Source organism: Mustela nigripes, chromosome 7 (genome assembly GCF_022355385.1).
Source record: "Mustela nigripes isolate SB6536 chromosome 7, MUSNIG.SB6536, whole genome shotgun sequence".
NCBI lineage: Eukaryota > Metazoa > Chordata > Mammalia > Carnivora > Mustelidae > Mustela > Mustela nigripes.
The window spans coordinates 129,334,785-129,443,668 of NC_081563.1; the positions used below are offsets into that span (position 1 = coordinate 129,334,785).

The following is a 108,884-nucleotide window of genomic DNA, read 5'->3' on the forward strand; positions in this document are numbered from 1 at the left end:
TATATATAATATATAACATATAATATCATATATATTATATATAATTATTATTATATATAATTATTATATATAATTATATATTATATAATATGATCTCAGGATCCTGGGATCAAGCTCCGCGTTAGGCTCCATGCTCAGTGGGAAGTCTGCTTGTCCCTCTACCCTTCTCCTCACTCGTACATGCTCTCTCTCTCAAATAAACAAATTAATAAATAAACAAAATTTAAAAAAACATATTTTCTGATCATAGAAATATACACATTTGTCTTGTTTTCTTGTAAAGATGTATCTTGGAGTGCATCCCATCTGGGTACAATCTATTCCAAGGTCAGCTTTTATTTTCAGACCAATGGGCCTGTATAATTTTAGTGACAGTTGCTCCTGTTCATGCTCCTTTGCTTGCTTCTCATCTCTCTGACCTTGATCATGCTAAATGTACCCCACAGCTCTGACCTTGTTGGATGTGCTCCCCAGCTCAGTCCGCAGACAGCTTCTCCCAGCCAGACTCCTGGCTTGAAATAGCATCTCAACACTGCCACCCCAGATGTATGTCTTCAGCCAACACCTCTGTCTTGAACTTCAGTAACAGGTTTCCATCTACCTCTTCCACATGTCCACTTAGATATCTAGCAGCTATCTCCAAAGGAACATACCCCAAATCCAGATTTTGACATTTGCCTCACCCGACCAGCCTCATCTTAGTTCATGTCTCTTCCATCCTATTTGCCCAGGCCAAAAATCTGTACACCATCCTGGACTCCTCCTCGCCCCCCATATCCAGCCCAACCTGTCTTTTTGGTGCCACCTTTAAAATACATGCAGAATCAGAGCACCTGGGTGGCTCAGTTGGCTACATGTCCAACTCTTGGTTTCTGGTCAGGTCATGATCTCTTGGTTTCTGGTCAGGTCATGATCTCAAGGTTGTGAGATCAAGTCCCACATCAGGCTCCATGCTGGGTGTGGAGCCTGCTTGAGATTCTCTCTCTCAGGGGCACCTGGGTGGCTCAGTGGGTTAAAGTCCCTGCTTTTGGCTCAGGTCATGATCCCAGGGTCCTGGGATCAGGCCCTGCGTCGGGCTCTCTGCTCAGTGGGAGCCTGATTCCCTTCCTCTCTCTGCCTGTCTCTCTGCCTACTTGTTATCTCTGTCTGTCAAATAAATAAATAAAATCTTTATTAAAAAAAAAAAAAGATTCCCTCTCTCCCTCTCCCCCATCCCTCTCTCTTAAAATAAAAATAAAATAAAATAAAAATACATCCAGAATCAACACTTCTTTGCTGATATCATTCCAGGCCAAACCACTATCATTTCTCATTGGGATTATTCCAGCAGCTTTGTCACTAGTCTAACTGCCCCCTCCAATAACTTACTCTCAAATTGAAACCCCAAGTTAAGATAGAATCAGGCCACATCCCTTTCCTGCTCAAATTCCTCTAATGGCTGCTGTCTTATTCAGAGGAAAAGCCAAAATCCTCACCCTAGCCCATGAGGACCCGAGAGATCACATGTCCTACAACTTCTCCGATCTCAGCTCCGCACTCTCCTCTCTGGCTGGAATGTTCTCTCCTACATGGCCCATGTCCTCCCCTTCTTTAAGTCGTTGCTTAAATGTCCCCTCCTCAAGGAGGCATTCCCTGAACAAAAACTGTAACCTCCCCGAATGTGTCTCGCATTCCATACACCCTTCTCTGTTTAATTTTTCTCCATAACACTGGTCACCATCTAAACCTCCACTAACAGAGAGAGCAGGGACCACATCTGTTTGCATACAGAGGCACCCCCAGCACCTGGCCCTGTGCCTGGTAGGTGCTCAGTTAATATGTATTGCACGAATAAACAGATGAATGAATAAAGCATCTTTGTACCAAACACAAACTTGCTAGAGCTACACGCAGGGTGGGCACCCAAAAAGCGTTTGAATTCACGAAAGGAGGAATGAAGAGCGAGAATCCCACTTGTGAGATCAGTGATTGATCAGAGGCTACTGTTCACAGTGACTTACTGAAATTTCCCTGCTGAAACAAATCTGTCCTGCAGTCCAGGAGCTGATAACAGGGGCATTCAGGCTGGCTGGCACCGGACTGGCCCTGGATATGGTAATCAGAACACATCACAGGGTGAAGGGGAATTTTGTGGCCAGAGGCTCCAGGGGTGGAGCATTTAGGGAAGCTGATGCCGGTACCTCGGGTCAAAACAGAAACTTCAGTGGCTGGCAAGGCTCAATGCTCCCACCTGTGCCCCTTGGCCCCTCGACCAGTAACGGATTCCAATAGACCACAGATATTTTTTGGAGGAAACTTATTGAAATGTAACATACGTACAGAAAAACGCACACTTAAGTGACAGCTCAGTATTTTCACAAAGGCAACGCCCCTAGACCAGGATCAGAACATTCCCAATCCCTTAGAAGACCTTTTCCAGTCTCTACCACCACCCTCAACAGTGACACTGACCCTGATTTCCAACACTGATGATTACTTTTGCCTGTTTTTGCACTTCATATAATGGCATCATATGGCCCTCAGTCTTTTGTTTATTACTTCTTCACACGACATGTTTGCAGCAATGGCCAAAATTTCGATCTCCCCTCTTCCTCCACAAGCTCCAAGTGGGAATGAGAACCGAGTAACTCTGAGAGGCTGGTTTCTAGGCACCAGCGATTTCTTGGAGCCTCAAAACCATCCCGCGGGCTGCAGTTGTTAACGCTTCCATGTCACAGATGAGAGGACTAAGGCACAGAGAGCTTAAATAATGTGTTCCGCTGGGAAGCAGAGAGTCTGCATTGGAACACAGGTCTGTCTGATCTCCGAGTCATTCTCTTACCCACCATACACATTTCTTATTGATAAAATGACCCTTTACTGAACTCTCTCTTTGAGCTGAACATTGTGTTTGAGCTTTATTTGATTTTTCCCAAACTCTGAATGAGGAATATACCCTTATCCCTGCTTGACAGATGATGAAGGCAGAATTCAGCGAGGTTAAGTAACTTATCCAAGGTTGCACAGCCTAGGAAGGCATGACAATAAAAATTTAAACTTTACTGTATTGATCCCAAAGTCCAGTGCAGGGTGGTGTCAGCATCCAGCATTTATGGGCATCTTTCAAATATACCTACTGAGGCGGCACCTGGGTGACTCAATTGGTTAAGCGTCTGACTCTTGATTAAGGCTCAGGTTGTGATCTCGGCGTCCTGGGATCGAGCCCCGCAGCAGCTCCATCTGAGCAGGGAGTCTGCTTGGGATTCTGTCTCTCCTTCTGCCCCTCCCCCGGCTTGCCCATGTTGTCTCTCTCAATAAAATAAAGTAAAAATAAAACAACAGGGTGCCTGGGTGGCTCAGTGGGTTAAGCCTCTGCCTTCGGCTTGGGTCATGATCTCAGGGTCCTTGGATCAAGTCCCGCATCGGGCTCTCTGCTCGGCAGGGAGCCTGCTTCCTCCTCTCTCTCTCTGTCTCTGCCTGCCTTTCTGCCTACTTGTGATCTCTCTGTGTCGAATAAATAAATAAAATATCTTAAAAATAAATTAATAAATAAAGCAATAGCAGTTATCTTTTGCAGAGCTTCTCTGAGTCAGATGCTCTGAGTCAAGATTACGAATGACCCCCTCCCCATACATGTTCCTGCCTTCTCTTTACTGTTAAGAGAAGAAATGATTTTTAGCGGAACCCACAACTTTCTGGGGCTTCACCACATGTCCCACCCTTCTCTGCAGTGAGGTGGAGCGCCGTTTAGACTAAATGACAGCCAACGGAAAGCCCTGCTCCCACACATCCAAAGGACCAACGTCTGGGTCCTGTGCTTCCCGAGGACCGGGCAGGGCTCTTGCCTCCACTGTCCCCCTTCCCTCTGGCTGAAACGACAGCCGTAGAGTGAGGGGGCCGTCCTGGCCCCGGAGCATGGACACCCACATAGTTCCAAGAAAGATTAAAAAATGAAATTAAAAAAAATCTCTCTTCGTTGGATTGTCTATTTGTAAGTGGCTAAAATGGTGACTTGTATGTTACGTGAATTTTATGTCCATTTTTAAGAAGACAAAAGTATTTTCCCTCGTTTAGTCATAGTTACTTTGGGTTCCTGGTTTGTAGCCCTAATATATAACACATTCGGTTCATAATCTTTATTTCTTGGGTCGGCCTCGTGAGACAGAAGTATGGCCTCGTGAGACAGGGGCTTGGGTTACCTGGGAGGCTCAGTGGGTTGAAGCCTCTGCCTTTGGCTCAGATCATGATCCCAGGGTCCTGGGATCGAGTCCCGCATCGGGCTCTCTGCTCAGCAGGGAGCCTGCTTCCCTTCCTCTCCCTCTGCCTGCCTTTCTGCCTACTTGTGATCTCTTGTCTGTCAAAAACAAACAAACAAACAACAAACAAACAAAACTTTAATAGTTGAGGGGCTTAATAGATGCCTTCGACCACACAGCTCAGAAGCGCCAGAGCCCATCCTCTGAAACTCGGAGTTCGAGTCCCATGTCCTTGGGCTACACCTGTAGTTGGCAAATGGCAGCCTTTGGGCCCTTCTAGCTAAGGATAGTTGTCACATATTCAAAGGGTTGAAGAGAGGAGGAGGAGAGGAGTATGCAACAAATGCTTTACATGGAGTCTGCAAAGCCTGAAAATATTTACTATTTGGCTCTTTACAGAAAAGTTCGCCAACCCCTGCATCACATCATTTTTTTTTTTTTAAATTAACCTTTCAGTATCTCTTCTTGGGGAATGAGGGCTTAGCTGTTTCTCAAAAGCAGGGACCTATGGGTTAGGGTCACAGAAGGCATGACTTGAGCGAGGACCTGGGAAAGAAGGGTACTAAAGGGCTTGTGTCGGTTAAACGGAGGCTGTTTACTGGCTTCTAGAGGAAAGATGGGTTGAGACAGAAACGGGGTTGGGATGCCTGGGTGGTTCAGTCTGTTAAGCAGTTAAGCGTCTGCCTTTGGTTCAGGTCATGATCTCAGGGTCCTGGGATCAAACCCTGGGTCGGGCTCTCTGCTCTACAGGGAGTCTGCTTCTCCCTCTGCTTCTGCCACTTCCCCTACTTGTGTGCACTCTATCTCTCTCTCTCTAATAAATTAATTAAAAAAAAAAAAAAAAGAATCTGGGTTGCCGCTGTCAGAACAAGTGATGTTGGGTTGGACGACATCTGTCCTTGTGGTATTATCTCCTCAGTATCAAGTCCCCGATCTCTGGTAACAGCACCCTGATTTTCCCGGGACCCCCCTCCTCTATTCCCTGTCCCTGTGAAGCACATGGGGCAAACTCCATGCTTGGCTCCATGGCAGGCCAGGTGCCCTAAGCCAGCTGGTCAACCCCGCTGCCCACAGGGATGGGTTCAGGGATGGGCACGAGCCCCACGGGGACCAATGAGCCGGCCCTTGGTTTCGGAATCCCTGGCAATGCCCTGTTTCCTTTCTGCTGTTCTGGAAGAGTGTGTGTGTGTGTGGGAGGGCCCTGAAGCTCCAAGTGGCCACTAGTGAGAGAGTGAGAGAACTCCGAAGAACCCCGAGGAAGCCCCTGATTTAGCCAGCCGTACCTGAAGCCCATGTAGCCTTGGACATGCTATTTCCCCTGAGCCCACATGGCTCTGTCTGGCGAGCGTCACCCTGTCAGACGGTGTTGGGCCTTGGCCTCAGCCTCGTATCCCCTTGACACTCATCATTGTGATGCTCCACAGCCTAATGGCGCCTCTTGGAGGCCTTTGTTCCCACAGGTGCTTAGCACAAAAAGGGGGAGAATGTTGGGGGCTCCCCTTTCCCTGGAAACAGCCTTAACCAATGAATGACAGAATTTGCTGGAAAAAGACCTGAACTTCCTTGAGTCTTAGGTGGCTGATCCTGAGGACTGTTCCCCTCCGAGTCCTGGACTCCTACAGTGGGGTTGCCCAGAGGGACCACCTGCTCAGTAACTTCCTTCATATTTCTTCTTCCTGTGTCCCATCTCACTTCCTGCTCCCCCTGCCCCCAGGGATCCCGCCTGCCATCATCTCTTAAATAAATTCCCTGCACACATCCCCTTGTCTCAGATCTGCATCTGTGGAAACCAAACTGAAGCACTTCCTAAGATCAGCTTTCTGTCACTCGCAGCCAGAAGCTCTCTGGCTGACACACAGTTCAAGCGTTCTTTGAACACATATGCCTCCTAACTATATTTTTCCAACCTGCTTTTCAGCTGATAGGCAGCACAAGCACTGGCCTACTGGTGTACAAAGCAGAACAGAAAGGATGCTGGGAAAAGAAACGTCCCCAGGCGGCCCTGGGACCACTCAGTGACCCCCCCCCCACCCCTGTTCCCTTTCCTCCTTCTCACTTTAGCCTTTCCCTGAGCTCGTGCATTCTCTGGCTCCGGCCAGCTCCCCGCCCACCCCGGGTGAAGGCCCAGCTCCCTCTCCAGGCTCTCTTTCATCTCTAAGACCTCGCTATTCTGTCTTATCACTGGCAGGATAAGACATTCTAGTCATCTTCCTGTCCCTGACCTTTCTAGGAACAGAACGCATCCAGGGCCTGGGACGTTGCCTCTGGGGATAAAAGCAATGGGAACAGGAAGAGGTCACCATCCATCCATCCACCCATCCACCCAACAAATATTTATTGAGTGCTTGGGCCAGGCATTTTGAATTGAAGACAATAGAAACAATTAGAGCCAGCTTACACAGAAAGGGACTAACTAAAGGGTTCAGGTAGTACCATAGATGTTAACCATAAACAGCATGGGTAAAAGCACCAGAGCCAGGAGAGGACCCACCATCACTGTCGCTACTGCTGCTCCCACCTCAGCTTAGGACTTAGGGGGCTAGGGGTTGGCTGATGGGACACCCCACACACACACACACTACTCCCTAGAAGGCCCAGATACTCCGACCACTGTGCTTGCCCAAAGAGGTAGTCACTTGGCATCCCACAGCTTGTATTTATCTCTAAGTCTTCACCAGGGGAGCCTGGATTGCATACGTCACTCCTGTTTGTTGCAAGGATGTCTAGGAAACATGTTTTTTCACTCTCTCACCTTTATAATACAAGAAGCCATGTTAGAATGGGACCAGGATAGAGTAGGAGAGGCAGGTCTGTCACTCTGGTGCCAGGCTCACAACAATGATAAAGTCAGAAAAGCTCTCTGCTTTCCAAGAGCTCACAGTTGGCAGGGGGAGGCCAACATTCATGAAGTAATTCCAGGAGGGGTAAGCATTACTCAAGGGAAATCTGAGAAATTATGAGAATGTAGACCAGGAAAACTCAACCCATTCCAGCAGGGCCTCCTGAAAGAAGTGTCATTGTACATGACTTGTGAAGAGGTTTAGAGGCTAACCAGGTAAAAGAAGAGGAGGGGGGAACAGCATTTCAGGCATGGGATGATATCATGTGCAAAGGCCCAGTGGCAGGGAGTGTGAGGGTTGCGGGAGGAGTTGGGAGAATGCCAGATCACTGGAGGACAGAGAACAAGGGGAAACAGGGAAAAGGAGGTCAAAGGGTGAGAAGGGAACAGTCCCTGGCCTTGCAGTCCATGTCTCCTAAGGGCAGTGGTGACCCACTAAAGACATATGAGCAGGGCAGTGACATCATAACAACTGATAACATTTATTGAATGCTTTTACAGTGACAGACCTTTTCCTAAGCTCTTAACACGTATCACTTAGCATCTATTTGCTACAGTCCCATAAATCAGGTTCTGTAGAACAAGAGCAAGTTTCTCAGACCCCTGTCTATGCCTCAATTTCCACATATGCACAACGGGGGCGATAACAGAACTTACCACAAAGGGTCATTATGAGGATTATACTGAATGTCTGGCATGTGGGAAACCACGTATATGTTAGCTGTTTCAGTGGTTATTCTCTTCGTCCACATGAAAAAGCTGAAGCCCAGAGAGATTAATCAACTTGCCTGAGGTCACACAGCAGAGAAGCAACAGAATGACGGACAGGGATGGGAGGGCCAGTGAGGGCCGGTGAGGACCGAGAAGCCACGTCTCTATCCGAGGAGCAACGGGAACCACGAGCTGCCCCTCGGGATCCACATGGTCAGCTCTAACTGGGTGGTGCCTGGATCGTGCCAGTTGTTACATCTTTCAAGAGTTTGCCTCTGGAAGTTTCTTTTCTCATTCAACATTATAAAGACCTATTTTGATCTAGATTATTCATTTTTACTGCTCACTGGAATCTCTTTATGGCCGTATGTCACTGTTCGTTTCCCCACTGAGGCCTACCCAGTTGATTCTAGTTTGGGCCTATTATGGGTGAAGCGTCCACACTCATCTTCACTCGTGCTAGAACTTCTGTAGGGTGGACCTGTGGAAGTGGGATGGCTGGCCACAGAGCACAAGAATTTCAATTTGCCAAAGCACTGTTCAGGAGAGTTCCTACTTCTCCACTTCCTCACCAGTAACAACACACCACCATCACAAACGGCACCAATTACATGCCAGAGACTTTCTCAACATTTAACATAAAATAACTCAGGGGAGCCTCCCAAGAAACTTTGAGGTAAAAACAACGATCATTTCCATTTGCTAGACAGAGAAATAGAGGCACAGAGAGGTAGAGTAACTACCCCAAATCACTCAGCTAGGAACGGCAGAGCGTGATATGAAGCCAGAGAGACTGTTAACCACTCTTCTATCATTTGGTACTTTCTGATTTTCAAATTGTTGTCTCTGGCTGTGAAACATCAATACACATTTGAACTTTCATTGTCTACTTTGGCAAGACCTGGAGGATCTTTCCATGCATTTGTTGGCTGGTCAGGTGTCCTCTTTGGAGAAAAATGTCTTTTTTTTTTTAAGCTTTGGCTGCCTCTGATTCTAATCTTCAAAGCAGATGCTCCTGGAGTCCAGAACTCCAGGCAGAGCCTGGCACAGGGTAGGTGCTTGGTAAAATGTACTGGACTAAACTGGCAGAGTTTAGTCCAGTTTAGAGATGTCTCCTCCTAGAAGCCTAGTGGTGATTAATAATACTTCTGCTTATATTATTGGCCCATCATCTGCCTGCTGGACACATGAGCAGTTCCCTGGCCCCAAACTCCTTTTCTCCTCCGTGATCCAACTCCAGTTTATCTCCCTGATCTCCTCTCCTTGTTTCTTGTAAACCCCATGGGCCATTTTCCTGTCCCTTCAGTCAGCGAACATCACTCCCACCTCAGGGCCTTTGCACATGCTATTCCCTCTGCCTGGAACACTCTTTCCAAGGCCATTCCATCCCATCCTTCAGGCCTCAGCTCAAATGCCACCTCCTCAGAGAGGCTTTCCTGACTATCCTGTTTAGAGAAAACAGAGGTAGGAAGAGATTGAACATAATTGCCAATAATTACACAGCTGGAGTATGGGTAAGATTTTTGAATTTTGTTATCTTATTATGTGCCTATATTTTCTTTTTTTTCTGAAATGGTGATGTATTCCCGGCATGTATTTTTTTATTCAAATTTAAATTTAAGAGCCAATCCTGAGAGAGGACAAATGAGTTTCTGAGGTCTATTTTTTCCAGTCCTCCTGGCTCAACACTTTAGCAGGACTGTAATAAGATCCTAGCATTTTGCAACCTCCAGGATTTCCTTACTCCCTGCTCCCGCCCTCCTCCCCTTCCACCTGACCATTGTCTGTCCTTGGCTCTGAATCATAAACATAAAAGTAAAGCTTCAGATCCAAAAGCCCATCTGCTAAACAGCCTCCCTGCTCCTACAGATGTTTCTGATCCGTAAAATGGCGATAATGAAAGCACTTATTTTGCAAGGTAATTATGGTGTTATGGTGCTTAAAAAGCATCTAGCAAAAGGAAAGCTACTACTATTTGGGAAACTACTGTGTGATGAGTTTGGAACCAGACAAACCCTAGCTCAGAGCCTGCTTGTGCTGTTACCTCCGGCGCCCACTTGATCTCTCTGAGCCTCAGTTTCCCCATCTGTGAAATAAAGATTTTAAAAATCCCTACTGGGCCTATTAGAATGCCTTTGGCCAGAAAGAAGAAGCTAATAAAATTCAAAGTGTACCAGCCAGAACAGGTTACCCCGCACCCCTCCCCCTCTTACAGAATCCCTAGTTTAGGTCAACTGCAAGATAGTGAAAGATCCCACAGCCTAATGCTATCATCAAGGAGTTCGGTCCTCTCCACCTCTCTGTTCTGCTGACCCGTTTTGGTTTCACCCTAAGACTGGTCCTCCTCGTGATCACAGGATGACTTGCCAAGGGCTGTCAGGGTCGCAGGCACGTGCTTTCATGTTCAGCTGCAAAAAACATTCCTTTCCAGCCCCTTTGCTGGAGGAATGAGGAAGAACTTTTCCAGGCAGACGTCTCCTCACTTCTCATTGGCCAGATTTGGGTCACATGCCCGTTTTTTAACCAATCTCTGGCAAAAGGATGCAATTCTATGATTGGCTCAAACTAAATGGTCCCAGGCTGGAATGGATGTCAAGGAGTGACCTGTACAGTCCCCCCAAACCTCAAAGTGTGGCAGAGGGAATGAAATGAGATCATGCTTGCAAAGCTTGGCACACACTGGATATTCAATAAACAGCACTTATTACTGTAATTATCAACATTATCATCATCTTTTGGGGACTTTGGCATCAGATAGATTTCAGTTAAAGAGTTTCTCCACTTCTTAGCAGTGTGGCCTTAAAAAAGTTGCTGACCTTCAATTCTACTACGTAAAATGGAGATGAGAAGCGCTCCTATGCCGTGCCATTACTGTGTGCCAAATAGTGCTCAATCTGTGCTAGGGTTTTTGTAGCTATTGTTGTTTGGTTGGGGGGTGGGTGGGGCTTATTTGTTTTTTGCCTTCCCAGTAGCAATTTGGATGACCTTTCCCTTGCAGTAGATGTGGTCCAAGTGAGGGACACTCTTCCTTCTGACTGCAGGAATGGACGCATTACTCTCACCTGAATTCCTGCACGCTCCCGCCCCCAACAAGGCCAATGTGATTGGTTTAGGGAACACATGTGATCCAAAATGTGTCAATGAGGGGCACTTGGGTGGCTCAGTCCCTTAAGTGCCTGCCTTCCGATCTGGTGATGATCCCAGGGTCCTTGGATGGAGCCCGGCCTTGGGCTCCCTGCTTAGTGGAGAGCCTGCTTATCCCTTTTCCTCTGTCACTCCCAGGGCTATACTCTCTTGCGCACTCTCTCTTCCTCGATCTCGCTCGATCCGAAATAAATAAATAAAATCTTTATAAAATGAATGATAGGCAGCTCCAGAATTTTGCTGGTCTTGCCAAGGAAGCAAAGGGTGCTCTCTTTTGTCTCTAGGATTGCTGAGCTAGAACAGAAGCTAGGAGCTGCTGGAGACTCTTGGTCACCTCTTGGAAAAAGCCTGCCTGAGAGTGAAACCAACAGAAGGGGAAGCAGAGGTGGGAGATGAGAGAGGCAGAGGCCTGTTTATACTCTAGAACTCCTGGATCCAACCATGCCTGAATTAGTTATACCACTTCTCCTTTAAACTAGTTTGAGGTTCTGTTACCTGCGATGATGAGTTCAGAGTGCAGCCCAGCCCTGTTAAGTTGGAGAATCAAAGAAGAGGTAGTTCTCTGAGGGTAGCAACATGCCTGCCCAAATCAGCTTGGTATCCTGAGAATTTGTTCAAGCCAATGCATAGAATAGAACTCTAGAAGTAACTAGAGTTAAAAGTGGTGGGTATCCCTCCAGACTTTTTTTTTTATGGTATGCTTTAAGAAACAGACATATGCACACACATAGAGGAATATTTTTACAAAGATGGAATCAAACTGTACATTTGCCACCTCCTCAGAGAGGACTTCCATGATCACCCCATCTAAGTAGCTCCACCTTCATCCTGCTTTCTTGCGTCACGGCATTTTTCATTACCCAAATTGATTTATTTTGTTTACTTGTGTACCGTCTTTCTCTTCTTGCAGAATGTCAGCCCTGTGAGGGCAGGGACTTCGCTTACCATTGCCATGTCCCCAGTGCCTTGAACAGAGTGGCTAAGTATTCAATACCTATTGGTTGAATACATATTCTGTAGTTGGTTCGTTTAGCTGAGCAGTATGATCACAAACATCTTTCCAGCGTAACAGATATGGATCTGCCTCGATCTTTGATTCAAATACATGGAATTCTATTAATTGGTTGGGCCATGTTTGTTTTCCCAAGCCCTGTTGAATAACTGTGAATGAAATAAAAAGCCAAATGGGGGCACCTGGGTGGCTTAGTTGGGTTAAACATCTGACTTCAACCCAGGTCATGATCTCAGGGTCCTGGAGACAAGCTCCGGGTCAAGTCCAGGTTGGACTCTGGCTCCCAGGGGAGTCTGCTTCTCCCTTTCCCTGTGCCCTTCACCCCACTCATCCTCTCTCTGTCTCTCTCTCAAATAAATAAATAAATAAATAAAATCTTCAAAAAGAAAGAAGGGAGGGAGACAGGGAGGAGGGAAGAAGGGAAGGGAGGGTGGAAGGGGAAAGAAAGCAAGCCAACCGCACCAGGGTTGGGTGGGTTAGTACCTCCCCTCCTGCGATACAGAGTAGGGCATGAGGAAAGACAACCCTCCCAGCCTTTAACAGGACCATCCTGATTCACAGAGAGAGGATGTGAGCAGACATGGGTGACTTCACGTTCTAGCAAGAATTTCCCAGGTAGAAACAGTCCTCAAGCACACAAAGGCAAGGACAAACAAATAATTCAGTGATCACCTCAGCACTAGAGGTCAGAGTTGTTTATTAAGCCTTCCACTCACAAATGGAATTAATTTTAAAGAGTTTTTCTAGGGGCGCCTGGGTGGCTCAGTGGGTTAAGCCTCTGCCTTCAGCTCAGGTCATGATCTCAGGGTCCTGGGACCAAGCCCCGCATCAGGGTCCCTGCTCAGCAGGAACCCTGCTTCTCCCTCTCCCACTCCCCTTGCTTGTGTTCCCTCTCTCACTGGGTCTCTCTCTGCCAAATAAATAAATAAAATCTTTAAAAAATAAAAATAAAAAAGTTTTTCTAATTACAAAAGTAGTATGGGATTGCTATTATTTTACAAATTTCAGACAACACAGAAAAGCATGGAAAGTGATGAACAGGCATACTTTTAGAACATAGATTTTTTTTCAATTCATCAACATATATTTAAACATGAAAGTGAATTTGTGCCATTTTTTTATTCAACAGTAATCACTAAAGTTTATTGATAAGTCCTATGATTAACACCATTTTACAGATGAGGAAACCGAAACACAGATATATAACTAAGTTCAAACAGCTGTAGGTGACCACGCTGGGGGTCCAGCTTCAAGGCCTGTGAACCTAACTACTCCATTACATGGTCAAGGATGAGGGCAGGCTTCTTTCAACATCATCACTGGTGATATGAGTCACCCTTTTCCATATCTGCATTTGTTCTTCTGTAGATAAATGGGATTTTTCTAACTTTCCCTTATCGAGAAATAGAAAAGAATTTCCCTTTTGGTTTTCAAATGAGGTGAGAAAACTGTGGGTAGATGTCACTACAATCAGTATTTCTTTCTTTTTCTTTTTTCAAAAGGTTTATTTTTTTTTTCTTTTTTAAAAAATCTTTTTATTTATTTGACAGAGAGAGAGAGAGAAAGATCACAAGTAGGCAGGCAGAGGGGTGAGGAAGCAGGCTCCCTGCTGAGAAGAGAGCCCAATGCAGGGCTCGATCCCAGGACCCTGAGATCATGACCCAAGCCGAAGGCAGAGGCCCAACCAACTGAGCCACCCAGGTGCCCCTAAAAGGTTTATTTATTTTGAGAGAGCGAGAGAGTGTGCGAGCAGGGGGAGGGGCAGAGGGAGAGGGAGAGAGAGACTCTTCAAGCAGGTTCCCTGCTGAGCAAGGAGCCTGACGTGGGCTCCATCTCATGACCCTGAGAACGTGACCCAAGCTGAAATCAAGAGGCTTAACTGGTGAGCTGCCCAGGCACCTCACAACCAGTATTTCTAATAAAAAAGAAGCAATAAAGGGGTTCAGTACCACTTGGAAGCAGTCACCTATTATGAATACATACATTGGTTTGGGGAGGGCTACTTCTATTTGCAAAACATCCATAAAGTGCTTATCATATGCTAGGCACGGTCTAAGCATTTCACGAATATGAGCTCATTTGATCCAAAAAGAATATCCTGAAATACTTACTGAGGCACTGGGGGATAACTTCCCCAAGATGATAAAAGGAGATCATAGGTCTAAGTGCTGGGATTTGAAGCCTGGAAATTCAGCTGCACTGTCTGTATTCTCTTTTTAATTTAATTTAATTTATTTATTTGACAGACAGAGATCACAAGTAGGCAGAGAGACAAGCAGAGACTGAGAGGAAGGGAAGCAGGCTCCCTGCCGAGCAGAGAGCCCGATGCGGGGCTCGATCCCAGGACCCTGAGACCATGACCTGAGCTGAAGGCAGAGGCTTAACCCACTGAGCCACCCAGGCACCCCTGTACTGTCTGGATTCTTAACTCCTATGCTAATGGACCTCTCTGTCTATCCATTGGCTCAGCAGAACCAGCCAGCCCTGGGGTCCTCAAAGCAAGCCTGCCTTCAGCTGGGGACTGAAAGTTCAAGGCAAATTTTTTCCTCCAACAACATCCCGCTCAGAGTTCTTAGGTCCAAAGCCCGCGCAGGCTCTGCTGTGTTTTATGCCCTGAGTCTCACAGGCTGAGATCAAGATGGCAGCCTATCTGCTTCCTCTTCAAGAAGCTCTGGGAAGAATCTGCTTCCAGATTCCCTCAGGCTGTTGGCAGGGTTTGGTTCCCTGAGGTCCCAGTTTCTTCCCTTGCTGTTGGTGGAGGCTCTTCTCCCTGGGACTAGAGCCATCCTACGCTTCCTGTCCTGTGGTTCCTTCCATTTTTTACTTAAGGTGAGTTTCTTGGGGCACCTGGGTGGCTTAGCAGGTTAGAGACTGTGCCTTTGGCTCAGGTCATGATCCCTGTTGTCCTGGGATCGAGCCCCTCATCAAGCCCCGCATCAGGCTCTCTGCTGGGCAGGGAGCCTGCCTCCCCCCTCTGCCAGCCTCTCTGCCTACTTGTGATCTCTGTCAAATAAATAAATAAAATCTTAAAAAAAAAAAAAGGGTGAATATCTTAACTGACCCACAGATTTGTCTTGAGTAATAACGAAAAAGACAGGGAACCCCCTTAGAAACAGGTACTCGGCGGGATTTTTCTTTTGTTTCAGTTTTGGTGGGAATTACTGTGCTGATGCGAAGCACAGCTTTCTAGAAGAGCTCGACCATGTCTCCTGAACCAAGAAAGGGTAGACGTCCCTAAACCACCCACTAACCCTTAACCCATCATCCACCCTGGGGATGTGCAAGGGGAGACTTGAAGATGACTGGGGTGAGAACAGAGGTTAGAGAAGGTTTTCCTAGAGAGGATTTTTTGTGCATCTCTGTGTACAGCACATAAAAGATGCTTAATCCATATTTAATGATTTATGCTGGGCACTATTCTAGGTACTGGAGCTCATGAGAGTTAAATGAGGATGAATAAGGAAGAACGTTTTTAAAAAGAAACAGAATATTTTGCTAAGAGAAAGAAGCCGCGGGGCACCTGGGTGGCTCAGTGGTTTGGGCCGCTGCCTTCGGCTCCGGTCATGATCTCAGGGTCCTGGGATCGAGCCCCGCATCGGGCTCCCTGCTCCGCGGGAAGCCTGCTTCCCTCTCTCTCTCTCTCTCTGCCTGCCTCTCTGCCCACTTGTGATCTCTGTCTTTCAAATAAATAAATAAAATCTTAAAAAAAAAAAGAAAGAAAGAAAGAAAGAAGCCGGACACAAAATGCCATATAGAGGATTCCATTTTTTTTTTTAAAGATTTTATTAATTTATTTGACAGAGAGAAAGATCACAAGTAGGCGGAGAGTCAGGCAGAGAGAGAGGAGGAAGCAGGCTCCCGCTGAGCAAAGAGCCCGATGCGGGGCTCGATACCAGGACACTGAGATCATGACCTGAGCCGAAGGCAGCGGCTTAATCCACTGAGCCACCCAGGCGCTCCTAGAGGATTCCATTTCTATGGAATGTTCAGACAGGCAAGTCTTTAGAGGCAGAAAGTAGATTAGCACTTGCCAAGTGATGGATGAGAGAGAACGACTGCCAACGGACTTGGACTTTCTTGTCGGGGTGGTGGAAATGTTTGAGAATCAGATAACCTTGACAGCCACACAACATAAAAAATATACTAAATGCCATTGAATTGTAGCCTTGTAAATGCTTAAGTTTATGCTATGTGAATTACATCTCAATAACTTTTAAAACATTAAAAAATAGAGGGAGAAACAGCTTATATGATACAGACTGACATGTACAATGAGGTCAAGTGAGTAAAAGGTTGGAAGAGATAATAACTGGTTGGAGCAAGGGGTCAGGGTGGCCTCTCTGAGGGAGTGACAGTGGTGACACATCCTGAATTATGACTGGGAGACAGTTATAAAAATATCTGGAAGAAGGTAGGTGAAGGATCAGTATGTGCAAAGGTCCTGAGGTGGGGACAAGTTTGGCATGTTCGAGGAGCAGATAGGCAAATGGAGCTGGAGTGCAGTGAGTTGGGTGCGGTGGAAAAGGTACAGGAGGGGGTCAGAGACTCCCACAAGGGGCAGGAAGCAGCCCAAACTAGGCCCTGCAGACCACTAAGAGGAGTTTGGCTTTTGTGCTCAGTGAAATGAGGAGCCGTGGAATGGTTTGAGCAGTAGAGCAACTTGATCTGATAAATGCTTCAAAAGGACGGCTTGGACTGCCACATAAAGTAGATAGCAGGCAAGTGAGAATAGAGGCAGAAAACATAAGCAAAGCCCTTTGACACTGTGCCCGAGACTGGAAGCACTCAGGAACTGCCAGTCAGCTCTCATAAATTAGCCTCATGCCAGCTTGTCATATTTATTTAAAAACAAGAAGTCAAGGCCATGGTTATTTGATACTTCTGTCTTTGACACTGCCTCACCTCCTTCTTCTATGAGTCACCAAGCTCTGTCAATTCTTCCTCCCTCTCCCGCCCCTCACCCCTTCACTCCTTTATCCTTCCAACTGTCCCCACTTTGCTACCCGGTGACAGATGGAAACACTTGTTTCCAGGCTGCCCCCGGGCATGCCTTTTTTCCTTCTCCCTTTTAAAAATATCTTCTTTTCTCTCCTATTTTTTTCACACTGTATGTCATTTGCAGAACAAAACTGTTAAAAAATAACAAACAAGCAAAAGGAGAAAAACATACCCATGATCCACAATTCAGAGACAACCATTATCAAAACAACATTTTAATATATATTACTCCTGTTCTTTTTTTATTTTTTGGCTTCAGATTTTATTTGTATCAAGATTACACGGTCACATAAATCGAAGAGTCATATTTGCTAAAAACAGAAATCTTCACTTGGCAACCTATGGTCATTTCCCCCTCCCCAAAGACAACCACTTCAAGCACTTTAGCCGACTTTTTGATGTTTAATTCCATATCTCTCAATAGCATGATTCTATTTCCGCTTCTATTTTTTTTTTTTTCAGTTTTCAAGATAATCTGCTTTCCCACTGTAGGATGTGAGGGTTCTTCTGTCTTCCGCTCCCCACACTTGGTCCCAGCAGATAGGCACACCCTTCCCATCCCCCCATCCTCTCAAGATGGGTGTATGGTAATTTTGGTGAGATCAATATTCACTATTTACATAATTGTGACTATGTAAATGCCATTCACAGCTAAGCTCCACAGTAAACTAGGATGTCCTTTACTTTCCTGCACAGCTTTTTATTTTTCCTTGAGTTAATAATTGTCTTATTCCCTACCTCCCCCCGCAAGCCAACCTAATTTTCTCAGTATTTGTTATCAGTCCAAATCTGAACTTTTTGCCAGGGTCCAAATGTCCTCTCAACACCTTCCAAGGCATCAGAAAGTCTATCCATTTATCTTCTGGAAGAGATCTTTCTGGAGCCTTCAGATCTGCTGGTACCTGGACTGGGACCCTGTGGTTCCCAGCTGTCGTCTGGGATTTCCCTTCATCACTTTCTGGGGATGCCATTTGTTTCTCTCTTGTGCTGGGTTCCCATTTTCTGGGTTATGAGTCTTATTCTTCCTCGTCTGATCCCCCTCTTTTGGTAGCACAGCCTTCTGCAGCTCCCTGAGAAAGGGGGTTGAGAAACAGAAATTTTGTGACTTTCCATGTCCGAAAATGTGTTTATTCTATATGCGCCCTTGATGATTGTTTGGCTGGGTATGGAATTCTAGGTTGGAAATCCTTTTCCTTCAGAATTTTGAAAGTATTACTCCAACATTTTCTTGCCTCCAAGTTTTGGTCAAGAAGTTCAAAATTGTTCCCCTCTCAATTCTTTACATGTGACTTATTTCCCCCTCCCCTTCTGGAATTTTGTTCTTGGTATTTTGAAACTTCATAATGATGTCCTTGCTATGCATTTATTTTTATCCAACATGCTGGGCCCTGGGTAAACTCTTTTGGTCCGAAAACTCATGTCCTTTAGTTCTGAAGAATTTTTGTGAGTTATTTTATCCAAAATTTCTCCTCTTCTGTTTCTCTTCTTTCTTGATAAAATGCCTGTTTTGCAGCTGTGAGATTTTTTTTAGGCTGGTCCCCTAAACATCTTATCCTTTCTCTCCTATTTTCTATCTTTATCTTTTTGTCCTACTTTCTGAGACAAACCCTCAAATTTATCTTCCAACCCTTATATTAAATTTTTAAAATTTCTACTGTCATGCTTTTAATTCCTAAGAGCCCCTCCTTGTTTTCAAAATATTTCTTTTTTTTTTTTTAATTTTATTTATTTATTTGACAGAGAGAGATCACAGTAGACAGAGAGGCAGGCAGAGAGAGAGAGGGAAGCAGGCTCCCTGCCGAAAAGGGAGCCCGATGCGGGACCCGATCTCAGGACCCTGAGATCATGACCTGAGCCGAAGGCAGCGGCTTAACCCACTGAGCCACCCAGGTGCCCCAAAATATTTCTTTTTTATAGCATCTTGTTCTTCCTTCAGGGTTGTGCTCTGAAAAATTGTTTGTTTGTTTCCTTCTTGCATTCTTTCTGTTTCCTCCAGTTACTTTTCTCTATTTGTTTTTGTTTAAAAATTTCACATAAGAGGATATCCTCAGGTGCCTGATATTTCATGTTTAAGTTCAGGGAACAAAGAAGCTGATTATCGGGTATGTTGCAAAGGGGGCTGTTGACTTTGAGCTAAGACTGTGATTTTTTTTAGGGATCCCTGATGTTTTTAGGTGATTCTTCTGAGTCTGGTCAGATTTGCTGGAGAAGACTGTCCAGTTTCCTGCCTGTAACTGAATGAGTGCCTGGCTGGCCTGGTTCTAGAGCCATGTGGGTAGGGACACTATATCCAATTGGCCTGGCTCCTCTGGAGGTGAGTGATGGGGTCAGCCCTGCAGGTGTACGGAAAGCCTAGAATAGGGTATTCCCAGCATATAGGCCAGAAAATGGCCCACAAAGATATATCCATGTCAGATCCCTGGGACCTGGGAATGCTCTCTATCTTTGCAACTAAATTAAGGCTCTTGAGATGAGGAGATAATCCTGGGTAATCCAGGATAATCCAGATAATCCTGGATTATCCAGGATTATCTCCTCACAGGAGAAAGGCAGAGGGAGATCAGAGACGTGGAGGAGAAGACAATGAGAAGATGGAGCAGGAGAGAGGACCACAAGCCAAGGAATGCCAGCAGCCACCAAAAACTGGAAGGGACAGGGAATGGATTCTCTTCTAGAGCCTCTGGAAGGCCATAGCTTTGTGGACACTTTGATTTCAGACATCCAGGACTGTGACCAAATATGTTTCTGTTTTGACACCCCCCCCCAGCTTGTGGTAATTCCTTAGAGTGGCCCCAGGAAGCTGCCGTAGTTACTAGGGTCCAGGGTATACCCCACTTTCAATGGAGTACTGCTGCCCTAAAGCATGCTGGGGTCCATAAGCCCAAACACACTCCCGTTCTATTGTCTCCAGAGACGAGACCTCCACCTACTCTCACCCGAGTAGGTGCCCAGTGGCTTAGAATTGGGTGGGGGCTGAGAGCTTATAACAATCTTCTTCTTTTTAGCCTATTTCCTTTATTTCACACCCTCCTCTCCTCCACCCGCCTCCCACTCTCATTTTGATTTTACTTTCAAAGGCCCCTGGTGTCGCTGATTCCTGAGCAACAGGAAAATTCCAGAAGAGGATTTTCCAAGGCCGGAGTATAAATCAGGCTGTCCTGTGGCTTTCCTCTCCTCACCTGCCTGAGGATGGGATTTTCTCAGTTCTGTTGAGCCATTTAAACCCACCTGCTTTCTCTTCCCCCAAATGTTCTCACTGTTGTCTCCTTTCGTGTTCTCTAGTCCTTGAGGGCTTATGGGTTTAAAAAACGAATCCTGTCATTGCCAACCTAGTGGGGCCTAGAAGGATAATGGAGGAGAAGCACATCTAGTCAGCCCTCTTTTCCCAAGCCTGTGTGGGCTCGTCTTAAAATGGTACTCTCTGCCTCTGCGGAAATCCCACTTCCTCCTTCCCCAGGGCTCCGGTTCTGACTCAGCTCTCCATGCCCCACACCAGGAATGGCACATGCACACACACAGGAAGCATGGGAATGTTTTTTATGGATGGTCTTCAGCAGTGGTTACCAAGTGTGTTTATCATAAGCAATTGTGGAGGGGAGTGTCCTAGTTTGCTTTGCCCAGACATGGATGTGGAGAAGTCAGGCACCCAAGAAAGAAAAGTCAATATAGGTGTGTCGCCTGTCAGTAGATCTTAATTAAAATGATATATTAATATAATACATGTATAATATATATATTTATATAACATATAGAAAATCTATAATATATATTATCATACATATAAAATCTGTGTGGAGGAGTGCCTGGGTGGCTCGGTGGGTTAAAGCCTCTGCCTTTGGCTCAGGTCATGATCCCAGAGTCCTGGGATAGAGCCCCACATCGGGCTCTCTGCTTCCTCCTCTCTCTCTGCCTGCCTCTCTGCCTACTTGTGGTCTCTGTCAAATAAATAAATAAAAATATTTTTAAAAAATATTTTTTTTTTACTTTAAAAAAAAAAAAAGTGAAGAAGGGCACCTGGGTGGCTCAGTGGGTTAAGTCTCTGCCTTCAGCTCAAGTCATGATCTCAGGGTCCTGGGATCCATTCCCATGTCTGGGTCTCTGCTCAGCAGGGAGCCTGCTTCCCACCACCACCACCCCCCGCCTGCCCCTGTGCCTACTTGTGATCTCTGCCTATCAAATAAATTAAAAAAAATCTTTAAAAATAAAATAAAATAAAATCTGTGTAGAGAGCATAAAATTCTTTTAAAATATTATTTATATTTTATATTTAAATTCAATTTAGTTAACAGATAGTGTATTATTAGTTTCAAGGGTAGAATTTAGTGATTCATCAGTGAGCATGAGAATTCTTGAATTCATAGATTTCGGAGTCCTGGCATCTGTATAGTATCGACTTGTTCAGAGTTTCATTTATAAACTATATTTTCAGAGTACCTGTTTTGGTTAAAATATAATTAGGAAGAAACATTTTTGGCATTTTCTATTATGCAAAATGTTAATGCTTATGTTTATCAAAGGTATTCCTTCATTTCCTATGCATTCTGTCTTCTATAGTCTAAAAAACAAAAATGGATAAAGAGTTTAAAGAATTGAAGTTGTAAGTTGTTATACAGACATCAATATTTATACTCTAATAACAAAAAAATTTAACTTTTCCATTTCTCCCTGTATCTTTAAAAAAATTCATAAATTAGATGATGGAATAAATCTATGTGAAGTCATGGGGCACCTGGGTGGCTCAGTCAGTTAAGTGTCTGCTTTCAGCTCAGGTCATGATCTCAGGGTCCTGGGATCGAGCCCCAAATCAGGTTCCCTGCTTGAAGGGAAGTCTGCTTCTCTGTCTTCCCCCCACCCTTCATGCTCTCTCTCTCAAATAAATAAATAAAATCTTTAAAAGAAAAATCTCTGTGAAGTCATAAAAGCAGAAAAATGGTAGTTTATATCACCTGGCCAAAATATAACAAAATTGGAAAGGGATACAAAATTTACATAAACAAGAAGTAGGAAATTCTAAAACACTCGTTAAGTAAATCTTGTCTCAAAACAGAAACTATGGGGTGCCCGGCTGGCTTGGTCAGTAGAGCATACAACCCTTAATTCTGGGTTTCATAAATCATAATTAATTCATGATTTCAAGCCCCACGAGATTACTTTAAAAAAAAAAAACAGAAAGGAAAGAAAAAGAAAAGAAAGGAGAAAGAAACAATAATCACAACATCATGGGTCAAAACTCATGAGATATCCTCAAAGCAGATTTTCAAAACAAAGTCATACTCCTGGATGTTTGTGTCAGCCATATATGTTGGTATGTTGTCAAGCAGGTCACCCCTGGTTAAGCTTGAGCTCAACCCCACTGGGGAGCTGTGTTTAGAACACACACTTCAGGGGCGCCTGGGTGGCTCAGTGGGTTAAAGCCTCTGCCTTGGGCTCAGGTCATGATCCCAGGGTCCTGGGATCGAGCCCTACATCGGGCTCTCTGCTCGGCAGGGAGCCTGCTTCCTCCTCTCTCTGCCTGCCTCTCTGCCTATTTGTGATCTCTGTCTGTCAAATAAATAAAATCTTTACCAAAAGAAGAAGAAGAACACACACTTCAGACTGGCCCCACCCACTGCGTGAGGAAGTGGGGGCATTTATCCTCCACTTGCACCAGTCATTCGTTGAGAGCCTGTCCGCAAGCATTTACTCTCCAGCACAGCTGATTTGTGCTGTGTTGAGAGGAAGCCCATAGGCAGCAGTAGAACCCTCCACGAGGTTATGAGCAGTCACCAGCAGAGTGTATTATGGGAGAGATCCAAAAAGAAACTCTGTTTCTGGAGTGCCTGGGTGGCTCAGTGGGTTAAAGCCTCTGCCTTCGGCTCAGGTCATGATCCCAGTGTACTGGGATCGAGCCCCACATCGGGCTCTCTGCTCAGCGGGGAGCCTACTTCCTCCTCTCTCTCTCTGCCTGCCTCTCTGCCTGCTTGTGATCTCTGTCTGTCAAATAAATAAATAAAATCTTTAAAAAAAAAAAAAAAAGAAAGAAAGAAAGAAACTCTGTTTCCCAAGCCCCACACCTGAGACCCAGGGGATCCGTGATAGGCCTGGAATCTGTATTTTTTTTTCCTCTCAGAAATTCTCTTGGAAGTGTCTGTTGCACCTGATTCCACTGAATTCTACAAGCCCAACCTTTTCATTTCTGCCTAGTAATTCTAGTACCTGTTACCTGCTATGTGGCCAGGGCCAGATTAAAATATTAAAGTTCATAGGCATTGAAAAACTACCCCCCAACTCATACATAAATCCACGTGAAACAATACTAAACAGTGAATATAAAGGAAAGATCAACGCAGGTTTTCTTTTTCCATGGTGTGTTAAGCAGAAAAATGGCCTCCCAGGGGCGCCTGGGTGGCTCAGTGGGTCTAGGGTCCTGGGATCACGGTCTAAGGGTCCTGGGATCGAGCCCCGCATCGGGTTCTCTGCTCAGCGGGGAGCCTGCTGCCTCCTCTCTCTCTCTCTCTCTCTCTCTCTGCTTGTCTCTCTGCCTACATCAAGACATCAAGTTTCTACATCTGTAAACCTGGGCCAATCAGAGTACCTGCTGGGGTTGTTTTATTTTATTTTTTTAAAACATTTTATTTATTTATTTGACAGAGATCACAAGTAGGCAGAGAGGCAGGCAGAGAGAGAGGAGGAAGCAGGCTCTCCACGGAGCAGACAGCCCCATGCGGGTCTTGATCCCAGGACCCTGGGATCATGACCCGAGCCGATGGCAGAGGCTTAAACCCACTGAGCCACCCAGACGCCCCCCTGCTGGTGTCATTATACAGATTAAATAAGACACTGAGCATAAAGGGCTTGGAGCAATGCCTGGTACAGAGTGAGGGTTCAAGAAATCTTAGGGGGCACCTAGATGTCACAGTCGGCTAAGCATCCAACTCTTGGTTTGGGTTCAGGTCATGACCTCAGGGTCATAAGATTGAGCCCAGCATCATGCTCCACACTCAGCACAGAGTCTGTTTGTTGCTCTCCCTCCCCCTCTCCTCCCATGCCCCTCGTGCTCATACCCACACTTTCTCTCTAAAACAAATAAATAAAATCTTAAAAAAAACAAAAAAAAGAAATGTTAGAAAAGGTAAGGAATGGAAGAAATGCAGAAGAGAGAGACAGTCACCCTGCTTCCAGGGGGCTTAGATTTGATAGAGGAAACAGAATGATAAACTCAGGAAGAAAAAAAAAAAAAGAAGGAAGGAAAAAAGCTGACTGTGATAAGTGTCTCAGAAACACTTATGCTGGGGCGCCTGGGTGGCTCAGTGGGTTAAAGCCTCAGTCTTCAGCTCAGGTCATGATCTCAGGGTCCTGGGATTGAGCCCCGCACCCAGCTCTCTGCTCAGCAGGGAATCTGCTTCCCTGTCTCTGCCTCTCTGCCTACTTGTGATCTCTGTCTGTCAAATAAATAAATAAAATCTTGAAAGAAAGAAAGAAAGACAGACTTATGTTTAAGACTACATACCTGGGTCATCAGCCCCCCAGTGGAGCAGCCTGCCATCTGCTATTGAATGGCTTGTGAACTAGGAGTAGTTTCCATGTTTTCAAACGGTTGAAAACTAGTATTATGAAAATGACAAGAAACTCAAATCTCAATATCCATAAAGTTTTATTGGAACAAAGCCACTCTTATTTAAATCACCTATGGTTGCTTTCCCATTGCAATGGCAGAGTTGAGTTGTTGCAACAGAGATCGGAATGCCCACAAAACCCTAAATATCTACCATCTGGCTCTTAACAGAAAAAGTTTGCTAACCCTTGCTTTAAGCTGAATGGTCAGGGAGGTCCACCCTGAGGAGGTAACATTTAAGTTGAGAACAACATGGCAAGAAAGAGGAAGGTTGGGGGTAGAAGGGCAGAAAGAACAGAGAACTGAGGTAAGAGCTTTACTCTAATCCTGTATCAGCCTTCCAAAGAGGGGCTCTGCCAAAAACTATGATGGGACGCTGAGGTTCTGAAGGTGCAGTGGTGCCCCAGGGTCACAGAGCCATGGATCTTGACTTGGGATAGGGAACCGGGACTGCGTGCCCTATTCCAGCCTCTTTTTGGCCTGGGACAGCACAGGAGCCTAGGAACTGCAAGGGGAGTGGCTTTATTTGCCTTCCTGGGGGTAATGACCGGGGATTTCTGATTTGTTCCCAGGAATAGGTGAGAAAGGCCTGGGATTTGCCTAAGGGCAGGTGTTCTACAGACTCCTGCTTGGCAGCAAGCCCATGACCACAGGATCTTCGGCAAGGGCACAAGGTGGAATGCCACGTAGAATGGGGCAGCCCTCAGAGAATTCAGGAAGCAGCTTTCATCCTGAGTAGCCCACAGTTGGCAGCTTGATAGAAAAGTCCTACCCCCAGCTCCCAGGGGTTTGACTCCGGCCAGGCTGGAAGGAGACTGACTCAGAGGGTACCCCACTCTCAATCTTCTACGAGCCGGTTCATTTCTGACAGGCTCTGCGATAAAGGAGAGAAGCAGGCTGTTGGCCCCATTTTAGAACCAGAGAAACTGAGGGCATGGAGAGCAACAGGGGGTAATTGGTAAAAGCAAAACTCTGTGCCTGCATTCCAGACTCAGTATTTCCCAGTGTGTGATTACAGGCAAGTGGCTTCTCTGTTCTTGGGTTTATAGATAAGATAGTATCTGCACCCCCCCCCCCCAAAAAAAAGAAGAAGAAGAAGAAGAAGAAGTAAAGACTTAAGGAAACAAAAGCTCAGCACCACACCTACAGGAAGAACTCAGTAAATGTTGGCTGATCCTAAGCACATTCTCTGTTGGCTTTGACAACAGCCCTAAGAGATTCTAGAGCGGCACAGGATTCTGGGTAGGAGCCAGACAAATCTCTTCTCCACCCAGTTCTTCAGGGCCAAAACCTTGAAATCATTCTTGACTCCTCTCCTTCCTTTACACACCACAGTCCCTTAGCAAATCCTGCCTTTAATCACTCCTGTCATCTCCATGATATCACTTTAACCCAAACTGCCATCAGCTCTCACCCAGATTAGTGCAGAAGCCTCCTCGCTGGTCAGGGGGCTGCCAACCGCCCAACTCTCTGTAAGCGAGCAAAGGGGTCCTGATTAGAAAAAATCAGGTCAAAGCACTCTTCTAAAAACCCTTGCGTTTTCTAACACATCTAGAGTTAACTCTCTCCTTTATTTATTCAATGATCACTTATTATTGAGTACCTACTACTATGTGCTAGGTGCTGCTCTAGGCACTGGAGATAAAACAGAACAAAACAGACAAAAACCTCCGCACTCAGGAAGTTTACATCCTCCTGGATGGAGGACAGTAAGCAAATGTAGAAGTAAAACATATCAAATGGTAGGTGTCACGGAGAAAAATAACTCAGGGAAGGCTTTGGATTTTATTACTGTTACTTTTTTTTAATTTAAAGATTTTTATTTAGGATGCCTAGGTGGCTCAGCAGGTTAAGCTTCTGCCTTTGGCTCAGGTCTTAATCTCAGGGTCCTCGGATCGAGCCCCACCTTGGGCTCTCTCCTCAGCAGGGAGCTTCTCCCTCTCTCTTTCCCCCCCTCTCTCTGCCTGCCTCTCTGCCTACTTGTGATCTCTCTCTGTCAAATAAATAAAATATTTTTTAAAAATAAAGATTTTTATTTATTCATTTGAGAGAGAGAGGATGAGCTAGGAGAAGGGCAGAGGGAGAGGGAGAAGCAGACTCCCCACTGAGCAGGGACCCTGAAGCAGGACTCCAGCTGAGGACCCCAGGTTCATGAGCTGAGTCCAAGGCAGACACTTAACCAATTGAGTCAGCCAGGTACCCCAGGTTTTAGATTTTAAACAGGGTGGTTGGCGAAGTCGTTATGAACAAGGTAAAGGTTAAATAAAAAGCCCCAAAGTGGGAAAAGTTGAGCTCCAAGGGGCAATTCAAAAGTGGAATGTTCTAGACAAAGGCCCAAGCAGTAAGTACAGTGGTGGAAGTGTTCCTGGTGTGTTTCAGACACACAGGGGAAGCCACTGTGACCACAATGAAAAATGTGCAGGAGGGGGAAAGTGGACTGACCTCAGAGGAGTAAAGGGGCAGGTTATTGAGTCCTGTGGATTCTCCAAGTCTTTTTTTCTTTGATTGAGATTGGAAGCCAGTGGGGGTTTTATTTATTTATTTTTATTGTTATTATTAGTGTTAAAGGTTTCATTTATTTCAGAGATCATGAGAGGAGAAGATGGGAGGGGCAGAAGCTGACTCCCTGCTGAGTCAGGAGCCCCTCAACCAAGCAGGGCTCGATTCCAGGACCCTGGGATCATGAACTGAGCTGAAGGCAGACGTTTAACCTGCTTAACCACTGAGCCATCCAGGTGCCCCATCAGTGGAGGTTTTAAGTAGGGGAATGACTAGGGGTTTAAAGGATCACTGTGCTGGCTGTGTGGCTGGCTCAGTCAGAAGAGCATAAGACTCTTTCTTGATTTCAGGGTCTTGAGTTCAAGCCCCATGTTGGGTGTAGAGATTACTCAAGTGATTAAAGAAAAAAAATTTTTTCAAGGCTCACTGGGGTCCTCTGTGTGAAAGACCACAGGGAATAGCCACAGAGCCAGTGAGACCTATGACAGCTGTTACGGGGTATGATGGCTTGGACCAGGAAGGAGGTAGCAACAGCAGAGGTGGTGTCATACCCAAAAGCCTTACACAAGGGTAGGAGTCCTCCTGATGGGGTCTCTGTTGCCCCATAAGCCTTGTTCCTTCCTGTAACCCCAACCCCAGAGACCACAGATAGGCACACAGAGGTGTCTAATCGGTATTTGTTGTTTTATTTATGAAATTAACAAATGATCCAGGCCTAGGTTATCATCCCCTATTTTATTTTATTATCTTTTAAAGATTTATTTTAGAGAGAGTGGGAAGGGCAGAGGGAGAGAGAGAGAAACAGAGGGAGAGAAGGAGATGCCCAGCTAAACTCAGAGGCGAGCGGGGGGCCTCGATCCCAGGATCCTGAGATTATGACCTGAGCAGAAATCAAGTCTGAGGCTTAACCCATGAGCCACCCAGGTACCGCTCATCCTCCTCTATTTTAATGATAGGCATATAATTAGAATTCAGTAAATGTTTACAAATAGAATACTGCACAATTCTGCAAGGCCAGGTGGCTAGTCCTCTTTACAGCGAGGAAAACTGGGGCTCAGACTGGGGAAGTGTCCCCTGGGGATCCTTCTGCACAGCCTTGGCCAGAAGCTTCCGTCCCAACTTTCGGTGTCAAGTCTTGGATACTGGGTGGAGAGCACCTGCTCTCAAAGTGAGTCACAATGACCTCACAGGAGTTGCTCTCAAAGCTTCTCCGCCCCAGAATGAAGAAAAACCGAAACTTCATGGGGCCAGGAGGTCACAAGGCGCAAACCGATCTGATGTCCTAAAAGTGCCCTGGCCAGGTCCTCCCACCTTCAGGCCACAGAGACGAAGGGACAGAAGGGCCGCCCTCTCACGGCTGAGGCCCCGCCCCCCCCCGCTTGTCCGTCCGCCCGCGCCTCCAGCGGAAGCCGGAAGCAAAAGCAGTCCCTGCTAGCCCCCGGCTCCGAACTCGGTGGTCTTGGAGGCTCCGCAGGATGGGGGAGAAGATGGCGGAAGAGGAGTGAGTGGGCTTTTCCCGGGCGGCGGAGGCGGCAGGGCTGGGCCCCGGCGGGTGACAGCGAGTGCCTCAGGCCGCCCTCTGGCCCTGAAAGGCGGAGCTCCTTGTGCCGGTTGGCCAGGACTGACCATGCCTGTGCCAGCGAGGAGGGCGGGAGGGACGGGCTTGGGCCCAACCCGGCCCTGCAGCCTCCTTGAGGTCGGATCGTCGTGTAGGGTATCGGCAGCCCAGGGCAGGCCTCAGAAGCCGTCTGGCCGAACCCGAAAGCCAAATTCCACTTTCCGAGTTTTCGGTCTTCTGATAAATCAGGGAGAGCTCCGCCTCCTCCTCCAGGAAGTCCCCCACCCACTACTTAGCCAGTGGCCTCTTCCACGGTAACGGTGGTTTTTCGCATCTGTCTCCTCCACCGAATCTCATTCATTCGTTAACGGTTGGCCATTTACTCTATTCCAGGCCCTGGGCACATAGTAGTGAAGGAGGCCGACCAGGAACCGCCCTCAGGTAGTTTCCATTCTAGTGGGGATAGACCCTAAGCAAGCAAGAGGATTTCAGAGTGCTAAAAGAAAAAGGAAGTGTCAGGATGATGAGAAGGAGGGATAGGAGAGGGAACACGCAAATGCAAAAGGCTAGAAGCAAGAAAGACCTTAGTCCCTTTGAGGGACAGAAAGCAAGGCAGGATGGCTGGAGTAGGAAGAGCTAAGGGGCTAACTACACGGGATGAGATAGAGATGGGGGGCGAGGTGGGGGTCCTGTGTCCTCCCGGTACTTATCGGGAAGGACGCCACTCTTTAGTCCCTCCCCATCAGCTGGGCACAACCCATTGCATGTTATAGACGCCCCATCTGTGCAAAAGGGTTTGTGGTTGAAATCCGATTCCCTCCCCTAACATCTTTTCAGATATATCTCTTGGCTGGCTGGGTGGTCATTTCATTTCGTCTTTATTCAGCAAATGCGCTATTGTGGACACCAAACCTGGGCCTCCGCCACACAAAGCAAAAGAGATGGTATGGCCCAGTGATTTCAACCTGGGGCTCAAACTTGGTTAGCTGAGACCACGGCCAGGTTATGCAACCTCTCTGAGCTTCAGTTATTCGTGGGTAAAAAAGGGAAAGGAACAGTCCCCACCTCAGGCCTGGTATGCCTATTAAGTGAGAGGTTGTGTGTTATGTAGTCCCTGATGGGAAGCATTTACTCCATAAACATGAGCTATTATAATCACAGTTGCGGTGATTATTATGTGAACGTTGCGCTAGTTTACAGTCCCATCCCAGAGTGAGGAGAGAGCGCTGTGTAGAACGGAAGAAGTGGGGTGGGTGCAGTATTCCAGAGAAGGTTACATTTGAGCCTTTAGAAATCTGAGAAGGATTTTGTCAAGTGGGATGGGGTGTTCTAGCCAGATCAAGAGTTGGGTAAATTGGGTGACTTCTTCAGCTTGCTGCTATAATTCAAGGAAAAGAATGTAAACAGGAGAAATAAAGGCGCCAAGTAAATAACGTCGGATCTTGGAATGGGATGAGACTTCAGTTTGTCTCCATTTAAATCCTCCCATTAAATGCCAGAGAGCAGGCGGCATTTGGTTTCTACGCTGGCCCTGATTTGCCCTTGTTCCTGTCCTCTAAGTGGCTGTGTTTGGAGCACCTGAAGGCACTGGTACTCTCTGCTGTGGCAGACAGGAATTTTCTGAATCAGTTTCTGTCTGAGACCTGCCTGGTGGTTGTTAAGACGTGAATCCCAGCATCCTCTGTGCCAGGTTCTCCTTTGTGTATGTGTGTTGATACTCAGGGCCCTTTTCCCTTTGTCTAATCCTGCTGCTTTTTATGTCCAACAGGTTCCCTAACACAACTCATGAAGGTTTCAATGTCACCCTCCACACTACCCTGGTTGTCACCACGAAACTGGTGCTCCCGACCCCTGCCAAGCCCATTCTCCCTGTGCAAACAGGGGAGCAGGCTCAGCAGGAGGAACAGTCGAGCGGCATGACCATCTTCTTCAGCCTTCTCGTCCTAGGTGAATGTGGACACCCCCTCATCTGCCATATTGAGTGTCTGTGTGTGCTGTCACTAAGGTCAACCCTGTCTGAGCCACCATTTACTTGATTTCAGGTCTTTCTTCCATTTGGTTTGACATCAAACACTGAGGGACAATGATTAATTCATAACACAACAGGGTACTCCTCTTTCTTCATAAAGTCATCGAGCCTAGTAATTTTGAAGAGCTCTTTATAGAATATCTTAGATGTCTTTTGGAAGAAAGAAGGGGTTTTTGACCTAGAAGGAACCTTGACCATCTTCTTATTTAGTGGATTTCAAACCCCGCTCACCAATGTGTGTGTGTGGGTAGTGCTGGGAGCAGGAGGTGGGCTAAGTCAAATGGGAGGGCATCTGACTTTCTGACCAGAGCAGCCTTTTGTCTCCCATTAGGCTTCTGTGTAAATTTTACTTAATTAAAGGTTTTGTTGCCACGTGAAAGATCAAACATCCTTTCTCTTACCCTCTGGCTCCCATTAACTGTGGTTAGGACTTCTGCCATATCTGCGTACCACCTATGTCATTGTTTACTTAATACCATTTTTTCTTTGAACAGATGTACTCTCAAAAGTCTTGTTTTGTTCAACCTTCTCCAGTAATGAGTGAAAAAATTTAGGCCCAGAGAGATTAAGCAATTGATATGCCTGGTTTTGGGGAGACTAGAGATTAATATTTGGATTGCCAGACCTTAGTCGAGAAGTTTAGGTAAAAGGCAATAACTTAGATGCCTCCCAGAGACTGTAGACAAGTGTTTTAGACCAAAAACACTGAGCAATTGAAACTGCACAACCACTTTCTACTAGCTGACAAAGGAAGAAATAAAGCTTCAAATTTGACCCAAATCCAAACTCTTCTTGGAAGAGTAGAGTTGGCATATTTACATTTTCTGTTCTTCTTTTCAGGATACTGAGCCATATTTCTGATTAGATTAGGTCTTTTCAGAGGAATGGGAAGTACAACCTGATTGAAAGGTACAGAGCATTTCGCTGATGTCATTGAGGACTTCTTTGAAGAAAACTAGAACTTCTTTCACATTTACATTTGGATTCTATTAATAGTCAAATAATTTTAATAATCTAATCAATCTAATCATTTGATTTAAAATCCCAGGGCTCAGCCTAATCTCTCAAAAAAACTTTTAAATTGGGAGACCTAGGTGGCTCAGTTGCTTGAACATCCGATCGTTGGTCTCAGGTCTTGAGCCCATGGTTGTGAGTTTGAGCCCCCTGCTGGGCTCCACGCCGGTCAAGGAGCCTACTTAAAAACAAAACAAAACAAAAAAACCCTGCACAACTTTTTAAAACGAATACTGAAAAATACAAACAAGTGTACAGTGTCCCACATGGACCTGATACGCTGGAGTAATTGTGTACCTTGTAAATGTAGTTGAATTCTGCTTCTAGGGGATTACTTCAACAATCAAGTACTCTTTTTGTTTTTCCTTTTTTCTCGTGATATTAGTTGAATTTAAAGAAAAGCCGTACTCTTCTTGATCAAGAAGTCTTTAGTACCTGAATCCTTAATCCAGAAGGACCAGTATTATTAGCTTCTTTACTTTATTGTCAGTTTGATAAGGTCAGCAGCATACAAGGCAGGCCTGGAAGAAAACTTTAGTTTTGTAGTTACTTTGTTTCCTGGGAAGATAATAAGGGTAAGTCAGATTTTCAGAGTAATTTTCAGGGTGTGGAGCACTGAAGGTTAGTTTGTGCCAGAAACCACAAAACAGGCTGTTAGAATGCTTTTTGGTCCTGGCAAAACCCTGTGCAGTGGTAACACATGTGGGGGCCGGAAGGGTCTGAACTGTTATTTATTAGGGCAAAAATTTTACTTGGATCATCTTTTCAAGCAGATCATGAGCCTAGACTCCAGAGTCACTCTCGTGTTGGGGGTTTTGTTTTTACCTCATCAGGCTGTGGGCAGGCTATGAATTGGTATCTCAACGTTTTATGCGTAGGTCAGCATGCATGAGCAGAATGGAATGCTTTCTTTTTCAAGAGATTTGGAGGCATTTTTACTCTTTTCTTGTATATTATCAACAGAGTATTATATGTCTTACATATTAGTTGTCTGAACAATATACATCTGATAAAGTAAAAAAAGAATTGCAGTTGATAGTGCTAACTCACTAAATACATGAACTACAGTGAATTGAGGGAAATACTAGTACCTAGCTTATTCTAGACTTCAGGAACTCCTAACCTGGAACACATGTAACCACTTTTGTTTACTATTTTATTTCTTTTTTAAGATTTTTTTTTTACTGGGGTGCCTGGGTGGCTCAGTTGTTAAGTGTCTGCCTTCGGCTCAGGTCATGATCTCAGGGTCCTGGAGCCTCACGTTGGGCTCCCTGTTAAGCGGCGAGCCTGCTTCTCCCTCTCCCTCTGCCTGCCCCTCCCCCAGTTTTTTTCTCTGTCTGCTTATTATTTGAGACAGAGAGCACAGCGCAGGGAAGGGTAGAGGAAGAGGGACAAGCAGACTCCACTGATCAAGAAGCCCAACGCAGGGCTCGATCCCAGGACCCTGAGATGACCTGAGCTGAAGGCAGAGGCTTAACCCACTGAGCAGCTCAGGTGCCCCAGATGCTGCTTTTGTTTACTATTTTAGTCAAGTCAAATGAAAGTATGACTTTTATGTCCTACAAGCTTGACAAAGGATTATAGTGTATTCCCGTTTTTGAGGAGGGATGCCAAAACACCAGTTACTTTTGACTTTAAAAGCTTGAAATCAGTTGATTTAACCCTTGATGTTCTTGGACTCTGCAGAAACAATGGTGAGTCATTTTTATTGACTTACATTAGAGTTAACAATTAGCATCATTTGACACATTTTATGGGCCTTTAAATTTAATGGAGTTATTAAAATTGATGTGCCTATGTTTTAATATAGTTTCCATAATTATTACTTTGGGCATGAACATTTAAAAGCATATTAACTTGTAGTATACCTGTCCTCCACACCACACAGAAGTTTTTGTCCTTTGTTATTTTTTTCCCGAATATTTCTGAAAGCATGGATGTGTATATACATGTATACGTTCATAAGCACATTCGTAGATACAGGCACATCTAGTTTGTATTTTGTTTGTTTTAATATAAATAAGTTCCTATAACTTGCTTTTTCATCTCAGAATGTCTTAAGAGGTCTTTTTACGTTACTACTCTTTTTTATATCTACTTCATCTTTTTTTCTTTTAAAGAAGGTGTATGTGTTAAAAGAAACATAAAATATATCCCATTTTAACCATTTTGCAGTGTACAATTCAGTGGCATTTAGTACACGCAAGAGTGTTGTGCAACCATCACCATTATCTAGTTCCAGAATGTTCTCATCACCCCAAAGGGAGACCCAGTACCCTTTAAAAGCTGTCACTCCCCATCCCCTACCCCCACTCTCTAGTAAACACTATTTTGCTTTTTATTCCTAGGAATGTGCCTAATTCCATTTCAAGCAAATAGAATCATACAATATGTGACCTTCTACGCCTGGCTTCTTTCACTTAGCATTGTATCTTCAAGGTTCATCTGTGTTGTAGCGTGTGTTAGGAGTGTGTTCATTATTACAGGTGAATAATCTCATGGAGATACACCACATTATATTTATCTGTTCATCGATTGTTGGACATTTGGCTTGTTTCCATGTTTTGGCTATTGTGAATAGTGCTGCTGTCGACATTTGTGTACAGGTTTTCGTGTAGACATATATTTCAATTTCTATTGGATACATACCCAGGAGTGGAGCTGCTGGGTTAAATGCTTACTCTATGTATAACTTTCTCAGGAACTCCCGAACTTCCTACAGAGGCCGTACCATTTTACATCCCTTCCAGCAGTGCCCCTGTGTCCCAGTGGCTCCACTTCCTTGCCAACACTTGTTACTTTCCGTCGTGTTGTGTTTTTTAATTATGGCCATCTCAGTGTGAAGTTGTATCTCCTGGTCCTGATTGTCATTTTTCTAATGACCAGTGATGTTGAGCATCTTTTCCTGTGCTTATAGGGCATTGGTATCTTTGGAGAGATATCTTTTCTGGTTCTTGGCCCATTTTTTAAATCATATTGTTTGTCTTTTTGTTGTTAAAAAGTGCAAGAGTTCTTTATGTATTCTGGTTACTAGACCCTTATCAGATAAATGATTTAGAAATACTCATCCATTCTGTGGGGGTCTTCTTTTCAGATCTCATTCTTTTAAGTGGCTGGAGACTGGCCCTGGCATTGATAAGCCTCATATTTAGCTCTTTCTGTTAATAGACAGTTTTCCCCCTTTGCTCTTTTTTTTTTTTTTAAAGAGTGATAGGGGAGGCACAGAAGGAGAGAGCTGGATCTCCTGATCCTGAGAGTCAGGGGTCTGACTGAGCCATTCAGGAGCCCTCCCCTTTGCTTTTAAAGGTGCAAATTGATGTTTGATTTATTCGGATAAACTTTTTAAATCAATTTTTTCCTCTGGCTTGGTGCAGAAGAGGTGCAGAAGCTGAGCGAACTGCCTAGATCTGTATTCAGTGTACTTATGTACCTGCCTTTAAAGACAATAGGCCTGCCTTTATCGACATATGTTGTGCTTATGCATTAGAACATTTTTTTTCTTGCTCTTAGCATTTAATATAGGATTTTTCTAACGAGGTTAAATATTTATAACAAAGTAACACCACAGATTGATAGTTTAAAGCACAGAACGAAAGGAGACACAGTTTCTCTATGTACAACTATTTCCTTTTTCTGGTCACCTGGTACTTTTTGGTGGGCCTAAAGATACCTAGTTTGTATGTGCAGGCTCTAAAGGTGGCCATTTACCTCACTGCAGATTGTTTAAACGTTTCCTTTTACAAAAAAAATCAACAATTATTTTTAGTGCTGTTAAGATAATACTATGATTAATGAGATGGTATACCACCTAGGCATGTAATGAAAAAAAGAGACACGCACACTTGCATTGGGACCATGAAATTACATCCAGGAATTATTTATGTGAAAGTATGCTTTGTGGGGTGTCCAGAAACACTTTTTTCTTTCAAACAGTTTTACCTCCTCTTGTTTCCTTTCTTTGCTTTCATGACACCACCTCTGTGAGAAAAGTCAGACATTACTCCTATTTTTTTTTTTTTTTAAAGATTTTATTTATTTATTTGACAGAGACCACAAGTAGGCAGAGAGAGAGAGAGAGAGAGAGAAAGAGAGCAGCAGTCTCCCTGCTGAGCAGAGAGCCCGATGCGGGACTCGATCCCAGGACCCTGAGATCATGACCTGAGCCGAAGGCAGCGGCTTAACCCACTGAGCCACTCAGGCGCCCGACATTACTCCTATTTTGGTGACTGAGGAATGAAGGCAATTGGGAGGGAGGTAGTGGGTGCCTGTGGTTAAGGGTCCGGGGTTGGAATTGGGCTCAACCCTGCAGCACCTACCAGTGACGTGAGAGTATGATAATAATAACTAGTTAAGAGGAGTGTTGGGGGCCAAGTGAGCAAGTGTTTGGGAAGTGTTCAATATAGTACCTGGCTCATGGGAAGCCCTTAACCATTGGGAGCCCTGGTACCCAAGTGAGGATCAGGCACCCCATCTTTTGGTCACTGATGTTCTCAAAGTATTTACTTGGTCCTCTTTGTATTCTCACTTCCTTCTCTGTTAAAAGGGAACCAATCACACGGTGGCAAAATACTTTGTGTCAACATCTTCTGTGGCAGTTATATTTGCATAAAAGTGATTGATTTCATGGACTTCCTTCTCACCATTTCTAGTTTTCCAGTTATGTCAAAACAGAAGACTTTTCTCAGAATCCAAGAGATTCAAATAAATGATGGTATTAGGCTTAACAAGTTAGAAAAACATTAGGTGTGTGTTATTCTCTCGTAACTCCTAGCAAACACAGTAGTCCAGGCATATAAAGAAATATGGAAACAGTGTTATGAACACCGTGGGTCTGTTTCCAGGTTAAGAAATAAGAGCTTGAAAATACAACTGCAGTTTATTGTGTCATTGTTCCTTGTACATACATTTTCCTGGCAACACCCCCAGAAATAACCGCGGCTTTGAACTTGGTGTTTATTACTTAAAATTGTGCCATTCTAACAATGTCTTCTTTTTTCCCCACAGCCATCTGCATCATATTGGTGCATCTACTGATCCAATACAGATTACATTTCTTGCCGGAGAGTGTTGCGGTTGTTTCTTTAGGTAAGTGCTTATCCGCAATCCTATAATAAAAGCGGTAACAATACCATTTTTCCAGTGCCTTCCTAGTGCCAGGAACCACACGAGATGTGGTTCATTCTTGGTTTCATTTAATACTCACTGCCAGCTGCCAAGAGGGTGTTATGATCCCATTTTACAGATGAGGACACTGTGGCTCAGAGAGGGGTGCTGACCACCTAAAGATCACATAGAGGCCCCCTCTATGTAGCTCGAAAGCCTTTCTACTTCTGGAGCTACCGTTGGGGCACACTGACCTCTGTTCCTAGGCTGTGCAGACACCCAAATCAACTAAGATGAGTAATTGACACTTAATTCATAGGGTCACTGAATTTTACAGCCAGAAGGGCCTCTCACTTGATGGTTTAGGAAGGAAAAATGGCTCACTTCCATGTCAGTCAAGAGTTAAAGTCTTCAGGAACATTCCATTCTACCTCACATTTCTCTCTTGTTTCCTGCGGCAGTTAATTATTAAGATAATTAGCCTCTGTATGTCAACTATACTTCAGTAATAAATAATAAAAGAAAAAAAGCTAATTAGCCTCTACATAAAGGGAATGAATCAGTGTAATAACAGATGCAAGCTCGCGTGCAAGTTAATTGAAGTGGTTAATGAAGGAAGGTGCCGGGACCTTACTTTTCAGTAAGTATTAAAATCAAGACTAAAATGTGGGCGGGGTGCTTAAGGCATAGTATATAAGCTTTCACTAAGATCAGCTAAGGCATTCGTCAGTTTATGATACCGTAGTTACTTTTACTAGTTTCCACTTGCCTACTAATGGTATTTAATTTCTCCTTATCACCAATGATGCTCTGTAAGTTAATTTTCTTTGCCTTGGAGGTCTTGTTTAGTGTGTGTAGTAATACTTTTACAGGACAGCAATGGTTTAGGTTAGCTTTGGAGGTGAACATTCAAACTTTGATTCACCTTCTCTTGTGCCTTCTGCATTCCTGTATTGTATTCCTGTATTCTGCTCAGCCCCTCCTGTGTTTTCCTGGGCTTCATGTTGCTACTAAGTGTCAGGTTCCTGCCTGTGGGCTTTTGCATTACCACCTCATGCAAGCCTCATACCCCCCAGTGATGCATATCTTAAGGAAGAGACACCACTGGAGAGTACTAGTCTTTGTAAAGAATTAGGAAACAATTTTCCTCAGAGTTCCCATTTTGTTCAGCAGTCTCTAGAACTGCACATCCTGGCAGATTCAAACAACCTTAGCTGACGAGATAGTCTTTGAGCTCAAAGCATGGGATGGTCATTTATTAACACCCCTTTCTTGCTCTCTGGCATGCTGAAAATAAACTGCACAACTAATACCTAACAGGACTCCAAGGAATGTACAGTTTTGGGCTCAGTTTTCATAGTTTCTTAGAATAAGAACTGTAGTTGATGTATATTTAGGTATTATTCACATGGAAAGGATGGTTCTTTTAATTTGGTTTGGAATGTCATGTTCACTTTTGAATGTTTGGGTAACTGCAGGTTAGCGAACACCAGTGCTTGTTTTAGGAATTACAGTAGACATTGTTGGTTGCCTACCCAACAGCCATTTTCCCCTCCTTCCTTGAAAACACCCTAATTTTGATCAGGAATCTTGTCACAGTGCACACAAAGAAGATGAGTTCCTCCAGGTCAAGATGGTCTTACTGCCATCACGATAATTCCACTGTCCTTTGCCATTGATTGGTTGAATGGCGTGAAGACAGGAAGGCAGTATGAAACCCCGTTCTGGCCCGTGAGACCATGGGGAAGGGCTGAGTGGAGTGCATTCTGTCCTCTCTGATTTAAAAAAAAAAAAAAAAAAAACTCCCCTACTTTTGATGCCGTCCTATGAGGATGTGATGCCTGGAGCACTGGTGCATGTCCTCAGTCACACTGTGGCTCAGAGACAAAAGCCAGAATGCTAAGGATTGCCAAGAGGGACCACTGGGAAGCCTGGATTCTTTTTTTTTTTTTTTTTTTTTAAGATTTTATTTATCTATTTGACAGAGATCACAAGTAGGCAGAGTCAGGCAGAGAGAGAGGAGGAAGCAGGCTCCCCGCTGAGTTGAGAGCCCGATGTGGGACTCGATCCCAGGATCCTGGGATCATGACCTGAGCCGAAGGCAGAGGTTTTAACCCACTGAGCCACCCAGGCGCCCCCGGAAGCCTGGATTCTTGACTGCATTGTTGTTTTGTTGAATTGACAGTTCTAGATCTGCCTGCTCTATGACGTAACAAACATCGGTGGTTGAAGCCATTTTTAGGCAGGTGTTCTACTTGCAGCTATAAGCATCTTAACTGATTCAGGACTCTTTCCACTTGAGGGACAAAATCAGTTCACATTGATTCAAAGCAAACATATTGGGGAGGGTGGAATTGCACACCCACTGGCCCAAGGAACCAAAAAACCTGCAGGGGGCACTAGCTTGCAGCTTAGCTGATCACATCTCCTGGATTTCGTTTTTTCTTCATTTCTCAACAGTGCTCCCCTTTGTTTTGACTTCACTCTGAGGCAGGCTTTCTCCTGAACCTTTCCAGCTTCAAGCCTACTCTCCTTACAGTAGCAGTCATAGGGGGAAAAGTGGCCTCCTCTTCCCCCTGTTCCCACCAGAAGTTGTAGGATGCACTCTCACCTCATAGCCTCCCCCAGTTTGGACGGGAAGTGGAATGATGGTGGGGATTGGCCAAGTCTCCCATCCACAGGTTCATTTCTTCACTGATGCAGCAGAAATAACTGTAGCCTGTACAGCTAGGTCATGGGAGGGTTGATGGAAAATCAGTCTTGCTTTGAAAACTTCCGTTAGCTAACTCAAGTGATTGGAACGCTAAGAGCAGTTCCCAGGGAGAGGGCTGGGGTCCAGAAATACTTTTTATTATGTTAGAGGACATTTGGTTAGAATTTAGAAATGCTGACAAAGCTATCCAAATAGTTCTGTATTTCATAAAGCTATGTCAATTGAAGGAAAACTTTTTTCCTCTTACTGGAACAAAGTGTAACAAAATATTGAGATAGCCACCATTTCAAGAATTTCCAAGTTTTGTGCCAACAAAGAATCTAGATGAAGCTGCCGGAGAAAATGAGGTTTTCCGTCTTTCGGGGATAAGCTCTCCCAGCCTACCTCTTCTGGCCCAGAGTTGCTTTTCAGTTTGCTGTCATTTAGAGACATGATTGGTCTTTGATGTTAAAGATTCAGAGTTCCTAAGAAACTATCTGTATAGAAGAGAACTATCTGCCCTTTAAAAGCACATTTTCCCCTTCTATTTTATTGTATTTTCAGGTGAATCTCCAGACTTTTCTCATTCTTTATAAGAAAGTATCAACATGAAAAAATTTTTAAGAGATTTTATTTATTTATTTGACAGACATAGACAGAGGGAACACAAGCAGGGGGAGCAGGAGAGGGAGAAGCAGGCTTCCACTGAGGAGAGAGCCCTATGTGTGGCTTGATCCCAGGACCCTGGAATCACGACCTGAACTAAAGGCAGATGCTTAATGGCTGAGCCATCCAAGCGCCCATCAGCATGAAATTCTAAAGATACTTCCTTGACACTTCTTCAGAGCTTTTCGGATACTTTTTATACTTATGAAATTCTGTAGCTTAGGGCTTTAAAATTTTTTTTTTTTTTTTTTTTTGCACAAATAGCTATACAGAAAGAAAAATCCTTTTCATTAACAACTTCACCTGTTTTTATTATGCTTCATTCTCTTCCAGACCATACATAGGCTTGTACAGATTAGATGACTTTACTTGGTTTGAGTTTGTATCATTTTTTGTGTTCTTCCTTTATACTACTCTTTCCATATATTAAGTTCACATATTTACATTTATTGGTGCTGATTTTCTGTGTATTTTGGCCTGAAATTTTATAAGGTATAAAAATGAAATAATTATACTGCCTCCCATCCACTGCTGTATGTAGCAAAATGGGATTTTCTCCCCCACAATCATCCTTCATTTTACAGAGAAGAAAAGTCAGAAGGGGTTAAGTAAGGACTGGAAATTTGCCCTATCCAGGGCCAAGAATACTGATAATTAGAACCCAGATTTGATAGAATCATTGACTAGGATATGCAGAAGTGCTCCCTCGTTATAATATTCTTAATTATGTGCCTTTTTTAAAAGTTTTTTTTTAAAACTGTGTGCCTTTAGTTTTATTAACTCATTCTTGTTTTGACTAAAAGATTTTAGTTTTTTTAATTCAGTGCTCTTTATGTCAATGGTGATTTTGAGTGGAATGTGATGGAAAAAATCACTCAGTTCCTGAGTTATTTACTAAAGGAAATTCAGAGGAAAGCAGATGTAGTAGATATTCTGATTATACTTAAGTTCTTAAAAATTTTTTAATTTTTTTTTTTTTTTTTTTAGACAAAGGGAGAATCCTAACTGAAACTGTAATAGCTTTGTTCGTTTTTAGACTATTAAAGTCTAACTAATGCTGACACAGCTTACAGTGTCTCAGGGGGAACCCTCCTGAATCTGAGGTGCTTTGATTTTTTTTTTTAAGAATTATTTTTCTTAAAGATTTTATTTATTTGACAGGTAGAGATCACAAATAGGCAGAGAGGCAGGCAGAGAGAGAAGGGGAAGCAGCCTCCCCGCTGAGCAGAGAGCCTGATGCGGGGCTCGATTCCAGGACCCTGGGACCATGACCTGAGCCAAAGGCAGAGGCCCACCCCACTGAGCCACCCAGGTGCCCCTGAGGTGCTTTGATTTTTTTTGATTTTTTTTTTTTTTTTTTTTAGAGAAGAAACAGGCACTCATTTGTTGATGTTAGAGGAGCTGTCTTAGAGGCAGAGGCCAAAATTGGTTGTCAGATTGACAAAATGATCGTGTGAGACTCAGGATTTTTGAGGCTGTCATGTTCCAAGGAAGAATGCTAGCTAGCACTGTCTCTTAGTTCCCGGATGCGGGTCAGAGGTGACAAGGTCTTGGAGCACCTGTTACTTTTTTACTGCCGTGAACTAAATGTGTGCTTGGTGTGGAATAATTTCCTCCTTTTTCCTGGAGTCTCGGACTTTCCTAGTTTTATGGTCATCTTCTCTCAGTTGAGCATTTTGTCTTCCATAGGTTGTATATTTTATTTTATTTTATTTATTTATTTTTAAATTTATTTATTTGTCAGAGAGAGAGGGAGAGAGAGCGAGCACAGGCAGACAGAATGGCAGGCAGAGGCAGAGGGAGAAGCAGGTTCCCTGCGGAGCAAGGAGCCCGATGTGGGACTCGATTCCAGGACGCTGGGATCATGACCTGAGCTGAAGGCAGCTGCTTAACCAACTGAACCACCCAGGCGTCCCAGGTTGTATATTTTATTCTTAAATCTTCTAGTTACGTGGGAATAGGGAGATAGGCTAAGTTTTAAAATAAGAAAGGTTGTTAAATAATTGTATTCTGAAAGCTGGTGTTTGGGCTGATTCCTTGAATTTCCTCTTTCACCACCTAAATGTTCTCTTCTGTGGTGGAAAAAGGAATAATGTTCTTCTGAAAATGTGAGCTGCTTTAAAAACAAAACATATAAAACAGGCTTTCCACAGAAAACAGACAGCCCTGAGGTACGGATTCTCATCTTAACCTGCGGGACTCCTTTAAATTACTTTGAGGTGTCTGCTGTCAACTAGGTAGCAGAATCAAGGATTGGATTTTCAAAATTACCTTATGATAATATGACTTGATTCTATAATTACAGCTGATAAAATATGCTAAAAATATTTTCAAAAAATCATTTGTGGCTCAAAGAGTATTACATAATTAATTATATTCCTTTTTGCCTCATTATATAGTAGCAGACCTATCCCCTCGTGAGGATCAGGGTCCATTATCCCTGCTAGTACAGTACCCTGTTTCTAGACCAGCTGGTCTGTTGGCTCAAGTTGCCCAAAGGGACTGGTCAGCAGCCATTGCAACTCTTACTATGTGAACCCTGGGGGAAATGTCACCTTCTGGGAGCCAGGACCTTTTGACCCCCTGAGCCTAAAGTTTCAGCCTAAGAACTAGAAATTCCCCAGGTAGGAATCACCACTCCCAAGTGAGTCCCTGAGAGTGATGTTGAGTGGGTAGGGGCAGATGGAGAGGGAGGGAGAAGCAGAATCCCTGCTGAGCAGAGAGCTCAGTGCAGTGCGTGCTCAATCCCAAGACCCTGGGATCCCATCCTGAACCAAAGGCAGATGTTTAACTGACTGGGCCACCCAGGCGCCCCTGGCCATTGGCTTAAGGAGTGAATTGCATCCTGAGGGGAGCATCATTCTTCACAGGAGGTCATCTCCAAGCTCGTGCCTCAGTTTCTTTGAGAGACCCTCTTACCATCCTAGCTGGCCGACAGCTTTTGGAAGGGGTGGTACATGGTAGAACTCCAAGCGGATTTACCCACTTTGCCACTTCAGTGGATCAGACACTTGTGGTTCCTGAGCAGTGGCGCAAAGACATACAGCCGGCACACATGTCAGTCTCAGTCCAGAGGAAATACCACCCTTTCTGGGATGGAGGGGGTCTGAGGTCATCGAGTTGCTATCATGTAGCTAGCTAGTCTTCACAAGGGATGAGACCACATCAGGTGACGGGTGTCAGTCTCGGTAGCTGTCCGGTCATCTGTTCAGCAATGGAGCTAGAGGAGCCGTGGTGCGTGGAGTCCGGGCTGCTGAGCCCCTGCGCAGCCCCCATCTCTGCCATGGTAGCTTCTGTGTTCCTGAGCCCGTGGCTCCAACACCGGAGTGGCCGAGCTGAGAGGCAGCGTGAATCCTCCATGAGCCATGCTTGGCTCTTTCCTCCTCCTGTCAGCTGGTCGTGAAGAACTCCCAGCGAGGTCGGTCCTGTGTAGGACCTGAGAGGGAAGTGTTGACCAAACAGCTCTAGTGAACAGAGGCCTGGGGCGCCTGTTCACGCAGGGTGCTTGTGGCCTCTAGAGCCACGCAAGCCCGATCTGCAGCGTAACACTTCCATCTTTCAGCGCGTTGCTGCTGGGCCTACCTGGCGCTAGAGCTGGGCCGTTGATGGCAACCCCACCTAGAAAGGACAGTTCTGAGCTCGTGAGCACCTGACGTCCTATGCTCGCATGCTCTGTCTCTCCCAGGGCCCCAGAGCATGCCAGCAGCTCTTCGGGGTTTTTCCTCAGGTGTTTTTCAAATGGTGTGTAGTTCTCTGCTGCAAATGCCAAGACCTTGCTCCAGAAGCCCATAGGTCCGTGCTGAGCCGCCCTCTGACTGCAGCTTGCCTGAGATGTCGCACGCCAGCCCTTTCCACCATAGATACTTCTAGTTTGGTGGGGTCTTCCAGCTGGGATGGCTGCTTGAAGGGCAGCCTCGCCTGCTGCGTGGCCCTTTCTTCTGGGCCCCGCTCAAAACTGCTAGCCTCCCACAAACCAGTTATCTCCCGAAGATAAAGCCCCCACGTCTCAGAGCCCCACTTCTTCCTTAGCAGGCCTGGCGGGAGAAGGCGTAGTTGGACCCCCTTGAGTTCAACTTTCTCGGAAGATCTGCCATGCTTGCGGTTAAACCCCGCATCTGATCGTCAGTTCTAGAAGCCCACCAATTTTGGGAGATGAGGGTCTACTTACATGTTGCCAGGGAGGCCCTCCGACCCTTACCCTTTGTTTTTAAGTTGGTGATTGCCTGAGCTTGTCATTTTCTCTTTCCAAACATCATTGGCCCCCAGCAACCACCACATAATCCACTATTCTTACTTCCCCCACACCTCTTCAACCCTACAGATAATGCCTGAGCCACTGCCTCCCACCCAGTGTTCCCACTCGGTCCTCTGCAAGGGAGTCCTTGCGGTCTAAGGCAGTCCCAGGGGAGTGACATCAGGACATCCTCGTTTGCCTGCTGGCTGCTGAGTAATCCAACAGCATCTTTCAAATTTGCTTCCTGGAACCACTCCACTCTTGAAACCAGTTGTCCTAAGTTGGCTACTGAAAAGCAGGGTCTGAGACAGGGTTGGGGACAGATAGTTTATGGAGGGGTGCGGTTTACGAATAAATCTGTAAGGAAGGGAGGAAGCCAGACTAGGGGGGGAGAAAGAGCCAAATGCCAGGCCCGATCTCCATTTCAGCCCAGCCTGAGCCTCACTAGGAAGAGTCTGGGGCAGGAACCCACACTGTAGTTGCCCCTCTCGAAAGCCAGGGCGTTGGACTCCTCATGCTGGCTGTTAGTCATTGGCCGTGAACTGGTGCAGGGTGGGCACAGCTTCCTGATAAGGTGCCTCTGGGCGGCCGAGGGCACTTAGCTGGAGTAGGGGACGGCTGTGAGCACTTAGCAGCCAGCATTCTCCACGGCTCACACGGATGGGCCCAGTGAAGGGGAGCTGAGCAGGCCTCGTGTGTGAGAATGAAAAGTGCCTGTACCCTTGACCCAGCAGTCCCCCTTTCAGCGTGTTTTGCTCTGGATGCCCCGACCCATGGGGAATCATGTATTCAGAGTGATAGCAAAAGCCTGGGGGAAAAAACCCCAGGGACCCAAATTTTCAGAGTACTCTTCTACCTTTTAAATTTTGAACCATGTGCATCTGAAATAAAGTTAAAATAATTCACTCTTACACAATTCTGGATCTGCTATTCACTAGGTAAGTGATGCCTTACCTAGTGGTAAGTCATCACTTAGCCTCGGTTTCCTTGTCTACAAAATTTCATTATCTATAAAATTCAGGTGACAGGGTCTTTACTTCCTAGAATTGCAGATATCAAGCAGGGTAATAACAGAATTCACTCAGTATAATGCCTGCCTGCTAAGTTAATCATTAACTGTTAGCTGCTGCTATTAATATTATCATCTCTATAATGGTTTATGCCTTGCAGGGTAGTTGTGAGAATGAACTAAAATAACGTGTATTTTATACATCAGCACAGTGCCTGGACATAAGGGGGAGTACGTGTGTGTGTGTGTGTGTGTGTGTGTGTGTGTTTAACATGGGGCGAATAAATATATATATGTACATATGTATGTGTTTTTTAAGGGAATTAAGATTGTGTTCTACATACTGTTTGACAACCTGATTATCATCCTTAAGACATCTTAAGCATTTTTCCTGTAATATTAATTATCAGGAACATTGCACAGTGATGGTGATAGAGTAGCCATGCACCCTGGGACAGAGATGAGGGGTCTCCAGCTGTAATAGCTTTACAGATGGGGTGGGCCAGTGCAGTCTGCCTCTCTCTGTCTTAGCATCATGAAGTGGTCAGATGTCCAGTGTCACTTGCTAGCCCTGAGCCATCAGACAGGCCACTTCAGTTCTCTGAGCCTTCCTACCTGAAGCATTCTCTTGAGGATTAGAAATAATTTAAAGTGACAAATCCCAGGAGAAGGGGCTCAGCAAATAATTATTAATTGCTGGTGGTGTCCATAATGAGGTGTGTGCACCAAGATCCACTGGGGGCAGAAGAAAATGTGAGAACTTGAGTGTCTATTTTTTTTTAAAGAATTTTTTCTATTTATTTATTTTTAATCTTACTCTTTTACAATCTCTATTTTGTGTGTATATTTTCAAATATATTAATACAGTAGCACTGTTTTTTAATAAGAAATAAAAATTTATAACTCGAGAGTACATGCTTATATTCTTTTTATTGGTAAGAATGTACAAAATTGTATCTAGGTCATTATTTCCATCTGCTGAGTAGTTGTGTGGTGTGAATTCCTTCTATAGAGTGGATCAATTTGACCTAAATTGGAACCTTAGTCTCAGAAAGGAAAGCAGTAGTTTCCAGTCTCACACTGCACCAGTTTAGTCCTAGGACATCTAGAAAGGGTTGTTCAAGTTAAGGTAACAGTAGTGTTAATAACATCACATCATAGTTTACAGAGCTTTCTAGTGCCTTATAAATAAAAATATAGAAACAAGCTTAGGGAACAGAATAATTATGATTATGATCAATAGATATAATAATAGTTAATTATGAATCATTTTCAAATGCAGCTGCTTCATATGTAATTACAAAAGCATTAACCATGGTAGTATACATTTACAAGGGAAAGAGAAAGTTGAGGTTTTAGTAGAGCAGGAAAACGCTAGCTTTAAAAATGAAATCTGAAACCATGAAAAGAGGTTCAACTTCCCTAGTAATCAGGAACGATCACTGAATGCAGATGAACTGCAAATGCAAAGTGAAACAAAGTACAACTGGTTGCCCATCATATGGGGCAGAAATGTCAGTCTGATGATTATGCAGGGTTGGTGAGGATGTGGGAGTGCTCTGGGGCAGCGGTATAAATTGGTACAGCCACTTTGGAGGACAGTTTGGCAGCATTCTCAAGAGATAAAAATGTTCATGCCATTCACTCTCTCCGGATGTACCCTCGGGAAACACTTACACAAAGAGGCACGAACCAGCATGTTCATTGCAGGACCGCTATTAACGGCAAACGGTTGGAGACAGCTAGCTATCATTTGCAAATGGTTAAAAAAAAATTTGTGGCTTTTTAAAAAATTAAAGTATAATTCACATACCGTGTACAATTCAGTGCTTTTCAGTATATCCACAGGACTGTGTGGCATCACCATTATCTAATTACAAAACATTTTCATCCCTGCAAAAGGAAACCCTCTCTACCTATTAACAGAAACTCCCCATTTCCCTCCTTCCCCCCTCCCTTGGCAACCACCAACCTACTTCCTGTCTCTGTAGACCTGCCTATTCCATACATTTTGTATAAAAAAGTCTGAGGTCTTTTTAAAAAAAAAATAACAGATTTATTGAGATATAATTCACATATGATACAAATTATCCATTTATTTATTTATTTTTAAAAAGATTTTATTTATTTATTTGACAGAGAGAGATCACAAGTAGGCAGAGAGGCAGGCAGAGAGAGAGAGAGGAGGAAGCAGGCTCCCTGCAGAGCAGAGAGCCCGATGCGGGGCTCGATCCTAGGACCCTGAGATCACGACCCGATCTGAAGGCAGAGGCTTTAACCCACTGAGCCACCCAGGCACCCCAGTTATCCATTTTAAATGTACTGTTCAGTGGGTTTTAGTACACTCACAGAGTTGTACAGCTATCATAACAATCAATTTTAGAAAATTTTCATCACCCCCAAAAGGACCCCCTTTCCCTTTAGGGGAATCACCCCCAAACCCCTCCTCCCCAGTCCAAGGCAACCATTTCTCTCTCTATAGACTTGCCCTTTCTGCATGTTTCGTACAAATGGACCACAAAATGTATGTTCTTTGTTCCTGGCTCCATTCACTTAGCACATTTTCAAGATTCATCCTTGCTGTAGCGTAGGTCAGTGTCCCGTTTTAATTGCCAGTTAATACTCTGTTGTGTGAATATACATTGTTTCTCCATTCATCAGTCGATGAACATTTGCATTGCCCCCACCTTTGGACCACTGTGAACAATGTTGCTAATGAACATCCATGTATGAATTTCTGTTACGAGCATTTATTTTCTGTGCCCTTGGGTGGAGTTGCTGGATCATGGGGTAACTCTGTTTTACTTTTTCAGGAACTGCCAAACTGTTTTCTTGCAGCGACCGCATGATTTTACCTTCCCACCAGCAAAGTATGAATGAGAGCTCCTGTTTCTCTGTACCTTTGCCAGCACTTGCTTTCCTGTCTTTTTATTTTAGCCATCGGAGGGAGTGTGAAGAGCTCGCTCATTGTGGTTTTGATTTGCATTCCCCTAATGATGTTAAGCATCTTTGCATGTGCTGATTGGCCATTTGTATATCTTCTTTGGAGAAATATCTGTTCAATATGTGGCATTTTTATGCTGTGCTGCGGGGCTGTTCAAAGGAATGAGGCAAATCTATATGTAGTAATCCCTGAGTGCATCTTCCAACATTTTAACACTGAGCAAAATAGCAAGTAGTAGAATGATGGATTATAGTACTGTAAATTTTATATAAATACACACACTCAGGACTGTGTGGTTAAATATGAACATGTAAGAGGATATAGAATGATCTGGTAAAATATTTCCCAAACTTCAAGACAGTTGGTCATCTAGGGGCAGGAAGAGAAAGAACTAAGGTGGGAGTGGGATCTCATCAAAAGGGATTTCTGCCTTATTTATGACATTGTGCAAAGTATTCATGAACTATTTGGTTAATAAAAAATTGTATTGGGGCGCCTGGGTGCTTTCATGCCACCTGTCAGTAGACAACTGTTCCGAAAATAGGTTCATTGACGCCCTTTATAGCCCAGATCTATTTTGTCTTGGTCTCTTTGTTTCAAAGTAATTTTATAATTGTTTTACTAATATGTAACAATTCAAATGGCATAGAGCTTTATAAAGTTAACCTTATCGACCTCTTCACCTGAAACCTCCTCCCCCACAGCAGTGAGTGTTCAAGCACTTTTCCTGATAAACTTCTCTGTTCTACTTCTAGTATTGTGCCCTCACACCAGCCAACAAAGTGTGTTTCATCGGCTTTCTGGCTCTCCTTTGTTGATAAGGAGAGAAGCTCCTTCCTCTGTAGGGGGGACGGAAGTCTTTGTCTTTGAGCACCTAGGACCCTGGTCTACAGGCTTGCTTTGTATCACCCCCTTCCAGAGATTGTGATTCCGTAGGTCTGGAGGGCTGCTCCAGTGTCTTTATTTTATAAAAAGTCCCATGGTGATCCTGATGAGTCAACCAGGTTAAAAATCATTTCTCTTGGGAATAACAGAGGCATCATAAACTGGCTCCATGATGCTTCTTTGAGAATTATTTTGGGTAGGTTCTTTACGAGAGAGTAATGAGCCTGTCAGCCTTAAGGAAACATGCCTGAACTTAGATGGTCTGTTTTGTTCCAGGAATTTCACAGAATTTTTACTTTAAGTTATTTTTAGCATTGAGGTTTTATCTCTAACTGAATACTCTGCATAGAGCTGCCATCTGAATCTAAGAAAGTGATCTTGTATTCTTTTTTTTTTTGAAAATGGTGGGATGATGCAGTATGGGGCAAACTTAGCACCTGAGCTTTCTGTCTTCTCGCACTGAAGATGGGTGGATGTAGCAAAACTGACAGGTGTCAAGTTTCACAGATCTTCTGTGCCCAGCAGACTATCCTGGGGTCTTGTTTTGTCAAGCTTTTCTTTCCCAGCCGCACCCCGCCCCCACTGTTGTTGAACTTCCTTATAGTGTGTTGCCTGAGATGCGACTCAGAACTTCACATTGATTTCCATTCTTAGGTTTTCAGACATAAAACTTGCAGAAATCCATAGAAGCTATATAAAGACATAATAGTTTCTCTGGAATAATAAACAGTAATCTTCCTCATATCTTAGATTATGTTCAACTTTATATTTTCTCTTCTAGGTATTCTCATGGGAGCAGTTATAAAAATTATAGAGTTCAAAAAATTGGCAAATTGGAAGGTACGTTTGCCCAACTATTGATTTTTGAACATAACTTACAATTTTTATTGAATGTTCTTCATTTTAGAACACTGTTAGTTACGGCAGCTTATCATTACTTGACTATGAGTGAATTTTATATTGTCCCATTAATTTTTTAACATTCTGCTGGTTTAGGGTTGAGAGCTTTACATCTGACTTCTTTGAACAAGCATAAGTCTCACACTGCTTCAGAAGTTAACGGGAGCACAGGGCGTCATGTTTTGTTATTTATTTGCATGTGTATAATCTTAGAATAACCTGCTGCTGTCTGGGGAGAAAGTCTCTAATTAGCATTAAACATCAGTCCTCGTGACAACCACGTGAGGTATCACGTGATGTAGACTGACCACATACCATCATCACTGTGTTTTTACAGATGAAGAAAGTGACCACAGAGAGCTTGAGACATGTCCCACATCACAGAGCTAGAAAGTGGCTGAGTTGAGCCTTAGGGCCGGATGTGCTGGCCCTGTGCTGTATTCTCTCCACCACACCATGCTGACCTCAGTGTGTAGGCGTTCATACCCTCGTGTTCACACAGTAGTACACACATGAGCGTCATCTTGTGGCATAAGAACTAATTGAAACTCGAATTTCAACTTAAATTTGTACATCCGTTTCGAATACAGAGATTTAAAAAGTATGTAACAAAATTGATTATTGGGGGGCTGTAAGGTTTATTTCAAAATACTAAAGAATATTTCGTCACTAAAATTTAGCACATTCAAACCCCACTTGTTTAGATTCAGCTCCTAGGTGCTGGGATTAATTTACCTATGAAACTATAGAGTGTAAAACTTGCAAAACAAGCCACGTAGTCTGACCTACAACACAATTTGAACTGTTATAATTAGTATTCAGGAAATATTGTATGTATTGAGTGGAATCACAAAATACACGTTGAGCTCCTCCTATGATAGAGCTCTCCTCAGCTGGGGAAGGGGCTGGGTGGGCCCCACCGACGCACACTGTGAATGATCTCTGTGCCCTACTACGACTGGTTGAATTTCACCACCCTCACAGTGGCTAGTTGGAGGACAGGGGACACAGGCTGTAACCCTTTCTCTGCTCCTGCCTACATCCTGATCGGTAGATCCAGCCTGCTAACACATCTGGTTTGACTTAAAATTAATTGCTCAAAATTGGAACTGATTTTAAACAACTAAAAATTGGTTTATTTTAAAATATTATCTATCTATATAAGATGCTGGAGATGTCACATAAAAACCTGAACTTCTAGCTTCCCTTAAAGAAGCAGAAACTCTCTGAACATCAGGCCCCGATGTTGCCCCGCAGAGATCCAGCAGCTTCTCCTCTGGGGGAATGCTGTGTGGCCTGGGGAGCCTGAGTTGGTGACCCCTCTTTTGAGCGGTGGGGTCAGGGGGAGGAGAGGGGAGGTTGTCTTCCACGTTGAGTTTTGTATGCTTCAGTTTTGTTGAATTTATTTTTCAGTGGACGTTACTTTCCAAGTTAAATAATAGTAGTATATTTAATGGTACAGGCAAGTGAAGCAGAATTGGGCGGTGAATGTAATTAAGCGCCCAGAGAGCTCTCCAGGCCATCTGGGCTCGAGCTCAGAGAAGGGGGGGGTGTCTAGGCTGGGATAGTTGGGCCAGGCTTCCCAGAGGAACAGGTTGTCTGTGAAAAGCTGAACCAGGAAGCAGGACACCTGTTTGGAAACCCAGTGCTGGGGGAAGCAAGGAGAGATCAGAAAATCAAGGAGTCTGGTGTTCTGTCTGTGCAGTTCTGCTGCCAGACTGTCCTGCTGGGCTTGCCTTCCGCCTGTATTATCAAATACTTACATGTTTATTTCTTGAAACAACTTTGTTTTTTAATGTTTGTTTATTTATTTATTTATTTTAAAGCTTTTATTTGTGTATTTGACAGAGATCACAAGTAGGCAGAAAGGCTGGCAGAGAGAGAGGAGGAAGCAGGTTCCCTGCTGAGCAGAGAGCCCAATGCAGGGCTTGATCCCAGGACCCTGGGATCATGACCTGAGCCAAAGGCAGAGGCTTTCACCCACTGAGCCAGCCACCCACGCGCCCCTATGTATATTTATTTTTTGTTGCAGTTTTTTTTTAAGGCTTTTGTTATAAAACATACATAACATAAAGTGTATTATTTTAGCTATTTTTAGGTGTACATTTCAGTGGCTAAATACATGTACTATGTTGTACAGTCATCACATTATTTCCAGAACTGTTTCATCATCCCAGATAGAAACTACCTAGTAAACAACTTCCCAGTCCCCCTCCCCACAGTCTGTTCTACTTTCTGGTTTTTTGTTTTGTTTTGTTTTGTTTTTCGGTATTTTCTATTTTTTTAGTCACCCCCATTCTACTTTCTGTCTTTATGAATTTACTTATTTTATGATTCCACTTTACGTAAGTAGAATCATACAACATTTGTCCTTTTGTGTCTGCTTTATTTTACTCAGCATGGTGTTTTTAAGGTTCATTCATATTGGAGCATGTATCATAATTTCCTTCCTTTTTGTGGCTGAATAATACTCTTTTGTAGGTATATACCGCACTTTGTTGATCCCTTCATCTGTTAATGGACCATAGGTGTTTCTACCCTTTGGCTATTGTAGACATTGCTGCTGTTAACACTGGTTTACTACTCCTTTATTTTAAAGGAGACATTATAATAATGGGTTATAATACTGTAGTAAACCAATACTGTTTTTATAAATAAATATGATAAAAACAGAGTAGTACAGAGGCCTCCTGAAGCCTCTGAGGTCAGGCTTATTCTGTTGAAAAGGAAGATCAAGCACATTTGGAGAGCGGCTTTCCATGTCCTAACACCAACCCGCAGTGTCTTTGAATCGGAAGGGGCTGACTTTCTCAACCTGGGAGGTCAGTGGCATGTGACATACACTGCTCAAGTAACGTCTAAAATCGCCTCATACCATTTTGGGAAGGTGGGACATGCATTTCCTGTGGCTGCCTCAGCAAATCACCCAAACTGGGGGAACGTAAGACCACAGAGATTCATTATTCTTCCATAGTTCTAGACGCCAGAAATCTGCAATCAAGGTGTTGGCAGGGCCGTGTTTCCTCTGGGGAGCAAGTCCAGGGGATTTGAGAAGAATCCGTCACTGGCCTTTACTGCTTCTGGTGGTCCCAAGCATTGCTTGGCTGGGGCAGTGTAACCCCTTTCTCCTCTCTGTCCTCACATGTCCTCCTCCTTTGTGTGTGTCCTTTCCTGTCTCTTACAAGGACACTGTCATTGGGTAAGGGCCCACCCTAACTTAGTATGATCTCATCTGGATTCTTCCCTTAATTACATCTGCAAAGACCCTATTTTCAAAGAAGGTCACACTTGGGGTTCCACGTGGACGTGAATTAAGCCTAGAGGACACCGGGCAACCCACCGCAGGGAGGTTCTCTTCTTCCTCGGGTCGGGGCTGGTTTCTGAAACTCCCAAAGAATCTATACAGCACCCCTACTAGACAGGTCATGAGAATAGGTTGCCCCACAAAACAGAGATCGGCCCATTGCTTTTCACATGGTCCCGGTCTGAGTCATGAGCTTGTTGCACGGGCAGTTATTTTAAGACTTAATAAGGCATTTTCAGAAGTCATTTGCTTTCTATTTTGAGCCTTTGAATGTTATTTTAGTCTTTATGGTAACAGCTGTACATTTGTAAGAATACACTTAGCCATTCTTTTGATTAGTCAAGACAGATAAGACGTGACAGACAAGACATGAAAACTTTCATATGAGAAAGGGCTGAATTTTGCATTGTGAAGTAGGTTTTGTATTACATGTGTCATTTTGAACTTGAGGACCAATGTGAATTTTCCCTCCAATACACCAGCAATTCTATATTAATATAGAAAATGAAATTATTATGTTACCCCTCCAAAGACGGCTATATTCTAGAAATACCTTTCCTAATGGTACTTAATACTTGAATCTGAAAGCATGGCAAGGGGCCTGCTTGGTCACAAGGGACTTGTCCCAAGTCACAAGGGCATCAGATGGAGACTGTGTCATCATAGTCCCAGATTTAGGAAAATGGCACAGTTGTCTGTGACAGGCAGAGAAAAGGCAGGGCTGTTTTAAACATGGATAGCGTCTACTCTTCCTCCAAGTGGATTTTTTTTAGGGCTTACTGTTACTGTTTTCCCAGAGAATTTCAATTTGTGGACTTATTTTTGGAAGTGTTCTGTTTTAATTGAAATGTCTTCTGTATTAAAATTAACTGTCTTTCCTTAGTAAAGAATGAAAATCAGGGGCCCCTGGGTGCTTAGTCGGTTAGTTGTCCAACTCTTGATTTCATCTCAGATCCTGGGATTAAGGCCCACGTTGGGCTCTCTGCTGGGTGTGGAGCCTGCTTAAGATTCTCTTTCTCCCTCTCCCTCTAACCCTCCCCCATCCCTTTCTATAAAAATACTAAAAAAAAACAACAAGAATGAAGAGCATATACTGTGTGTTCGGAAGCAGTTCATATGCTGGTCACCTTTTCCAATCACTTGTCCTACATTTTTAAATGCAGGTTTTATTGTGTTTTTTGTTCTTCTTCTGCTTGGTTTTATCATCAGGTAATCTTTTAAACATTGGGTGTTTCCACTGGGCTTAAGAGGACAATTACTTTGGCTCTTCACTGGTGGATTTATTTCTTAACTACGTAGATTCCATCCTTCTGAAAAATACCCATTTTATATTTACAGGAAGAAGAAATGTTTCGTCCAAATATGTTTTTCCTCCTCTTGCTTCCTCCTATTATATTTGAGTCAGGATATTCATTACACAAGGTAAGACTCAGGCCTGCGTCGGTGCTTTTGGTCTAGCTGGCTGCCTCTGTTAGTAAGGCGGCCTCCAGAAAAGCTTAGGTGTTGACCTCGCAGTGCAGGATCTGCACCCACACCCCAGGGTGCATGGTCGAAGCTGGACTGCACCGCCTGACTTAGGGAGAGGAACAGACGTATCTGGTCCGTGGGCTGCTGTCATGGTCGCAGGCGCTGTGGCTTCTTAACTAGTGTTTTCTGTAGAGGGTTACCTTGCCTAGCAAGTGATGGCCACAGTGATTTTAAGTGGTGCACAGACAGACGATCCATTGATTCCTCTGGTGGGACACAGACTGACATATGTAGGAGCACAGACTGTCCCGGGACAGCAGGGACATGTGCTTCAGGCCTTTCGATTCCCTCAGCTCACTGTGTCGGGCCTCTCTCCTTCCTTAGGCTTCTGCCTCCTTCAGTGGGTCCCCTCTTGGTGTCTTGCCCTGGGCCTCAGCTCCCAGCTGATAGCTCCGCACCCCTGGTTTCCCTTTCTTCCCTTTCGTCCTGCCTTCTCCCTGGCCCAGCTTCTGCTTACCAGAGTGGAGCCTCATCCTTGCTCCCCAGTCGTCCAGCTCCTTCTGGCCCATTACCTAGTCCCACAGTTACCCGGCCTATTCGTGGCTCCTCAGCCTGGAAAGCGGCTTCAGCAGCCCCTGCCCATTTCCCTGCTTTGCCCCAGCATTTCTGGTCTCTGTCCTCCAGTTTCCAGTGGAACCCTTTCTGCCTGGGCGGGAGCTTCTAACTTTCAAGCCAGTTTGTATATATATGTGTGTGCGTTGGGGATAAGGGGGTTGGGGATGTCTTTTTCTTGTCTGTGAGTTTTCTTTAAGTGTATTTAAGTTTTCAAATAAAAAGATGGAGCACCTGGGTGGCTCAGATGGTTGAGTGTTAGGATCATGATCTCTGGGCCCTGGGATTGAGCCCCATGTCGGGCTCCCAGCTCAGCGGGGAGTCTCCTTCTCCCTCTCCCTCTGCTTCTCCCCGTGCTTCTGTGTGTCTGTCTCTTTCTCAAATAAATAACCTTTAAAAAATAAAATAAAAAGGTGATTCAACTTAAAATATTAGTAATAATCAGTTAATTTGTGAATGTGATTAGAAACTGTGAAGGTTGGAAGGTTTGGCCTAGCCTCAGAGAAAGGGAAGAGCCTGGACTTTCAGAGAGATGGTAGGTTTAATCCTGTGCTGCCCCCTACAGGTGTCTTTTGGGTAAAGTTAAGATTTTAAAACAAAACAAAAAACCCTGAAAATTGGTTGGTTGGTTGAAGGTTTGCAGTGGATGAAAGGATGTTTGTAAAGCATCACCCGCCACAGTAAATAATTGGTGGTGCTTCTTGTTACTAACATGATCTGTTATTAATGTGACCAGTGTTGTTGCTGTTGTTTTTAAGATTTTTATTTATTTATTTGACTGAGAGAGAGAGTCACAAGTAGGCAGAGAGGCAGGCAGAGGGAGAGGGGGAAGCAGGCTCCCTGCTGAGCAGAGAGCCCGATTCGGGGCTCGATCCTAGGACCCTGAGACCATGACCTGAGCCGAAGGCAGAGGCTTAACTGAGCTACCCAGGCGTCCCATCTGGCTTTCTGCCCAACACCCAGTATTGTTTTTAATAGCTTATTAAACTTGAGAGTTAAATTTGTTATGAGAGTTTTGGTTAAAACATACTAGTTAAATCTTTAATTTTCCACCTGGATACTAAAGCATAAATATTCTAAAATGTTCGGTCCAGATTTTTTTTAAGCTGTTATTTTATTGTGGCCCTATTCAAAGAAAAAGTGAAAAGGAGGTTTAATGTAAAAACAAACAAACAAATACACCAAATCTTATAAATTGTTACTGATCTCAGATAATTTTTTATTATTTTTATTAACATATAATATGTTATTTGCCCCAGGGTATAGGTCTGTGAATCGTCAGGCTTACACATTTCACAGCACTCATCATATGACATACCCTTCCCAATGTCCATTACCCAACCACCTGCTCCAAACCCCTCTTCCCCCAGCAACCCTCAGTTTGTTTTGTGAGATGACGAGTCTCTTATGGTTTCTGACCTCAGATAATTTAAAAAGAAACAATCCAGAAGGAATTAAAAGTCAATGTCTAGCTCTTTCATTTTATAAACAAATAGTGAATTATAAGCAGATTGAGGAAATATTTTAGAACAATGCTGAGGAGATTGATTTGGTTTTTACTTAAAAATATGACACTTTGGGGGTACCTGGGTGGCTCAGTCATTAAGCATCTGCCTTCAACTCAGGTCATGATCCCAGGGTCCTGGGATTGAGCCCCGCATCAGGCTCATTGCTCAGCGGGAAGCCTGCTTCTCCCTCTCCCACTCCCCTTGCTTGTGTTCCCTCTCTCACTGTGTCTCTCTCTGTCAAATAAATCTTTTTTTTTTAAATGACACTTTGGTTATTGCATTAGAGCATATAAAAATTTTATTTTCTAATTTTTTGGAGGGAAGAGAGAAGCTTGTTCCAAAATTTGAGGAAAATAATAGTTTCTTAGAAAAACGTATGTTTAAAGATGGCTTTCCAGCAGAAAATGGGGCAATTTATGTGAAAGGGACTAATGTAAGTTAGAAATGCGAATGCAGAGACTTCTGTCCACTTCTTATCCTCCCTAGAGAAGATAGGAAGTCAACTTGAATGTCTTTAATATTGCTGTATTTGCTGATATAAATTTGGACTTGGAATAAAAATTTCAGTAAGATTACCATCAGTTAATATGCATTAGATAGGCAACTGTTGGTTCTTTGAAATTATTAATATAATATAAAGAGTAGTCCATTAGTTATATCAAAGAGAAACAGATAAATTTGCTTTATGTAACAAAGGGAAGTTCTTGAATGTGGTTACTTGAATTAGGTGAATTTTCAACATTCAGATTAATTTTATTTAATATTTTACTTATTTATTTGACAGACAGAGATCACAAGTAGGCAGAGAGGCAGGCAGAAAGAGAGCGGGGGAAGCAGGCTCCCTACTTGAGCAGAGAGCCTAATGCGGGGCTTGATGCCAGGACCCTGGGATCTTGACCTGAGCCAAAGGCAGAGGCTTTAACCTACCGAGCCACCCAGGCGCCCCATTCGGATTAATGTTAACCAACTCCATAAATTATATCAGCATTAGATTCCTATAAACAGATCAAGACTTAATTTAATCTGTTTTTAACAACAAATAAATCAGCTCCTTACAAAGAAAAGCTCAGAGATGAAAGCCTTTTGTTTAGAAAAAACCAAGTCATTGTGTTTGCCCTGTGTTATTTTAAAGTTCTTTGTGTGTGGAAGATTGATAAACCAAACAAAGTAATTGAATGTCAGATTATGGGAGGCCAAATCAGATTGTATGAATGAAGCGAAGTAGCTTCCTAAAGGAGATGGGCTTGTTGGGGCCACCAGTGTTGAGCTGAGGACACACTTTTTTGAAAACAGCACTTCTGGGGCACCTGGGTGGCTCAGTCATTAAACATCTGACTTCAGCTCAAGTCATGATCCCAGAGTCCTGGGATCGAGCCCTGTGTTGGTCTGCCCAAGAAGCAGGAAGCAGGAAGCAGGAAGCCTGCTTCTTCCTCTCCCACTCTCCCTGCTGATGGTTGCCTCTCTGCTGTCTCTCTCACTCTCTCTGTCAAACAAATAATCTTAAAAAAAAAAAAAATAGCACTTCCTGTGGTTCCTGACCAGCTCAGTGGAAAGAGCCTCTGACTCTTGGTTTTGGCTTAGGTCATGATCTTGGGGTCATGAGTTTGAACCCCGTGTCTGGCTTCATGCTTAGTGCGGAGTCTGTTTAAGTCTCTCACCCTCTCCCTCTGCCCCTCTCCCTGCTTGTGCATGCCTGCCCTCTCTCTCAAATAAATAAATAAATAAATCTTTAATAAGATACCGGTTCCAGGGATATCTGGCTGTCAGTAGAGCATACAGCTCTTGTTCTCAGGTTCATGAGTTTGAGCCCTCTGTTGGATATAGAGATTACTAAAAATAAATAAACTTTAAAAAATATGTATACCCCGCATCGGGCTCTCTGCTGAGCAGGGAGGGAGCCTGCTTCCCCCTCTATCTCTGCCTGCCTCTCTGCTTACTTGTGATCTCTCTCTCTCTGTCAAATAAACAAAATCTTCAAAATAAAAAATATGTGTAGGATAAAAATATATGTTTATAAAAAATAAAAAATTAAAAAAAATACGTGTAGAATAAAATAGCACTTCCTGTTGTCTGTGGCTTGTTAGTTAAGCAGAAGGATAGAATTCCTTGTCTATGCCCACAGTCAAGTGTCAGGGGTCCTTGGTATTGTTCCTAAGTGGAGCCCACAGGAGTCTAATAAATAGCTTTTTAAAAAATTTTACGGAAACTTGAAAGATAATTCCATAGTACTAGGACTCAAATATTTTCTCTTAAATGCTATAAAGTATAGGTAGAATTATATCTCATCTGTCATATTTGATGAAGATACTAATAGAGTAAAATAAAATTATTTTTTTAAAGATTTTATTTATTTATTAGAGAGAAAAAATGAGCAGGGAGGGGGCAGTGGGAGAGGGAGAACTAGGCTCCCTGCTGTACAGGAAGCCCAACATGGGACTCAATCCTAGGACCCTGGGATCATGACCTAAGCCGAAGGCAGATGCTTAACTGGTTGAGCCACCCAGACGTCCCTAGAGTAAAATAAAATTATTTGGAAGTCCTGTACAGCAAACTGAATTTTCTGATCATATAACCTATTATCTTGATATTCTTTATAATAGTGCACCTTTTCTGGGGTACCTGCTGGCTTGGTCAGTGCAGCATGTGACTCTTGATGTCGGGGTTGTGAGTTCGAGCCCCACATTGGGTATAGAGATTGCTTAAAGTCTTTAAAGGAAATTATGTTCTTTTTTAAAATTAAATAAAAAATTATAATTATGTAAGCTTTGGACTTTGATCAGACATGAAACACAATTAATTCCTTTTGTACCTATTCATTGGGCATCTCCCATCTGATGCGCATTATGCCAGCAACTGTTATATAAAAGCAGACCGGGGTCATTGTGTGTATGTGTGTGTGTCCCTGTCATCATGAATCTGCCCTCCACCCCCTGCTGAGCATATAGCTTAGTGGGAAAGACAGACATCAAACAGTTCTATAAATGAATGTAAGATTTTGGCCCTGTCACTCGCTACCAGGAGAGGGTTATTGGGCACTCAGCATAGAATAGGATCTGACCTGGGTAAGGGATGAGAGCAGCTTTCCCTCAGGAAGAGCCAGACCACCCTAAGATCTTAGGATGATTCAAGTTCACCAGGCAAGGAAGAAGAAAGAATGGTCAAAGCCCAGGGAGCATGCTGTGTTCGGAGAACCAGAGAGAGACAGAGAGAGAGAGTCACCAGTGTGACTAGAACCACCCAGAGAACAAAGGGGAGGTTAGAGGTCTTCACAGGGGTCCAACCATCCAGGCTTTGGTTGTGTTTTAGCTGCATTCCGAGCGGAAGTGGTGGGTCAAAGTGAAGACAGCACAAACCAGGTTGGTGGTCTTTTGCAGAGAATCAGGTGTATGCAGAGGACCAGGTGGGGTGTGCATGCCTTCACCGACTGGACCAGTTACCCTAAGCAGTTCTCTTATCTCTGCTCTTTCCAACAGGGTAACTTCTTTCAAAATATTGGCTCCATCACCCTGTTTGCTGTTTTCGGTACAGCAATTTCCGCTTTTGTAGTAGGGGGAGGAATTTATTTTCTGGGTCAGGTAAGAGAAACATCTTTGAAAAATTCTGAGAATCTCACATTCTTAGAGCTAGGGCAGGGAGGTGGCGTAGGGATACTTTGTGGGGCCTGAGTTTCACGTTCAAGGTAAATGCTGTCCTGGAAGGAAATCCAAACTCATACGAGGCACAGTAAAGGCATGCTGAAATTGTTTCTAAGTGTCCTCAAAGAGCGTTGGTGTCTGGAATTGAGTGAATTTTCTCCATAATGCCCAAAAGTTTTGGATCTTATTTGCAAGCCAATAATTTCTTAAGATAGAATACTAAAAATAAAGTAGAATATATACCACCAAGGTCTTCAGATTATAACAGTATCAGTTATGTTATCAAGTAGACTGAATCAGGATTAGGCACTGTTTCTTAATGAAAATTTGGAATTTTTAGAAATCAAGATTCTGAATATGTTCACTCAATTCTAAGCTGCCCAGCCATAGAATTACATACTCTGGATTTTCCACCATTGCTAAACCAGTTCCCAGTGTTCTGTACTTTGAGTTCAAATTACTTTTAATCTACCCAGAAAGGTAATATCTCTAGTTTTGCATTCTGCATGTCTATGCATGTCATAGTTTTTTTCCTTTATGGGTACTTGTAGAAAGTTTGCCTGCCCTAGTTCTGTAAACTAAGTTTGAGATTCAGGCCTCTGGGTGACTGGCAGGCTCCTCGTGTGTGTGTCGGATATGTCTGCTTCTGTGGGCAGCTAGCGGCCAAAGCCGATGGCATCTGAGCGTCACCTGGACTGCCGCCTCAGTGGCACCCTTCTTCGTTGCACAGCTTCTAGCATCAAATGGGAATGAACTTAAGAAAACCAGGCCTAAACTGGCCTGAAAGATGTAGCATTCTGTTCCATACTTTTGTTGTATAATGATCGAATGCATGCTTAAACTAAAACTTAGGAGTTTTCTTTATTTTTCAAGTGGTTTGGGGACTGAAGATTAATGTCCTTATTAGTTTCTAATACAGCACTAATGGACATTTTAATCTTCTTGGCTGTTCTCCAGGGGTTTTTTTTTGTGTCTGTGTGTTTGTGTGTTTTATTTTACAGGCTGATGTAATCTCTAAACTCAACATGACAGACAGGTAAATCTTTCATACTGTCACACCCGTATGACTCCTTTTCAGACTGGGGACAGTTCTCTCCACATTGATTCCCGGGTGTGGTATTTCTCTGTTCTGTCTCTCTCATTGTTTTGCCGATGATTTCTGCTGAATTCACTTGTGGCTCAGAAATGAATCAAAACTATATTGTGGAATTTTTAAGATCTCTAATCAGAGCATTGCTGATTGAAATAACTGATTTAATTTAAGCTTTGGAGAGAATAACTCTGGTCCGTTAACCACACAGTGCATCTTTCATTACCCAGAATCATCTTTGGCTAATTTCTGAATCTTCTCAGTGGCCGCGAAGAAAAGTTGTCCTCTGGATAGATTAGGGGTGGAGTGGGGGGCGAGGTGTACAGAGTCTGCCCTGTGGGAGTCCCACGAAGCCAAGCGTGGGGCAGGGTTGGGGAAGCAGGCAGGGCCAAGGGCTCTACCGTGGATATCTTGCTCAGTCTGACGCTGCCCCAGTGAGCGCTCAGAGCGGCCGTCTCAGAGCCCAGCCTGGGAATTTCCTAACTGACTTAGCAAGAAGCAACCCAGGCCGCTGTCTCCTGGATAGTACCAGATAGTGCTTAAAAAGCACACAGGCAGAGTGAGGCCTGGTGTCCCCTCTCTGAGAAGTCCAGCGTGTGTGCAGCCTTGGTCCATGTTTCTGGACCATCGGTGGTTGCTTCTGTGGCCTGGCGGGGGGCTGGAAAGCAAAGCCAGCTCTCAGCCCCATCTCTCCCATCAGGCCAGCCACAGCTTTCAGCCCTCAGCAACTTGGGGGCTAGAATCTTGAAGCCCCTTTCATGGGAACTGTGCCTCTGCTACCAGCCAACCCAATTCCATCTTTCCACCAGGAACACAAATTTTGGAGTTTTTAGTGTAAGATAGTCCTGATATATAAACAAGTAGCGAAAATCACATTCCTATTCCATAAGGAGCTGGAAATAAAGCAGAACTGAGGCCCACATTTTGTAGGTGTTTTGCAAGTGAAAAGAAACACCCCATACCCCTTCCTGTAAAGGAAGAATGTCAGGACATTCACTCCTTCAACCTTTTCTGGGGCAACTGGTTAGAGATATAGACAGTGCTTGATGAATTCCTGTGGCATTGAATCAAACCAGTGTTTATCGGGATGTTGAGGGAGAGAGGAGTAAAAGAATTGTCCCTTCGACAAGCAGAGAGTAAGAACCAGGTAGGGTTTCTCTCTGTGTGTGCAGACACTTCTTTCTTGTTGGAAAACAACTGTCCCCTACATGGGGAACGCTCTGGGGAAAATAAGCCATCAGTCACACACGCACACAGCCACAGGGCCTGGCCAGGCACTTAACCGGGGGGCATTGCCTGTGTGCGTCTTTGGATGACCACAGTGGAAGAGTGCACCTTGTCTGAAGGCGACTTCTCAGCTCTACCCAGTAATCACCATGTGGGAATATGGGCCCAGAAGTACTAAATATTAAAAAAAAAAAAAAAATTGGGGGACACCTGAGTGACTCAGTTAAGATTAAGCGTCTGCCTTCAACTCAGGTGAGGCTCTCTAGGTCCTGGGATTGAGTCGCGCATCAGCCTCCCTGCTCAGCGGGGCGCCTGCGTCTCCTCTTTTGCCCCTGCCTGTGCTCTCTCTCTCTCTCTCTCTCTCAAATGAACAAATAAAATCTTAAAAAAGCATTTTTTTCCCCCCACAAGAGGCCAGGTTTCTAGATTTTAATCATGAATTTTCTAGATTTTAAATGGTGACAAGTTAGTTTTTCAAAACGCCAGGACGGTCAAACGTAAGACCCACAGACCTCTGCACAACAGAAAACGTAAAAATAACTTGGTTGCACATAAGATTTTATCATAGCCATGGTTCTGCTGGAGAGCAAGGTCACTGGTGGACTCAGCAGAGTTACATCCCCACGTCGGTCTTTCACGTGGTGATGTTGCTGTCTTACGAGATGATAGAGTAAATCAGGAAAACACATTTTTAACTTGAACTTCTAGCCTCTGGCCTTATAAAGAACCAGCCACGAAAGTGGAAGGGGGAGCAGCTGATCACATGATGACAGGACTCCTGAGACGGAGCGCTCCATGAGTCGGGTTGTTCATACTTAAGACTTTCCGTGCTCACTGCCAGGAAGGCTCTGCCCCACTCTGGATCCCCAGTTCAAGCTAAATGTCTTCCGTGATTTATGCAAAGCATTTCCCCCCAGCTTCTTACGAAAAATTTAAACATACAGAAAAGACCAAGCATGTACAATGGATCCCAAATGACCACCACATGTCTTCGATTACTATTCAAGTGTATTTGCTTTCTTTTTTAGTTGGAATTCATTAGCCAACACATAGTACATCATTATCACTGTAATTTTTGCTTTAACATGGATCTTTCCATTCGTCCCTCCCTCTGTCCATTCATCAGTCTGTCTGCTTCTAGTTCCTGCTCTGGTTTCAGTTCAGGTTGCTACAGGGATCGCAACAAAGAACATCAGTCAGGCCTTTTCTGGCACAAATGAAACCCAACACAAGTAGTTTTGGGGGCAGGGAGAAGGTTGTTGGCTCAGAAATGAAGTGTTCCAGAATGATGGCTTCCAGCACGACAGCCCCCAGGGCCCACGCTGTCCAGGAATCTCTCCTCTCGCCGCATCTCTGTGCACGCTTCTCAACTGGTCTCGTCCTCGGGCACACTTGCCCCACGTGGCAGCACTGATGGCTCAGGCTCAAGTCACCCTCACGTTAGCTATCCCAGCCAAAAGGGCCAACCTAACTCTTGATGACCTGGGAAAATGCCTGCTGATGACCCTCTGACCAAACTTGGGTCCCCTGCCCACTCCTAGAGCCCTGTGCAACTCTGTGGGGGGAGAGAAGGGGAGGTGTGGCTCCCCAAAGGAAAATGGGGGTGCTATTCCCAAAACCAGGGGTGTGGATGCTGGGCAGAGAGAACCGTGACCATCTGCTCCGCTGCCCTGTCCTCGGGGTTGGAGCCGCACAAGGTCAGCACCCCACACACAAGCCACCAGGGGCTCCCAGGTTCCCCACCCCCACCTCTTTCTTTTTGGACATTCCGAAAATGCTTTTTAGACATTCTTTTTCCTTGAGACCCCTGATGATTTGCCCTGGGGTGAGAGAGTGGGAATTTAAGACAAGAAGACAAGCTCTAGGTCAGGGTGCAGCAGGAGGGCCTCAAGGCCTGCTGTCGGCAAGCAGCCCCCCCCACCCCCCAGGTTGGCAGTCCTTTGGCGGTGTCACCTTTCCTTCTTTCCCTCGCCTTCCTCCTCTTCCGCCCTCCTGCCTGCCATCCCCAAATACCTCTGGTCCATGCTCAGTACAGATCCCGAGAAAGTATGTGTGACTAACATGTAGTGCCCACTCCCTGGACACTCCCAGTGAGGCGAGAGGCAGGTGACCTGTGACAACCTGTGTGGACAGGGCAGGTGTGGAACTGAGCTCTGAACTGAGACTGTCTTTTGGGGTCTCCTCCTCAGCTTGAGATCCAGATGCTGTCCTTGAGGTGAGCCGGTTCGCTTGCGAGGGTTCGCCTTAGTCAGACACAGGGAGCTTGCCTTGGAGACCAGAATGCCAGGTCATTGGCTCAGAGGGTGCACTGTAGCTGGCAAGGCAGCCAGGCAGCTACCCCCAGTAGCCCCGCTCTCCCTGAGCCCCGACTCACGTGATTGTGCGGGGCTGCTGGGGATGGTACAGTGGACAGAGCACACCCCTGTCCCGGGCGAGTAGCTCCGCTTCCCTCCCAGACCGCACCCATGGTGAGGACATGAAACAGAGGTGGCCGGGCTCTGGCTTCCATCTCTACCCAGATCTGCCCCGTTGGAGGTCCCTGTTTTGTCTCATGTTGTAGAAGGGGGCTGAGCTCGTCTGTCTGCTGAGCTAGAAGGAAAGCAGTGCCGGGCGTGTCATTTGACAGGATTGGAAGGCTCTCGAGAACTCTTAGGGGTAAAAAGACAAGTTCAGAGAATAAATCATCAGGCTCCTGAGGTGGCCCATGAGGCCCTCCCTTGCTTGCCAGCCTCCGACATGTCCTGCCGCGTACCCTCGCGGGCTGCTGCCACACTCACGTGTCTGTTTCTCAGGCCAGCAAGCTCGCTCCCACCTCAGAGGCATCTTGCCGCTGTCCCCAGATCCTGGCTTGGCCATCTGCTCTTTATCATGTAGATGCTTGTTTCAGCAAGAGTCATCTCTTCAGGGGCCTTTTCTGACCATCCAGTCTAAGTGGCCCACCCTGTAGCCCCCGCCAGGTCACTCTGATCTTCCACGTCATGTTTGCCATTTTCCGAACCGCCTTTGGTGTCTGCGTGTTGCTATGTCCAGCATAGCAGTCAGGGGCGCGGACTCTGAGCCAGATGGCCTGTGTTTGGATCCTGGCTCTGCCACTTCTTAGCTGTCTGACCTTAAACAAGTTCCTTAACCTCCCTGTCTTACGTAGCCGGGGCAGTAATAGGGGCACCACACATGGGGGCTGTGTGGAATAACGAGTTTCTGTGCGTAAAGTGCCCACACCGTGCCCGGGACGTGGTCATTATTGGCCTCAGTGCCTGAAACATTTCGGACAATTAATAGCTCTTTCTTGGAGAGAATGACATCTTCCTGGGCACTATTAGGGGGGAGCTGCTGGCCTGGTGGGGGGTGGCGCTGGCATGGGTGGCTGCCATCCCCTTGAAGCACCCCAGAGATGCTGCTGACTTTTGGTACTCTCTGAGATGTTGCAAATCTAAGTGCAGCCTAGGCCAGTCACAGGTGGCACTCTGGTGGCCAGGGGAGAGGCAGAGGTCACATCCAGGAGCTCGTGGGCCCTGTGGGGGAGGCCCGTGAGCCATCATGGTTCAGGCTGCTCTGACAAAGAAGGCTGGGGATGTCTAATGTATTTTCAGCAAAAGTCTGCCAACCGTCATTGGTCAGATAAAGCCCGGGGACTCAGGGTGGGAAAGCAGGCTATTCTAACAACTGCCTGTGGGGCGGGAGGAGAGACAGCGGCTCCTCCAGTTACCGCGGCTCCGGTGTGTACGAACGTGTCAGACCGCATACAGGCTCTGGCTTTGCTGTTTTACTGTGTGGGCCCCACGGTTAGCGTCACCGAGTGACCCCTTCCTTTTCTCCTCTGTGCAGCTTTGCTTTTGGCTCCCTGATTTCTGCCGTCGACCCGGTGGCCACTATTGCCATTTTCAATGCGCTTCACGTGGACCCGGTGCTCAACATGCTGGTTTTTGGAGAGAGTATCCTCAACGACGCAGTCTCCATTGTCCTGACCAAGTGAGTGTCCTTTCTTCAAGGCCGCCACTGAAGGTCCTGGTGTCAGAGAGACAGCTGTTCCCAGGCAGCTGCACGAACAGCTGCTTGTCCTCTGGGCGGCCGGGTCACACGCTTCTCCGTCTTCCGTTTGGACAAGCCCTCACTCACCCCAGCGGTGCTGTCAAGGCCCGGGCTGAGCAGAGGCAAGCCCGCCCTTTAGGACCTTTCCGCAGTGGTTTCAAGTGCAGCTTCTTGTCCAGGTCCCAGGGGTGCTTATTAACTGGAGCAGTCCCAGGCCCCGCCTTCCCAGCTTCTGATTCAGTTGTTCTGGGGTGAGACCCAAGAACTGAGGTGCTTTATTAGTTCCAGCATAGGAGGGAGCAGCCAGTTGAGGGATGGTGTGTGGACAGCTTCGGTGCAGACAGAAGCGGAAGGCAGAGGCCCTGCTCTCCCACTGAGGGGCTATCGCCCAGCACCTTCCTTTCCTCTGGTGGAGAATGAGCCCGCGATGCTCACACGCGTCCCAGCTCAAGATGCTGTTGCATGGAAGCTGCTTGGGACACTGTGAATCTCTTTCTCATCTGTTCATCAGTATCCCTGCCCTTGTTGATAGAATCTGAGAAAATGATAGAAGAATCCTAAAATGTCAAGAAGCCACTAAGAAAAAGAAATGACTCTAAGGTCATCTCACATGCGTCTCTCTGACGCAGGCCTGTTTCCTTGAACTCTGTCTTTTGTAGTGCTCATTAGCATGTATGGGCAGGAGACCCAGACAGTTTTAGCAAAACCAGAGAAGGCACTGGCAGTCAAAGCAGTTGGAGGAAAGAGCTCTGGACAGTGTTTCACAATCAGCTAAGAGAACCTTAGGAGCCAGCCTCTGTTCTGCTAAAGAAAAACCTGTTTCCTTTGTTGGCATAGCCACAAGCATAGCCACTCTGTGGATGTTGGCATTTTCTTAAAAGCTTTATTATAGACTACATTCAGGATCTTTACGTTGGAATAGAACGATGTTTTATAGTGGGAGGAACCCAGGTTTTAGAATCAGGTTGATGCCACTCACAGCTGTGTGGCCCTGGGTCAGTTCCTTTACCTCTCTGAGCCACGTGCTTCTCAGCAGTAAAGTGAGGGTGATGATGTCCCAGCCTAGGACTGGGTTTGAGGATTGAATAAGTACTCTCCTGTGTGAGAAGCAGCATCACACATTAACATCAGTTAATATTAGATCCTTTCCTCTTCTACGCCTGTCCCCCAGTTACCATTTCCTGTGTTTGTCCTAGTTTTGTCCTAATCTTACAAGAAAAACTTTACCAAATGTTGCTTAATTGCAACCTTAATTAGCAGACCTTAAAATAAAAACAACTTTAAAACATTTTTATTATTCTAAAAGTAATACATATATTCTTCATACAAAATTTAGAAAAGTAAGAGTACATGCATTATTACTAACCAGAGATAATTACAGTTAACAATTTGGAAGTCTTCCTGTGTTTTATGTAGTGGGACGTATGCCCTGTATACTGTATTGTAACTCTTCCAATTGAGCAGAGTGGAAAAATAATCTTCCATAACCTTATTTTCCTGGTTACAGAGTAGTTCATTCTGTGAACTTCCTGGGATCTATTTAGCAAGTTCCCCACTGTTGGCTTTTTCACGTTTCTCTTGGCAAAGATTTCTGTAGCTTTATTAGGCAATTATCGCAGTAATATTTAAGATCTACTCTGAAAGCCTTTTCACTTTCGGGTTTTGACTTTTGTCTCGTGTCCTGGTGGCTGCACATATTGAACATTCACGATAAAGAATTTTGTTCAAATTGGCGATGGCATCATGAGTTATTTTTATACATTAGGAGCTCAACTCAACTGCTTTTTCTCTAATATGTTTTGTTTTTAAAAATCTGGCAGAAGTAGGACCTTTTCTGAGCTTTTTCTAGACTCTTTGCCACAATAAGGTTAAAGAGGAGGAGCTATTTTCTTTTGAAAGTGAGAAATGATGGAGTCACTGTAAGCAGCCATAGTTTCTTCCTGGAAAAATGCTCTCGAAGGCCAAGGTCGCGTGTAATGACAGTTCCCAAAACTGGAGCTGTGGGCCGCATGCATATGTGTGCAGGCTGGGGGCAAGGGGTGCGGGATGCTAAAGGCTAGCTGTCCACCGTCAGCATCTGGTGAGGGCCCTCCACGTGTCAAACGTCGCTCAGAGACAGCTGGACTTGACAAGGTCAGTCCAGGGTGGGAGAAGGATGCTCCCAGAGGACCCAGAGGAGTGAGTGCCTGGAGTATGAGAGGGAGACCGCCGCTCTGAGGAGTGGGAATGAGGCTTCTCAGCCAAGCTGTCTCATGAGCCGGTGGGCATTTTCAGGCTGGAAAGACAGCGGGCATGCTAGGCGTGCCTGTTTTGGGGGGCTGGGGAGCAGGACAGGAGGGGGCTGTTGTCACCTTTCCTTGGTTATTAGATAGACTCACATCTTGTTTGAGAGTCTACTTCATAAATGATCTCTCTCAAAGTGACCTGACACACTTATCTTTGCAACTGAATGTGTGAGTAAATTATTCCCCTTTTTTGAAGTGTTCATTTTCATAAGTGCCAGAAAGCTATCTTTTGTTTCTTCATTAACTTTAATTAAATTCGTTTTAGCTTTGATTTGTTAGTATGACGATTTATTCTTACAATAACTGCTACAGAGGAAACCTTTTTGTGCTCTCCAGCTGCAGAGTAGGCTCATGAAATGGATCCTGAAGCAGTTTTGTCTCGTGTTCTTTTAAGTGCGAGAAACAAAAAAGGTAGAAATTTGCCAGACCAGAAAGAGTCCAAATTCTACTTTCAATTATCCTGAGTTCAGAAACCGTTGGCCTCTGTCCTGGGTCTGCTGTCCACCCTTGATGTGACCTCACCAGCGAGTCACTTCCACGGGGCCTCTGCATGAAAAGAAAACAGTGGCCCCAGCCAGTGGACCAGCTTGAAGAGGTGGCGGCTGGACACTGTGTGCTGGCGGCCTTAGGTCCATTTGGGAACTGTGGGGGAGCTTAGCCTTCAAAAACACTTGCCCAGCTGAACCCATGTTGGCTCTCAGCAGTCCCCAAGGTAGGGTGTTAACCTGTGGTCGGCTGGGAAAGAAGGGGTTGGAGGAGATGGTGTGTCCAAGTGAGTTGGGAAAACTTTATGTGAAAAAAGTTAGATTTCTTTTTTTGCAGGACTTTTGAGAACCTTTATTATGTTGTATGCTACACTGTGCTGTGAATCATCACAGAAAACTTCCTGAGGTTATTTGATCAAGCTACCCTTTAATCAGAGATTATCCTGCCTTAAAATTATACCTATTCATGAAACGCTGATTAATGAAACCAAATATTTCTATTGATAATTCTTTGTTTTGTTTACTGCGTGCCTTTGTATAATAGGCTCTGCCTTAGGTCCTGGACATGTAGCAGTGAACAAGATGGACACAGGCAACTCATGAATGACTCATGAGTTGGCACTTTCTGTGAAGAAGTCAGGTTCCCGGAGAGCCCAGAATATGTGAAGGCGTCAGAGCAGGTGTTCCTGAGGAAGTGACACTGACCCTGGGTTCTGAGGAACAGATTGGGAAGTGAGCTGGGGCCAGGGAGCAGTGAAAGACGACCATGGTCCCTTGACAGTGGGACCCTTCCTGAGTGAGGAGGAGACAGGGTCACGAGGTCTGGCAGACACGGGGGTCCGGTGTTGCTCAGACCGGGCTTCCTCCTGAAAAGCAGTAGGAAACTGTCGATAGGTTTGGACAGGCCAGTGACCCGATCAGATTGTGCATTTTAAAAGGATCATGCAGGCCAGTGAGTGGAAGGAAGGCAAGGATGTTTAGAAAGAGCCATGAGGCATAAGGCCTGGGACAGAGGATGGTAAGGAGAGGCAGGGAAAGAAGTGGTTGGATCCGGGAGGTAGTCTGAAGGTAGAATCCATTAGGAGGAGGGTCTTTAACGAGGATGACTCCATTGTCATGGTATAATGGTTTTCCCTTTTGGGATAAAACCGTTAACTGAATTTAATGGCTTCTAACATTTTACTTTGTTCTGTTATCCTAGAAGGAAAGTTCTTTCAGTTCTTCCTAATGCCTCCTAACCCACTCTCTCGGCCCTTTCCCTGTGACATTTCTTCTTTAGGTTGCTCCGTGCTCAGATTTCCTGCCGATGCTTCAATTCCAGGTTTTATCCCAGGATCCCTGCTGCCGTCCCCTCCCCCCGCAACTGGAAGCACTCCCCATGGCTCCCTAGGGCCTTTGTGGTGAAATACCAACTCTGAGCTTGGGCCATTGCCTTTCCCGGGGCTACCATGGCAGCTGGTCGTACATCTCTCTTCCCACCGTTCTCCCCACCAGTGCCCCCACCCCGTCCCGTTCCTGGGTTCTAGCCATGCTGATTTACGTAATTGGATGCTCCCAGAATGTGCCGTGCGTTCTCGGGCTCTCTCGGGCTCCCTGCCTCTGCACATGCTGTTCCCGCTGCCTGGGGCACGTGCCTTCATTTCCCCTTCCTCTTCTTTTTCTAAAGCTGAAGCCAGCCCACACGTCAGGAGGAGCCTTCCCTGACCACCGCCCGGGCTGAGTTAGATGCACACCCCGTGTTTCTGCAGCCCTTGGCCCTCCCCCCAGCGTGGTCACTTGTTCTCTCCTTGTTTGTCTTCCTTACCAGACAGAAGGAGCCCCAGCAGGACAAGGACTCTGCTAGGCTCTCTGAACCGCGGTCCCCCACCCCCGAAAGCTAACACAGTAGGTGTTAGTTCACAAAGTAGGTCAACAAATAAGTGACCTAACCCAATGATGGAAGGAAGGAAGGACTGCATAAGCAAAAAAAAAAAAAAAGTGTTGAGTTTTAGTTGATTTCTGATAACTTTGTCTATAACATTTTAACTTCTTTCTTGTTTTCCTTTTACTTCCTAGCACAGCTGAAGGTTTAACAAGGAAAAATATGTCAGATGTCAGTGGGTGGCAAACATTTTTACAAGCCCTTGGCTACTTCCTCAAAATGTTCTTTGGCTCAGCAGCACTCGGCACTCTCACTGGCTTAATCTCTGCATTAATATCCTTTTAATATGACGAACACGCGTGGCTGAGAAGATTTTCATTATTATCTCCATCTCCAGCCATCTCCCCCTCTTCCTTAAGGGGCCCATTCCAGTCTAAGGCAGTGTTGGAAGGAGGACCTTTGTGTACTTTTGTCTTAAGGAGCACTTGCATTGAAACCCAAGGGCTTCGAGATGTGACATGTGCAATTTAGGACGTCTCTTTTCAGAGTGTCGCGGTCCTGCACACTGTTCCCTCTCAGATCCCACCACTAGGGGAACTTCTCACCTGAGATTTTCAGGTTCCCCTGTCTCACTTGTCACAGTCAGAAAACTGGAAATTAACTTCCTCTGAAATTACCAAACTGAGAGAGTCTTTACCCCACTGAAAGTGTTTATATGGAGAATAGATAAACACTCAGAAAAGAGCCTTTCAAAGTGAATCCGTCCAGGATGTTCACGCTGTCTGCACTGCTCAATGGCCCGTACGCTTTTCTAGCCAGAGGAGGAGAGAGCCTCTTAGGACCAATGACACCTTCATTGCTGTAGAAAATTCGTCACGTTTAAAATGGGAACAGGCACCAGACCGTTTCTGTGGGAGCCCAGGCCTGCGTCTCGGGGAGCCGGCCACCTGGCCCTCCTCCACGAGCAGTGTGTTCCACAGATGGCCGGAAGAGCCACCCTTGCTGACAGGCTTGCTGGTCTGCCATCCTGGTGAATTTTCCCTTTCCCCCTTTGTCCAGAAGTCTGAAGTCTCCATTGTTGGCTGACAGCTTCTCATATTGTACCAATAAACAGAATGGAAAACTTTTTCTAGATCAGTATTTTCCTCCACATTTATCTCTCTCCTGGACGGGGAGGGGATGGAGAAGCACCGGCTCTACGGAAGCCAAGGGGATGGGCGCTGCGAGCCCCAGCACGGGCGAGAGGGCTGTGCTTGAAGAGAGAGAAGATTCTCCTTTCACAGGAGCATGAGTTTAGAAATCTCCGGGAATGTCAAAGAAGGTCCTCCAATGGGGCACTTTCCCCAAGAGTTCTGGACACGCCTTCAGCTGTCTTATCTGATGTTGGAGGAAGGGGGGAAAGCGTGACACGCCCTGGAAGGGACCTGGCAGCACGGGCTGTCCTCCTGGCCGCGGCCCCAGCCTTGCCCCCGCAGCCCCGGCACATTGCCAGCCTTCCAAGTCAGCATTTTTAAATGAGTTGACTTAGGTTGATTTTAATTCTTCCCCTGCCATTTGTCTCAGGAGTTTCCATTCTTAGTGTTTTGTGAGATCCCCCTTCTTAAAACAACAGTCTCCCTGCAAAGGAAAAGAAAACAGTGGATATTCACATGTTTCCCTGGGATGTTCCGAAGCCTTTCGTATCCATTGCCTACCCTGTATATTTGGAAGGCAACATCTCCCATCAACTGTCCCTTGGTTCTTTTTCCTTGACAACTGTTATTTACGTGCTAAAGCATATTGACTTGAGGAAAACGCCTTCCTTGGAGTTCGGCATGATGATCATTTTTGCTTATCTTCCTTATGGGCTCGCAGAAGGAATCTCCCTTTCGGGTAAGTGACAGAAACATTGAACTGGCACGTTGTCCTGCCTGGTGAAAGAGATTAGGTCAGTGGAGTCACTTCCAATCACAAGAGACAGTCACAACTCAGTAAAGCTTAAGCAACAAAGGAGATTTACTGGCCCTTTAGGGATACCTCTGAATTTAGACCTGGCTGGATTCAGGGGCTCAGTGTTGTCCTGGTCACATCTTCTCTTCACCGGCCACCCTGTAGCAGAGATCAAAATGTCACTTCCCGTGTTGTCCCTTTCCCAGACCAAGTCCCCGAAAGGGCCTTCACTGAAAGGATGGGGTCAGACTGCCAAGGGCCTGGCCCTGGGCCCTGGCCCCCACTGATCTGCATTCTATCATGATAGTTTTGCCTTTTCCAGAATGTCCTACAGATGAAATTACATAGTATACAGACTTTCGTGTCTCCTTTCTTTTAGTGATCATAATGTTGTTGAAAGACACTCATGTTTTTGCACGTGTCAGTAGTTTACACATTCTTACTGCACCATATTTTAGTCATTCATTTGAAGGACGTTGGGGTTTTTCCAGATTTGGGATATGAATATGTGTGGCTGTTTTCATTTATCTTGGATAAATACCTAAGAAGTGAAGTTGCAGGGTCATATGGTAAGTACGTATTTCTTAGAAACTGCCAAGTGTTTTCCTTTTTTTTTTTTTTTTTTTTTAAAGATTTTATTTATTTATTTGACAGAGAGAGAGATCACAAGTAGGCAGAGAGGCAGGCAGAGAGAGAGAGAGAGAGGAGGAAGCAGGCTCCCTGCTGAGCAGAGAGCCCGATGCGGGACTCGATCCCAGGACCCTGAGATCATGACCTGAGCCGAAGGCAGCGGCTTAACCCACTGAGCCACCCAGGCGCCCTGCCAAGTGTTTTCCAAAATGACTGGGCCATTTTGCATCCCCACTAGAATGCCTGAGAGAGTTCTAGCTGCTTCCTGTCCTCATCAACACTTAGTTTAATTTTTAAATGTTTAGCCATTCTGATAGGTATGTGACAGTTTGATTTTGACATACTTTGGTATAATTCTCATTATATTCCACTTGGGGTTTGTTGAGTTTCTTGGGTTTATAATTTATGGGGTTATAGCTTTTCACCAAATTTGGGAAATTTTTGCCCATTTCTTAGACACTTTTTTCTCTTTTCCCATCTCTTCTCCTGTTGGGAGTCCAATTACTAAAATTACAATTGACAGTGTTCTATCATCCCGTAATATACTTTGCCTTTTAAATTTTTTTCAATCTTTTTTTCTTCTGCCTATGCTTTACTTTGGCTCATTCCTCTTGCTGTGTCTTTATGTTCATGGGTCTTTCCTTCTGCCATGCTCACTGTCCTGCTAGTCCATCCAGTGTATTTTCCACTTCAGATGTGTATGTATTATTCGTACCCAGGAGTTCCCTTTAGGTCATTCTTATATCCTGCATTTCTCTCCTCACCGTGTTCGTGATTGTCTGTACCTCCTTGAGCTGAGGGAGCGTGTTTGTACAGCTGTGATGTCCTTGTTTGCTGATTCCGTCCTCTCCGTCAGTTCTAGGTCTTTCTCGGCCAGTGTCTTCTTGTAAGTCATGTTTTCCTGCTCTTTGCTCGCCTGTTAATTTTTGATTGGATGCCAGTCCCTGTAAACCTTATTATGTTATTGAGTTACTAGATTTTTCTTGTATTCTTCATAGAATTTTGGATCTTCTTCCGTGGTGTATCCAAGTTTCTTGAAATCAGTTTAATCATTTTGAGATTTACTTTCAGACTTTGTCCTCAGGTCTGGAGTAACACTAGGAAGTAACGCAGTGCCCTTCTAAGGACTCTGTGTCCTGTCTTTTGTATTACAAGGTCACCCCACTCTGGCCTGTGGGAACACAAACTTCCCAGCCCTGTGTCTGCTTCAGAAATTGTTGGCCTGTTCCTTTTCAGTGGTATGTCTCCTTCGGCTCATAGGATCTCACGCCACACGTGTACAGACCAGTATAATCCAAGATTCAAGGGGACACTGCTGTAGCCCCCCAGAACTGTTTTTCTGGCAGGCCTCCTCCTCTGCTGCTCGGGCTGCTTCAGCCCTGCAGCTCTCCTCGTCCCTTCTCAGCTAGCCCGACTCTGCTGGACTGGGTTTTGGAGTTTCCCCCTTTCTAAGCCTCAGCCTGGAAGCTCTGTCTGGGCTGGGCCAGGGCCTGGAGCAGGAGTGGCCGCTTTGTTTCCCTTCAGTCAGGAATGTTTCCCTCCCGACAGCCCTACCCTGTAGTACCCAGCGTCAGAAGACACCTTTGTTTCCTATCTTTGATCCGGTTTTCTAGTTGTTTGTAGCAGACTGCAGTTGGCATAGCAAAATGGAAGTCCCCAGTGGTTTTTATTCACTCCATTGAGCAGCACTCTCCTTCCCCGCAGATCATTCTCTAGAATTACAGTCGGTGGGCAGATCCTGCCAAGGAGGAAGCAGAGAGGACTCTGGCCGTTTTCACTAGAGAACTCTTGGTAAACCTCACGGTTTTGTTTGTTCTTAATTTGATTTGTTCCCATCAGTTCTACTGGATAATTTCATCCCAGTATCTGCCATCGAGTTCCTTCTCTTATCTTTCCTGAATTTTGGCACTTATATAAACAGTACCTGTGAGTCATTTGGCTCTAGCTTGGCTATTTTTACCTCTGTTTTTCTAAACTGTTCCCCACCCCTTTGAGATGAACACCAAGTACCTGCTGGCAAAGATGTATTTCATGCCTCCATTTGGAATTTGTGATCAAAACCAGGGAATGTTTTTCTTGTCTTCAGAGCAGCAGTGTTTTCTGTTTGTAGGGCTTCACTTTTTTGACGGCCTTTGCTAAACAAACCAGTGGGCAGTGGGGGCAGAAACAGCACATGCGAGCCAAGAGCAGGCTCAGCTGCCTCTGGGCCGTTGGCTGGGCTTGGCCCATATTTGACTTTGGGATATTTGTCACACGGTTTTCAGACAAGGGTAGGATAGCCCTGGTGTGTGTGAGGACCGTCAAGTCCCTCTGAGAGAGTGCAGCCGGGGCGGGCGGGGGTGATGGTTGCTATCCCCCGCTTCCTTCTCCTCCTGCACTTCTGTCACAGAGGACTGAGGAAGCAGTTACCAACAATACACAGCAGGGTGCTGTTCCCCGAATCACACACCCTAATCAGGTGTTTCAGACACAGAGGTTAAGGTCACCAGACCTGCGTTGGATCCCTGCCCCGCCCCCTCATTAGCTGTGCAACCTCACAGAGCCGCCTTAACCACTCTGAGCATCCACTTCCTCCTCATGAAATAGATGATATAGAAGGATACCCCCCACCCAAGGCCCTTGGGTCAGGGGTTAAAGGGAACGATGCGAGTAAGAGTCCTGACAGGAGACATGCTGGGGTGACACTTCCTGCTGGCCCTGACACCCTCAATATGTAAATTAGTGACACCCCCTTTCCCTGTCACAGACATCCTGGTTTTAATAGCAAATTAAACAGGCCCCCTAGTTATGAGTTAGTGTTAGCTGTTCTCAGAATCTTTGTTCTGACTCTGTCAGTCCTAACGAGTCTAGTCATTGAGGCCAGTTTCAAGGGCCACTTTGCCCTCTGGCTCTGAAGATCCAGGGCTGAACAGACCCCACTTTTGCCAGTTTAGCCAACAGTGGGCTGAGGGAGGGGGATTGGGGCAGAGGGACACACTGTCCTGGTGAGTCACGGAGTATGGGACGTAACCTCCGTTCTACCAGAGATCATGGTGCGGCGCTCCTGTGCCCGGGGTAGGAGAAAACCCACAAGCCACTGGTCCTAGGAGAGATGAAGTGCACCTGGGTCGGTTCTCACTACAGAATCCTGTGCAGCCACCGAATAAATGAATTTGACTTACTTGTGCTGGCGTGGAAAGAACTCCCAGATAGATTGCAAAATTTTAAGAAAAAAAGATCATCCATTCAACAAATACTTGTTAAATGCCTCCTCTGCGCCAAGAACTATCCTTGGTACTGGGGCTGTCCTTAGTAAACAAGACCACATCAGGCTTCTACCTGCCAAAGAACGGTGGTAAGCAAACACATACGGGTAATTTCGGGTACTGAAGAAGGGGCAGGAATGAGAGAGATCAGAGCAATGGGATAGTGGCGTGGGGGCAGACACATCACGCGGTAGGGGGTCAGGAAGGTCTCCCCAAACAGGTGGTGCCTGAGCTAAGACCTGTGTGCTGAGAAGGAGCCAGCCCAGGCAGGACCTAGGGTGGCATTGCTGAGTGGGGCACTGCTGTGAGGGAGCTTGGCGCACTCCAGGAAGAGCAGGAAGACCAGAGAGACAGGGACCCCGGCCGGTAGGGTTCTGTAGGCCCCGGAAGGAATTGGGATTCTGTTATATGTGCAAAGGCAGGTAAGTGTTGCAGGCCTCAAAAATGCCTCTGGGGGGAAAAAAATTCCCTCTGCTGGTAATCCATGCTTCATACATCATGGGATCCTTCTGTTGAGCGCATTTTAAAGGCAGATAAGCTTTATTATGGCATAAGAAAACTGGCGGCCTGTGTCGGGACCTTTAATAGTAGTTTCCCGGGGGCAGGCTGGTGTGAATGGAGATTCTCTTACTCTGGACCTCTGAGTCTGAATGTTTTATAGCAAAACACAGCAAGGTGCAGTGCAGTGGAAATTGTACCACGATAGACACCCTTCACCTTCTGCCTTTGGACTTGAGTCTCTATTCATCATCATTGTTCGTGACATTTAAAACAGTGGATTTAGCTGAAACGAGAAATGGATTTCCTTCCTTCCTTGAAGCTGGCCATTTTGTTGCACTAGTTATCTACTTCCTCAAATGATTTTGCTTTCTAAAAAGAAATACACGTGTCAGGAATTCTTCCTTACAAGGCATTTTTTAAAAATACCCATGCGTTGGGGGGCCAGGGTGGCTCAGTTGATCCACCTTCGGCTCAGGTCCTGATCTCAGGGTCCTGGGATCGAGCCCTGCACCAGGCTCCCTGCTCAGCAGGGTGTCTCCTTCTCCCTCTCCCTCTGCCTCTGCCCCCTATTCCTGCTCTTGCTCTGTCTCTCTCATAAATAAATAATCTTTAAAATAAAATACCCATGCTTTTAGCTGTAGAAGTGAGCCTGTCTGCTCCATTTACCCGCTGGTGTTTTCACAGCCTGTGTGGTGGCGGCTCCAGAAGGTGAAGGTGGTCTGGGTGGTGGAGAGGGCTCATAGGGCAGATACTCGAGTTGTCCATCAGGATTTCACATCCACTGCTGACTCTTTCCTTCAGCCCGCAGAACTCGAGAGATGTCCTGACCTCGGTCCAGCCCTGGGTTAAGGTGGTGGCTGGCTGTTCACTCTTGCATTGGCCTGAGGGCCCGTTATCATAGGGTCCACACTCAGCCTCTAGAGGGGACTGTTTATCTGTCCAGAAAATGTGTTGACATTTCAGTTATTTGCCGTCATTACAAGCTGGAAGATTTCCCATATGAAACAGACTTCTGGCATCTCTCAAAAGGCCAGAAGGAAGACTGGTCAACACTGAGCCCCCCCTCCACAGGGAGAACTTCCGAGATGGGCTTGTGCCTTCTTCGCCCACATGTCAGTCATCCTTTTTTTGTCTTTCTTGTCTGGCCCCTGACGCTTCTGAGTTTGCAGCCCTGACCTGGTGCCCAGACTGACCCGCCAGCCAGAGCCCTTCCGCACTGAGCCGGCCCTCTTGACGCAGAGCACCGCGGCGGGACGGGCTAGAGGGCAAGCAGGAAGGCTCCCCGGGGCTCTGGCAGTGGATGCTGCTGCTCAGTCCCAGGGCAACTTCCGCTGTCACCTCTGACTTCCCAGATCCTTTGGTTTTCCGGAGAGGTCGTTTCGTGTTGGGACTGCTATGGGCGGGACAGCAGTGTCAGTGGAAGGCCGCTCGAGTCACAACCTAAACATGGCTCAGGCACCTCTGGGTTTGACTTTTATTTCGAGGTAAGAACTCCAGGGTCTCAGCTTTGCCATGGAGTTGATAACCCTTCAATGACTAAAGCAGACGAGTGAAGCAAAATGCTTTGGAAACACAGAAGCTGGGAACTTTCCCCCCTGGGTGGCGATGCTAAGGATCAAGTCCCTAAAAACTGAAATGTGTCGGTGCCACGATCAAGCCCCAGGTTGCTCATCTGGACCCCGGGACTAACCGCACCGTGCATGGAGCTGTTGGGGTCGTGAGGCTACACCATGTGCAGGGCCTGTCACAGCCCGGACTGAGCCGTTCTGAGCTGCCCCTCCGCCGTTGGGTGGAGTTCCAGCCTCAGCTTCTGGTCTCTGCCCCTTCTGTCTCGCTTTGCTTTGCCTTCCCTGGATTCTGTGGCCGTGTCAGGAAGGTTCAGCAGTCTGGGGGTGCCCCCCTGGGCCCCGCAGGAGCATAGTGGGAGACCCGCTGGAGGTCACGGTGTGTGCGTTCTCACCTAGCAGAGCAGCGGTTTGCAGCGCCGCTTGGGCTGTAGTCCTCGAGGGACACGGGGAGCCCGCCCTCTCCTTTCCCTGTCCCATCCTGTCAGGTGTGCCTCCTGGGATTGTGGGAAGCTTCGCTGGAATGTTCCTGGCAGCCTCCTTGGCAGGGAAGAATGAAAGAGCATAGGAATTTGCCTTGTTCGCACCAGGGAGGGTCTGCCTGGGGGGGGGGGGGGGGGCGGGGGGCGGGGCTTGAAACGGCCCCGAGGGTGGTTTTCATCATTTTCCAACTTTTCCAAGTGGAAAGTCAGCCCAGCATCCCTGTCTACAAAGTGGCAGGAATAAGCTACGGTTCTGCTTACAAATTTTCACTTGTAATCCGTACATTTTAGCCATTTATTTAATGAGTTTATAAAAATCTCTGCTTCCTTATGTGAAAATTAGGCCCCTTTTCTGCTGCCAAGGCAGGGCAGGCCAGAGAGGTAATTAACCCCTCTGTGCAAAGTGCTTTGGGAGTGGTTAGGGGCCGTGGGCCACGCTCAGTGGGCCACGCTCAGTCCCGAGTGAGCAGCAGGAGGTGTAAACGCATGGAGAGCTTTCAGGAAAGGACGTAGATCCTTTTTTAGTCACTCCTCTCTCTCGTTATATGAGTAACTTGTGATGAAGGGAAAATTAAAATTAAAGAAAAATATTAAAAAGTAAATAAAAATCCACCCATTCTCCATATCCAGATTCTTGTGCTCCCTTTCTGCTCCAAGAGTGGTGCACCTGCACACGTTCCATCGTGGGTGGCAGGGACAGCTGTCACTGCACCTGCTCAGCCTGGGGCCTATGGTGATCACTCTACATGGCTTATCTCCATTGCCCTCCTGACGGGTCCAGGGAGGGCGCTGTTAGTCCCACTGCCCAGATGAGAAAGCTGAGGCATGGAGAGGGGAAGAAGCTTAGCCCAAGGTCACCCAGCCGGTAAGGAAGCTGCCAGAGACAGGGCGCCCATAGCACTTCTCTGAAGCCTCTGGGAGGCCTCAGGTAGTACTTTCTTCCTCCCTTTTTTTATCCTTTTTCTGAAAACATGTAACACTGTAGGGCCCGGTAACTTGCAGAAAATGTGCGATATTTGTGTATCACGTAGCAGGTGCTTTTCTGCCCTGTTCATGTCTCTGTGCTTTGCCTCTTGGTTCCTCTCTAGGCATCATGGCCATCCTGTTCTCAGGCATTGTGATGTCCCACTACACGCACCATAACCTGTCCCCGGTCACCCAGATCCTTATGCAGCAGACCCTCCGGACCGTGGCCTTCCTGTGTGGTGAGTTCTGCCTCTGTGGTCCCGTGGGGGCAGGCCGGCAGCCCATGGCTCAGCCACACACTCTTTCCCCCACGGAAAATTCCGTAGAGCCACATACTTCGCTCCCTTATCTTTTGTTTATTACTCTGGCTTTCAAATTCTATAATGTAAACCTAACTCCTGATAACTTTCTGGAACATTCGATGCCTATAATTTTAAGACCAAAAATAATGAGAATAAATATGAACACTGGAGACTGATTAATGTTTATAACATCATAAAGTGACATTTCCAAAAACATGCCTCCTGGCACTGACATCAGTGAGGGTTAGGTGAGACAAGACTCCACAGTCAAACAAGAGCCTGGAAAATCCTGGGGGGAATATATGCTTTCAGTTTGGCGGCCGCAAGAGCATCGTGAGCTGACGCACATTGTGCGTGTCTGAGAAGGGGACGTTGTTAGAGCTTTTTCCCAGCTTGTCCACGGGCTCCTTTCCCATGAGAGCAGCTCAAAGGGCGTAACTCGAGCACTTGTCGCTGCTGCATGGGGCCCTCTGCACAGAGGACTCTCTCTGTGAGGCAGTTTCAGTGTGAGCTCTTGCTCCCCCACACTCTGATGTACCCCCTCCCCCGCCTTCTCCCTGGTTTATACGTGGCAGCGAAGGACACACACTCACACGGTCCCTTTCTGCTGGCCTCCCGGGTGGCCACGCCCCAGGTGTCATCGCCAGCACCTCCCTGGCGCTGCGGTGGGGTCCGGCTCATTTTCCAGCACTGGTTCCACGCTGTCACGCACTAGGTGGCGGGGACGGGCCATGCAGAGGCTTCCTTCCGCAGCCAAGGGGGCTCAGGAGCCAGAGGTCAGAGGACTTGCCCACAGTCTCGTGGCTGAAAAGGGAGTCTAGAATCCAGGTCTGTCTCTTCCTGGTCCCGGGGGTCTTTTTTCCACAGCATCCCACTCACAAAGTCCTAGCTAAGATCTCTGAGCCCGACTGTCACAATTAAAGGAATATAAAGCAAACCACCCAACAATTTTGTACCCATCAGGCTGGCATGCTCCAGTTTTGCTAATACCCACTTCCGGCACGGGGATATGGGAAGCAGGCCCGTTGACAGGCATGGCCTAATGCCATCTTCGGGGAGAGTCATGCAGCCTTGGGCTGCGCGTCAAAGCCGTGTGCTCTTTGACCCAGCAGAGCTACCCTCGGGTGGAGCTTGGATATTTGTCATAAATGGTGTTATCACCAGTAGAAACCGCCTCCGTGTCTGTTGACACCGATTTGTTAAACTAGCCGTGACGTACCAATATATTGGAATTTATGCCGCCCGGGAAAAGCATAACATAGATCTGAGTATATTCTAAATGGGCTGATTTGGAAAGATCACAAAAATGTTTATTAGATAAGAAAAAAATTCAAGGAGGGGAAGGGTGTGTATACACTCCCACTTGCAGACTTGTTCTAAAAAGATGCATGTTTAGAGAAGAACATGGCTGAAATGTTTTAAAACAGCCTCTCTGTTTTATCATGTTCAACTATTTTAAAATACAGTCCTTGTCTCCCTGATGATAAGCCTCTTCTGACATGACCATGTGAGCAGGGAGCCTAGTGCTAGGAATTCACGGGGTGCTCTTTCTTGGGTACACAAGTACCTGCTTGCACAGAGAGCGGCGTCGACTCAATCTGACCTGTGGAGTGAAGCGAAGAGTCAGAAATGCCCCTCTCCCTGCAGATCCTGCTGGGACAAGCTGTCTTCCCAAGCTGTGGCAGCATTAAATGCGTGTCATCACTCTAGCTTTGGCTGCCCTGGCAAGAAAGTTAACCGAGGGACCTTTTCACACTAGGAATGTGGTATCTGTAGTCATTTCTCGGACTTTGCTGCAATTGGGATCCTTGCCGATGACTGTTCGACAAAGGGACAGATTCATAGGTTTATCATCTTCCCCAGGTGGGAGATTATGTATTTGCATTTATTTGACAGCTGCCTCATTAAATGAGGAGATTCTGAATAAGCACGCACGTGCAGCTCGTGCGATAGAAGAAAACGAGCCGACCGAAGCGCGGTTTCCAGCAAGGCATCGGGTGCCGGATTTTTCAGACAATAAGCAGAGTGTTACAGTAGATCCTGACTTGCTGTGAAATGTTTGCTTGTGTGCTGTGTCAGAAGAAAATAGTTGGGGCTGAATAATCCATTCTTTGGTTTGTTTCAGAAACATGTGTGTTTGCATTTCTTGGCCTGTCCATTTTTAGTTTCCCTCACAAGTTTGAAATTTCCTTTGTCATCTGGTGCATAGTAAGTATTTTCCTTGTTTTTTATTTAATTACTTATTTGTAGATCAATAACCACATGTTCTGGATTCATTTATGTAACTGTTAACTGCTCAAGGTCAACAGCTACATAGACACTCTTCTGTTTAAAGTTTCTTTTGTTAAAAAATCACAAACATATGATGAAGGGAGAAGGGGTGGAATTAAGGGAATGAATATCCTTGGAAAAGAATTTTTGCTTCTTTTTAAATATTAAATGACCTTGAAGGTTATGGTCTTCTCTAAAAACTACAAGTTTCTGTGTTTCTGTATTAGGTGGTAAAAGCAACTTTCAGAATTGAATGTATAAGTGATCATAACCATGTAAAAACATCATGCATAGAAAAAAAAAAACATGTAAAAAAATGGAGCACAACGTTTCCAGTGGTTGTAGAATTGGGGATGATTTCTTTTTCCACTTTTGCTGGATAATCTGTAATGCACATACTTCTCACTGTGATTTTCTTCAAATGTGTCCGTTTTTGCGCGTGACCTTGGACACTTGTTTAGAGTAAAGATTACCACAGCCTTACCTCCCCAGAGGTTCACCCAGAGCAGTCATCCCTGGTGATTCTTACCATTCAGAAGGTTTGCGAAACTTACCATTGGACTCGGGGCAGCAAGGGGAAACAAATTAAAATATGAATTTAACTTAATTAAGTAATTTAAAATAGGAAAAGAAAACTTTAATCATTCACAGTAAAATCAAATCTTTTGGCAGAATGGAGTCGGGGGAGGGTAAATGTTTAGCGTTTAAAACAAAGGGGCAGCTTCCTCAGGCATCAGATGGAAGTGACATGAATGGCTTCTAACATGTGGGCATTTAGCCTGTGCTCCCAGGTCCCTCATCTGGGCCCCTTCTGTGTCTCTCACCCCTCAGTGTGAGCTCGTCTCCCATAAGCCCGCCTACTGATCCATACTGTAGTCCCTAATTTGATCTCTGTTGTCCTTTTAGATCCACTGTTAACTTAAGACAGGTGAGACACACGCCTTACTGTGCTCAGTTATCATGATTCATGTACAGTTAACTCTTATTACCAGTGCCACTTAATAGAACCCAGCTGTTGAGACGCAGACCTTTTTATAACACTATCACCTGCCATGTGCAAACCAGTGAGGCCTGCCTGTTTGGCGTGTGGGCAAACTGAGGCACAGAGAAGCTAAAGAGCCCTAAGGGAAATGATGTTTCTCCTGGTAGTGTGGGTGCTTCCACCTCTCAGTCGGCAAGAGCTCGTTGCTTTTGTCCCTGTTATCTGTCCTCCAAACTCAGGTTTCAGGGCAAAGAGAACAGCAAAAGTCAATTACAGAAAGTATAATAGTCTTTAGTGTGGTCACACCTGAAACACAGGTGTGGGAATGAAAGATTGGATTTCAGTGGGTGAAGCGAGGAGGTCCTCCCTCCACCATGAGCTGCGAGCAAGAGGAAGATGAGAAGGTGCTCCGGAGAGGGAGCTTGGTCTCCCCCGAGTGCACAGGCAGGCTGGTCCTGCCTTTCCTGGAGATAGCCCTTGCTGTTCTGATGGGTTACCTGAGACTTGCTCAGTGGTCAAGGGCACAAGCTTTGGGGGCGGAACCGGGTTTGGGGCATGGCTCCCAGTAATAAAAGCATTGCAGGGATCTAAATTTAACAAGATATAATGCATATTAAATGCCTGGCACATTGTCTGACATACAAATGTTAGATGATTGGGAGCCATTGTTAACTTGACTGTCCAAGGCATAGAGGCCAAAGCACACTCAATTCATGCTTCCTAAAAGAATAAACTTAGAGCCTGCCGAATGTACATGTGTATATTGTCTACGTATTACTAAGTTAGTTATGGTAATAACCAAGATGAAAAAAGTAAGTTAATAAGTATTTCTGGGTATCCAGTTAGATAAGATCTAAACCTTATGTAAGGCTATATTTTTTAAGACCAACTTTGGGGATGGTTAGGAACCAAAAGCCTTGGCAAGCACTTGCCAGATAGGGCGCATGTGACCTTTTAGAACCTACCTACGCATTCCTTTTGCTTTGGGACTAGCATTCACGAGCAGCATTATGTGTAAGCCCTTCTCAGTCACCCCTCCTTTCCCTGAGGAGGTTGGGGGCGCCCACGGGAGAGGCAGGAACAACCTTGTCTGTCCCTCCAGAGCCAGCCCATTGGGAATGATTAGTGTAGGCCTGTCCCACGGTGAAGCACCTTTGGAAAAGTGAGAGTGCCCTTAAATTAATCCCTGGATGCTTCAGCCTGGCCCCTTGGCATTCGGTTTTGTTCTCCTGTCATAGCTTAAAGCTGGCTTTGATACCTTGTTAGTCCTCTCTTCCTGGCTGCGGAAACATAACATACAAAGTGCGATCTTCTCCCAGACTCAGAGAAACTAGCATCTCTAGCAACATGCCCCAGCTGGGTCTCTGCCTAGCGCTGCCATTCATGTCTTTCATGGCCAAGGGGAAGGCTGCATTTATTATGGGCGTGTCACAAGGTCTGTGTTAGCTTCAACAAGCTTCACTTGGAGGCCCAGCGATTTCTGTCTACAGCTTCGTTTGTGGATCTTCGCAGGTGCTTGTGCTGTTTGGCAGAGCCGTGAACATTTTCCCTCTTTCCTACCTCCTGAATTTCTTCCGTGATCATAAAATCACCCCGAAGATGATGTTCATCATGTGGTTTAGCGGTGAGTCCAATATTGAATGAGCAGTAGACGGAAGATCGCTTATAAAGGCCTGCACGGTGTGGAGAGCACGAGTGGCTCTCCGCTGGGGCCTCCGAAAGCGGGCGTGCCGCGTAAGGCAGGAATCATGCCAGTCCCCGGCGCCGGGTGAGTCCCACACAGACGGTGCCCCTCACAGGCTCTGTGCTGCAAGGCGAGTGGGTAGTGCTCGTCTGTTCGGCACGTGTGGAGGCTCAGGTTCAAGGGCAACGGATTTGCTTGGGTTCCCGTGACGACAGGAGGCAGAGCCAGCATTTACTGTCCTGCTCCTGCTCCTCTCGACGGGCAGCCCAAGCCAGCACGCACCGGGGACAGCTCTCACCTGCCTGCAAGCAGTGAGGGGCTCCAAAGAGAAAAGGTTCAAGTTCAAACAGTTTCACACTACAGGCTAGATTTGGCTATTTCTTTTCATCCAGTCAGAGTTCTGAAAGTTGATTGGAACATTTTCAGTTTCTGTGCAAATTCCTCTACTTTCTAGAGGAAGGGAATGATTTCATCTTTGGCTCCTAACAGACTGGATCCTTAGGCATCTTTAAATTTATTTTTGAGCAATACATCCCGTTCTTTGTACTTTCTTATTTAAATATTATAATTAAAATATTCCGTGTGGGTCGGGGTAGAGCAACATGCTTTATAAGCTGTTTTCGATCCAACAGCATATCTATACATTTCTTGCAGATTTCTCTCCTCTTTCAAAAGGCCTTGTTTAAAATATATACATATGTATATGTGTGTGAGGTATGTATGTATGTTTAGTGAGAGAAACTTTTTCCTCAGTCTTTCTTGCCAACAAGAAAAACATTTTTTTTCTAAAGTAGTTGATCCAAGGTCTTAAAAGTCTCAAAATCTAAGAGATGTATTGGATCCTTTACATGGTTGTGTGAGCTGTTTGGGGGAGGCAGGCATGATGAGAGACCTCTGTGGGGAATGGCGGCACTGTTTTAAACAGTGAGGGAGGTTGGTCCCAGCTGTTCCTCCCAGGCCATCCCGAGCCCTCTCTCCACAGATTTTCACCCTTTCTTTCCTGGATCCTCAAGCTCTGTCTTTACTGAGACATCATCGTTGAAACTCTTGGAGATTCTTCTCTTTCCCAGGAAGAAACCAGCGACTTCAACCAACATCCCTTCCGCATAGCCCCCCAGCTGCTTCCCGTCTCCCTTTGCAGCCAGACCTCCTTAAGTGGGCTGTCCTCCTCTGTTTTCTCCACTTCCTCACCTCCTGTTCATGGGCCTGAACTTGGCCTTCCCCAGGTCACCAAGCAAACTTCTGCTGCCAACACCTGGTGGGCACAGGGCAGCCCTCGTCCAGCCCACCTCCACAACTGTGAGCTCCTTCTTCCCACTGATCTGCTTTCTGCCTGGGGACCCTCTTCCCTGGGCTTCCAGGCCATGCTCCTGGTGGTCCTCCTTCTCAGGTTCCCCTTACAACCTTCACCAGCCCCTAAAACACTGGCATCCTCAGGATGTAGCCCCAGACCTGCTTCTGCTCTTGTGGTCTCACAAGCTCACCCATCCCGGTGGCCCCAGCATCCATCAAGTTCCCACACCCCAGAGCTCTTTGCTCTTAGATCTTGACTCATGCTTAAGTCCTCCTTCGATGCCGTGAGAGCTCATTGTCTTGGGACTGAATTTACCTTCCTGCCCAACCTCTTCTTTGCCAGCGTCCCTCTTCCACGGGAAACAGTGATGTGTGTTATGACAGAGGTCTGGCTCACTCCACGTTTGCTCTGTGTATACCTGTCCTGTGCCCAGCATTTTGTCCTCAGGCCACCAACCTGGCAGGCCCCGCTTCTAGTCCTGTGTGACAGGTGGAGAGGTGGAGTTGAGGCCTGGGGGAAAGGAGGGTGCGGTGGGGTGACCCCAGGAGCCAGACTCCAGAGCCTGCTCCCAGAGCGCCGTGTAGCACAGCCTCCTGGGACACCCCACCATTGTCTGTGCCCCTCCCTTCCCGGGTCCTCCCACCTCCGGCTCACCCCTGTGGCCTGTTGCTTCCACTCTCCATGTCTCTCTTAATCCTGTCCCCTTTCTGTGCCCGTGTCTCAGGTCCGCACTGCTGCTGCGGTCAGACCCCCATCGTCCTGTGAGGCTCCAGCCTCTGTGTCTGTCAGACCCTTCACGGTGTCCCCTGCCCCGTTCTCCCCTTCTTCGGGCGCTCACCATGGCACAAGCCCTTGTCTGTGGTCTCCCCACCTGTTACCCTCTGGGGGGCATCGGGCAAGCCAGCACATTCTCCAGAGGGTGCTCTTCCCAGCCCAGGGCAGCCCCTCAGCCCAGCCAGCCACCTCGCAGGGCAGCACCACAGGAGGTAAGGATGCAGCTCCCGGCAGCCTCTGGCCCGCAGCAGAGCAGCCCTGAGCCTACCGGTGCAGCCAGGAGCTGCGGGAGAGCCACATCTTCAGAAGCAAAGGGGCCTTGGTTGCTGTTCCTGCAAGGCTGTGAGGCCCTGGGAGGACGCGTCCTCCCCTCAGTCTCGCGTCCTCATCTGCCTGTGGTGGAGAGTCGCAGGGCCTGTTTCCCAGCCCTCCTGCGAAGTTCCAGCGAGACTGTGCATGCAGAGCCCTTCGCACAGGGCCTGGCGCACACACAGGGATGGCTCAGTCTGCACTAGCTGTCAGATTTCTAGAACGTGAGCGTTGGCAGGACAGATCCTCAACGCGGGCACGCACGCACACCTGGTGCTTCAGGGCCTGGATGAGTCACCTCGTTTGACCCACTCGGCCACCTCATGAAGTGGAAGTGGGATGAGGTCAACCCCCACTTCTCTGCAGCCCGCTTCTCTCAAGCCCAGAGCCTCACAGGAGGCGGTCGTCCTCCGCAGTCGGGTGCGTTAGAACATTCGATGGGTGTGAACCAGGGCTGTGCCCAGGTCCCCAGCGCCCAGTCGGTGAGGCGGCTCCTCTCACCCGCTTTCCTGCCCCCAGGCCTGCGGGGCGCCATCCCCTACGCCCTGAGCCTGCACCTGGACCTGGAGCCCATGGAGAAGCGGCAGCTCATCGGCACCACCACCATCGTCCTGGTGCTCTTCACCATCCTGCTGCTGGGCGGCAGCACCATGCCTCTCATCCGCCTCATGGACATCGAGGACGCCAAGGCGCGCCGCCGGAGCAAGAAGGACGTGAACCTCAGCAAGACAGAGAAGATGGTGAGCGGGGAGGGGACGGGCTCGGGCTCCGCCGCAGCTCGGAGGTGGGGCAACGAGACACGATCACAGGCTCTCGGCACCTGCACACGCTCAAAAGGAGGTTGAACTGGAGTTCTGAGGCCCTTTGTGGGTTGTCCGCCAGCGTCGGGCCCGGTGAAGCCACGGAGGCCGTGGAGTGGGGGCGTGGAGCCACATCAGGCTCTCCCAGCACCACCCCGTGGAAGGTTTTAAAGTCAGTCCTCCTCCTCCCCCACAGCGTCTACTGAAAGCCTCCTGCTGGGGGCCTGGGGAGGGGAAAGTGCTTGCCAGCCCCTGAGGGCCGTGAGAGAGGGGGCTTCCTGGAGGACAGACAAGGGAGGTGTCCGGGGCCCCACTGCGGTGAGCCGGAGGCTCCCAGATCCCTGGCCACCTCCTTGCCCCTCCCTGCTGGCTGCCTGTCCCTGGCATCAGCCCTCCTCGCCCTGTGTGGACCCTTAGGCCCCCTGTGCTGAGCCAGGCTCTCTGACAGGAGCAGAGGCCGTCCTTGGCCTGTGAGGCCACCTTCCTGCGCTGCCCCCACCCACCTACCCCCAGTTCTAGAAATGCCTCTTTTTCTAGTTCCCTTATTTGAGGTCATCAGTAATTTTGTTCAGTCAAGGAAAGCAAAGAAATTCTCAACCAGCAGAGACAAGGACACAGCCCACTCTCCCACTGGGGTGCTCAGGACTGGCCAGATCCTGGCCTCAGGTCTCTTTGTGGCCTGGCCCATGTCTCCTCCAAGGCCTGGCTGGGAGGAAGCCCTTGGGGGGTCACAGGGTGATCACAGGCGGGTGGTCACAGTCGGGGCTGGTTCAGCACGACCCTCTCACTCTCAGAAGCCTGTCCCTGGCCACCCCCATCCCCTAACTTCCCTGGCCACCCCCATCCCCTAACTTCCTGGTCCCTTTCTAACAAAAGACCCAGTATAGGTTCTCGGACATTGCAGAGGCTGTCAGAATTGGTGGAGGGCTCCTGGGTCTCCCCAGGTCTAAGCTGTGGCTGGAGAGAATTTGTGTTTTGAGCAGGATGCTGGGTGCCAGGTACTGCTGCCCCCCCCAGCCCCACAGCCACGCTTGCTAGAGCCCGGCTCCTGCGGAACCAGGATATATGCCCAGAGGAAGAGCAGCTGCTGCTTAGGGAATGTTCGGGAATGTTCTCTGTGGCACAGGTGCGGTGGCTGTGCACTCCTCACACCGTCTCAGGTTGCCCTGAGAACCCACAGGAAGCAGGTGCTCTCTGCTCCTCCCCAGTTTGCAGATAAGAGCGCCGGGGCACAGAGCGGTCAGGACTCCATAGTCTGTGCTCTTCACCCCCATGCTCTCCATCAGCGCTCTCGAGGTGCAGGTCCCTGGATCAGCAGCTTCCCCGGGAACTTGTTAGAAAGGCGAATTCTGGGGCCCCATCCCAGACTTGCTGAATCACAACTCTGCAGGTGGGCCTAGGGGGACCAGGATTTTGAGGATTTGTAAGCCCTCTGGGTGATCCCCCCCCCCATATCCTGCACCTGCATCTGCTCCACTGCCCAGGCACCCAGTGGAGGCCACTCGGCTGTGACTTCAGATGCTACATTCACACCCTGCCGGCCTTTGGTCATCCCTGCAGCGGACGGGGCTGGCCTGGGCCTGGGGCCTGGAGCTCTGCTGGCGTTGATCTGTTGATCCAGTGAACAGAGACCTCCTCCCCCTGCAGTCCTGCCGTACTCTGGGGTAGTTGCTGTCACTCCTCTCCAGGTCCCCCCGGGATTGCCCCCCACCTCTGCACGCGTGCGCACACACACTCACACATACATACTCACTGACTGGCCAACACCTGCCCAGAGCAGAACCGCAGCTCACGCAGCTATCGGCAGAAATGACAGAAGGAGCTTCCCTGTTCCGCTGGCTGCGAGTGAAATCACCTAGAAGGGCAGTTCCTGTCCTGCCTGCCCATTAGGATCACCTGGAAAGCTTACAAACCAAACCCCAATAAAAAAATAAAATAAATAAAAATGAATTAAAATCCCCCCTTAAAATAAATTCTGATTTATTCCTCATTTACTCCTGGCTATCCGTCACATTTTTATAAACCTTCCCACCTCCCTGCAGGCTCCCAGGAGACGCTTTGCTGCCCACACACTCCCCGCGCTGATCCGAAGGCACAGTTAGGGTCGGAGACACTGGTGGCCAGAAGCGAGGCGCTGCTGGGTAGGCGGGGTGGGGTGGGGGCTCTCAGGAAGAGACCAGCTCACGGCCTTCCTCCCCGCACAGGGCAACACCATTGAGTCAGAGCACTTGTCCGAGCTCACAGAGGAGGAGTATGAAGCCCATTACATCAGGCGGCAGGACCTCAAAGGCTTCGTGTGGCTGGACGCCAAGTACCTGAACCCCTTCTTCACGCGGCGGCTAACTCAGGAGGTGGGACACATGGCGAAGGGTCCCCGACAGAGGGCGGGCGGGGGGGCCAGCCAGGCCACCTCCCCCAGCTTGACCTTCCCCTTCCCAGGCGGGCAGCTGGGTATGCGGTGGAACTCAGCATCTGCTGTTTTTCCTTGCCATTTTTAGTGCTAGTTTAATAATAGACTTGTTAACGCGGTTCTGTTTTCCTGGATGATAGACGCAGGACATTGATCGGCTACTGATTCTGAGCTGAAAATTGCAAACATGCTGGGGCCTCAGGCAGTGGCCCACGGCTCAGGGCTCTTGTTCCAGCCCTCTGGGGACTGCTGGCCTCTGGGTGACAGTGAATGACAGTCTCAAGGGGCCCGGCTCAGGCCTGCCCCACTTTGTTTCCGAGCCCACGTTCCCGCCCCACCAGTCATGGTCGCTGTCAGCATGGGAATGTTCCTGTTGCTTCGTTTCATCCTCCAAGCGACCTGTGTCATAGCCGCAGCTGCTCTCTCACCAGACAGCTGGGGAGACTGAGGCCCAGAGAGGTGCCGTAACCCCCGGAGGTCACGCAGCCAAGGTGCAGCAGAGGTGGGAGCACCCCCCAAGGGTGTCTGATTCCAGAAGCCGTGTTTTTTAACATCACACCAGCCTGCCTCCTACTCCTGTTTCTGAGTGACACCTCCGGTTACCTCCACCCCCACCGAGAAAAATCCCAGTTCGAGTTTGTTGGTTAAGTCTTGGAAATTGCCTGTAGCCACGTGCCCTTCCTTCCGTCTGTCCCACACCCCCACGGGGTACACAGCTCCCCACACCCTCGGCCCTGACCTGACCCAGACCCACTGACAAGGGCTTGGTTGTGTCTCCCACTCCAGGACCTCCACCATGGGCGCATCCAGATGAAAACCCTCACCAACAAGTGGTACGAGGAGGTGCGCCAGGGCCCCTCCGGCTCCGAGGACGACGAGCAGGAGCTGCTGTGACGGAGCACAGCGCCCCGTCCGGCCTCCTCGTGGCTCCCACGACAGACGCTCAGCAAGGGCCCCGGAGGGGCTCACGTGGGGCAGCCCCCTCAGGGGAGATGGAAGCAGGGGGAAGCAAAGGCCCTGGTCTTCGGAAACCGGACGTCCCTGGCCCTTGGAGCCAGCTGTCTGCTTCCGAAGTAGGTCGCGTCCCCGGGCCTCAGCGGGCAGGACACCTGCTCTTCGTGTTGCTTCTCAGCCCGCAGATCAGAGGGACCAGCTGTCCGGGTAAATCTTCCTTCTGCTTCTGCGGCCAGGGTGCAGAGTCCTCTGCCGGACTGAGGGACCCGAGAAGAGGAGCCGTGCCCTGCTGTGGAGCCTGCCGTGACTGGGGTGCTGCAGGAGCTGGGGCTTCTGCCATTCCCAGCCATGGCCCTGCATCACAGGACCGCCTGCCTGTTCCAGCAGCACAAGGAGTCAGCCGCCATTTCCCTTTGGTCATCAAGGTTCCCGTGGTCTCAGCAGCAGCCGTTCGGACCTAAGTGGTGGGCTCGGAAATCTGGAAAACCTCATGCTCCCCTTTGTGATGTTGCTTGCACTCCCTGAGAAGGAAAAACCTAGTGACCTTTTTCTTTACCTCTGCCTGGCACCTTGCAGGCCGTCTCCCTGGGCGGTGGGCAGCTGCTGCCCTCCTCTGGGAATAGTGTGAATGTTTACACTGGTTCAGCGAGGGGGCGCTTGGCCCCAGTGGTGAGTCTCTTTGGAAGCTGCATCCTTGGGTTTTGAGGGGTGAGCGAGCCTAGTCTGTGGGGTCAGTGCGCCCCCTGGAGGAAGAAGCTAGAGTTACAGGGCTCGTGCCCGCAGCATCTGCTGTCTTTGAATTCAGTTCAAATTCATGCACTTTGACAAAGGAATGAGAGCCTAGCAATCACCTCCCTCGCTCGGTGGACCTTGTCCATCCAGAGGCCCCATTTCCTGGGCACCGTGGGGTCTGCCCACTGTTTGGCTACTGTCGCTTTTACTGCTAATCAGCACTTCCTCTTTCCCTGCCCCAGTTCTTCACTGGCCTGGGTCCCAGCTTCCCAGGGCCCAAGGGCAGGGGCCAGAGCAACAGTGCTCCATGCTCCTCCCCAGCCACCCCTGCCCAGAACTCACTCACAGAGTGTCTGTATGTGCTCTCTCCCTCTCACATGCACACACCGTGCCCCGTCCCTGGGGTCCCGGCTCCCAGCTGTCTAGGGTGAGGAGCTTAGACTCATGTTCAGGCAGAATCACTACTGACTTTTGCCTCCAGTCCTCCCCTGCCCGAAACAAACCTCATCCCTGCAAGCCTTTGCCCATCTTTGGGCCAATGGCAACTCCCCTGGGTGGCTCAGGGTCCCTGTCTTGGGACCCAGCACACCTCTGGGGTGGTGTAATTTGTCATGTGCATGCCCTTGGTTCTCTGGGGGGACACAGCGGGCCAGCATGGACCCTGGGTGGCAGCACATACGATTCCAGCTGTTCTGCCTCAGGCAGCATGGTCCTGGCTGTCAGGAAGGACTGACTTCAGAAACCACCAGGCCAGACCCCTTTCCGGAAGTGTGAGACCAGTCAGACAGGAAGCACGTGGTTTCCTTTTTATACATGCAGAGAAAATCTGCACTTGATAGGGTTAAAGTATACTCACTTGTGTTTTTGTAACCTCTCACTTTAACCTCGTAATTTAAGCCAAATAGGCATATTTTACTGCACCTGATACCATCACTGGAGGAGTAATACCGTGCATAATTCTGGTCCCCATCATTTCCTACATACTTCTACTGGAAAAGTAAGGGAAGAAGTCACAAAAGGAGGGGCCTCATCTGGCAGGAGGAGGCAGGGATCCAAGACTGGAGTGTTCCCTAACCCATAAGTAATTCACCTTTCACTTCTAAAGTTCAGGGTCTGATCTCAGAATGTGTTCCTTGCACTGTAAACTCATTAGTTTACCAGAAAATGTGGTGGGGGCGGCTAGGAATTCAGATAAAGTAGTGAAAACAGGATCTTCTCAATTCAGACTGCCCCCTTGTCACCAGGTCCTGCCTGGCCTCCCACTTTTAGCTGAGACCTGAAAATGATGCTGTGGTAGAGAAGAGTCCCCAAGGTTGGAAGGTCCCCAAGGCCTGGCTTAGTGGGCGGGGCACGTTCTCCCATGAGCCTCTTCTGCCCCCTGCTGAAGTGAGGCTTTGGCGGGCTGGAGCCGGTTCCTGAAGAGGGAGCCTGTGTTCCTCCAGTCTGTTTCTTCACTTTTGCCACAGGCAGAGCCCGTGGAAATGTATTTTCCTGGTGCATTTTTTTCAAGTGTCTTTGCCTGAGAATCAGAAATTTGCTGCTATCTACCTTTAGCATACCTAATGATTCTGTTATTGGGGGCAATAAATGCCTACTAGATTAATATATATATATATATATATATATATATATATATATATATATGTATATATATATTCCCTAGACAGGAATAAATCCTGTCTAGGTCTAGGCCATGGGAGAGCTATAGTGCACAGACAAGGTCACACTAAAGAGGGAGGGCCTGTGGGGAAACTGGCCCTTTATCCGTGAACTGGGAAGACGTGCTGGTCTTGGGGAGCCATGTGGTGACAAGCCACACACCCAAGGCGCCCGCTGCAGCCCTGTCGTAGACCCCTGGGAACAACCCTTCCCTGAGGCTGGTGGTGTGGGACATTACAGGGAAAGGAGCTGGCTTGTCCTAGGTCCCCAGAGATCAGGTTTTAGGCTGGGCTGAGCCAGGGCCAGGCGGAAGCAGGCGGCTCAGCTCCATAGTGGGGTGCGCAGACGCTCGGTCCAACGGCAGAACCAAAACCCTCCCGCACCCAGGACGGCTACCTCTCTTCACAGTGGAAATGCGGGCCGGGCCCTGGCTGATGGAAGGGCCAAGGGGCAGGGCCTGGCCCAGAGTGGTGACCACCCCGGAGTACCCCAGGTCAGCCTAGGGAGATCTGGTTTGCCTGTGGATTCCTTTATGTGCAGTGAAATGTGGAAAGATGGACGAGTGGGGATCCTGTCCCTGAAACCCACGCCAGAGGTGCCGTCAGCGAGACTCGCCCCCGGGAGGTCTCAGTTCCGCCTTCCCACAGGGGCCGGTGCACTTGGCAGAGTCCTCAGGGGGGTGGCCGCGGCCGGGACCCCACTTCGCCCTGGTTCAGAGAGTGAGGGAGGCGCCGGGTGGTGGCTGGCTTCTCCTCCGCCAAGTCCTGGATGGCAGAGGTGCGCGTCTCCGAGCTGGGAGGAATCCGCCACAAGGATCTGCCGTCAAGTCAGACGTTCAATGCAAGGAGAGAGGGAAGAGGCACCGTGGTCCTCCCCACTCTCTCCAGCACTCGGCTGTTTGTCCTGCTGGCTGAGCCGTGTAGGGAAGCACCTCAGGCGTTCTCCACGCCGCAGCCCACAGCTCGAACTCCGTCTGCCAAGCCCCGGGCAGTTTGGTGTAAACAGAAACACCCCCAGGGAGAGGCAGGAGCCACCTTGCCTTGCATCTCGGTTCCTGCCGTCTGTCACGCAAGCCGAGCTGCACGTCAGGAACCCCCGCGGCCGCTGGTCACCTGACAGAAGAAGGAAGCTGCCAGTTCCCCCTGGGCCGCACCATCCCACTGGCTCACCCCATTTCTTCACCCGCCCCCCAACACCGGGCCTTCCAGACGGGGAGCTGCCTGCCCGGCCACCCAGCGCACGCCAACCTGGCCGCCGGGGCGACAGTGTGGCCACACAGGGGACGCGCTGTGGGCGCTGCAGGGCAGGCTCTTCTGGAAGCCCCAGCCCTGCCGGCAGGAACCGCCGCAGGCCGGGGAAGGCTCCTTGCTGACTGCAAGCTCCGAGGTTCGTGGCTCCCCGCAGGCCGGAACGTTGTCTCCGACGCAGCCCCCGCCACGCTCGGTCTGTTCGTTGTGTTCTTCTGAGTGATTTGCTTGGGGAAAATGAAGGATTTTTTAAATTACTGCTTTTTTGTTTTAAGGACCTTTGGGAAGGTCAGGCTGCTGCTTTGTCCTGGTTCCTGAGATGATTTGCTGCTCTTCTGGAGGGGGCTTCCGATCGGGTGGCTCGGGGATGGGCACCCCAGGAGCTGCCACGCCCGAGCCCCGGCCTCATCTCACTGCACTCTGTAAAGAATACAGAAACGGCTGGAGAACAGCCATGTCACTGGCTATTTAGAAATAAACATGAATGCTGCTGGGTGAGAGGCAGTCTCTGTGCTTGTGTTCCGGTGTTGCAGATGCATGGGTCACACGCTCCTGGACTCAGCTGTGTCACCACCGACCAGACTCGGCGGGGCCAGCAGCAGACGCGTTGTCGGTGGGCTTCGGATCAGGCACGCCTGGGCCTAATTCCTGCCCCTGCCCCTTAGTGAGGAGCACGTGGGGCCGAGCGGAGGGGCCTCGGACCGGCCCAGCTGCCGGCCGGCTCACAGCTGCTGCTGCCCACAGGTGGCTGGGAGGGCGTCCTCCCCGGGTCTGCTCTGCTGCTGCCCCCGGACTGCGGATCAGCCCCTGGGCGCCCCTGCCAGGCCGCGCGTGCAGGACCACGCCGGGCCTTCCTCTAGGTTCTCAACCCACGCAGCCGCGGGAGTGTGGCGGAAGGCCGTGGCGTTCTCCGCGGGAAACCTGGAGCCTCCACTTATTTTTACCCCCTCAGTCTTCCAAAAGGCATCCAAAGCTGCTTTTGGTCACAGACACAGACCAAAAAGAAAAGAAAGAAAAAAATAAAACACATGGAATAGAAAGTGAAAGCAGGTAGGACAGCCCGTCCTGCTCCCAGGCATGGGCCTTCTGGCAGGGAAGCCCGTGCTGGCCCTCTTAGTTCCTTCCAGCCCTGCAATTCATCCCCATTCCCGCTGGCCCTGACCCCCAGCCAAAGAAGGAAGTGGGGAGAACATATCACACCCGGGACCCTACCTGTACCTGGGCAGCCCAACCAGGGGCCCGGACCGTGCCGGGGCCAGACGGGGAGCCGGCTGGGGAGTCGGGGCTGGGTGTGCGGGGCACACGTGGCTCCCTTCATCGGCTCCCTTTGCCGCCTCCGAAGAGACCTGGGTGCAGAGAAAGATTTCTCTACATAATAAAACTTTGTGAGTGTGATGACAGGTGGCCCTGGAATGATGGGGACCCTGGCAGAGTCTTCGCAGGCCACCTCCGACTGCCAGGGAGCCTGGACGATGGAGTTGTGCCAAGCAGAGTGTCCTGATAGTAAAAGGAGAAGGGGTCCCGAGTGGCACCTGCCACAGACGGTTCATTCACACTTGAACCCACTTCTTTTTTTTTTTTTTTTTTTTTTTTTTAAAGATTTTATTTATTTATTTGACAGAGAGAAATTACAAGTACACTGAGAGGCAGGCAGAGAGAGAGAGAGAAGGAAGCAGGCTCCCTGCTGAGCAGAGAGCCCGATGCGGGACTCGATCCCAGGACCCTGAGATCATGACCTGAGCCGAAGGCAGCGGCTTAACCCACTGAGCCACCCAGGCGCCCTTGAACCCACTTCTTGACTCCTAGAAGAAGCACTCAGGGTGGAGGGGAGCGAGCCAGGGAAGTTTCACCTTAGAGGACAGAAAGTTCTGGGGGAGGGCGACACACAAAGGTCACGGCTCCATAAACCCCAACACGTCACGTGCAGCAGAAATAACCGATTCAAATTCACGAAGTGAGACAAGCAGATTCCAAAAAGCAATATCTAGCCTCTAACAGTTAATGGTGTGTGTATAAATAGGAAAAAATCGGGAAGGACAGGTGCTAAGTTTTAACTTTGGTTCTCTCTGAATGGAAGGACAGTGGTAACTTAAAACCTGCTGTTGTTTGTATCTGTTTTCTCTCTTTCATGGAGCACGGCGGTCCTGTGCTCGGGAGCACTCTGCAAGTCCCCTTCACATTTCGTAATGTGATTACAAACAAAGCCACAGCGAGAGCTATGCGCTAAGTGGAGAGCATCGATGGGACAGAGCAGTAGGGAGACAGGAAGTCTGTCCTCTGGTCGGAGTCCAGATGGAAAGAATCACTTTGAAGAGCGTCTGGCAGTGCCTCATAGAGTTAGCGACACCTGTCACCCTTCAACCCAGGAATTCCCTCCGAGATTCATGCCCTGGAGCAGACCACTGTGTGCGGACCAAACCCGCATTTTTTGAAAAAAAATTCAAAGGACTATTTCGTGACCTGAAAACGATATGAAATTCAAATTTCAATACCCATACATAAAGCTTTGAATTTTTTAATTAAAAATTTACGGAAGGGGCGCCTGGGTGGCTCCATTGGTTAAGCACCTGCCTTCAGCTCAGGTCATGATCCTGGGGTCCTGGGATTGAGCCTGCATCAGGCTCCCTGCTCGGCGGGGAGCCTTCTCCTCCCCTCCCTGCTCATGCTCTCTCTCTCCCTATCTCTGTCACTATCTCTCTCTCTCAAATAAATAATTTTTTTTTAAATGTATGGAAATTTTTTTCTCTCATTATGTAAGTACCTGCATAACTTTTCTTTTTCCTCTTGGATCCTGAAGCCAAAAATACTCACTACCTAACCATTTACAGAAAAAGCCTGCCCACCCCTGCCCTAGAAAAATTCTTACACACTCTTGCACCAGGAGACACTCGTAAGAATATTTGCAGTAGTGCCTCACTGAAAACAAGCTGTTTCTCACCAGGAGTGCGGATAAGCCGTGGCACAGTCCTGGAAGGTGCTCTGCGGGGCAGGGAGAGGACGGACGGATGGATGCAACTAGAATGAACGCATCAGTGCAGTTAAATCTCAGAGCACAGAGAGGAGAGGAGAGAGAGCTGCGGGCGAATACAACGTGACAAGCGCCCATAAAACCACGCAAAACCATGTGAAACGATGATGCTTTAGGATGCAGACAAGTGCAGTGGAAGCACGAAGGAAGGCTAGAAAGATCAACGCCGAAGCAGAGGCTCGTCTGGGGCAGAGAAGGGAAAGAAATGCACTGGAACTGCACGACCCCTGCCCTGGCTTCAACCATATCTCTGATGTCCCATTGACTAGCGGAGTCCTGGGCAACCGGGAGTTAATCCTACCTGGAAACTTGCAAACAGGAGCCTCAGTTCTGCCCCCATCCGTAGGGGGGTATCTAAGACTCTCTCCAAGGGGCCAAGACACCCTCCTCTCAGTCAAGATAAGGTCTGGTCATAGGTGGCAAAATTAAAATCAAAAATAAAATCTTTCCTAGAGTCCTTGAGAATCAGGATTCTTAGCATGGGAAAAAGATGAGTTCAAGTAAAAATCCTGTGGTCCTGAATTTTAATTTAAAGTGTAAGTATGGGGGCGTCTGGGTGGCTCAGTGGGTTAAAGCCTCTGCCTTTGGCTGAGGTCATGATCCTAGAGTCTGGGAGCGGCCCCCACATTGGGCTCCCTGCTCGGGGGGAGCCTGCTTCTCCCTCTGCCTGCTGCTCCCCCTGCTTGTATGAGAGAGAGAGAGAGAGATAAAAGAAAAATAAATAAAATATAGATTTTTTATTTTTTATTATTTTTTATTTTTTTTATTTTTTTAAAGATTTTATTTATTTATTTGACAGAGAGACATCACAAGCAGGCAGAGAGACAGGCAGAGAGAGAGAGAGAGAGGAGGAAGCAGGCTCCCTGCAGAGCAGAGAGTCCGATGCGGGGCTCGATTCCAGGACCTTGAGATCATGACCTGAGCTGAAGGCAGCGGCTTAACCCACTGAGCCACCCAGGCGCCCCTAAAATATAGATTTTTTAAAGAATAAGCTCTGTTCACTAAAAAGACATAATAATATAAAGAACTAAAATACTTAGAATATACTGAAGTTTTAAAAAATATATGTATGTGCTGAAATCAATGAGTTAATGATACTTTTTAAAAAATTAGTCACTATTGGGAGATGCTAAGGCATCAACTCATTAAGTGAAAATAAAGGCAAAGGGTGCACCTGGCTGGCTCAGTCGGTACAGCATGTGACTCTTGATCTTGGGGTTGTGAGTTCAAGCCCCACACTGGGCCTAGAGCTTATTTTAAAAAATAGTAATAAAATAAAGGCAAATAATTAAGCATTTCTCTCACTTAAACTACTAACAGTCAACTAGTAGCTAAGGAAAGTTTCTTTTTCTTTTAAAAAAAATAATTATAAACTTATAGGAAGTTGAAAAAAAAATGCAAAAAGGTCCTATGTATACTGCACCCAGTAGTAAAGTCTTGCACAAATACACAACAGTATCTCAACCGGAAAACTGACATTGGTACAAGCCACAGACCTTGTTCAAACTGTATCTGTTTTACATGTACTGTGCAACAGGGTGTGTGTGTGTGTGTTTAGTTCTATACAATTTTATCACATGTGGAAGGTCATACCACCACAAAGAAGTTTTTTTTTATAGAAGTATTCTGGTCGCAAGGGAATACTACAATTGGAATATCTGCATTTTGCAACTTCCAATGAAATGACCGATCGAAGCCCCAAACAACAGTTCTAATGGCTGTTAACTACCCCAAAGGCAGAGAATGCAACGTCACGTGCCTCCTGACAAAGGAACTAAACATCTATGACTTACTCTCATTCCCCAAAAATCAAACCTAAGTCTGAGCAAGCCTCAAAAGGCAACTACCATGTGATGTACCACAGGGACAGAATGAAGGACAAAAACCACAGGGTTTTTGCAGAAAAAAAAGTTTAACAAAATTCAACACACTTTTAAATTTTAAAATTTTATTTTATTTTTTTATTTGACAGAGAGAGAGATCACAAGTAGGCAGAGAGGCAGGCGGGGGGTGGGGGAGCCGGCTCCCCGCTGAGCCCAATGTAGAGAGTAGAGAACCCGATGTGGGACTCCATCCCAGGACCCTGAGATCATGACCTGAGCCGAAGGCAGAGGCTTAACCCACTGAGCCACCCAGGCGCCCCAGCACACTTTTATGATAAAGACACTCAACATACTGGGCACAGAAAGAAATTACCTCAACATAATAAAGGCCCATATGAAAATATATGGGTCACAGCAAACATCATACTCACTGGTGAGAGACTGGAAGCTCCTCCTCCAGGATCAGGAACAAAGCAAGGATGCCCACTCTTGCTACTTGAATTCAACACAGTATTAGCAGTCTCAGCCAGAGCAATTAGGCAAGAAAAGGAAACAAAAGGCATCCAAACTGGAAAGAAAGAAGTAAAATTGTATCTGTTCTCAGATAACATGATCTTATATGTAGAAAACTCTAAAGATTTCACACACACACACACGCACACGTACACGCACACGCACACACACACACACACACACACACACACACAAATCTCTGTTAGAACTAATAAATGTGGGCGCCTGGGTGGCTCAGTGGGTTAAGCCTCTGCCTTCAGCTCGGATCATGATCTCAAGGTCCTGGGATCGAGTTCTGCCTCAGGCTCTCTGCTCAGTGGGGAGCTTGCTTCCTCCTCTCTCTCTGCCTGCCTCTCTGCCTACTTGTGATCTCTGTCTGTCAAATAAATAAATAAAATCTTTAAAAACAAAGAACTAATAAATGAATTCAAGTTGCAGGATACAAAATTAACACATAAAAAATCAGCTACCATTTATCCATACACAAACAATGAGCAATTTGAAAAGGAAATTGTGAAAACAATTCCACTCACAATAGCATCACCAAGAATAAAATACTTGGAAATAAACCAAGGAAGCAAAAGACTTGTACACTGAAAACATTACTGGAAGAAATTAAAGACACAAATAAAGGCAAAGACATCCTGTGTTCATGGGTTGGAAGACAATATCGTAACAATGTCCATTCAACCCATAGCAATCTGCCGATTCAATGCAATTCCTATCAAAATCCCAATGGCAATTTTATAGAAATAGAAAAAAAAAGTCCTAACATTTATATTGGATCTCAAAGGCCCCTGAATAGTTGAAACAATCTTTAAAAAGACAATGTTTGACTCCTCACACTTCCTGATTTCAAAACATGTTACACACAAAGCTACAATCATCAAAATACTATCGGACTGGCATAAAGGTAGATGTACAGACCAGTGGAACAGAATAGAGTCAGACGTAAACCCTCACGTATGCGGCCAAATGGGCTTCAACAGAACACACAGTAGGGTTCAGACAGCCTCAACAGACAGTGGTGGGGAAACGGGATATCCGAACACAAGAAAGTGAAGTTAGACCCTTCCCTTAAGATGTATATAAAACTTAACTCACAAATGGACTAAAGGCCTAAATGTAAGACCTAAAACTATAAAAGTCCTAGCAGAAAACAGGGGGAAATGCCTGACATAGGATTTGGCAAAGATTTATTAGACATGATGCCCAAAGCACGGGAAACAAAAGCAAAAGCAGAGCAAACCAGCAGCACCTCAAAGCCCCCTAGGCCTCGAAGGTGGCCTCACCCACGCCTCCCAGCCCCCACCCCACTCGAGTCGCTTTCCCATCCCTCCACCTGCCTCAGCCTCGGTAAGGGGTTCCCCAAGGCCCCCAAAGGTTGGCCCGAAGCCGAAGGCTGTCCAGCCACAGGGACTTCTCGGAAACAAGGTGTTCTCCTGTGAGTGAATTTCAGTTTCTCTTTCCTTCTGGCCAGGTCCGGGGAAGGGACCTGCGGGCTCCCCTGTCTCTGTGCCTGGGTGGCCTCACCCAGACCCACGTGCTCACCTGGGAAAGGACTGGCCCCGCCCACGAGCGCCTTTCCCGTGCAAGTGGAGATTCCAATTTCCACTTGCCTTTTCCCTTTACCTACATCAGCCGGGGCTGCCCAGGCAGCCTGGCTAAAAGCAGAGCCATGCAGCGGGGAAAGCAGTGGGGATCTGGCCATGGCGACAGCGTGGGTCCTGGTGCTGGTGACCTTGCTGCTGGGCTTGACTGGAGCGGGCTCTGTCCCTACTTCCAACCCCACCTCAACCAGGAGGGGCTGCCTCATGAGCAGGTTCCAGTCTCTGTCACCGAGCGAGCTGAAAGCCATCAGGAAGGCCAAGGATGCCCTAGAAAATGTGCTCTCGCTGAAGAACTGGAGCTGCGGCTCTTGCCTCTTCCCTCAGGACAGGGACCTGAGAGTGCTGCAGGCCTGGGAGCGCCCCGTGGCCTTGGAGGCTGAGCTAGCCTTGACGCTGAAGGTCCTGGGGGCCATGGCTGACTCGTCCCTGGGGGTCGTCCTGGACCAGCCCCTCCGCCTGCTGCGCCACGTGCACTCGGAGCTCCAGGCTTGTGTCCCAGCTCTGCCCACAGCAGGACCCAGAGCCCGGGGCCTCCTCCACCACTGGCTGCACCGGCTCCAGAAGGCCCCAAAGGAGTCCCAGGGCTGCCTCGAGGCCTCCGTCACGTTCAACCTCCTCCGCCTCCTCACATGGGACCTGAAGTGTGTTGCCAGCGGAGACATGTGTGTCTAAGAACCCAGGGCCCCACGCTCAGCCCGCCTGGGACCCGGACCTTTCCTAGGCACAAAGCCTCACCCCTGCCTTAAGTTATTTCCTCTCAACCCCTTATTTATGCAGCCCTGATCCATACTCATGAGATGTTTATTTTTCTACTTTTGTACAACGTGCAGCAAATAAACAGGAATGGGGGGAAAAAATAAAGCGCCACTACTCCGGAGACTGAGAAAACAGAGGAACGCATCAAACAACAGCGCGGCTGCAATCAGCAGAATGCAGGCTCGGGCAAGCTCGGAAGGACTAGAAATCCAGCTTAACAAAAACATCTCAAGGAGAAAAAAAATGAGGAAGATTGTGTCCCTACACTCTACAAGGACAGCCTTCAGGGTAAACGTGATTTAAAGATCTATCCACCATTGCGATGTGGAGACCTTATTTGAGCCCTGATATGGTTTCTAAAACATGGATTTCTAGGACAACTGGATTTCAGAACTCTGATTGCATACCGATACGGTGCACTGAAAGTCCTTGTCTTGGGGAGTCAGGCTCAGTCAGAAGAGCATGGTGATTCTTGATCGGGGTCGTGAGTTCAAGCCCTGCGTTGGATGCCGAGATTACTTAAATAAATAAAACTTAAAAAAAATAAATAAATCAAAGTCCTTGTTTTTTATTTTTTTATTTATTTTTTTAAAGAAGATTTTATTTATTTATTTGACAGACAGAGGTCACAAGTAGGCAGAGAGGCAGGCAGAGAGAGAGGGGCAGGGAAGCAGGCTCCTTACGGAGCAGAGAGCCCAGCCCGACTTGGGGCTCCATCCCAGAACCCTGAGATCATGACCTGAGCCGAAGGCAGAGGCTTTAACCCACTGAGCCACCCAGGCGCCCCTAGTCCTTGTCTTTTAGGTACACACACTGAAATATTCACAAATGAAATAGGTATCTGGAATTTGCTTCAAAGAAATTTAGGAGGGAAGTGGATGGACAGATAGAAAGAAGGGCTCCTGGGTGGCTCAGTGGGTTAAAGCCTCTGCCTTCGGCTCAGGTCATGATCTCAGGGTCCTGGGATCAAGTCCCGTATCGGGCTCTCTGCTCCACAAAGAGCCTGCTTCCTCCTCTCTCTGCCTGTCTCTCTGCCTACTTGTGATGTCTGTCAAAGAAATAAATAAAATCTTAAAAAAAAAAAAAAGAAAAGAAAAGAAAGGAGACCAGGTCGGCTGCAACTTGATAACTGCTGTGTTGTTGAATCTGGGTTCAATGTACATAAAATTTGTAAATAAAAAGGTTTCTTCAGTGAGAAAATGGGGTGGGGAGGGAATGTGGTTTAAGCAAGGTTAATAGTTCATGCCTTTCTTACATAAAACCTCTGGCGGTAGGCAGGGCAGGCTGGGAACCGTGGCGGCTTCCCGAGCCTCAGGGACCGGCCCCTTCCAACTGCTGCCCCGCCCTCTTCTCCGCCTCAGTCTCACATGGTTGCTCCACTCCAGCCAACACAGCGGTTCCAGCCAGGAAGGAGGAGTAGGGTGGGAAGAAGGACAAGATCCTGTGAAAGACACATTTAGGAAGCCACACAAACCACCTCTCAGTCCCAGCGACCAGACACGGGCGCTTAACCATGCCCAGCTACAGGAGAGGCTGTGATAGGCAGTCTTCGTTCTGGATGGCCATGGGCCTAAAAAATCAGGGCTTGCATTACCAAGGGAGAAAGGGTGAGCGGAGAGCGGGGTTCAGTCTGGACCATCTGCCGCCATCCTTATCCCTCTGAGACTGGTAGTGAGGCGTGGGGGGTGTCACAGATGGGTGCTGGGAGCTGGCGGCAGAGCTAGCGGACAGCTGGTGGGCCTGATGATGTTAAATATGCTTGTCACTTACATCCCCGGATGAGGCGATCTGCTCTGAAGTCACCGCTCTGCTTTGGATGCAGGAGTGAGTGTCTGGCTTCCTCTGCTCTCCCAGGGCCGGGTGTGCGTCTCCAGGAAGCCGCCGTGCCCAGCAGTGCCATTTCCTATGCTGTAGCTGACACCAACCCCAACGCTTCCCCGGGCCTTGGTCTGGCCCGAGGCCTGGATGATTTGTTTGCCAATGCAAAATGCGTGAAATGGAGAAAACTGCTTCTTCTCTCCCCGACAGCTGAGGGGCCCTGTCGGGGCCAACCCAGCCGTGGTCAGTCCTGCAGAGACTCTGCTGCTACCGAGAGCCTGGATGTCCCAAACCACGGCTGCTCTTACACCACCCTCATGGTTTTCGCCATACATCTCGCTTTCAAGTCAACCTTCCTTTTAAAAAACCCCTAAACTGATTTTTGAAGTGATCTACCATGGCTGCAGATGGAAAGCAGTATGGCCTGCTCCAAACAGAAGGCAACCGAACATCCAGCTCAGATTCTGCCCATGCCCAATACCTGCTTCCTCCTCGGTCAAGACAAGCTAGCAGTGAACGGACTTCCTCCTCGGCATTCAAATGGACCAAAAGAATTAAAGATGTAATTAATTTTTGTCATTATGTCCTCCAGTGTTACCACCAACAATCGTTTCTCCTGGAGTCTGTGGTCCCAGACCTAACAAATACAGCTGAGGGGTGCCTGGGTGGCTCAGTGGGTTAAAGCCTCTGCCTTCAGCTTAGGTCATGATTCCAGGATCCTGGGATCAAGCCCCACATCGGGCTCTCTGCTCAGCAGGGAGCCTGCTTCCTCCTCTCTCTGCCTGCCTCTCTGCCTATTTGTGATCTCTGTCTGTCAAATAAATACATAAAATCTTAAAAAAAAAAGAAAGAAAGAAAGAAAGAAAGAAACACGCTGAGCTCTGCACACCTCATTTTCTGCACACCTTACAGGCGGGGATCGTAATACGACCTAGCAAACAGGAAAGCTGAACGCTGTTACATGGGATCATGCACGTAAAGTCCCAGCATAACCCGGCTCACGGTGTGAGCTCACGAATGCCGAATGCCGGCTATTGTCACGTCTCAGTTCTGTGGAGGAGAAAATGTGAGTCCTGTCATTGAAGAATGCGGTTTGAGCAAAACAAACAAAAAAATCCAGGCAACCCAAACTTCAACAGCAGCAGGGAGGGAGGGACATAAAACCCCAAACGCCTGGTTTAATAATGGAAGACACTTTATTATTTTTTAAATCATCTCTCAACATTTCAATTCTTAGTAGAAATCAAATGTAAAACATCTGCCTTTTTAAATTAGCATATATTTTATCCAGCTCAATCACAGCAACCTCATACAAGAAGGTACACACCAAGAACAGGGGCAGAGCGTTTTCTGTTCCAGTCTGTGAACACAACAGCATCTCCGTGATGACATGTGCGCCAAACCTTCTCTCCCAGGATGAGGTGGGCACTCCTGCTTCTGCCCACTGGTGGCACAAGTGACCTGGCATCACAGTTGGTAGAGTTCCCGTAGGCTGGAGCGATCTGGGAACGGAAAACTAGCAAACTAGTGCTCTCAGGAGTAAAACAGGCATCGACACTTCTGAAATGTGGAAAGGAAGAACATCAAAGATGATGACCCCAGAGTGGCCTGGTCTTAGTAATAAAGGGGTTGAAATTCAGCTGTATATACACATTGAGTATCTACATGTGCTCTACCAGATATATAAAAAAGAGCCATAGAAGATTTGGAAAACCTTAAAATCACTCAACCGAGTTGGAAGAACATGAGCAAATTCAGTGACCTCAGGATTCAGCCAGATTTAAATTTGTTCAAGAGCTGAATACCTCCTTCTACTACCAGAAAACCCACTGCATGTAAATTCCTATAATATTCTGTACATCACAAACACTTATGGTTAAAATATAGTAGTTCACAAGGAAGTGGTTTTATTTTCAAATTCTTGCCCCACTCCTGCTCTGCACCCCAAAAGGAAGATCCAGGGGTCAGTCACTCAGAGTTTAAGGGGCCTTCAGGTTTGGAAGTGCTGAGGCTCAGCTGAGTGTCTCAGGAAACGTCCGTGTGATGGGCACACGCTGACTCGGGCCCACTTTTAGTGCAAAAAAGATCACTGATGTCGCAGAGTCCCGGAAACAGGCGAAGAAGGCTGAGATGGAGGGGAGGGGGAATCCCACAGGATTTTCCTTCTGAAACAAGACTCCAGAGGTTTGGAGTGCGAGGTTCACATGCAGCAAGAGACAAAGACCAGGCTATTGATCTGCAGGGCAAGGGTCCTGAAGGTCACTACGTTACTGCGGTCCACAGGTGCAGAGACCGCGCCCCCCGACCCAGCCCATGCTAGCCCCCTAAGTGTACACTGGAGGTAGGTATATAGAGATTTATTGTAGGGAAGACAGTGGCTCTCCACCGACTCCGGGACATCGTCTGTCTCTGCCCCCACACTCTCCGCTCTATCCTCGGGCTGTGGTTTGTGTAGGGTACAACACGGAAGGGCACGAGACCCTCCCTTGGAAGACTGAAGAACCCAGGCCGTTTGTATAAATAGCTACATAATTCATGTTTTAACCACTTTGAAACACACGGCAAGTTGAATATTTATTTAAAAATAAATCTCAAAAATAATCTATTTACAGTACAGTGAGAAGGGCATGTGCAAACAACAGAAAGGGGGAACAGTCCATCCTGCCATGGAAGGCCACACCTGGATGTGCTGGAGCAAAGCGCTCGGACACACGGGCCGCACCGAGCTGCAGTGGCAACAGGATGCCATTCAGGGACAGCTGGACTCCGCCCACCCTGGAGACTTGGACAGGAGGAAGTCAGCAGGGTGGGGGGAGTCCAGGTGGGGATCCTTGTGTTTGGGAAGGGGGCGGCCAAAGGATGAGCCATGGGAAGAGGCCCGGTGTGGCAGGAGGGCTCATTTCACAAGCCAACAGGCCTCTAGCTCGGCGCTCCAGGTGGGCATTTGGAGGTGACCTGGAGGGCCCTTCCCAGTCCAAGTTGGCTTTGGAGTGGTGGTGGTGGTTGGCGGGGGGGGGGGGGGGGGGGGGGG

At 47.1% G+C, this 108,884-nt stretch overlaps 2 protein-coding genes and 1 long non-coding RNA gene across 8 annotated transcripts; all 3 read left to right on the forward strand.

Moving 5' to 3' along the window:
• Window positions 1-27,895: 27,895 nt before the first annotated feature.
• Window positions 27,896-93,222, forward strand: SLC9A8 (solute carrier family 9 member A8). Of its 5 annotated transcripts, XR_009405486.1 has the most exons (18): window positions 27,897-28,533; window positions 28,984-29,031; window positions 30,359-30,537; window positions 36,638-36,718; window positions 49,948-50,006; window positions 54,709-54,792; window positions 60,431-60,532; window positions 61,594-61,628; window positions 66,735-66,878; window positions 71,764-71,902; window positions 73,336-73,441; window positions 81,010-81,126; window positions 83,315-83,397; window positions 85,955-86,066; window positions 89,023-89,243; window positions 91,508-91,654; window positions 92,500-92,786; window positions 92,904-93,222. XR_009405486.1 is itself a non-coding variant. In XM_059407212.1 (17 exons), exons 1-17 carry the CDS (start codon window positions 28,508-28,510, stop codon window positions 92,605-92,607), a joined length of 1,791 nt encoding a protein of 596 aa, XP_059263195.1. In that variant the 5' UTR covers window positions 27,897-28,507; the 3' UTR covers window positions 92,608-93,222. The 5 variants fall into 5 exon arrangements, 4 of the variants coding, with proteins under 4 accessions (XP_059263197.1, XP_059263195.1, XP_059263196.1 ...); XM_059407212.1 differs by having other exon boundaries at window positions 92,500-93,222; XM_059407214.1 differs by lacking the exon at window positions 66,735-66,878 and having other exon boundaries at window positions 27,896-28,533; window positions 92,500-93,222.
• A 1,852-nt stretch (window positions 93,223-95,074) lies between these two features.
• LOC132022016 (uncharacterized) lies at window positions 95,075-99,972 on the forward strand. 2 transcript variants are annotated; one of them, XR_009405488.1, is made up of 3 exons: window positions 95,075-96,444; window positions 96,581-97,355; window positions 98,440-99,972. It is a non-coding gene; the product is annotated as an uncharacterized LOC132022016 (long non-coding RNA). The 2 variants fall into 2 exon arrangements; XR_009405487.1 differs by lacking the exon at window positions 98,440-99,972 and having other exon boundaries at window positions 95,075-96,501; window positions 96,581-96,803.
• A 3,355-nt stretch (window positions 99,973-103,327) lies between these two features.
• On the forward strand, window positions 103,328-104,524 carry LOC132022788 (interferon lambda-1-like). The gene has a single exon (XM_059408004.1). The coding sequence runs from the start codon at window positions 103,379-103,381 to the stop codon at window positions 103,949-103,951; it is 573 nt and encodes a 190-aa protein (XP_059263987.1). The 5' UTR covers window positions 103,328-103,378; the 3' UTR covers window positions 103,952-104,524.
• The last annotated feature ends 4,360 nt before the right edge of the window (window positions 104,525-108,884 follow it).

What these genes read in the sequence shown, in the direction of transcription:
- SLC9A8 (XM_059407212.1), top strand. Translation starts at nt 28,508, where the DNA reads ATGGGGGAGAAGATGGCGGAAGAGGA. An exon ending in AAAAATTGGCAAATTGGAAG is followed by an intron (nt 50,007 to 54,708) that starts GTACGTTTGCCC and finishes TTATATTTACAG; the next exon opens with GAAGAAGAAATGTTTCGTCC. An exon ending in CTGGCTTAATCTCTGCATTA is followed by an intron (nt 71,903 to 73,335) that starts ATATCCTTTTAA and finishes ACTGTTATTTAC; the next exon opens with GTGCTAAAGCATATTGACTT.
- LOC132022788 (XM_059408004.1), top strand. Translation starts at nt 103,379, where the DNA reads ATGGCGACAGCGTGGGTCCTGGTGCTGGTGACCTTGCTGCTGGGCTTG.